This window comes from Colius striatus, chromosome 2 (genome assembly GCF_028858725.1).
Source record: "Colius striatus isolate bColStr4 chromosome 2, bColStr4.1.hap1, whole genome shotgun sequence".
NCBI lineage: Eukaryota > Metazoa > Chordata > Aves > Coliiformes > Coliidae > Colius > Colius striatus.
In genome coordinates, this window is record NC_084760.1 from 92,643,955 (window position 1) to 92,788,133 (window position 144,179).

A 144,179-nucleotide genomic window follows, 5' to 3' on the forward strand; every position below is an offset into this window, starting at 1 on the left:
GTCTCGCTTCATTTAGATACAGCCACCACTTAAAAATGCTTGTTGAGGTGCATATGAAACTTTAAAGTTGAGATTTGATCCAGCCTTCACCCCCGTCTGAAGTGCCCACTGAAATCCCACAAGTACGAGGTGAGCAAGTAGTGCCAGATCACTGTCCGAGACGTTAAGAGATCTCAAACCCAGGATTATTATCATTACTCTCCATAAATAGTGTTGTTTGAAAATATAAGTTCCAGAGTAAGATTATACTAGGGTAACTTCCAGAGATTGACATACTGGCATTGGTTATGAATTATACCATTTTTTAAACGTAAACCACTGTTTAAGTACTCAGTTTTTATTCAAAACCCAAAGGTCTATTAGCTCACTTGAATTCGACCTTAGGAAGCCGTCCATTTTCCGGCAACACTGATGCTGCAGGAAGACTATTGGTAAATCCTACACTGTCTGAACTACAAAGAGAAACAAACAGCTTCTCTAGAACCAGCTAGTGGAAGTAGGAACTGATTTGTAGTCTTACGTTTACACACATACTCCCGCTACTGTGGAACAGTAATTGCTATCAAAGAAATTCACCTTAATTTTAAAGACATGTATTAGACTGAAGACAGGAAGGTTAAGTTCCTACTTGATTTTGAAGTATGTCAGATTCAGGGCTGGTCTCAACCAAACTATCACAACCTTAAATCATGTTTAAGTATACACACAAGACAAGAAAAAACTGCCACCAGCTGATGGCTGGAATCTAAAAACCAAACCGAACTAACCTGCTAAGTTCCACTTTGTTTTTCTGGGAAAGAAAAGCAGAACTATTCATGTTAAACACCACATTCCCATTCATCAAAGAGGCTACACTTCTCTTTCCAGGAACTGTCCAACCTCCCCCCACCCTTTTTCCACACGTGACTAATAAGGACATTAGGTCATTATCTCATTTAAGGATGAAGCCCACACTTCTGTTCGCATCAGTTCTCAGTGGCAAGCCTTTCCCTGCTCTCTCATCACTTCACAGCAGTGCCAACACTACTCCCCTTCCACCCAAGGTAGCAAAAGGGAACACCGTGCCACCCCATGATCGATTTGCAGAAACACAAGAGATGCCAGGCCACCTGTTTGTGTCCAAAAGAATAAATACTTAAATTATAAATGTCTTCCTCTTAACACGGGCTATTAGTGGAACTATCCTCCTAGGTGTGTCAAGGTGTTCACAGCACCTGCTTGCAACAAAGTCTGGGAGAGGCATTTCCATCTGCAAACTTAAAAGTATATTCTCAAAGAAAATCTATACACCTTTGTTTATCAAATAAAGAAAAATTTCCATCATAATACAAGTGTTTAATTATGATTTGTATGTTACTTTTTCAACACATTCTTCCCTCGAGGCGTAGTCTACCTTTTACACCAGCATTGTTGCATACATTTATGTCATTAAAAAGAAGCCTGAAAGACCTTGTTTTGTTTAAACTCAGTCTGGTGGTGCACTCTGAACACTTTTTTCCTAAATAATACATTTTATCTGCTACGATGGACAGTGAGTTCTTCCTTCTAAAACAAGCTTCACTGCCTAGATAAAGCTCCTTCCAGCCACTGCTTCTGATTGGGTCTCAAGACACTCCGGAAAAGCATCGGTGATACCGTGTTTCACAACACTTCTTGCATTGTTTTAATTCCAAATGTATACAAATGAAGTCATTTTAATCCTATAAATAATTTATTTTTAAAAAATTGTGCTGTTAACCCCTTTGCAGGGCAACGAGCTATGTGAAAAGTACAAAACTTTTTGTCAAATGTGATACTGAGAGTGCTTTTGACATAGTTCATTGGTTTATCATCATCTCAATTGATATATACTGCGCAACGGGCAAGGCTAGAATCCATGAACCAAGCTGCAAAGATCTCAAGCTAAGTAAGGCGGAGAGAAACTTGAGAAACAAGAGAAGGAAATACTTTCCTATCCAATGTATACTCTTCAGACTAAAGCACTCTTTCTATCAAGCCTTCTAAACTGTTAAATAAAGTGTTCCAAACAAGCATTTAAACTTCATTACACAGAAGAGCAACAAGAACAGTAGCCTGCCAGACAAAAAGGCAGGAGGGAAAAATATATATACTGAGTTCAATGGTTAGCCTGAATGTAGCACAGTTCTTCACAACCGATGGGGGGGTAATTTCAACACGGTGTCCAACAACGTTCTAACGACGTGCTTCATCTCGACTGGTTACTATGAAGCAAGGTGGTAAATGTTTGGCCCCAACTGGGCTTCAGAAATGGTTCTTTTTCATGACGAGCATGTCTGTCCAGCTATCAATCATGTTTGTTTGCACCAAATCCCAAGCCATTTAAAATACGACTAATTAAGTTAAACTGAAGTCGTCTGCTCCAAATTCGCCATCAACTATCCATGCTACTGCATTCCTCTGAGCAAAAACAAAAACATAAAGAGAAAGAAATCACACCTTGAAAATCTTACCAACAGATAATATTTCTATTACAAGGTCATTCATAGAGTGTATTTACGTAGGTTTTACTGAACATGCATTAGTTAATGGATCTAAGCTGGATACTCTAATTAATCACAGACTAAAGATTTTTTTGGATAACGTTACTAATTTGAATTTAGAGATGAGTTTGGCACATTAGGTGTTGGTAAACAAAAATCATCTCTTCCAAAAAGCTGTAACACACACTTGCATTCCAGTTCCAAAGGAGTAGTGCCAATTTACAAAGCTGTCTGTCATCCATTTAAGATTCCCAAGTTGTTAGGTCTTACTCTGTGCACCTCCACTTCCTGGGGAAGGACTGCTGTCAGAAATCCAGCTTCTATTGTTTTGGTGTTTATGGCATTTACTAGCTCCTTTTCTGGAGGTACTGAGAAAGACTGTGCAAGCAACTAGGTGGGGAACACAAACAAAACCACAAGTAAAACCAACTGCAGGATAGGCTCTGAGTCCTTATGGGTTATGAGCAGGAGATTGGCCAGGCTGGCCCACCTAGTCCAGCGACAGAAGCAGATGTGTGAAAGCACAGGAGCAGGGAGAGGAGGTAGTTCTTCCACCTGATATCCTTCCAGCGTTCAGCTATTTTCACCTAAGGGACATTCTGCACTGGAAGTGTTCACTTGTTTAGTAACACTCAATGCATTTCTTGGATTACTTCGGTCTGGGTTCCCCTTGAACTTGTGTCCACACCATGGTCCCATAGCAATGGGGTATATTACAATTCATTTTGATGCCTACTGTACATTTTTACCACAAGGTTGAATGAGTAACCACAGAACAACCCCTCAACAGTCATCTTGTTAACAAGTTGGGGTGGGATGTTAGAAGAGTTGGGAACAAGTGTATATTTTTGGCAGTCAAGAGAGTCACACTGGGTCTCTCTCCTGAGCACAGATGAGTACTGATGACTAGGAAAGAATCAGTTGTGCACAGATTTTACCATGGGCATCTTCATTCTCCCCAGACTTTCGAGATTCCTTTTCTAGGCACTGTAATATTCAACTGGCAATGTGGTCAGAATGCATTATTAAATAACATGTGTGCTGTTAAACTTCAAGCATTGGAGGCAAGATTTAAGACATCTGCATAAGTTAATTATAACCCTGAGGTCTCAGTGACATCACAGCTTTCTATACAGCCACATCAGAAATTTGAGTATCATTTTGGAAAAAACAGTTGTTTCCTTTTTATTCCACAAACAAAAAACTTCTACAAAAATCAAGTCATAGGTAAAAAAAACAGTAACTTTTTTTTCCTAGGAGAAGTAATGATTCTAACCCAGGAAGTTAAAGGCATTTTTCTATCCTACTTATGGGAAAGAAAATCCACCGAACCAACTGCCTTTGATGTAAGCTTTTAGACATGGGAAAAACACATACATACATACACAGAGTTTTTTTACCTTCAATATCCTGGTTGTCTACGAAAGGTGCTGGTCCCCATATTCTAACAGTGCCATCATCGGAGGCGCTGGCCATCATGGATGGGATCTGCGGGTTCCAGCTCACACAGTTAACAGTACGCGTGTGTCCCGTCAGCTCCGCAATTGGCAGCTCACTACGCTTGTGCCAAATATATACTTTGTGATCTAAATAAAGCATGCATTAAAAAAAAAAGACATCATGAGAAACATCGTTCTGCAGTGCCCTTCCACACAAGCTCTCTGCAGACTAAGACAGCACATTGATGTTGTAAAACTCGTGTCTAAAACCCATGTCCATTGAACATGCAATAGCACTAAAAGTTTTTCTTCCAAAAGTGCTCAAAAGAATACAGGTAAAGCTCTCTCACTAAGCAGCATGCTCCCTTTTAAGACTTGCAGGTCTACTGTAGTTGGTATTAGAAGGAAAACATATGACTACAATGCAAATAAGCCAATATACAGCGAGGGAGAGAAACAAAAGCTACTGTTACAGATAATTGCAATCTTATACAAAAAGAAGCCCTGCAGATTTCTTCCCCCCCCCCCGCCCCCAATCATATTTACAGATTAGTACATGCATTAGTAAGTCAGGAGTACTAAGGCTGAGTATTTCCAATCACCACCTGTTGATGAGTACTAGATAAGATCACAGCTCTATAGCTTAAAAAACACATCTTGATACTAGAGACCTAAACCATTCCAGCAAAAGTGCAGAGCAAATGAGGGACAGCAGCAAAGCTTCATGTCTCAAGTTGTGAGCTATCATCTTTAACAATAATTGATTCTTGTGTGGTATTTAAAGAAATGAATTTGTACATTCTAAAATATATGCAATCAACAACCCTACCCTTTTTTGTGATAGGAAGCTTTTAATTGCTTCTAGCAAAATGCTAGAAAGACACTCCAATGCAGTTTAGAGGAGTGTTACTGCTTTGCTTGCTAACCAACCATACATAGTCAAGAATAAGTGACTACAGCTGCTTTGGTTTGGTGTCTTTTTCCAACTGTAGATGAGCAGCCTTTAACTAGCCTTTGGGTAGATCTCTCTAGGAACATCTTTGGAATATTTTAAACAGAGTAATAGAAACTGAATAAGTATGTATCACTAGTATTACACAAAAGCACAGTATTTATGTCTACCATATACAAAGGATGTGCTTTAGTCTGTTGTTTGAATCATTTTAATGTAGATGTCATTCTGAAGGCGTAGCACACAAACTAGTCTTCCTTTATTCCTCCTCCCAACCCTTTACAAAACAAACTTGCTCTCTGATCTCTGACCTACCTGCTAGAACAGCATCAGGGAATCACGTGGTAACCCAACTGTCTTCTGCTGAATCAGCTCATTTGAGTACACCACCTTTATGTATACTTGTATTGATGCAAATGTTCTGGTTGTGTTTACGTTCCACTTACGATTTCAAGAGACTACATACCCACGCAATTCAACCACCACCATTCACTCTCTGCTTAACCACTGGACACACAAGCCTCTGCTGTCTGGGAGAATCAAAGCCTAAACACGAACCAGTATTTTGGTGCTTGTCAGAATGCCTGTATTTTGTTTCGGAAATAACAAGTTAGCTAGATGAAGGCAGCAGTCAATTTCCTTCTCAGGAAGAGACCTCCACGTTCTCCCTATTGATGCAAATATTAGAGAAAAGCCTACTTAGCTGACAACATACCTGAAGTTTAAAAGATTATGACAAAATAATCTATCAATTTTTCTTTTTTCAAAAGGCTACAACAACGTGATCTGTTGTTGTTTTCTTTGCTTAAGACATACAAACTTTCTCAGTCACCACATTTGCAACAATTCATCACAAGGAGGCAACTGCTTTAGACAGTCTAAGTATAAACAAAGTGCTATCAGTTTAAAGTACCACTCCACAGTTTTTAGACAATTAGGATAACAAAGAATAAACAAATTGGGGAAGAAAGAACTGGTGGACTGCAGTATCTACAGCTACATGCAGACATTAGTATGGTTCAACATAAATCCTGAACTTTCAGGTACCCAGCCCCATATCAAGAGCCCTCATTGGATTGAGGTGCTGTCTTTCAGTCATTACACGGGCCAGTGGGCCTGGTCAGAGGATGGAGTTTGGCATTATTTTAGATATTTTTGGTACTTTGAGAAATTCTACTAGTAATAACCTGGACAACCTTATTTCCCAACAGCTGTGAGGTACATAGTACTAATGGTAATTGCTTACATATTCCAAGTGTAACTCCTAGCCTTGTATAGGTTTGAATCTTAAGTGACCTCCACGGGAGGTGATGGCACTGCAATGTCAGAACTGAACCCATTCAACACATAACTATTAACTAATTTCTATCCTTGCCACAGACAGTTGAATACAAACATACCACAAAGCCTTTGATCACTGAAAAACATTACCAAACTATGTCAACAACCGCTTAATTTGAGACTACTCCTTCCTTAATTAAGCTGCCGACTCTACTGAAATCAAAATAGCCTCACCACACCTTTATCTTCCACACACAAATGAAGCTGTTACTCCCCAGAAGTACTTTTTATTCAAACCATAAGCCTAAGTATCACACCACAAAGAAAAGCCTCAAGAACACCCCACCCACTTCTAATTAAAACCGAGCTGATACTTTTGCTTTAGAGGAACAACACAACAGATTCATTAATGCTTTCTACTACTACCATCCTCTCAAAAGATTCTTTCTGCTAGCACACAATTATTTCTCAAAGTATGCCACAATCTCAGTGCTCCTCAAACTTACTTGGTGAACCAGTTGCTTGTTTTCATAGACAACAGCTGCTAACTACAAAAGAGCAAGCTATAGGAAGGATACAGTGTTCCAGTTTTCTTCACAAAAACAAATGTTACCTTCACTACCACTTGCGATGAAGTCTTCATTATGACCTCCAAAACACGAGTGAATTGTGTAAAACCCTTGTGTAACACCTTGATACTTTCTCACTAAAACTCTGTCTTGTAAGTCCCATAAGTGAACTCCCTGGGAATAAGAAGAATGTTATTTTATCATTAAACATTATTCATTATATTCTTCTTAAAAAAAAACCCAAACGTGATGAAAAGTACATTACTTTACGCTCTTGATCTAGTAACAGTACTGCAGTTGGCTAAAGACATAGCAGAGCACTACATTAAACTTCCAGTCTGCAGTCTTTTATTCTGAAAGCTCCTATTCTTACCCAAGGTTCCAAAAGTAGAAATAAATCAATAAAATATAATTCTTATGCCCCCCGGATATGTCAAGCCAAAACAATTCTCACTGCACCTGGATTCTCAATGCAATACCCAGATATTAACATTTAATAATACATATTTTAGTACAAAACTTTTCATCATATATTAAAAAAAAAATCTGTAAAAAATAAGACCAGTCTCATGAATAAGACTGCCTTCCTGTCAGAGAATGCCATGCTGTATTTATGAACATTAAGGCCTTCATACTACATGAAATACAAGAGGTTATTATAAAACATCCCAATTCTCATATTGAAATTTTAAACCAGGTAGCAGCTGCAAACATTCCCATTTACATTCCCCTTTATCATCAACTCACCTGAGTTGCTACATTTAACAAAGCTAAACGTCCATTTTTTGAAATAGTAAACGACATAATAGGGTGATCTTCTTGTACTCTGAAACAGTAAGACACAGTGAGTACACTTAACTGAACAACAAAGCAACGCTAGGACAAAAGGCGTATCTCCTGTCTCCACAATTTATCAGGGAAACAATTCCGATTTGGAAGTTACGTATGTGTCTGCATGTCAATACAAGCCAGGTCTGCAATAATTTGCTTAACTCTTATGGCAAATCAAGACCAAAAGGGAATTCAGACCTCAAATCCAATTCCGAACTTGTACTAAAACACACCAGGAATTGAGAAGATGACAACTTTTGACAACAAATGTCAAAACAGCTACCAGAAACCTAATCCAGTGCTCAGGAAGTTATTTTTAATACTTGATCTAATGCTTCTTGCTGCAACTGGAACTCAATAATTGTCTCATGTTATTCTCCTCTTTTTTTAACACTGAGAACCTTTTAATAACTTCCCATCCGGCCCCCACAAACCCTTCCTCCATCTTCTTCCGACACTATGAACCAGGAATTCAAAAGCAAAGAAAGAAATAGTTACATGTTCCTGTCTGTAAGATCCTCAAAGTTATAACCCCGAATCCGCTGGTGTGTATCTGATGCTAGAACAGTTTTCCCATCACTCAAGCACCAAAGGCATTGTACTCTCACCCCTTCCCAGGAGTCAAGGAGATTACCATCTAAATCCTGATCAAAAGAGAAAAAGGACATAAAAAAAAAAAAGAACTATTAGTATCAGATTTCTGAGGTGTAATACAAGTATCTTTTTCACATTCTGTTCACACAATTGCTATAGAAAGCAATCTTACCCGTAAAAGAGCAGGCTTAGTTATTGAGGACTTGGTTGCCTTAACAAAAGGCTTTTGTAGCTATCTATCATGCAGAGCTAACAATCCCTTTCGTCACTTCTCTCATGTGTGAGATGTGCAACCCACATCATGCCATGGAGCTCACCTTTGTTGTGAGAGGTTTGCACACTGCATTATTATTCTGGAGATAACAAATAATCAGTAGCAGGGAAGGACTGTGGACCACCACCCAAAAATCAGCACTTGCTAACTAAAAGAGAGTTTCAAACTTCTAGTTATACAAAGCAAAGACAGGATGCAAAAACTAAGATATCATAAAAATTCTGTGGCATAAGCATTTGTGGACTAAAACACTACTTCTTACTAGTGTATTTTCTAGAGCAACTAAGAAAAAAATTCCTAGTCCACAAATCCTCCTTTAGGCAGACAAAAGATGCTTAAACACTTCTAGCTGCTACATAGAGGAGTGCTGCTGAAATACTAGCTTTGATTGCTTCTTTTAGTTATCAAGGATCAGAAGTTTTAGTGTACAGAAGCACAAAAAAAATGAAGACAAATGAACCTCAGAACTGACTGCAACAAAACTTCCATTTCTTGCTCTCTTTTCAATGAGTCAGATGCAGAGAACTTACACACTGATAGAACTGTCCACGCTGACCACCTGTTACAAAACGCTTCCCATCAGGATTCCAGGCCACGCTTGTTAAACTGTCTTCATGAGATTGGCTCATCTTCGTCCTCAGCTCCCCAGTCTGGAAAATAAACAAAAGCAGCAAGGCCTTATGCCAGAACCCTCTCCCAAAAAGGCATCAATAATTTTATCTGACCAGCATGGTGTTTGGAAGTGCGTATGTTTCAACAAGTTTATTAAAAAGCAACTCAAACCTATGAATAATGTAGTACAATGGCAGAATTACTTCAGCATTTCCAGTGATCCTGGACTTGATTTGGGACAATGTCTTTTGTCCTTCAAATCAAGAGATGGACTAGCTGGTGTGTCAGATAACTAGAAAATTAAGTAAGGAATTCAAAGCAGCTGGAAGAACACACAAACAAGAGCAGTATGAAACAACAAAAAATGAAAAAAAACAACCCCAAACATGAAAAGCAAGGAGACAGATGGAGAATACAAGAAAACAGAGATGAGAGTAAATTACAGTAAAAAGTTGGAGTATAAAGAGTATTTATAACACTTTCCTCTGTGAGCTGCAGCTCTCCATGCCAAAGTTGAGCTCTCAGCCCTAGGTTATAACGCTACCGTTTCCCAAGAGAGAGTGCCAGTGAGTGGCTTACCATTGCCAAAACAGTAAAGGCTTCCCTCTATTCCCTTGTGCCAGCTCTAGTGCTCTTCACTAAGCCAGTTCAGTCAATTAAACCAAAAAGAAGTATTCCAAGGGTGGAAAAAAGGAACATTTTTGTTTTAGGAAACTATATTAGTTCATAGTTCAAAGCAGAACAAGAAAGACTATACAGCCCACAATCAAGGCAAGGGAAGCTTTTATATCAACTCAAGTGCCCATAAAAATCAACACCAGAAAAAAAGGTCTTCAAATTCTTGGAAGAAACAGCAAAAGGCCATTCAGTGTCTGGGTGAAAGAAGTTGTGAGATCATAAATTTAAGCCTCTGTGGATCTTCCACTAACATCACTAGCAGAGTTACACAGAGTAAAAATAGCTTGCTTCTTTTGCTACTTGTTAAAATCTTCAATGAGCACTTGCTTTCCTTAGATAGTAGTTCAGCCATCTGTGACTATTGATTAATTTACAGTTTCTCTCTTTGGTAACTGTCTAAGGCCCTATGAATTTATGGTATCATTTCTCAGAAGCTATCAGCAACTAGATGCACCAGAATTGCTGCACTGTCCCAGCCACTTAAACATCAACTCTAATTTCAGTTCTGTACAAACTGAGTACAGAACTTGAATGCTGCCATAGTTACTTTTTCAAATTGAGGCAAGGTGGGGAGATCAGTGTCTCTTCCTGACACTCGCACCTTGGCACAACAGGTTTGTAGAACTTCTTTCATCTTCAACATATTTATGTATTGAAACAAAAACAGCAGGCTGACCACAAAGTTTTGAGTTTGTTTTTTGACTACTAGTCACCACTTACTTGTACATTCCAGAGCCAAAGCTCAGAACAATCATCTGGGCCACAGGCAACAAGATAGTTGTCATCTGGACTCCAAGCAATATAAGAGACACCATATGCATGACCTTCTAATGTCTTAAGTAGTTTTAGCTGGTGAGTATCCTGAAAAGAGAGATACTGTTGAGACAATGCAAATGAACTCCTACTAGATTTCACACATACAGTGTGTCCAAGTACAGCACAACAAATTTGCTTTAAGCAACTTGGCACCTGCATTTTACAAGACATGAATAACTTCTTACTGAAAAAGAAGTTGCTAGTTTACAGAGTAGGACCATAAAATAAAAGCTTCTAAGTTTCAATACACAAAACAAGAACACATGTAGCTATTTTTGTTCTAATCTTCTGCAATTCTGAACATGGAACTCACAAAATAAGGATGCACACACAGTTGTACATTTTGTCATAGGTGCATAGGAATACTTCTGTAGTGCCAAGTCTCTGCGTCTACTGGAATATGAAAGTACTATCATCTGTATTTTACAGAATTAAGTTACTTTCTTAAAACTAAAGACGTGTTGGAAGCCTGTTATGATTAACTAGGGAATCAAAAGCTTAATGTATGCTGAAAAAGGAAAACCTCCAAGTGCCAATGTCTTTATAAACTTCAGTGCATCTTGCATGCGTTGCTCAAGAAAAGTTTTAGAGATATTTTTAAAAGCTTCCTTGAGAGGTGTTCTTATTTCAGAAGTGTTGCCTATAGCAAGCTGTTGCATCTTTCCTGCCAAACTTAGTGAATGAAGCATACTTAGCGCACGCAGAGTATCTTGTAGCACCTTTATGCTACAACTGTTCTACTGCCACCTTGTCGGAAGAACTTGACTTTCAAGAAGTGTATCAAAATGAATAGTACAGCCAGATATTGCAAAACGACCACACACACCAGAGACATGCTTCAGTACAGTATCGGTACTGACTCTTGGCAACAACATGTATGCACAGAAAGTAGAACTGAGTGTGCTAAACTGTTGACAGTGATCTTTGTGAAGCCTTTTGGAAAAGGGTAAGTGGCTTTCTCTCCTCCCTCTTTTTTCCTGCATGGGGGCCATTTATACCTCCTACTTTTTGGAGTGACTCATTCGAAAAATCTAGCTTGATTTCTCAAATTGTCCCTTCTTTTTTGTTTTAGTATTAATCAGCAGAGCACCTCTTGATTCTAAGGAGAAAGAACATGGTCAACAGAAGAAGAGTTACATGGAGGAAAGTTTCCTGTGATGAGTTGCAAGCAATTTGAAGCCTGTAGCTTAAATGGTTCTAGCTAAAAACAAACTAAATTCCTTGAAAGAAAGTGAGCTAAGAATAAGCTTCAAAGCACAGAGAAAGAGGGACAAACAAAGGGAACTCCTCAAGGCCCTGTTTCCATTCCAATTATTATTCCTAGTCTGTACCAAACACTGCTGTGTCTGTAGCTAAACTAATCTGCAAGGAAACTAAGTCACATCTGACATCATCTCACACGCTGGAGCTTGCCTACAAGTGATATGTTTCTTTTTACATCAAGCTTAAAGTAACCTGTCACTTCTGCATCATATTTGAGGTTCATGAGGAGCAACATGCATAGGATATTCCCCTTATAATGATAGAACTTTGTGGCTGTTACTATCTCTTATGCTGCACTTGTACTTCTCTCCAAACACAGCAAAACTGCTACACCATGTTTTGTTCTAAAAGAGGAGTGAACGGTATTTCAGAAAAACATCCCCAAATTTAGTCAAATCTGCTTTCCACCCACCACTGAAACAAATCTCAGCACTTCTATCTCTTACATACAGCTTCCCAGATTTTTGTCATGTTAGATGGAACAACTATTCAGACATCAACTCTGCAGTAGTCAAGCTCCTTAGATGAAAAGCCAAAAATCTGTCAGCAGTTTTTAGAAAGCACAGAAAAGGAAAGTTTCTGTAAGGAACAAGTTCAAGGAGAGCTCTATCAAAGAAGATTCATGTCAGACAAGGTGACGTGCCTACTGTACTTATGCTTTGTGCTCTAGAGATTCTGCCACACTTAGTAACAGTCAAATAATGCATTCCACACACAAACCTAGTTCACTTAAGAAATTAGTTAATGCTGCTGAGTCTGTGTAAGAACTTTGAAGTGAAAAAAATAACATGAAAACAGAAGCATGGGTTAAAACAGCTTAGACATGAAGCTGGGTCTTAGAAAAGAAATAAGAAATTCAGTATGAAGTTAAGTAAACACATGGAAGCAGTGTCATTACACTTCATAGATAGGTGATGCAGAAAAGAAAGGGAGAAATAAATGAAGTGTGCATGGAAGACAAAATACTATTCAAACAGTGTTATCCCATCACTTGCTCAGAGTTGGACAGGTATTTCCCTGTAGTTTATACCTACACAGGTTAGAATAATTCTAAATACTCAAAATCTCAAAAACCTGATAAAAGGTGTGGTTGAAGTGACATTAACTGCTATAGGAAATGCAAGAAGAACCATCTGGCAAATGTGAAAGTGAACCACTTGAGTTGCATGGCCTAATGTTAGTGAGGTATTCACCTCCTTGAAAGTTTCAAATTTTTTTTTTAAAGGCATTAAAAAAAAAGTCCTCAAATACGCAATATAAACTCTACAAAGTCACTTCCTCACTATTTATTAGAGATTCTTAGCAATTCTTGGCCTAAAAGGTTAATCTAATCACTCATAACACATTTATTTGGTTTAATTAACCAGATATTAGTTAACAATTTGCTATAAAATATGAAGAGAACCAGTCAACTAAAAAAATCCACAGATCATTCCTTAACTAAACAGCAGAAGTGATCTTATGCTGCTGTGCATATCTTGGCCCAGAGCACACCAACTCCAGTAACAAACCACAATAGTTCTATGCCTGAAAAATTCATTGCACTTGCTGTTAGTTCAGGGGCTATGTAACAACTATGCATACGGAATGGAGTGTTAAGTTCTCCCATCTTTTTAATACCAAAAGGTAGTCAAATTATACTGCTTCCTAATCTATAGTGGGAAGAAAAGGATTAAGTTAATGTCTCAAACTCAAATGAAAGCCACTATAGAACTGCAAAAAAACTTTCATCTTCCACTTGGCATACCAACTTTGCAGTTCTGCGGTTAAAAAACTGCAAGAATGTTATTTCTAGTAGTGTTTTACAACTGCAAATATTGTGTGCACGTATGCAAGTTTATTCATAGTTTTACATTTTTACAGACATGTTCAGATCACTTCTGAGTCAAAACAGCCTTAGATTCACTGCTCCATCTTTTTGTTTACATAAGAATAGATATGGGCAGGTAAGCTAAATCTTGTAGGTGTAGAATAGTTCACATAAAGAGTGACACACACTAGTTTGTCAGAAGATGGATGGGTGTACTTCCATGTGTCAGGAGATTCTGACAAGCATTTAAATCTTCATCTCAAGCCAAGGCAAATCTTACAATAGCAACTAGAATGAAGAGGCATATTGATATAACTTCAGTTTAGCACATACCATTTTATTACTCAGAAATAAAATAAATGGTGAAATGCATACAGCATTTAAATCCAAGTGTACTAGTAGTAACAACATAACAGAAAGGGGTTAGTCACACACTAAGTATACTTCTGATCTCTGTAATAGTGAACTAGGAGAAAAGTTCCTCACTACCATGCTCCTTCAACTCTCAATGCTTCCCAAGGCCTTCAAGCTGAAAAGCTCCCCTGGAAGGCACCTGCAGGCTCTACCTTGTGATACTGGGTAGGGGTACACAAAGTTCCTGCCCGAAAGCAGCCAGTAGTTCAAGCTTTACACTCAAGTGTCAGGTTTTCAAGAGTTCTCCTTCACTAGCTTACACTGACTATGATCTTCAGTCTTTTACATCCCAGAGAAATACCACAGTCAGCAAGCTACAGTATTTGTTAGCCTGTCCTACAAAAATAAAAAATTAAATCAAACCATTCTAGCAAGAAAAAAAGCAGAAAGGGAAGGGAAACACAAACCATATACATTTTAACCCATAGTGCACACTTACTGGATCAACCTGCCATATAATAACAGTTGTGTCCTTAGATCCTGTTGCTAGTTTAGTGCCATCATTGGAGAATTTACAGAACCACACTTCATTACAGTGCTCCGTTAGTATCTGCTGTGTATAGCATGGGAACTGTTTCCTGGGGAAAAAAAAAAGCATGTATTTACAGGTTAATAAGAAAGCAGTTAAGAGCTGGGGAGTTTTGTTTTGTTGTTGTTTTTTTGTTTTTTAATCGAGCTAGTAAAAACTAAAAACTTATCTAAATGCTTCAAAAGCTCCTCTATTAACAGCTCCTTCAAATACATAGAGAATGAAGCATCTTCTTTGCTGAAAAGCTCACACTACCAAGAGATCATAACTAATCATAAGCACATACAAATATTCTTATTCTACTCACGTAAGTTGTTACGTTTTCATGTAACTTAGAATTAACCCAACTCTAAGTCTAACACGTTATTACTATATAATTCTAGGATTTATAGAAAACATTAGAGTCCAAACCTTTGAGCCCTATATGTAATGTTTTATTTACATCTCATGTTTTTGTAAGTAACCAGCTCACTTAGCTTTATCTTGCCTAATCTTTATTCAACTTTCATGCAGGAATTGCTTCTAAAGTTTTGTTACTTTTTCTTGTATGTGATCTTGCAATACATTTATCTTCATTGTGTGCTATTTTTCACTTTCTTTGCAGAGTACCACACACTATACATAAGCATAACATCATACCATTATGAGCTCTCAACTTGAATTGTTTTCCTTCACAAAACTTACATTGTTTTGTAAAATGTTAATTGTTTATCAAAACAAAATATGATACAATAAACTACCGAAGAGTAAAATCTTCCTTTACAGCTAACATTTAATATTCTAATTACACTCAGAGGAAAAGCTAAAAGTCAAACTATTAAGTTAGGTATGAACTGGAAATACTTATTTACAGCTTTCCTCCTGTATAAAAACGAGAGCCATGATAAAATAAACATAGGCTTTTGCAGCGGATGATTGTTTTTATAAGTAACATCATAACACCTGTAAGTTCATTGTTCAGATGTACTAAAAGGTAACCTCTAACTGTGGATATTTTTTCTTGAGCTGCAGGGATCTTGATGTGGGTTAATCTTACACTGAGTTTATATGGTGTCCAGTGAAGTAGGGCAACACAGCGGTATTAATGTAACAACAGTCTCTCTAAATACACAGTTGTAGTTATCACTGGAGATATTGGCTTACAAAAACAGCAGCTCTAAAACTTACCAACAAACTACATTTTTAAATAGACACATGTAAAGGAAGTAGACAGGCTGATAGACACCTGAAAAACTACTACTCACCAGAAGTCAGAAAAGTTCTGCTTAATTCAGTGTCTATACTCTCAGTCTATTTTCTTTTTTCTAGATGATGCTTCCCAGTCCATGCTTAAAGACTACTGAGGAGCACTAAACCATACAGTCCCTCAATTCCTGTCTTATCATAAAGGAGGAAAAACAAAACATATAAAAACATATCTGTAGTTGGCTTCCTTGAGTTATGTCTACTTACTTGTTCATAGAGAAACCCAAGTCTGTTCTGCTCCTGCTTTAAGCTGACCAGGAGCTGTCTAGTTGTCACTGGAACAACACTGAGCTCAAGGTAAAAAGCCCCACCCATGAAAGAAGACTTTGTTTTCCTTGAAGTCTAGAGGGAAGGAGGCAAGCCCTTACACAGATATGTGAACCTACAGGAAGAGCGTTTCATTATTATTTAGCCATATTGTAGTAAGTTAATGTTTTTCCTCAGAGTACCAATTTGCTCTGGAAGGTCAAAGAGTCTTTATCCATAACTCATAAAGAGAGGCACATTGTGTCCCAGGAAAGCCTTTTCAGCATATTTCATTTTTAAAAAAATACAATACAAGAGCTCTTGTACTTTAAAGCTTAAGAAAAGTAGCCAAGGTTTTGTAGACATGAAAAGCAAGCAGTATAATGCTGGAGTAGACAGTTTTCATAGTAAGGTGGCCTCCAGGTTCCTAAAAAGACTAAACAAGCACAGCTGATATAGCTGCTGCAGGCACATCCCAAAGTTGAATTACACTATTCACAATCCAGTCAGCTCAGAGTGCTCTCGCAGAAAGTTCTCTTAACTAATGAAACATACAATCCAGCAAGCTTGACTTTGCAGATATCAAAGCATACATTAAATAACTCTTCTGCAGAAATTAATAGTACTCTCAAAACATGAAACCAAAACCAGTTGTCTAACAGTTTCTGGTTTTGGTAATTAGATATTATTGTAGCTGACTTTTTCCTCAAGTGTTTCATTACAAACTGTTCGGTTAAGCACAACACACTTGAATCATATGCTTCACATATCAAAATACAGCATCTAATACACCAAACTGTTGTTTTATTTACAGCAGTTCAAATTTAAAATAAAACACCAAATAGCTACTTTTTTTATTTCCTGCACAAACAATGGAAGAATTATTCCTCAACTTCCACAACTGTTCTTTTTCAGAAATGCTACATTAAGCTAGTACCTAGAAAGCAGCAGCATTCACCTTTTATTGGGGTTTTGCTATTTGTAACCTCAGACTAAAGTTAATTTATACAAAAGCAAGACAAAAAAATAAAACACCCAACTAGGGTAAAGGCTCTCAAAGCCAGAAATGCCAATCACCTAAAAGCATCAATTGCCTGTTGTCAAAGTCTCAGGCACAGTAAGATGAAATCCTTCACCTTCACACCCCATCAGTTTCTTTCTCTTCTCTCCCACTCTCACAAAGTGGTTAAGTTTTAGTTAAACATTTTACCTATTAGTGCAATTCAAGCATGCTTGATCAAAATATTGCTAGAAGCCCAGAACAGATTAGTTCCAACTAAAAAAAGGGGAGTTACCAGTGTTCTATCATTTAAGTAGTACAGAATTTGTCTGAGTTATTATACTATTAACTTCTGTCTGTTTAATCAAAATTTGGCTTCCACTGTCTTTAACTCACCTCATTATGCCCAAGCATGGCAGCATGTACAGCGCACCACATACTGATCTCAGACCCCTGCAATAGGTAGGTACAATAAGTTGAGTTGAGGACAGAATGGAAGCCTTTATTTTGAAGTGGGTTGTTTTGTTTGGCTTTTTTTTTTTTTTACTTTAGTCACCAGTATCTATGTAAGTATACATAGCAACTATGCAAGCTCAGGAAATATCACAAGGTGAAAAAAGCCCAACAAACTATGGCCAATTTTTTATGTCAAAAAGTAAATTAGGATGGGCAAAATTCAGGTCCAGATTTGTTGCATATAGCATCTTTTATATCCAGTTCTACCTCCTCTGACTTGAGTAAACCAGGCTCTTTACAGTTATCTTGAATGCTGTTTGGGGTTTGATTAATCACATCAAAACCCCTACAGAACATCTGATGTTATTTATGGACTTGTGTAAAGACTAAAAATAAATCTCTTTCTTTTAGTCTGATGTCAGATTCACTTCTGAAGCAGCAAGTCACAATTGCACTATCAGATCATTTCCAAGAGCTCTTACAATAGAGAATAGTCAAATATCTGCACACACACACAAAACTGCTGAAACAATAATATGTACCAAAATTACAAGCTAGATAGCAGTCTAATAAGTTACTTAAATACATGAAGTGTCAAAGCTAATAATTTTAAAACATTAACACAGCTACAGTGAAGTATTATGGAAGTCTGAATGTTTAAAAACAGATTCCAAGTAACCCAAGAACCTAAGTCAAAGAAGCCAAGTTCAGAAAGTTTATGTAAGGAAGTTTATCAGTACTTAATTAACTGCCTCAGTTGAGCTAACTTTAACATGAAAAGAATTCCTCTCTAAGGCCAAGTGTCAGCCTTTTACATGAACAAACATAGAGCCCTTATTTTCTAGGTGTCCTAACCCTCATTCCCTTGTTACACCATGCACAGCAGTTTTCCATTAGGGCTACACTGAGTTTTTAGGTCCTCAGCTGAGTCTTGATGGATGAGGAGAACAACAAATTAAAATAAATAAATAAATCAATCACTCAAGTCAGTCACTTGTTAAAAACAAAACATCTTCCTGGTTCATGCTCATACTAGAGTACGGGATTTTGAAAATTCAGAAGCAGCACTGGTTTCCTTGTATTATTCATATTATATACTATGTAAAATAGAAATCTAAACCAGAAACATCTATAGCACATTTCTACTCTGTTTTAACCTTTATGTGTAGGAAGACCTCACTGTCCACTATTAAAAGCTGAAGCTGAAAGTTGACTTCATGAAGTATGCTTCAGTAGGTTTTCTGTATTCCATTAAGCTGAAGACAGAGTCTGAATAAGATACTAGTGATTCTTCAGTGAAAAAACATTGCAATCATGCTGATGAAGAAACTGTCTGGATGTCCAAAATTACAGGAAGCAATTTGCTATGGATTAGCATGGTAATATGGTATATTCATACCCATCAAATGAAAATTTTAAAGCTTCAGTCTGATACCATTACCCCATATCCAGCTACTGAAGTCTTATACACACCTTTTCTAACCCCTCCGCCACTACTCGTTTAATGAGAACTGTCTTTTCCCACTCAGCTCCTGTTAAAGCAACTCAGAATACTTTTTACATCCCCATTAACAGTAAGTACAATTAGATTTTTAAAAGACAAGATATTGCTGACTATCTTAAAAGTCAGGAGGGTTTCTTACCTACTACAAACATGGTCTATTAGCAGCGAGACAGAATCTAGATTACTATCTAGTTTCGTATTATGATATAGGCACCGGTCCCGTTGTAGTTCCACAGCCTGGCGTAGCAGGTTCTGTAAACGCCTTGGAGGAAGCATCACTGATGGGGGTAGGTATGCTTTAAAAGAGTTCAAGGTAAAAAAAAACAAAGAAAGAAGGATATCAAAACCAAGTTGTAACTAGGACTATATTTTGGAAGACAGTTTAGCAGATAAAGCTAGAGGAAAAGACAGACTGCACCCAGCTTCTCAAATTTGCTACACATGTGGATTTAGAATCATGAGCTTCTAGAAAGTAGAGCAGTATGCAAGGTATTTTTAGTTACAGTGTACATTGTCCTGGCCAAACATCATTCACATAAGCTAACTCAAAGCTTAGTATTTCAAAAAAAGGTAAAGTTATAAAACAGTAGCAGTTACATTCATTTAAGGAATTTTCTATTAATACTATATAAAAAAAAAAGAATACCACTGATTTTGTGACTTGTATTACACTAACCACAAGAGAGAAGAGAAACCACAATTCATAGCAAAGTCTGAGACCACTATTAACCAACATTGGTATCAACAGTGGTTATAGGCCACAGTTTCATCCTCTCATGGTACTGATGGTGTTTACAAAACATCCCGTGACCACACATCTAATCACTAAATTTTACTATTACTGAATGCAGCAGAGCTAAGAAACAAGATCTTCTGCTACAAACAGTTGAGACACCAAAGTGTCTGGGACACCAAAAGCTTAGATACAGAAGACCAAAGGGTGATAGCACCTAAAGGCATTCCCATTAACCAAGAAACACAAAAACAACCACTAGCAAATGCAGTTAAATTCCCTGGGATAAGTCATTATGTAATATGTACTGGACTTACAGAGGTAAGAATAAATTCTTAACACTAGAACGTCTTACTCTGGAGCTTGTCCAAAAGTTTAGATCTGGAAGCTGTTCCTTTCCCTTCCCACTCTGCTTTTGCACGCAAGTCTTCTGCATGGCTACACATCAGATACCTGTTTTAAAAAAGTACACACACACCAACAGACCAAGTCTTTCTGGAATCATTCTTTTCACTTTTAAGCTTGATACATGTAATAGAATTCTTAATGAACTGGAAACAGCAGACTTAAGCCTGAGACTGATAGGAAAAGAGGAGGAGAACTATTCTACACAAGCATGCACCTTCCTCAGAACACCTTCCTCTGCAATTTGGCAATAAAAAAAAAAACAACACAAAAAACCACACACAATCAGATTTTAGGGCAGGTAGAAGTGTCTTTTCATTTAAGAACAAACCAGACTATAGTCAAATAAGTAAGCGAATATAAGATAACAGGCTAATGATTTCCCAGTTCAGATGACCACATATATGTATGCATTAATTTGGGTTCTAGTACTATGATCAGGTTGTTTTCAAACATCTTAAGCAGAATGCTGTCTACTGAATAGCCATCTTTACTCACCATTTTCATTTATCTCACTATGACTTATTAATCAACAGGATAACAGTTTGACTTTTTTTACTATATCAGCTATCAAAAGCTATAAAATTCCTTAGAAAATTCCACTGAAAGAGCTCTCAAAGTCTAAACACTTACCCACTGAGGACATGAATGCGTTCTGTATTATACTTCAGAGGCGTCAGTTCACAGCGTAGAACTTGAAGTGCCTCCAGGACCTTGCCATCCTCCAGGTATTCCAGGTACTTCTGCTGCAGCAGCAAAAACTTCATCCTCTGACATGACAGAAAGCAGCAGTCAGGGGAAAAAGGTTGACTGAAGTTTCAGAAAACGTTTGAGCCTAAACAGAACAGTAGAAACCATTCTACTATGCCCTTCAGAAATACAGCTAAATGTAACGTTTCATTACTCAATTTCTTTTTTGCTGGGTTGTCAGTAACATTGCAGCAATTAAGTCATTGATGAACTTCCTTTCTGCTATGGGGCTTCAAGTCTCTTCCTACCTCATTTCTCAGATCCCCCTCGAACTTGTCTTATTTTCATACTCACTCCCTTTTCAGTCATCATTCCTCAAACCCTGAATTATGCAGGCTACCCAGTCTTACAGACTATCAAGAAAAGCACCCCAAAACAGCTAATCACATATTTAAGGCTGCACGACAGCACAGAACACAACAGGCCAACTCAGTAAGTTCTTATACTGCTTACATAGGAGCTGACATGGATGGTTTGCATAGCTGCATAATATACAGCAATAACAAACTCACATCGCCTGAGGTTTTGTTTTGTAGTTCCATGTTAAGTTGTTTTCTTTGGGTGTTGTATCATATTTTCAGGATTATAGAAAAAAAAGCATAGTTTCTTCTATATAGGAATCACTCTCAATCACAGCTATTTCAGTGTTCCTTTCATCTTGTACAGTTTTTCATTGTTTTCTTTAAAAAAACCCACAAGCCTCCTATTTCTAACAACAAATGTCTGTAGATAAAAGAAAATCAGGTATTAATTTACTATATTTAAAAACTTGAAGTCCTAGAAATTTGTAATATTGATTTAGGAGAAATAGTATTTGTTTGTTGCTGGATTAAGCCAACTATTCCATGTCTGCACATCTAACAGCTATCAGAGAAAAGACTTCTCTGGTCCACAACACTCTCCAGGTTAAAGAGGAAAATGTACATCCTCAGACATATCAGTGAAAAACAGAATGAAGATTAAGTGTAGCAAATTACGTTTCTTTTTCTAATGAATACACCATCAGTATGGTCACTGGTTTCCTTTGCTTTGTCAGACCTCAGGCACTTCTCTACTTTCATGCTCATATTTGGTCAATGTTTACTTAGTTCCAAACACACTGCTAGCCTTTTTAAGTAGAGAGATAACTGGAAAGTTTAAGATGCTCCTGTCCCAGTAAAGCTTACATGAAAATTTAAGCCTTACTTATATAAAAATATAAAGTTAAAACAAAAGCACTTTTAGCTTCCAGAGACGTTCAGTTCCTCAAAGGAATAAAGTTTCCACATGCAGTGCTATTAACTTACCACACACCTTTGTGAAGCATAAAACACTAAAATAGCAAAGATGATTTAGGATCAAACATGTCTGTAGTACTCTAGTAACAAGCAAACCCACATTACATTGCCTCTCCAGCTCTGAAATTTAAAGCATCATCATACAATTTTGCCAGGTGAGATACATTTTCTGCTGTTCTGACATGTAGAAGACCAAAAGAAAGATATCCCAGTTATTTACAACCTCAGTGGCTGGTTCCATGTCGTAGGCCAGCAGAACTCACACTGTTTGCTTATACATTTGCAGCAGGAAGGATAACAGCTTCCTCTCCCAGCTATGCACATGCTCACAAGGATGTATGAAGATGCTCAGGCATCAATCACATACCACATTTCACCAGATTAAAAATAGTCTGGTATTTCTAGTTTGTAACAAAAACTACAATCCCTACAACTCTTCCTTCACCATTCACTACATATCATATTTAAGAAATTTAGATCCTCTTTCCCTTAAATGCGATAACCATACCTGTATCAAATTACTTTTTCTCCTTCCCTACTTCTAGGGCTTGGTATGGCAATTTCATTTATTTGAGGGAAAAGGTAAAAAGGGCATAAACTCCTAAACCACTTTTTTTTTTTTTAATTGTAATGCCAGTCCCAACAACTCCACAAAAGCATTACAGGAACGCTATCCTGCAGAATGTTGTTGCCAAGTTATCTAAAGAGGTATACACTCAAACTCAAAACAAAAGTAATAATTTCAAAAAAATCTAATCACTGCCATGTGCAACTGCACATATTAGAAATATAAAAGCCTCCAGAACAACATGGTACTCTACACTTCATGCAGGAGTCTACTGTTAACGTAATAGACAATTAGTAGACAAACAGTTTAAAATTGTAACTTACCTACAGCAAAAGACAGGGACTAAAGTGGTGCTTAGGAAATCAATTTAATATCCAGATCTATTTTGATAGCTGCTCCAAAATTCACCCTACAGCATACTCAATGGCATGAATACAGCCTCCTTAATGCAAGTCACACTCTGGTGACATCATATCTCAAGGGTTTTTTTGTCAGGACACTCACAGCCTCCTACTACTTATTTTTGTACAACTTTTGGCTTCTCTGACAAATAGATTTCACTAAAGTGAATTTTGTCTTAATTTTCTCTATACTATTTATATGCCCTACTACTAGTACTGCTAATTACTTCCAATATCACCTTCTCATGGGAAACAAGACCATTTTAAGCATAACATCTCCTCTACATTCCAAATCATATCTTCTAGAAGGAAAAGTAACTGTTTAAAGTATTGGCAACTGTAAAGTAAAAGCATAAACCCCACTATTTCAGTAGAACAGAAAAAGTATGAAACTAATCTGACAAATGCACCCACATGAACAGCTTACTCACTCTCCATATTCTTTATCTGCCTTCCAAAGAAGGGAAATAAAAATTTTCATTATGCAAGTTATACCATGTACAACATAAGTGCCTGGGATTTGTTGTTATCTCAGGGTTTGCAATGGAAATTCAACATCATTACACTCTTTAAGAGCTTAAATCCAGACACCATCTCCACTTTGCTTACAGCAAAGTTTTTTCACCCTGTAGGACTCACAGAAGAGTTTGATACAACAGTTTCAGCACTGCTGCCTGGATGGTTTTGTTCAGCTATCACTACCTCATCCTGCCTTTCAACTCCAGACAGGATGAGGATAGAGTGCATTTCTTTCGTTGTTTCCAGAAGTTGAACCTCTGATCATCCTGGGGCAAAATTAAGATGGAACTGATAAATTTACAGGGTTGCTTGTTTCAATGTATGCACTATTAGGATTTTGCTTTCTTAAAACTACAGCCTCTGATTCCTAACACAAACATTTAATACTTTGCACCTTCCCTATCCTAATTGTTAGCAGGAAAACCCCCTCACAGAATCTTAAATTCTGCAAAGTTTTGCATGTACCATGATTCACCAGCAATAGGTAATTGAAGATGAAAGCCTCAGCAACACAACTGTGAAAACAATATGACAAACATCCTACCACTGTCAAGAAACAGAGCTATTTTGATCACTACTTACAGCAGCAAGTCTTCAGAAGATTAAGGAATAAAATGCTTAATAATACTATAAATCTAATCCTAAAATTAGGTTATTTTTGATCTGCATATATTAACAAGCTCCACAACAGTTATTACTGTACTAAGAATTCAAAGTAAGTAACACTGCTGAAATGACTCTTCTTTGAAATGAAGATGGTAACTAAAAAGACATGCTGAAGTTATCAGCTGATGTTGAGACAAACTCAATACAGCAGCTATCTGTTTACAGCCTACAGAACAGAGACCACAATTTTCATTACTTTGTAGTCTTTATTATTTTGATAGTTTTGTAGAACACTGATAAAAGGACTTCAAAAATATCATCCAAAACTTAAATGTAAGATTTGATATGTAAAAGCATAGAAAATATTCTGGCCTACAGAATTTAACAAGGCTTCAGCCATACCAAATCCTATCACTCAAGAGTAATTCATTCCAATAGGGAGCTGCCCTTAATAATGCTGGTAGCAAGGACACTACACAGGCAGGTTGAGCACTTTGCTCAAACAAGACAATCAATTTTTTTGTTGTCTTGCCTGCTGCAGGCTGTATACCTCCAGAATCAAGGGAAAGTCCCGTTTAAGTAAATGGAAATTAAAAAAGGCAAATTGAAAGTATATTCTAGGTGACTATAGAAGAATAAACTCCAAATTTCTTGCTAGGTTCAATTAGTTGCCCAAGATAGATGCTATAATATGCTTGAATAGCCCTAAAGTAAACAAAACCTCAGGGTGGCTTGAAGCTGATACTTTTTAAGCATTACTTAAGGTAAAAATAACATCCTTGAATCAACTATAAGTTTTCCTATAGATTGTCTCAAGACAGCTGTATCCAAAAGTAAATATGACTAATCATACACTATATAGCACTCGGTGGTGTTGACATAAATAGAAATAGCAGACTATCATCCCCCCCCAACATACCAACACACAGAATCAAACATTTACAAGTTAAGATTAGCCATTTCACACTTAGTGTTTCCACCTGTAGAACTTACAGCACTTTGCAGAAATATGGCAAGGAAAACAGTAAAATGTTCAAAATATCTACACAGCTACCTCACTGCCCAGACATTTCAAAAGTAGCTATTTATCCTGGTTACTTTGTCGAGTCACAATAAGAAAAAAAAAAAAACCCAAACCACAAACACCAAAGCACACACCACCTACTTTGTTTAATATTCTATGTCATCTAAACATTTAGGTACCCACTCTTCTTGTATGCACACATTTTTGAGACACCTAGTCATACAGCATGAATCACGAGTCAGGAATCCCAAAATCTTATTTTCTGGTTTTGAAGAGATACCTTGTGGCAATATCTTATGTGGGTTTTCCCTAATCAAGACATTTACCATCTTCATTAGCTCTAACTTCATTGTAGCTGGGATTACCTAGAGAGGTAAAGCACCCCTCTTTACCTGTAATGATCTTTCACTAGTTTTCCAGGTTCTGACTATACTAATACTCACCCATAATCTCAACCAAATAAAAAGAAGAGACCTGACAGGGAGGGAGGTGGAGATAGTGCAAACACAACACACACACAGGCTCAACTTCTTGAAAATCAGTATTGTCTTACTAACACACACATAAGACATGTAATACTGTTAACTGTTTGAAGTTATATGAAGTTTACATAAAGACAAAAATCTTAAATATTGAAACAGTTAATATATGGGTCAGGTAAAGTTCAGTCTAAAACAAGTATTTTTATTACAACAAGTTTTATTCAAGCAGTTAGACATCAAAGAGTGTGCTTTCAGAGCCCTCCGAAATGACAAAAGGAAAATATCCCTTTTTTCCTCAAATTAAGTTCTCCAAAAGGTACAATGATGATACACAGTTAAAACCTTGACTCCCAGACATGTAAAACATTTTAATACAACACAGAAACGTGATAACTTCAGAAGTTAGAAACATGAGAAAATCTGCTTCAAATGACCATTTATATTCACATAGAGTGCTTTCATCTGAAACCTGAATGCAATATTCTAAACTATTTGACCAATAAATCTTAGGTATATCAGGTCTCTGAGAAAAGAGAAAGTGAACTAGTATTTTAATTAAGAAGTGTTAAGCTTTGTCCAAATTAATGCATGAACAGAATGCAAACTTCTTCTAAGTACCCTCTTATGTTTTGTTAAACATCTGTTTTTCCTACTTCACTTCCTGTTCTCTCTTTCTGTCCCTCCCCCACCAGACAGGAAATTGTCTTGACAACAAATGAATCAGCTAGAAGTGGAGCAAAGCAGCCATCAGCTGATTTTTCATTGTTTACAGTCACAGCCACTTCAAAAAGCCTTGCTACTGTTTTCTTCCTAAGTGACCATAGTTGTACTGACTTCATTTCATTAAAATAAGCATTTAAACACAACAGAACAAGCTGTTTGAAGAGCTAAGTAATAATTTTCATCTCAAGATAGGAGGAAAAAAAAAAAGGAAAAAAATCAAACCAAGAAACACTTTCCTCAAAGTAACTGAAATCTTAACCTCACATATTGTAATTGTCAAGTCACAGGATCTATCAAACTTTTTATTTCTAGGTTCATCTTGAAACAAAAAAGCAAGCCGAAGAGAAAAAGCTCCAAATAAAGTGCCAAACAGCAATACAAATGCATTTGCTCTTCAGAAGCCATCTGGAAAAGCAACAGTATTGTTCATGGTCTATAGTAGCCTCTATATTCTTGCAATGCACTATTGCAATGCCAAGTCTCCATTAGTATTGCTACATTTTCTTTCTAAACTTCTCTTTCCTCAAGAAAACCTAACTCCCATAAACACAAAGACTGCTAGAAGTATTTATAGAGTTTGAAATTAGTATTCAACATAGGCTGTTTCTACAGAAACTGACCCATTTTAGGACTGTCAGAGGACTTATACTTTTATAAGTTAACTATGTTTAACAAAGCACAAGTATTCAGTATACTAAATATTAGCCTCAATACTTTTTGGCTTCCTACCTCACATTCTAGAAAGAGAATAAAAAAAAGTTGAGATTAGTATGAAGTCTGAGATAGCATGCAAGCTGCTTAAAGTAAACAAAAAAAGAAAACAAGAACTATGGACAATCAACTCCATAGTGAAAGATTATACCACTACAATTAGTCCAACTATACAGCTCTGAAAGAGTTCAAGTGTGCCTCTTACCACAATTGCATGCGGAGAATGCACTAAGGCCTTAAGTTCATTCAGGTCGTTCTCAGCCTGCAGAAATTGGCATAAGAAAAACAAAGAAAACAAAAACACAAAAAAAAAGTATATAAGGAGGGTGGATTTTGAATTCTCTCACAGATACTATAAATTTAAACGGTGGTTAATACAGTCCTATAAGCCCTACGTTACCTTATCCCATTCTCCTTCCATGACATGATTGCGGAATTTGGTAGCAGAAGGATGTTCTAAACGACATCCTGACTCTTGCATGAGAAGATCAACAGTCTGGCTGCAGGAGAGATACAGTGTAAAAAAACCCGACCAGTTTTACCCTCACAAATACACCGCCTGCTATGATAACAGTTAACCATATTTAAAAGTAACTTTATTTAAGTAGGAATACTATGACCAGATAGTCAGATGCTTGTCCAAAAAGATTATGTCTGTTGCCTGAGACATGTAAACAGCTACCTATTATCTGAAGTGTCAATGAGCTTGAAAGCTTCACTGAAGTACCATAAAGTATGTGACTTACCAGCCACCACAAACAGCCATCCCTGCACAGAAGATAAACTTCATGAAGAAAGACACAGACCAGAAAGCCATTTAGCTACTGGCTACTAGCCCCTGCCTCCTCCCTCCCCCCCCAACAAAAAGAACAACACAGACAGTCATTACATCTGCACCAGGCCTAACTTTTTCCTCTTCATCATGTATTAAAGAGTCTGTCTCCTTAAAATAAAATAAACAAACTCATGAACGTGCAGCCCTCCCCTTTTACACTAAAAATAGCTTATTTACTGTGGTGTCGTCTATGAACAGTCACGAGTTGTCTGCTGCTGTAAACTTGCCTCTTGTGTCAGAGGGGATTTATTTTATGTGCTAAGTTCTTTATAATTGACCCATTCCACAGTGTTTTGAAGACTTCTTTTGTGGTAGCTACATGAAAACTTCACAGGACTTCTCTAGCCTCCTTTCAAAATTATGACATGTTGACTTTAGCTTTACTCACATAGTGAGTGCTGTGATTAAACACTTAGACTTCCCATACTCCATTGGGAAATTATTTCCCCTGTTCTGATTTTAAGAGCCAATATACTCACTTCTAGTCTATGGATAAGAATATTATCAAAAACATATGTCCAGTACAAATCTACAGACGTCTTCACCATTTACATGGAAGGTTTTCAGAGTGAAACCGAACAGCCTATTTATGTGGCAGTTTAGTTTGTGCTCGCTTCCTCCGAGCTGACAAGCCAAATCTTGGAGCTCATCTGCAAAAAGACGCTCCCCCCCTGCCCCCCCCGCCCCGCTGCGGGCTCTATTATGTTTACCAGATAACTTCTCCCCCACTAACACATTTGTATTGATCTACCCTTATCGGTGTGCAACTCGACTTCCATATTGCCATTCCTGGCAGAGGAAGCTCCAGGCCTGTCCCTTCGCTGACACCCAGCTGACCGGCACAGGCTTGAAAAACACATCTCCGGCTCCATTTTTTTTTTTGTAAGCGGGCCTGCCCCACTGCTCTGCCTCACACCCAGGCACTCGTCACCCCTCCTTGGGGACTACCAGGCTGCGACAGCGCAGTTTTTGCCCCCCTTCTTTCCCAGATGTCTTGCTCTTCCCTCGCCCCAACTCCCCTCTTCGGGCTGCTCATTCTCCACGGGGACCACTGGCCTCCTGCGACCCCGCGCCAGGCCCTGCCACCCCCTCCCCGCCGACGGAGAGGGGGATTACGGAGCGTGTGTGTAGGACCTCCCGCGACCCCACGGAGGCCCTTCGCTAAGGGCTCCCTGGCCGTGGCTGGGAAGGAGGGATCCCCTCAACACCGCTCCCCCTCACCCACCGCGGCCTCTGCGCCTCCGCAGCCACTTACTTGAGGCCCAGACCGTGGAGGTGCTGCCCGATCAGCCGGATAACGTCCTCGTCGGACTGCGAGAGCCGCTTCTTCTTCTTCAGGGCACTACCACCACTGCCGCCGCTACACCCCAGCTCCGCGGCGGCCGGGCCGGGGCCCCCGGCGGCGGGCACCCCGTTGTTGACACTGAGGCCGCCGGGGCTGCCGCCGCCGCTGTTGGCCGAGGGCAGCAGCCCGTTGGCGTGGGCCAGCTGGTCGCTAGCGGCCGTGCCCGCCGAGGCCTCGCCGTTCTGGGCGCCCAGGCAGCCCAGCTCCGGGCCCGCCGGCCCCTGCGGCGGCTGCTGCTGCTGTTGGCCCCCTCCTGCCCCGTTGGCCTGCATGGCGCTGCCGACGCCGCTGCTGCTGCTGCTACCTCTGAGCGGGGCGGCGGCGGGGCCGAGCCCGGCGGGGAGCGCGGGGGACTGGGATGAGGTGAGGCCTGCTCTGCCCGCGGAAGCCCCGGGCTCTCCTGCTCCCTCCACCGCCACCGCCGGAGAGGCCCGGGCTTTCTTCCGCGGGGGCGGGGAGGCTCCGCCGGTGTCCGAGTCGGAGGAGGAGGAAGCGGAGGCCAGAGTTTCCTCGCCGAGAGCGGCCGTGGTGGGAAGCCGGGGGGGCGAGGAGGGGGAGGCGGCGGGGGTGAGGGGAGGCGGAGCGGGGCCCTGTGCCCCCCGGGGGTCCCGGAGGCAGCGCCGCCGCCCGCTCGGGGCTCCCTCTGGCGATGGCGGCCGCCGCTGCCCTGAGCCCCCGCCCGGCAGCCCCAGGCACCCGGCCCGCAGCGCTCCGCTCGCTGCCCGCTGGGTTTGTCTCCTCACAGCCCAGCTGCAGCCTAATGGAGTCCGGGCCGGGACGTCACAGGAAATTCCTATACTGCCCCCTACACACACTTCCGCCGCCCGGGGCTGGGGGTGGGGTATGGGCCCTATAGGTGCCGGGGGGTGGTGGCGGGGCAGGGCTTGGGGGCGCCGACGGTACCGCGCCGGGGCCTCCCGGGTCCTCCCGGGTCTCCGCCGGCCGCCCCGTGCCGCACCTGGCCCAGCCTCCTGCTCAGGGGTCCCACCGAGACCTGTGAGGGCCATAGGCGTATTGCCTGGGGGGATCTCGGGGGGATCCCGGAGGTCCTGGGTGTGTGCCCACCTTCTGCACACCTCGGTCAGGCCTGGGGCGAGGGCTTGATGGGCAGAGACAGGCAAAGACATGCATGACATGAGGCCATGCACCCACTGCCCGGACTTGTCCGTTCCCATAATACGGCAGAGGTGACCGCGTGGAGAAGGGCAATGGTAATTTTGTTTTGTTTTTGTTTTTAATAAAGGAGAACGGCGTAATGAAGTTGTGTCCTGTCGTTGCCCAGGTTGGTTACTGGAAGAGTTCAGACTCTCGTCTTGTCTTTTCTAGTTGCTGTGCTTGGACACGCAAACAGGGAGGAAATGGAGTTTTTGCTGTAGATCTTCCATTAATGTTGAGAATTGGAGCACATTTTTCAGGACAATATGTCAAAAGACACTGAGTGTTTTGGGGGCCTCAGTGTCTGCTCTGAGGTGTCTCCTTCCTGTCACCTCCAGTGTGGTGGAGGGGACGCTCAAATCCTCAGCCAAGTCTGTGGTCAAATGTCATGAGCTGAGTGAAATCTTGGTCTTTAAAAATAGTGTCTTGAATAATATGTGATATGTTACTTGGTTTAGAGCCTAGAATTTTCCTCTTTGGTATTCTAAAACTTTTCTCCATAACCCAAAGCATATAACAAAATGTTTGTTTGTTTTTTCCCTTAGTGAAAACTGATTTTAACATGTAATCTTCCCTTTCAGAAACGGAGGGTTTAGGAACATGAATGTTAACCAACGTAAGTCAAAATGATGACTTTGGACAACAGTGCTTGCTTTCAAGTGTGACTTTGAAGATGTCAGACAGGGAAACCATGGGCCCAAGAACAGTGGAGAAATATGTAAGGAAACAGAATCTATGTGAGTAACGAAAGCAGAGGAGGAGACTGCATGGAGGCCTGGCCAGTTGGAGTAGATACCATTACCTTGTCCCTGTTTAGAGGTCTGAGAAGGTATTTAACTGATAACAGCCAAAGCATTCTCAGACTGGAGGGAGAGGTTGTAAAGAGCCTTGTCACAAAGTGCTCCCCAGGTGGAGTTGAGGGTTTATATTCAACATTGATCTTCCAGAGAGCCGAATGTGTTGATGTGTACCTTAGCTTCACTAGATATTGCTGGAGAACACTGTACTTGTTCTTTATCTCCTCTAATCTACATTGCACTGTCTTTTCAGCATTTGTGAGTTCTTCTTCCTCAGTCCCCCGCCTCCCCATCCTCCACTGAGTCTGTAGTTCAAAGATTTGGGTAAAGATGACAGAAACAGTACAGAGAGCAGCATAGACTCTCTCAAGGCACCTGAGAGTGAAGTCTAAAGAGGAAGTCTGAGTTTTCAGGAATATAAAGTTGATCATCATTCTTTCCTGCCCTGTGTCTCAGTGTCCAGAGTAGGGGTAAAAGTCCTTTCCTGCCATGCCACTTTGAGCCGTGTCCCTCCAGCTGTGTGCCCTGCTGCCTAGAGAGCTAGGCCTTTCCTAGTCAGTCACCACTTTTGTTACCTGCATGTAGCTTGTTGCTCCCACATGCCAGCTCCTGTCTTGATGGCTTACTGAAGAGTGCATCTGTCATGAAAGAAATGCAGAATCCATTTCCTATAGCTGGATGGTGTCATATGGACAAATACCCATGTACCCATCCATGTTACAGAAGAATCTCACAGGGTCACAGTTTCCCCCATTCATTTCAATTAAATACTCTCAGGGATTAGGAGCAGTGTTTGGAGCTGAAGGAGCCTAGAAGATAACTTTTAATAGATACATATTACTGCATTAATTGCAGTGGAAGTTTTTGTCCCCACCCCCATCTCTTTCTTTTGGGGGAGGATGTAGCCCAGCAGAAACACAAAACTGGAGGAAGAAGCTTGGTGGTGTTGGCATGGTAAAGGCCCTGACTCCTTGCCAGGGCAAGCTGTGATGAGAGAGAGCAGATTTAATGATAATGCAAATAAGCGTGTGTCTTTTTAAGCAATTGAATGAATCAACTGGTAAATACAAAACATGTCTGACTTGTGACAGAGGACAACAGATGTATGCATTCATCATAGTCAGACATCTTCAAAGTTTCTCAAAAGTAGAGAATAAATGTAACAGTTCAGCAGCAAAAATTGTCAAACTTATAAACACACAGAAAAGGAATTTTAAGAACAGGTTTTGCCAACTTTAAATACAGTTGTCATGATATCATAGAATCATAGAATCATAGAATGGTAGGGGTTGGAAGGGACCTTTGGAGATCATCTAGTCCAACCCCCCTGCTCTAGCAAATCCATTTAGATCAAGACAGGAACGTGTCCAGGCAGGTTTGAAAACTGCCAGAGAAGGAGACTCCACACCCTCCTTGGGCAGCCTGTGCCAGGGCTCTGTCACTCTCACAGTAAAATAGTTTTTTCTTATGTTTAAATGGAACTTTTTGTGTTCCAGCTTCATTCCATTACCTCTTGTCCTGTTGCTAGATACTATAGAAAAAAAGGATGCCCCAACCTCCTGATACCTACCATTTAGATAATTGTAAATATTAATAAGATCCCCACTCAGTCTCCTCTAAACAGCCCCAGTTCCTGCAGCCTTTCCTTATAAGGAAAATGCTCCAGTCCCCTGATCATCTCCGTGGCTCTGCGCCGGACTCTCTCCAGAAGTTCCCTGTCCCTCTTGAGCTGAGGAGCCCAGAACTGGACACAGGACTCCAGATGAAGCCTCACCAGGGCAGAGTAGAGGGGGAGCAGAACCTCTCTCGACCTGCTGGCCACACTCTTCTTGATGCATCCCAGGATGCCATTGGCCTTCTTGGCCATGATGGCACATTGCTGGCTCATGGTCAGTTTATTATCAACCAGGATAACTATGTTGCTGAAGTAGAGAGGTAATACATAACAATGCAGAATGTGTACAATTCTGACTATATTGTAATTTAAGCTTTCTATCATATAGATACATATCTTCAATAGAAAAATGTTTCAGAAACACTTCTTACTTATTGTGAAACTTTAGAAGACTCGAAAGAGCAATCACTCCATACCAAAACCAATGAATGAAATGACCAACTGTAGAATATGTTAAATAAGTGTTCTGTTTATGTGTAAGAAAACTGTCTTGGGACATTCTAGATTAAACACAGATGCATGCGAAGTAAGAAACACTGCCATTTTCTAGGTCTGGAAAGTTAAAAAAAAGGGGAAAAATACCCTTGAATTTATGATTTATGACTTTGGCTAATTTCTTGCTTTTAAAAAAAATTATTATTTTCTTTTCCCTTTTGGTCTAGAGGAGGATAGGGCAGGAAGTCCTGATCTGAATAATAGGAAGGAACTCTTTCATTAATGGGCTGGATGTTTTTTTGATGGTAACCATGTGAGACTTCTTTGGTAGAGCTGAAATATTACAAAATATCAGAGAAAATCCTGGCGAGATGGATTAGCAGTCAAAAATACACGATGAAGGGAAAAAATTGTCGGGTTCCCTCCTATCAGATGTCTGTGTTGATATTTTCGCTTTTCCTTTTCTTCTGCACCAAATTTGAGGTTACTGGAAACAAACCAACTAACAACAAAAAACAAAGGAAGAAGGAACAATTTAGAATAATTGCATTTTCCACAGTACCAGCTAAATAAGTGCTTGAACAGGCACCTGCATATGCTTGAAACTTTCAAAAGATAAGGTACAGATGAGAAACAACCACCTTCCTTAAATAGCATTTCTAGAAAGTATTCAATGTAGAGGATTTGTAAGCAAATTACGTTGAGCTGTGATTCCTTCACTTCATGCAGATGATGGTTGGTATTTTGATAAAGGAGTGGAATACGGAAGGCCAAAGCTTAGCTGGAGTTACAACTAAAAGAGAATGTGAACAGCAACAGAAAGGGCTTCTACAGGTGCATCAGCAGAAAAAGGAAGACAAGGGAAAATGTGGGCCTGCTGCAGAATTGGACGACCTAGTTAGAAAGGACAAGGAAAAGGCTGAGATATTCAAGGCCTCCTTCACCTTGACCTTTAGTGTGAAAAAGCTCCTTCCACATCTCCCAGGGTTCTATAGCTGGTAGCAGAGTTTGGGGGGAGAAGGAGACTACTCATGGTAGAATAGGATCAAGTTAAAGCTCACCGAATCAAACCGGGCATATACCAGTCCACCGCAGCAGATGGCATGCATTGGAATATTGAAGGAGCTGGCCCGTGATGTTGTATGCTTCCTTCCTGTGACATTTGAAAGACTGTGGCATTTAGATGACTTCCAGTGACTGAAAAAGGGCAAATGTTACTCCTTTAAGTTCAGTCATGTCTGACCCAACACAGAACCATAGAATCATGACTTCAGGCTTCATGAGCAAGGGGAAGGCAGAGTCTGCCATTTAAGCTGGACTTTATTAGACCTTTTAATAGAGTCTTCCTCAGTAACATTATAACTGAGGAGATGTGGATGGCGTGGGCAGACTGTATGTGAAAAACTGGCTGTACCACTGTTATTGAAGGGTAGCACCTCATTGGTTTGAAGTCCGACTAATACACAGTTAGCAGAGGTCAGGGATGATACTGGAGCAAGTAGAGTTTGATATGTTCATCAATGACTCGGGGAGTAGGATAAAATGCACCCTCAGCAAGTTTTCAGCTGATCTGCACACCAGACAGGGGAGATCAGTTGATATACTGAAGGCCACGGCTGCCATTCAGAGTAGCCTTGGCAAGCTGTTGGAATGGGCCAATGAGAACCTCCTGATGGTCAACAGAGGTAAGCGCAAAGTCCTGAACATGTGCAGCACTGCTGAGGTCCCATTAGATATCTGCTGTCCAGTTGTGGATTGTCCAGGTACAGACAGTTCAGCAGAGGCTGCTAAGGTGGAAGCAGCTGGAGCATGTGATGTATGAGAAGAAGCTGAGGAAGTGGGTTTGGCTACACCAGGATCTAATTACAGTGTTCATCTTCCCAGGAGAAACTACAGGTAGGAACTATAGTGAAGATGGCACAAGTCTTTTCTGAGATGTGCACCAACAAGACAAAAGATGAAAGCGAGAAGTTGCACACAGAGAAATTCCAACTGTGTACAAGAAAACAATTTCAAAATGAGAGTGCTCAGGTACTGGAACACATTTCCAGAGTGGCTGTGGACTTTCAATTCATGAAGACAGAGATAGACTGGACAAGGCTTTGATCAACCTAGTTTAGATTTGAAGACCACCCTGTTTGGAGCATGGAGTTGAACCAGTGACCTGCAAAAGGATCTCACCCGACTTCAATTTTGCTGTGATTATAAATACACTTTTTAGAAGAATCCCTGTAGCATGGGGGGAACAATATTGGTGACTCAATAATTGTCATGATTCCAAGGTTACTGATACTACCTCCCAAAGCTTCATTAGGGACATCATGTAGCTTTGTAGATGAGCTCATGTGGCAAGGATAGGACATTAGTGCTGTTGTAACCTAATTAAATATTAGGCAATCACACTGTTTCTTCTGTTCATCGGATTCATGTATGTACACTGATGTTGACCTCTGCACTCTCCTGGGCAACCACAGAATGGTGTGTTAACAAAAATGAATGTCAGAAAGTGCTGAGGATCACATGTGATATAGATTGTCCTGTTTAATACAGGATTTGTCATACTATTATTTTGTCATGGAATTTCTCATAGGAAGAGCATGCACGTTATGGCTTTCCCTGTATTTCTGTTGCCATAGGTGTCTGTCTGGATGCGCAGGATGCCGTGTATTGGGAGAGGTCTCTGTATGGGTAGATAAAACTTGTATGTGCAAGAGATCTGATGCCAGACTTATACTTACTGTGCATCTTCTTGAAGCATGTACAGCAAGACAATATTGCATGTGCTGTGAATCTGACATGTCAGACTTGCTTTGTGTGCATGATTTATCTATCTGGGACTATCCTACATATCAGCCCACAAAATCTGTCTGTATATACTGTGGTATATCCATCATTTTCAGATATATTAACAAGTTATGTCTAGCCAGGAATTGGAAATATGGTAGACCACTGTGTCAGTGCTTCAAAGAGAGGTTTCTACTCTTGCAAAAGACAGAATGACAGCATGCTTGTACTTTTATTTTTTCCTCCCCAGCTTGGTAGGCATAAATGTTTCCTTTTACAGTTACTAAATACTCTTCTGACCATTGTGTGCAGCAGGAGCTGTCAGGTATTCCACAGAAAAGCCTAGCACTGATTTTGTCCCATGGGACTTTCAAAGTCTGTTGTTGAGTGTCTCCTGTAGTCTGTGTTCCCTAATATTAGTGTGTAAATTTCATGTCCAGGTCTCAGATGTGTTATTAGTGTTTTTCTGTGAGATTAGAGTTATTTTTCTGTTGCTGGGGCTATTTTACATTTCCTATTGGAGCGCTGCTCCCCAGTCTTTTTGCAGTCTCTCAAGGCAGTTGTTATTTCAGGCCTGTTGATTGTGTCTATCAACTCCCACGTAGCTCCTAGTGCCTATCCCTGAGTAACACTTTATATTTCCTATCCATGGAATTAGGACCTGCCTTTTGCAGAATGACATGTATACTCCTTCTTTCTCTGCTTTTTCTATTTTCTCTAGAGAGTTGTATTGCAATGAGCTCTTACACCTGGAACTAAACAATTCAAGACCAGGCATGTAGACTGTAGTATCTCATATCCAATTGAAATGGGCAGAGAGGGGAAATTATTATGTAACCATCATCAGATTGTATCTTAACATTAAGCTTGTGAATAGCTCTTTGGAGCCCTGGGATTGCTCTGTAATTTTTTTCTTTTCCTTCTTAAACAGAAATATATGTTTTTCTCAAGTCTGGATTTAAAAAAGCAAGGGAACTGCCATGCACTCCTTACTTGCTTTGGGCAAGAGTGTGTCTGACTAGTGTCAGAAGAATATCATTGCACTGCTATTCAAGTACCCCTTATTTTAAGGGAAATCATAAATCTTTGTAGTATTTGTATCTTTGCTTAAAAGACATCTTTCTGTAAGCTTCTCCATCCATGTTGATGCATAGTATTTACATTAGAAATAAAATGTGACAAAATTAGAGAAAAAGATTCATTCAGGTGGCTCCATACATTAAGACAGTAAAAAGTCTTCACCAGTTCATCTAATTTGCAATTGTTTTCCACTACATCAGCTCTAGTGCTTAGTGTCATACTTTATTTAGCTCTCATAAAGTTTGCAATAGCTGCCGTAATAAAGAACACAATATGCCACCAGTAACCCAGCACAAAACTACTTTTTCCATATGCTTGAAAAGGAGTGTTATTCCAGAACCATACTGGCCTGAGATGCAGGAAGGGGAAATGGAGACACACCACAACGGCATTGCACAGTATTGAAGGCTGATCACTCGAGCTCTCAGAATTCTCAGGGAAGACCTTTAAAATTTATGTTATGGTTTCCAGAAGAGTTTATTTGGATTCTTTTCCAAAGGCTCCTAGTTTCTTATAGTTTATTTTTTTTTCTTGTCTTTGACTAATATATTTGAGTCTTCAGTACTAAAACCAAACTGATTTTTCAAATGGAAAATGTAATGTTCCTCAAATTTTCTGAAATACTTCTTTTTCAGGAGAGAGTGCAATCTATGGAGTACAGGCATAAATAGTTTTTACTGACACTTCTATGAGGTGACTAATACACCTTACTTGAGTCTTTGTCTCACAAATAATAGAAGGATTTCAAATACATACAGGTTAAACCTTTATGCTTTTGTGGCTTCTCTCTTAAAGAAGAATGCCAGGAGGATTTTTGAAGCATGATGTGGTAGGTAGGCTTTACTGACATTCATTTGGCTGCATTACGCATTACCAGTTTGGCTAATAGGAAGGGCACTCTATATATTGTCATTCCTATTTTTAACCATCAGCACAAGATGATGCAATATACTCAGTTGTGTAGAGTTTTCGACTCAATTCCTGTATTTCTGTAAATATTAATACTTTTTTGTAAGCATATCCCATTTAATAACACTTCTTCAGAGTGCCACATCTGAGAGAGGAGCATGTCCTGCTGAATACACTCAGAGCTGTGAGGTACGGTGGGAAGTAGTTCCAGCTGGAAGGAGGAGAAGGAAGTTCTGAAAAATTAGGATCAAAGGCTTGATCTTTTAAATGATTCAACACACATGTAGACCTACTTCTGTGGATAGTACTATTTGCCATGTGTTCACAGTTGGAACCTGGTATTATGCCACTCAAAACCTTACAGTAGATTCTGCAATGAGCCTAGGCTTTCTCTTCTAAAAACAAGGGTTCCTCTCCCTGAAGCTAAAAGAATCTCCATGTATTGCTAGAAGTCCACTGCCAAAGACATGTAGTGCTAAAGACACACCTGAACAGAACAAACTCCATTTTGCCAGGAGCATTGACACAAATGCAAAGTAGGTAGCTTCATTGGTCTGCTTTGCTGTTATTGTTGTAACAACAATATTAGCAGGAAAACCTTGGCAGAACTGTGGTTTTTTTTAAAAAGAACATAGTTAATGATATTAATCTAGCCTGACTTTGTACATCTCTAAGTTAAGCATTTAGCCCAATCTATTTTTCTAGGCTTCCTCTGGAGAGTTGGAGGCACCTACGACAGTGATTCATCCCATCCTAAGATAAGTATCTGGGATGAATCACTTTGTGGTGTCTTTCTCCATTGACGTTAGGGGGAGCCTAGCCCAAGTACATTGCAGTACGTCACTAACTAGTGGGTGAATGGAGTTATAAGAGGTAAATTCTGTCCTAAATTTTACCACTGTAATGTTAGATTTGAAAATGCAAATGGCGTCATCATGGGTGAAAGATATCAACGTGCCATTGACAGTCACAGTAAGTTACGACCATTGAACACCTACTCCTATAGTACTATAAGAAGCCAACTTGTAGCTCATGAATTGCATCATCTGAAAAGCCTCTTACCTTGAAGCTGCTCCCAGAGCTCACCATCCTCTTGATTCTTCAGGGTATGTGCCTTGTGACTTTTGGGCCTAACTAGAGTCAAATGCAGTTCATTAAATAGTAAAGGATGGTCACTGCTACTCAATTAGTTTTGTTGCTTTAAAAAGATGCACATTATTTAACTTGTTATAGAAATACGGTACTTGCACAGGAATGAAGAAAAGATGAAGGCTTAATAACGTTTACAGACTAAATACATTCTGTATGAAAAACATTCTGAATATACAAAACTGGCAGCAGCTTCCCATTATTCCCGCAATCTCTTTTGCTTGGTAAGAACATAAAAAATTACAGGTAGCAGATATCCCATCTTGGAAATAAAGCTTTCTCAACAGAGCTCTGAAATATGCCCTTTTGTTCACTAAACCCATTCATTTTTCATATTAATGTTTTAATTTTACAAGATCACTTACCCCTTAACATATACGTGTGATGCCTTCTTCAGCAATATTTTGGTAGCATTATTTCAGCACTGAGAAGAGTCTGTTTCATAAAAGCTTCATAAAAGCTTGACCATGCAGATACCTTAAAATGTCTGATATCAACACATGATGACTTCATTAACGTCTTATGAGGTATCTGATGCTAAAATATCCTGTATCTTCTTCTACACAGAACTATTATGTTACAGTACAACTTATTTTTGCAATTGATTAAATATTAGTATTTTTGAACAATATTAACTAAATATATGCCCACTGTTATGTGAAAAATAAGCCTATGCTACTTTACATACATTTTAAAGTTTGTCATAACAGTTTTATTTATCCCTTTCAACACCTTTAATGGGTTTTGTCATTTTTCATACATAACATGAATACCTATACACATAAATTTAAATTGCAAATGATTTAATGAATGTAACAAACCTTATGGATATTTGATCTGAATTTTCCCAGCCACGGATATTCTGAATACAGTAAGTTCAGGCAGATTCAGATGGTCAATAGAACTGTTCCCGTCATTTGCTTTTGAAGCAAGTCATCTTGAACAATATTGCACAGTTACTGTGTTATCAGGCATTTTCCAAACATAATTCAAATCTTTTTTTTTTTTAGTGAAGGCCTCTAGAAGGCTCAGCCTGCTGAATTTTTCATTGGACCTTTGTAATCCTTGGAAAATAGCACTACTCCATGTTTCAAAAGGGAGCATTTTCAAGGGCAAGGCAGTATAAAGCCTCCGAGATGGGGAAATTTTATTGCTTTGATAAACATAATCAAAATAGATGGGGAAATCACGTCTTCAGTGGTATTCAACCTGGGCTGATTTATGCTTTGCTTTTCTTGATTGCTGGACATATATCACTCTTCTTATTTCTATAGATGTTTGCATCAAGGATTGTCAGGTCCAACTGCCATTTTATTTGTCATTACATTGGATTTCTGTTTGTACAGATCAGATGGCAAAATTTACTTTCAGTTTTTTAAGAGTGTTTCATAGGCAGGAAAGAATATCATATTGTTCTGAGTGACAATGACATGCAAATAAATAACACTGAAACTTGGAAGAGTGTTAATTAGAAATTATTACAACCTGACTGACCTGTCTTGACATTATGGTATCTTGACAAACTGGCTTTTTATTCTTACACGTGTCTGATTTGTGTTTGTGGCGGGAGGCTAATGATTTCATGGAATTGCTTGGCTTCCTTCTGCTTTCTTTATACTGCAGAAGTTTTGTGAGGAAGAGTAAGTAATATCAGAATGAGTATCACTGGATATGACCCGTGACAATTACCTGAAATTATATTTGGTATAGATTTCTGTTTTATTACGTTCAGATTAAAAACATATTGGGCTTGTTATTTGTTTACTTAAATGAGATTTACATTTGTTTAAGAGTGGCTCACACCTGTGTAATTCTACTGGCTTCAGTGCAGATTTTTTTTTTGTAGTTTTTATTGATGTGAGGTCGCAGTGGGGTCCATTGAAACAAACTAGCATTTACTAAATGACATAGTCAATCAGCAACAACATAAGACCCTACCTCTTTAAGCTGCTGATCACACTTGCCATCCTTGTACCTCTGTGGAAGAAGAGTAATATAGGCATCTGTGAACAGGAAAGACCGCTGTGTCTAGCTGGACTGGAATCTCACTTGAAGATTTGTCTCAGTTAAAACAGAAGCAGATCTTATCTTTACATCTGTAAGCTCTATATAGACATCAAAAGAGTGTTTCTTAAAGTCTTTGTAGTGAAATGGGTCTAACATTTGGCCTGCTCCTCATTCTAGTTGCCACCTGGACACTGGACTGTGGGCTGGGGCTGTGGAAGCCATGGGTCTCTTGCCTTTGCCTGTCTTCTCAGCTGCTTGACGTGCTAATTAGCCAGGGTGGAGTGCTCTGATGACACACCTATGTAGCATCTTATTTTGGAGTTCGCTGGTAAGACTGCTATGCTGAACTGTGCAGTCATATCCTACATTTAACTGGGGGTTTATATGAGTAAGTCAAGTAGCCAAACCAAAGTTATTCAGACAATGTAGCACAAGTGATGTGAATACCAAACAAACACTGTGGGACCCCACTTTGTGGCCAGTACTGTATTCAGTATTGTCAGTGTGGTTTGATGTGTAGTTGTGAGCAGCAAGGAGCATTCTCAATGTGATGTGTCATACTGTCTTTTTTGCATCTCCTGGTTTTCATAACTTTTGGTGATATTTCAGGAAGGACTCTTGAAGGTCATTATTTCTGTTTCCTTAGAAGGTATATGGTAGTAGCCACGATCTGACATTACATTACATTGCATTACTTATAGCACATAAATGTAATATTTCTAACATCCATGTACCAGTAATACCTATAGGTCCAGGCAAAGTGAACCATATTTTTGTACAAGCATAAACTGTATGTCTGTCCATGGCCCAGTAAGCTTACAGTTTAGAAAGAGGAGATAAAATGGGAACGTAACATAAACAGAATGGTTTGAATAGGGGGGATTCCACTCTAGCTTTTTTCTTAATGTTGGCATCAGTCTTTCAAACTATTGGAAAGGAAGTTACTATTGAGACGCAACAGAAAGACGAAGTGGCACAGTAGCGTGAAGGGAAAGGGCAGAGAGAATAAATTTGAATCACAGAAGCTTTTGGTAACTGGCTTCACAGAAATACAATAAAAAGGAGAGAAAACGTCCATGGTCAAATCACATGAGGAGTCAGTCCAAAATTTCCGAATAGGTTGCTGATGTTTGCTGACAGCTTTTAACTTCAGCTTGAAGAAAAGAGCTTTTTTTCTCTACAAACCAGAATTAATCTGTAACGCTTTTCTCCTTCAACTCAAGTGACTTTTGTTAAAGGAGCAGCTTTCACACAAGGACCCTGGACCAAGTCCTGTTTGGGTACAGTGGAAGATTTCCAGCTGTATTTTAAAGCACCATTTACCTCTTGTGTCTGAGCTGTTAATTTGCAGTGGGGTTATTCCCAACTTACACTACTGCTAGGACATTAATGGTCTAAATAACCGCACCTGCTATGTTAATGAAAATGTGCATAATAGCTGCAGTAATTTAGGAAATTAGGTATTGTGTTGGGATGGGGTGGAAGAGAGAAGGGCATAAGGAGTGAGAACTTGGTCAAAAGAAATACAAATTTCAGATCACTTGCTGTATTATTGCCATGGTGTTATCAGTACTGCTGGTATAAGGCATTCAGTATTTTACCATCTGTATTCAGCTTTGCAGTTGAATATGTCCAAGAGTGGGAGGGCTTTTTGAGTAAGGAGAAAGGGAATTAAAATAATGTTAATTAAAAAAAAAAAAAAAACAACCTTCCTATATTTTTGCTGGCAGTGTTTTAAGATTGTGAAATTACTTCAAAACTGATCCCTAGCAGAAGATAGGCCATTGAATCATTAAATCAAAGGAAAACAGGACGGGAAGGGAATTTGAGCAATTCATTCCTTGCTTCAGCCTGTGAACATTTATACCAATATGATTCCTGATAAATGTTTGCTAACCTGTTTTTTAAATCCTTCACAGTCTCCTAAAGCAATCTATTCAAGTCCTTCACTATGCCTACTGTTAAAAAGCCATTTCTAATGTCTAATCTAAACCTCCCACCTGCAGTTTACACCCATTATTTCTTATCGTGCCATGCTGGGCAATAAAGAACAGCTTAATTCTCTTCCTCTCTGCATCCAACTTTTATGTATTAGATAATTTTTACATTCTTCTGAGTGTGTCTTTTTGTGAACACCTGGACTTGTATTAAAATAGGTTAAAGGAAAAATAAGAAAAAACCCCATTTGTGGCTGACAGTCATTTTAGCCAGTCAAGCAGCCAAGTGTCTGAAATGGAGGAGCTGGAAAATACTGGGCAGGGCAGGGTGATATGCTTAAGGCAATCTGGGGCCCTAAACATAGTGCATCAGAGAGAGGCTGTTACCTGCCATGTGTTACACTTCTCTTATGACAGTGCCATTTCAGCATGCCTGTCTCACCTGCCCATGTCTCAGCCTGTATCTCTCACCCGTCACCTGAACTGTGGCCAGGAACTGTACGTGCTTCTGTCAAGCCTGATTTTCAGGGATTAAGTTAGTTCTCTGTTTCCATTTTTAGTTCTCTCCATTTCTGAAATTAGAGATGGGTAAAAAAAATTAGGGAATGAGAAAACTTGAAATGTGGCAACAGGTACAAGTTACCCAGCTGGTGGGGACAGAGTCAGAATTTGGCCCACGCTCCATCATTCAGCCCTCCAATGTCAAACTCCAATATTTTCCAGAAAATACCTTCCTTCGTCCTTCTTCACATCTTATAAATCCTGGCAAAGGTGCCAAAAACTCTGTTGTCCAACGTGATCCCAAATACAAGTCACTAACCAATTTCAGCACCTGCTCCAGACCCCTTAGCACACATACTGTGGATGCTTTCCAAGCATCCTGCAGACATTGTGGTGGCCTCGGGCATTTAGGAGCACCAGCCTGCTTGTCATGCACGTGCATGTTTTAACTCTCCACTGTGTCCTCTCCCAAATATCCACAGACATGCCAATCCTTCCCAGTGGTATTTATCCAGAATGTATGGAGTCTGAACTGAAACTTTATGGTTACCTGGCTTAAATTATGTAGTATGGTAGCCTCTATCATTGCAAATAATTTACTTGGTGCTGCCTGAACTTTGGATGCATGGAGCAGCTCTGCAGTACTGCAGATGTAAGGTACGTGGGGGGATGAAGCCAGTCAACCACGTACATTCCTCATCTTATGGGGTCCTTTGTGGGGTTAACACTACCTTTCCCCTTTGGAGCTGACAACTGAACAAAGACATGAAGCAGTTCACGTGATTTAAAGCTGTTGTCTGCAAACTTGAATAGGCACTGATTATACTGGAGTCACATTTCCTTTTCTGTGATGAAGACCACAAACTTACTCATAAATGAAAAACCATGAAAGCTCACATTCTTCTGCTAGTTGTGTGGTGCTGAAAGCTGGGACCCCATGCATATGGCTATAATGTTACGTATAATGCCAAAATGTTTAGACTTTCTTTGAGTGAATGTGTTTCTTAAAAACTGGAGAGGAAGTCATTGATTCCTCTGTCACATAATTTTGGAAAAAGAAAGCCTGTGGAAATTATTCCTCAAGTCCATGAAATCTGGAATTGCCTTGCTCTACTCTAGCAGTGAAAATACTTCACAAATGTGCAATCTGACAGAATCTTACCTGTAGGCTAAATTTGAAAGATAAATATTTGCTATCATTTCGTAAAGAACACAGTTTGCATTAACTCAAACTGATTTTTTGTTTTATTTTTATTGGGCAAACCTGCATTGAAATAGAGGTGGCTGTTAATATTATGGGTATAGGATGATCTCTGTATGATTATTGGTATTGTCTCTGATGATATGAATTTGTTTTGAAACAAACCTGGCAAAGCCCTCCAACTGTAGTTTACTGTTGATAACTGTGACACCCAGTGGTCATTTAAAGAACCATAAAAATGTAGTACAGAATGGCTGCGGTGAACCTAAGTGCTACACTAAATACCGAGTTTTACACAATAAATATGTGTTTTAAAGAGTAGTACTGTTTTCTTCGGTAATGTGTACAGATAGTAAAAATAAGCTATTTTAAGAGTTGTAAGACCTTCATCCCATTAGTTTATGTTTTACCATGTTTAATGAATATATATATTTATATTTTCTTGTGGAAAGCTTTTTAATATCTTACAAGGCTGAGGTTACAACTCTGTTAAAACACACTGGACAACTGGCAAAAAGTTGTTTTATCACTATGAAGTATGAAATGGCTTTTAATTCTTGTCAGTGAGAAGCTGGCTCAGAAGAAGTCTTGAAGATAGAGACCTTGTTTCTCCTCCTTTGTTTGCCACTGACTCATTATGTGGCTTAGAGCAAACTGCTTTTATGTATGGCTGGTAAGTACTTAAGTCAGTATGTTCATAAAGACACAAGGTGTAATTAGTATTAGTCTAGGTGGAATTCACCTCCAACCATTTATTCCATAATAAAAAATGATTAAATTATGTGCTGTGTATATTGTATCATATTTATATTCCAAAGCATAATATTACTTTATGAGCTGTGTTTTATTACAGAGCAACGGATATAGATTTAGTCCCATATACCTGGTAAATGAGAAATTCTAATGTTTATGGATCACTGACCATAAAATTTTTACTCTGAGTGACATGCTTTAAATAAAGGAATACCATCAAATTTTGTAATTGCAGTGGACCAAAGAGCACATGCCCATGATATATATTGTTGTATCAATTGTTTGGGAATCTCTCATCAATCTACCAAAGATTTTTCTTAAAGGTTAGAAGAGTTACACAGCAAAAGAAGCAATGTCAGAAGGCATCTACATATAAATCTGGAGATTAGACGGGGCTGCAAAGTCAGTTATTGCCTAAGGCCCTCTTCTTGGCTGCATTAGCTGCAGCTACACTGTGTGCCTCAGGACTACTGTTTGGCTCCCTGAGTGCCTATGCCATGTCTAGATTCAGAATCAGGATGACATCTGAATTTCCACCATTTATTCATCTCTACCCTACCTAGTTTCCGTGCAAGGAAACTGCAGACAGAAAGGAAGAAACGAGACATTCTGGCAAGTCCACTCCTATCAGGATGAGGAGAGAATCAAGACAGACACACACACATGAGCTGAAAGGCTATGTGACAGCATTATGTTCCAAGACCATTGGTATTAAATGTTTCACACTTTGTAAACATTTTTAATGACCCTCAATGTTTCATATTTAAAAGGATCACATGGCATATTTAATTGTCATAACAAAAATCCTTACATGCTGAGTTCAAGACAAAAGTATGTTAAAACAACTGCACATGTTGGAGCTAAGTTAGTTTACTATTAAAAAAATATAGGCTTTATGTCCTTACTTGGACTGTAACATTTAGCAGTTCTGGTTTCACATCCTGCTGTCCCGATCTTTACAAAGACACAAAGAAAATGTTAGTTCCTTATTCGCAAAAGCTTACAGTCTAAAGATACCATAGGTAACAATAGATGGAAGCATGCACCCAAAGAAAATGAAATAATGCTTCGTAAAATGCATTATTTACTATGTAGACTAAAAGATTGTCACCTGGTGTTCTTAACTGCAGGATGAAGAGTGTTTTTTTATCTTCCAGCTTCTGATAAGAGCAAAAGTATGTGATATAATGTTCCAACATAACAATATATACTGGTGCTTAGTGGTATATTAACATACATATTCACTTGCTAAAATTCCAGTTTGGTGTCTGGAAGGAGACCTTGAATGGATCTTTTGCTCTCTAAACTACCTCTGAAATATGGTCATCTTTTATAAAAATTTAGTTTTGCTTAGTGTCCCTCCACTTTTTGTTCTGTATTTTAATGAATTCTGGTTCTAGGTAATAGATGTCTGCTCTTGGGGTGGGGGGTAATTATTTATTTATTTTACATGTAGCTCATTTAAATCCTCTCCCTAGTTGTTGTTGCTTTTTAGCCTTAAAAAAATTTATTTTGGTCCTTGCAGTCTGGACAAATCATGTTAGAAACCAGTTTGTCTTCTACTTTATTTACAATGTTTTTTGTTAGCCAGCATTAACAAAGCTTTGGGCAATTTGCCATCCTATTCTAGACAGAATGTCTAAGAAGTAGAGTAAATGCAAGATCTCTTGTTTACATTATGAACTGAGTTTGGGGTTTTTTTTGCTGACCAGTTCTCTGTTCTTTATTCTAAAAGGGGAGAAATATCATCTGAGGAGAAATATACAACTCAAAATGTGCAACTCTGTATTTTTAGACCAAAGAAGATCCAGGTATGTGTTCCAATACTTGAATTACAGGAAAATGCGTATGCTGTGAGAAGAAAGAAGTCTGATGTGTATGTTGATATTTACCTTAGTTTATGTGTTGGGAAGAGCATTCTTGAAAGAGCATGAGTAGCAATGTCTTTTATCCATTCTTACACACTGGGGCCTGGCATACAATGGAAGGGAATCTCCTGGTAATTCATAGAATCATAGCATCATAGAATGGTAGGGGTTGGAAGGGACCTCTAGAGATCATCTAGTCTAACACCCTGCTAAAAGAGGTTCACCTTGATCAGACAGCACAGGAATGTGTCCAAGTGGATTTTGAAAGCCTCCAGAGAAGGAGACTCCACACCCTTCTTGGGCAGCCTTTGCCAGGGCTCCCTCACCTGAACAGCAAAGAAGTTTTTTCTTGTGATTAAGTGGAACTTTTTGTGTTCCAGCTTATGCTCATTACCCCTTGTCCTGTGCTACCCTATCCTTTTGACATACATCTTTTAAATACTTGTGTTAATGAACCCTCAGTCATCTCTTTTCTAGTCTAAACAGCCTCAGATCCTTCACCCTTTCCACATAAGAAAGATGTTCCAGTTCCCTGATCATCTTGGTAGCCTTAGTTGTTAGTTGTTATTAACCCTAAGTGTTATTAATTACCATGGTGTAGCATGCCTGTCGCTCATGAAGTGTCTCTAATGTCTCACTGAAACCAAATGTTTCAGATGCAGACATAAATATAATAAAATACACTTCTGCCAATAAAGCTACACCCCTACTGATTAGCCAGCACCCTGAGGTCTAGCGATAATAAGCCCTTCTAACATAAACCTCCACGCTCATCCCTCTTCACACCACCCTTCTGTGACAAACCAGCTCTTCCAGTGATCATTTTGATAGTTAAAAACAAGGCCCTTGCTCTGAAGAGGATTAAGGCCTGGCTCTTTGCAAGTGGTGACTGCTAGACAAGCACATTAATTTATTAATTTCAGGGAGAAAACAAGAGAGAGAGAGCATAGAACTGGAAAAAGAGCAAGAAGGCCGCTGCAAGAGCAGCCCCATAGGCTAGAAGCAGGGTGAGCCACAGTGCTGTGTTGGGAGATCAAAACAAGTGGATCCGCCCTCATAATCTTCTTCTTGCACAACCCCTGACATGACTGCATGTGGATGGATTTCACTTTGCAAAGAAGCGAAAAGAGGACATACCACTGACTTCCACAACAGTAAGAGGAGATAGGAGTGAATTTTTAGACTCAGCCCCTGCAGCCAGTATGCTGAATAAAATAACAAGCATAAAGGATGTATTGAGCAAGTTGATTTTATATCAGTGTACAACATTTAATAATTACCAGGCCGGACTCCTGCCTTCTGGTGTTTTGAATGCTGAGGTATAAAAATAAAATGTGTGAAATAAAAGACAGGATCTCTGGATGGCAGGAGTGAGAAAGATTTTATAAAGGATATTTGTTTAAATACTGCTACAGCAGCTGTAATACAGACCATCATACCATCTCACTAAGTCACGGGAGTTAAAGAGCTGAAAATGGCCATTTAGGACATATGTGTATAAATAAGAGTCAGAGAGGCTGGATAAATTCTTTTCTCCTGAAGCTGAAAAACCTCTCAGACCCTACAAATGGCAGAAATTTCACCTTGTTCACCAGAAAGCCTTTCCAGAACAGTTGATGACTCATAGTTTCAATGTCAGACCTAAAAACCTTTCAACACAAGTAGACTATGAAATGATGAAGCATCCTCTGCTACACGTCTGTTTGAAGCAGAACACAATGCCATCTTAGCATCAATGTTTTCAGGAATACAGGCACCAATCTCAGTCACTAAGTGCCCCTGTTGCAGCAAGACAGGACTGCCCTTCTCTGAAAAGTTTTTAGGGTTTATTTTTGTCTTCAAGCACAGATAGCCAAGGGAGGAAGTAACTGGCTGACCGATTCATTAGTGTGACTACTGAAAAAAGGTTCCTTTAAAGAAAAGTCTTTGAGAATAAACAGACAAAACTATCAGTTGTTAGCCTACTGTTGGTTTACAGCAGAAAATCACTTTAACAGACATTCTTCCATGAAAAGTCCCGTCTGCTGCTCTGCAGAGGCAGATAGGTCACTGTAGCCTTGTTTCCTTATCACTTATGTCACATAGTATTCCAGAAGTAGAGAGAAAGGGGAAGAAAACAATGGAGAAATTAGAAAGTTAGGGATACAAAATCTTGGCCATTGATTACAGCAGGATTTCAACCCATCTGTGTTAGAAGTGTGCTCCATTACTTTAGACAAGTCATTATACCTGTTATCATCTCACACCTTTATTTGAATTAGGCCAGAAGTTTCATGATAATAGCTTAAACCAATCTAAGGCTGTACTGCTGCCAAAAGGACATTCCTTCCCCCTCTTACATCAGACCAGGCACCTGCATGACCATACAACAAACTCATCCAATCAAAGACCAGTCCTGGGGAAGAAAAAAAAAAAAAAGAGGAAGAATAGTTTTTAACTCAGACTGAGAGTTCAGCAAGGCCTGTGCTGATGCTAATGATGGTTCCTGGTGCTAATGAGATGGATGGACTGGGAACAAGCAGCTAGAGAGAGTGAGAGGTTAGACAACTGCCCTCAACAGCAATGAGATGCTGTGGGTGAGTCTCCTTTTAAGTACTTTAGGATGCAGTATGGCTCAAGGGGATTTGCTTATATATAGAGCAATAGGTTGTGCTGCTGTTCCAACAGCTGTGCTCTATGCATTGGAGGGGTTTTATTTAGGGTTAGCTGTAGGCTTGTCCATGCAGGAGCTTGGTGTGTTGTGTTTGCTCCTGGGGCATGTCTTCCAGTTTACAAAAGGTTTTGTAGATGCGCTCAGTATGTACCTGTAGATACCACTGGTACTGATATTTTTTGAGACCCCCTAGATGCTGCTATAATTCAGAAGACTTTAGAATCTATTTAAAGTCTGTTTGGGGGCGTCAGGAATGTAACAGACCCAGTGCTTAGGAAGGAAAAAGAGACCACAAAGATATCATGTGGTTTTGTCTCCACAAAAGACCAAATCTTTTCTGTGGTCCTGCTTTGAAGCAACACAGGCCTGACAAGGCTGAAGCTCAGGTCTCCATGCAACTCTTATTGGTGATGGTGCACTTCGTGGTTTTCCCGTTTGTGATCATTACTCAAAAACAGGGGAAACTCTGCTTTTCTCAGTTCCTGGATCCTTCACCAAAACAGTCTGTGGGCTCACATTCTTGTTTAAAAGTGCCTTTTGGAGCAGAGTCCCTAATTTGCCCTTTGGGGATGTTTTGTGCAGTTCAGTGCTTTCACCATTTGTAATTTTTCAGCGGTCACTCTGGCAGTGAAAGAGAAGACAGCAGGGGGCACCAAATCTGCATAATTCTGTTAAAACGACAACATCCAGGGTCACGCTCATAAAACTGAGGTTATTATGCACACTTTCAGTTAAACACCTGGAATTTCTTTCTAGCACAGATAGTTTCTAAGATACCTCTTTTCTTCTCAGGAGCTACAATGGTGAAAGTAGGGATCAAATGTCCACAAATGTAGAAATCTGTGCCAGTAGCAGACCTTTTTTCTGCCAGTTGCCATCCCGCTCCCTTCCCTGCTTGGTGCTGTAGGCTTCAGAGCTCATGGTCAAGAAAATTCTCTCTAACACTAAATTCAGGAAGATGTTTTTTATTGGCAAAATCGGATTAGCTGAAAGCTTTGCTTTTCATCTCCAAACTGTGGTGGTATTGGTGGTGTGGCAAGATTCCATGCTGAAATCAGTGTTGGACTTCCTAAAGAACTTAACCTTTCAATGGCCATGCAAAATGTTTTCAAGACTAGAATAAGTGACTTGGCTTAGCTGTGCCTCTGTTCTTTTGCAGAAGCTGGAACTCGGCTTTCTTCAAATTTCCTTTTTTATGAAAAAAAATCCTCTGCAAAATGGAAATGAAACACAATATATTCTCTCGTGATTCTTTGAGTATTGGTTAAAATGTAATCTGTGAGGTAGAGATCTGATCTGAAAGCTGCCTTCATGTGAGTGCTTCACAGAGAACATCTGTGGGTACATTCAGAAAAGTAAAACCTAGTATTTGTATGTATAATAAATACTTATTTTTGTGTGTATTTTGGAAGTGCTTCAGGATTGGATTCTTATTTGATAACATACAAAGACAAGTAACATTGCAGTTTGGCAGATATTTTGAGAAATCTATTAACTGGGAACTAGTGTGTTTGTATTACAGCCAACAAACTTGAAGATGAAGAAACACATTCAAGCCTTCCTGGGATGTTCACCACACGATTTTTTTTTCTGCTCTGCATGCCATCACAGATTTCTATTTGTTTGCATTCACAGTCACTTTCTTTGAAAAATCAGGACATAGAGATAATGAGGCAGAAGAGATAATTGTGCAACTAAGATGACAGCCTAGGAATGAGACATGGGTGCTCATTCTGTGGCTTTTGATAAGTCATTTCAGGATCAAATTAATACAATAATTTAGGTATTTGAATTGTAAATTCAGCTGGTTATGTGCACACCTAAGTAAGTAGTGCTTCCAGTCCTATTTATCTGCTTTAAATGTAATTAGTCGTTGGATAAAACAGGTAAACAATATACCTGCCAAATCTTCCAGAACAGCATGTTCTTACAGCTAATTGCTGCTGTTCAGACAGCAGGAGAATAATGTCTTGTTCTCAGTTGACCCAAAACTCTGATGATAATTGCTGCATGTGTGCATATTAACACCTCAGTAACTGTCCAAGAATATCTGTCATGTTCTGTGTTCAACTGATGACATATGTTCAGCTGATCTATGCATGTACATTCAGTCATATATATTTGGATTCAGTGATATTGGCAGATCAGAAATGTTAAAAGCAGGACCTAGAAATCATGTATGCATTTCTCCAAGGAGATGTCACTGGATTACTCTTCATAATTGGTTTACTGAATGTTATCATAGCATTTTCTCTTGGGACTCCTAAATCTTATATTTTTGACTGTACAATTTCACAAATTCACTGACCTTACAGCAGTATTGTGAAGAGAAGTATGTTAAATATTGGGAAGAGCACTGACACTGCTGTAATGGGAATTCCATAGCTATTTAGTGTAAATAGACTCTACATTTCCATTGATTTCGTTAGAGAAAATTTACAGCCTGGAACTTTTAGCTTCATTGTTCACAATAGCAGACTAAAATAATGTGAAATCATTATTTTACATATAACTCATAATTTACAGTCACATGACAAGAACTTTGTGGGACTCTTGATATCAGATCTGAGTTGTCGAGGATTGCTGTGTTTCATCTGTCTCCAAAGTTCTTAGCCTGGGAGATTCGACCCTGTCAGCCTGAAGCTCAAGAAACTGAAGCCTTTCTCACCTGTAATTTACTTCATTGAATTCTGTGACATGACTCCTAAATAAAGTTAGGAAACCTTAGAAACAAACTGTCTGTTCCCCATGATCAGTAGAATGCACAGAATCAGAGAGCTGCAGAATGGTTGAGGTTGGAAGGGGAATCTGGAATTCTGCTAAAGCAGGGTCACCTAAAGCAGGTTGTCTAGGACCATGTCCTTGAATATCTCCAAGGATGGATATTCCACAACCTCCCTGGGCAACCTGTGCCAGTGTTGTCACCCTCACAGTAAAATAGCGTTTCCTGAAGCTCAGAGGGAACCTCATCTATTTCAGTTTGTGCCCCTTGTCCTATGTTCAGACATCTCTGAAAAGAGCCTGTCTTCACCTTTTTTGCACCCTCCTTTCAACTATTTATATACATTGATATGATCCCCCTGAGCCTGCTCTTCTCTAGGCTCAATAGTCCCAGCTCTCTCAGCCTTTCCTTATATGAGAGATGCTCTAGTCCCTTAATCATCTTTGTGACTCTTTGCTGGACTCTCTCCAGTGTCTCTTTTGTATTGAGGAATCCAGAACTGGACACAAAATGCAACTCACAGGGTAACTGGACCTTTCTTTTTTAAACAATTTGAAACATTTCTTTCTTACCCACATTTCCACAGCAGTCTGCCTTCCAGGGGCCAAGTCACTTTATCTTATGTGGCCATAACAAGCCCAATTTTCACAACCAGGTCATTCCTTCCTGGGGTTTCTCCCTGGTGCAAAAGCTGGTGGTTGGTGTGTCAAAACTTCAAGCAGACATGGACAAGAATGAGGATTTCCTTAGGCACTTTTCACCAGACAGGTGAAAAAGTATCACTTATAGTGCTGAAAGGTCAATTCTTGTCCTAATCCTCTCCTATACCAGTCATATGATCTTCTGTGTTTCCCACACCTCTCCCACGTCTCCCTCTCCATTCATAATATAGTCGCTATCAGTCATAAAATAGTAGAATAAAAACTGACGGTAAATAGAGCAAAGTTGGAGCCAGACTCCTCTGAACAAGATGGCCATATCCAGGATTTTGTTTCGGACTTCATGTACATTGATGAAGTCCTCACAAATTTACAGTTCTATCTATTCTCAATCATTCTTTGCCATGAAAATCTTATATACCTAGAATGAAACCTAAAGATATAAAAGAGAAGTCACTCAGTTGGGCTGATATTCGCTGTGAGCAAAGAACCAACAGAGTTGGTGAGCTCTGAAGTATCAAACAGAGCAGCTCAATTATTTTTAAGTATAACTTTCCCTTCTCCTGCACAGCACTCACTAATTGGAGAGAAATTGTACCAATTTCTCCTGTACCAATAAACTGTCATCATTCGTATAAACCCAACTGAAAGGTTGTGGCTGGCAGTGGAGTTTAACATTGTCTCTGAAATTTAGCCACCTTGTCCATCAGATATAATACCAGCAGCAGGTTCAGTGTTGGGGCTTAAAAAAAAAATCCAGGATTTCATAGAATTGTAGAATGGTAGGGGTTGGAAGAGACCTTTAGAGATCATATAGTCCACCCCCCCTGCAGAAGCAGGTTCACCTAGATCTCTTTTTTGAGTAGGTAGATATTTTAAAAAGACATTTCCAATATTATGCTTCCCTAAATATAAAGAAACCTTTGGCAGAAACCTTGACTAAAAGGTAGAGATTATTTGGCCATGAAAACTAGAGGGCTGGAACATCTATCCTATGAGAAAGTTTGAGAGAGTTGGGGTTGTTTAGCCTAGAGAAGAGATGGTTCCACAGGGACTTTATTGCAGCCAAACTGTCATTGAGTTAACTGGCTGACAAAAAGCCAGATCAAATATTTCTTGACATAGTTTTGTGTAAATTGCTTTTAAAATATTCCAATTCACGGAACTGGTTTCTGTGTGCAAATCTGTTCCATTGCTTTGTTATCTTTCTCATTTCTAATTTAAATAACTCTTTTTCATTTAATACCATTACATTTTATTCTATCTGTAATGGGCAAAGAATATGATATGATATGATATGATATGATATTATATTATGATTACATCACATCACATCATATCATATCATTGCCTCATTACCCCTTTACATATTGGACATCCCTTTTTCTATGGTATCTAGCAACAGGACAAGGGGTAATGGGATGAAGCTGGAACACAAAAAATTCCACTTAAATATAAGAAAAAACTATTTCACTGTGAGGGTGATGGAGCCCTGGCACAGGCTGCCCAGAGGGGTTGTGGAGTCTCCTTCCTTGGAGGTCTTCAAGACCCACCTGGACATGTTCCTATGCGACCTGATCTAGGTGAACCTGCTTCTTCAGGGGGGTTGGACCAGATGATCTCTAAAGTTCCCTTCCAACTCCTACCACTCTATGATTCTATGATTATATGACTGTTTTCTTGCAGATCTTCAGAGTTTTCTTTAGGTGAAATGAGTTCGATTTCTGTTTTATCCCAGAGGCTATGTGTTTTACATCTCTAATATCTCCTAAACTGTCTCCAACTGGTGCACATATTTTTCTCAAGTGTAGTGTCCCACAGAGTCATTACTTCACATCTTCAGTGCTACATTTTTGCTTATATATCCTACAGCAATGTTTTCTGTTTTCGTGCCAGATTGATATTATTGACCCACACTTGGATTGTGATAAAACATTAAGCTGTTTTTCTGAGGACTACTGTCTGAGTGTTCCCACTTTTAATATCATGTATTTAATTATTCTTACCTAAATGCAGTACTTCTCATTTTTCTTTTATGAGTTGCATGTACTTTTCACATTGTTTCCTTTACTTGTCATGATGATTCTCAATTTGCATTGTACCCTTTCACAGGCAGTTAAGGGATCTTCTGCAGCTGATGGCTGAATGGTATTTAATAATCCTCTCTGCAGATTTATCCAAAATATTAGTGGAGGTTTTGACTAGTGCTAGACCTGAAGTAGATTCCTACACATTCCCATGTGAAAAATCCTTCCACTTTGACAATGAATCATGAATAGCAAAACCAGCTTCTTTTCCCCAACACATTGCTAATAGTCGTGTGAAAACGTTAACCAAGCCATGCTACCGTAACCTACCTTTGAAAGTGTCATGTGAAACAGTGTCAAAATCTAAGAGACAGGATATATTGCTTTGACTGTGTCATTCCTTGTCCCAAGGCCTGTTACTTTGTTATAGAAATAGTTGTTCTTCATTTAATACAATTTTACCTTGGTTCATCATTTGGCCTCTCTTCTGGGTTCTTTTACAATTTAAATTAACAGAAAACTGATGGAATAAATCATTAATTATGCAAAAATGTTTATAATTTCCTGGCTCTTCCCTTTGCTTGTTCTGAATATGGCATGTATCTTTTCTAGTCTTCTGGAATCTCATCTGTCTTTCAGGAATCTGAGATTATAGCAACTTCTAAAATATAAACTATGCTGGAAAGGTGTGCCAGTCTCCTCAGGTAAATTAGCTTTCCTGTATGGACATTTTGTGTACATCTCAGACCATCTCATAATGTCCTATAGTATTTACTGAACATTTTCCTTGTTATCAAAGATAGTAAAATATTAGTTATTATTGTGAAAAAACCACATTTTCATGATACATAAAAATACCATGAAACTTAAATATTGAAGCAGTATCTCATTCAAGATGTTGTATAGACAGAAGGGTGAATACATGCTATTAGCCCTTGTGATTTTGACATATATGTGAATTCATATGGTTATCTTCTTTCACAATATAACATGGCAGTAAATTCAGATGCCTCAAATTTGGGGTGCAAAACTGCAAGGTGTGAAAGTGAAATTGACATCTGATGTTCAGGGACAGAAAACACTAAATAAGTTTACAAAAGAGACTATGTATAAAGTGAGTTTGTATGACTGTGATTGGTGCAGCTTTGGACCAAAATGTAGTCAAACGATAGCTCTTAGTTTATCTGAAGGTTCCTTTGAGTGTGATTTCACACCTTGCCTGGGAATTCAAACAAGCAGAAGATATCTTTGTCTTGCAGCATAGTTAAACTAATGTTCCTATGACTTGAGTTCCTAATCTGAAAGTTGTCTTGTTAAAGAAGATCCTGGCTCTGTAGTGCTAAAAATGGAAGATGTCATGCAGTATTCATGCACTTTTATAACTAATAAAGGCAATATTTTAAGTTTTGCATCTTTCAAGTCAACAAGTCATCAATTTCATTCATTTTAACTTGTTCCCTCTGGTTTCTAAGAAATGAAAGTGGGAATATGTTGCTAAATATGTAAATAAATGTACTCAGCTTAAAGCAACTCTCTGCCCTCTGTGCCTTGAACACCATTAAATTACATCTTAAGAAAACAGTACTACCTTTTGGACAATGTTTTATGAACATATCTTTTAAAGTTCAGTGAAAGTCTCACACTTGTTGACAAAAAATATTGATACATACAATTAAAGGATTGGAAACAACATAATATGTTTGTGTTTAATTCAGACCTGGCAGATCTGCAGGATGAAGTAACCCATGTAGGATAATTTTGGAATGAGTAAAGGCACGTGTGCTCCACAGTGCAGCTTACGGGTGTTAGTGTGGAGGTAGCATTCATTGGAACAGAAGAATGATTAAGTCTTTGTTCCTCTTTACTTGCACCAAGATGATTAGCAGGTGAATCTCATGCTTGGTACAGTTCTGAGTCTTGCAAGACAGACACATTTCTCATAAGAGTTGGATTTGCTTGTTACAGACAGGCCAGTGAACAACAATCAGAGGACAGCTTCTCTTGGCTGCTATCCCAGGCTCATTGTAGTATGTGCACAACTTGCCCAGCTTGCCACACTCAGCTACCCTAGTTGCTCAGAAGAGAGGTTACTTGCAGGCAGATAATTTTGTTTACTCAGCTACTCATCTTGTTTGCAGTAATTCTATCATCTTACTTTGGATGTACTAGTCCCTCCTCTTCAAGGTGGGAATTAACTCAGTAATGCCATTTCTGGACATAGATCATCTTAATTCATTTTCCCAGTGACTTTCGTGGTAGACTTTTATTCTTTCTGGGCATTTATTTGTCTGCTAGTCAGTTCCAAGCCACCTCCCCCGTTTATTGGCATTTTAACAGAAGGAAATGAATAAGAATCCGCATTGGGTGTAAATTTACAGTTCACTAATTCACACTCTTCTTGCTGGAGACACTTCTGTGCTACAGGCAAAATAAGTTACTGTACTTTCAAAGCAAAGTTACTTTCTCCTAGCAAGACAAAGTAGCCTTAGTGGGAATTAGGTTAGCTAAGCTGCAGTGCTTGGAAATTTACACCCTAATTATCACAAATTAGCTTCTCCACCTGGGCCAGAACAAAGATATGAAGAATACTCACGGGATTGTCCAATGTGTTACCTTTTCTTGTAGTATGATCTCCATTGAGATTTATCTGTTATATTCCTATCATCGCAGTGGAACTCTTCTGCAGTTCAAATCAGCAGAAATACTTTCTAATTTTCAGTTTTCTGCATGTTCAGACTACCTTTCAGAAGGCAGCATACATATAGACATGTTAGTGACAGCAGTAACTGATAGATCATTGATATGAGTTGTAAATGCCAGTACTGCTAAGATGTCATCTTTACTTCCATTTCAAACCTGGGTCTGCCAACTTGATGAGCTTTCCTTAACTGAAGAGTTTTACTGATGATAATTTTCTCAACAAGTAGGGAATTATTGTCTCTAAAGCAAATGCTTCAGAAGCCAAAATACCATGTCCTACCTACATACTTGCTGAAAAATAGATAACCATGTCCACAAAGAAAACCTGCCTGGAGTCAGATTGATTTTTAGAGCTGCTTAAATTGAAATCCAAAGCAAAGTCTTACAATATGTTAGGAAAAAAAAGATCATTCCTATTACGTGCTGTTTCACACTAGTTTATAGATAAACAACTGATGTCACCCAGTCAGCAAGAAACACATATATAGCATCGATCCCTCTGAATCAATTAGGTGACTGATATCAAGACAATTACATTACTGTAAGGCTATTGCAGGTTCAGGGAGAAGAGAATTTAGTTTATCTATAGAAGAACTAAATGCTTCCAGCTGAGAAACAGATTTTGTGTGTGTGTGTGTGTGTGTGTGTGTGTTTGTGTGTGTGTGTGTGTTTGTGTAGTTCATGTGAGTTGTCATGCTTTCTTAAAGGCATTTTAACTTTCTGAAGTTGATATGAGTAATTGTTCTCTTCCCAGGTTAAGATCATATTTAGCTCTTCCATTTCTCTAGTAATCTCTGAGACTTGTATTTCATTGATCTTTGAGTGAACAACTGCTTCAGAGTTCTGAGTGACAAGTAAAATCTTTAGGAAAGAACATAAGACAGCTTTATTTCGAAAGCATGGATGACTAGAGCTGGCACCTGCTACTGCTTAGCCACTTTTGCCTCAGAAATATGTGACAATTGGCTTAACAAAAGAAAGCATATCTTGTCCGTTCTGATTATTAATTAGAAACAAAACATATAGGACTTGGAAAAAGACAACTCTGAATGACATAGATTTTATATTGGCTTTCAAAAATAAGCCCAACAAGGGTAGAATTTTTATTTACTACCTCATAATTGCCGTTTCTCCTTGCTGTTCCTAGAGTTGAGTATTTCAAATGGCATTCTGAAATTTACAAAAGATCTAGATCCAAACCTTCATTTTCTGACCCTTGTGGTTTAGACAAGTTTATTTAGACATTTCAAGACAACAGAAATAAGATAGAATACAAATTAGGATAGTATAATTATGGTATAAAACACAGTAGAACCTCCAACCAGTATTTCAAACCTTTCCTTTTCGCTTCTTCGTAACAGATGGGTAAATTGCAGAGTCACCTTGTCTTGCTGGTTCTGCTTCAGTCTGTAATATTTTATGTGATGTTAAAACCAGGATGGCTAATGTATTAAAGGTTTATATTTAGAATATGAATGATCTTTCAGCACAGCATTCTCGTGAGATTTCTTGCTAAACGTCCCACTCCTCCATTGCCACCTCCAACCTTTTCTTCTGGTGTTTTTCCAATTTACAGTATGAATTCTTCAGTTCTTGTTGTCAAATGCTAAAATAATTTTTATAAGGGAGTTTTTCTCAACTGACTAGAAATTCTAACTGATACAGAGTGCTACAGATACTAGTTTAACTTCTACATTTAAAAACATCCTTATTTATGGATTTTTCATTTTCTCTTAGGTATAATATGTTTCAAAGGTACAAAAGCTTAGGAGAACAGTTTGGACAGTCTTTAATTAAATTCAGCATTTGATAAAGAGTTCTGTTATTGATATGCTAATAATACAACTCATGTTTTTTGGGCAATTGATTTTTTTTTTCCTTTAAAAAGTGGTCATTAAGACCTGATAGTAATTTGGAAGAGGTAGAGGACAAGGAGGTAGGGTTATAAAGATCCCGAGCTGATGGTAACTAGTCCATTTGTATTGTCACTGCAGTACATTCTGCACACCCTCTCCTTCCTTTCACATGTATCCACCTCCCATAAAATTGCATCAAAAGTGAAAACACCTTTTCTGAATAAATACAGCCATAATTTATGTATCCATTAGCCAACACTGTTATTTATGCAGACCATATTGTAACTATTCATTTATGTGTGCAAGTTAAAAATGACTAAGACCATTAATTCAGCTAGAACACATATGTCGGTTTGTTGAAATACTCATTTTTTTCCCCTTAAACTATAGCAAAGACATCAGGCCTTGGTTTACTGCAGCAGATTGTTGTTTTCTGGACAGCAGGGATGAGCATTCAGTAGCAATCTCAGTATAGAAAGAAAAAGAGTGTTTGCTTTACTATGAGAGAATTCAGTCTTTCCCTGAGAAGAACCAAACGTCATATATTTGACTTGTGGAGACATGAAGTGTGAGCTGGTACAGCCTGCAATGGATAGAAGCAACCATCAGGGCTTGTAGATCATCAGAATAGTTTAGACTCTGGGTGGGGAAAAATGAACCACCATTAAAATAATAGGATTTTGGCCCAGAATGTTATTTCAGTTATTGGACAAATGCATATCTTATGCAAATTTTCTTATAGCTAGCTCTGCAGGATCTTCAGTGACTGAAGAAGGATTTCTCATAGGTTATTTATTCAGAAAATTGATTTAATTTTCATTCATTTGATTAAATTTAGCTATTCAGAACTGATAACCTTGGAGCCCACTCTCTCCTCAGCGTATACCCAAATTAAATTTCTTCTTAGCAGGAGCGTTAGCAGGAATTATTTGTGTAAAGTTTCCATAAATTGATTTGAAGCAAACCAGGTAATGTCGAAGGCAATTAACACTGCTTCAGATATTCTGTGTCAAGATCTTGCTTTCTATTCCCTGTATGGGCTCCCAGTTTTATGTTGGGCTTCCTCTCCACAGTGAAGGTCTTGAACAGTTCAGAAAAATGGTTGTAGGAAAAAAGTAGATGTGTTATTTTGCCAATGCTGAAGGTTCCTGCGTGCTCTGTGTGTTGGACATCAAATCTGGAAGGAGGTTGGGGGTTGACCTGCTGGAGAGAAGCTCTGAGGAAAGAGATGTGGGAGTTCTGGTTGACAGCAAAATAAACATGAGCCAGCAATGTGCCCTCATGGCTGAGAAGGCCAATGACATCCTGGGATGCATCAAGAAGAGTGTGGCCAACAGGTCAAGGGAGGTTCTGCTCCCCCTCTACTCTGCCCTGGTGAGGCCTCATCTGGAGTCCCGTGTCCAGTTCTGGCTCCTCAGCTCAAGAGGGACAGGGAACTTCTGGAGAGAGTCCAGCGCAGGGCCATCAAGATGATCAGGGGACTGGAACATCTTTCATATGAAGAAAGGCTGTGGGAACTGGGGCTGTTTAGTCTAGAGAAGACCGAGAGGGGACCTTATCAATACATATAAATAATTAAAGGATGAGTGTCAAGAGGACGAGGCGAATCTGTTTTCTGTAGTGCCCAGTGACAGGACAAGGGGTAATGGGCACAAGCTGGAATATGGGAAGTTTCACTTGAGGAGAAAATTCTTTCCTGTTCCGATGAGGGAGCCCTGGCACAGGCTGCCCAGGGAGGGTGTGGAGTCTCCTTCTCTGGAGGTTTTCAAACTCACCTGGACCATGTTCCTGTGCAACCTGATGTAGGTTAACTTGCTTTAGCGGGGAGCTGGATTTAATGATCTCTAGAGGTCCCTTCCAACTCCTACCATTCTGTGATTCTGTGAACATAACTTCTACTGTTGCCATGAATAATTATGGTCTTTGACTAATTCTAATACTTCTGAAAAGTTCACAAATAGTTACTAGATTCCTGTTGAGATTAAGCAAATTCTTTCTCCATTCCATTTCATTCATCATAATTTAAAGCAGAACCTCCCCTGCAATTGCTATTCCACTTGCTTTTGCTACTCTGTCCTGGAATCCGGAGCAGAGATTCTGTCTTTCTGGGGTGCTTAGTATCCTGTCAGATAATTTGTCACAGATGAGGAAGCAATCTTAATGAGCTCCCAAGAGTCAAAAGATGAATTTGGAGGAGATGAGTAAGTGGGAGGCAGTGGATAGACAAGGCTGAGACTATGAAGCAGGAATAAAGGAAAGACAAGCTAATGGGAATGAACTGTGTGGTAGAAAGGAAAGGAGGCTGGGAAAATAGGACAGAAAAGCATACCTTAGGAATTAAGAGATGCAGTGAGATCCATGCTCACCAAATTATTCCACTAAACCTGTACATAATGGAAAAGGTTCTGGGTTTCTACTTGTCAAACTCTCTTCTATTTACTAGCAAATTATCAGTGACTTGAGGAGTCAAAATGCCTATCATGCCTCTGCAATGCTGGTTATCAAAGCATGGGACAAAACGGTTACTGATATTTATTAGTTCAGATGAGTGATCTAAGTTGCAAATCTGAGTCTCCAGTTTTGCCCGTGGCCATTACAGGCATGAGCGTGATAGTGTATAAAATGTAAAGTCATGTAGTAGGGCAGGAATAAGCCCTGGCAACAATACAGGCTGGGAATTGACAAGTCTGATGAAGATGACCTGGGGTAGGCAGTGAAACAGGTTGCCTGGAGAGGTTGAGCTATCTCTGTCCTTGGAGGTTTTCAAGACATGAGCAGATGAAGCCCTGAGCAACTAGTCTGACCTTGCATTTGACTCTGCTTTGAGGAGGAGGTTGGACTAGAGACTGCCTGAGGTCCCTTCCAACATAAACTTTCCTGTGGTAACATAGTTAAAATTTGTTGATCTGACTCCTACAAAAGAAAGTGGAAATAGTATCTTAGCTAACAGCTGGTGAAATAATGCATATATTCACCTGGCAGTAAAATGGGATTGTTGTCAGTGGGTTTGTGAACTATCTCATTTCTGGTGTCTGAAAATTAGACTTCAATAACAAAACGTCATTTGCCTTTATTATTAAAAAAGTAACCTTTTGAAAATGAAGTAACCACAAAGTAATACAGTAATTTCACCTGGAATCTGCAGGTAATCTGAATTAATAATGCATAAGGGTATGAAGTGTTTCTATTAATCTCTATGGGATATTGGCAGTAAAGCCCAATGATTGCAATTTATATAAGCATGGTTAATAATTTACTATTACTTAAGGGTCATAAAAGAGAGTCAGATGTATTATTAAAATACATTAAATTTAATGAATGACAATTCTCTACTATAATTACTATGATGGCTTTATATTCTCAATAATAGGTTACATGTAAAAACTATACATTGTAACAATAATATATGAATTTTAAAGCTATGAATCAGCTTGTCTGAGAGTATACTACCTTTTTTGGTGGACTTACAGTAATTTTAGACTCTCATTTCAGGGACTATAGGGGTCTTATAGAGGCTTGTCCTTTAGATTTATACAGCTGTGGTAATTATTTGAGAGTTGAAAGGACTTGTTATCCCTTCTCATCTATGATGCTGTTCTACAAATTAGCCACTGAACATGTCTTTCCATATCTTAATTTTTTTTCATTTTCTAGCACAAAAGATCATTTTGTATAAAATCAAATGCTCCAAGACCTGTTAACATAAGGACATTCTGAACTCGTTAATTTAGTAAATCTATGCTCACATCTATAGGAACACTGGACGTCATTTTGGTTTTGAGGGCTGTCTGTTGCTCACTAGACACACTCCTTTGCTATTATTTATCTAGTGACTGAATTGTCATGGTCCCTTAAGTAAAAAATTACAAATCTTCTCTGTTTGAGCTCTGTCCCACGATAATATTTGCAGCGTGATATCTTTGAAAATCAGCATCTCAGTAGCACAAAAGCATCACCATCATCTGCCATCTTATGATGACTCTGTATGTAATTAGGATCAGACTGTATTGCGGAAAAAAAAATGGATCTTGTTGATTCTGTAATTCCTTCAGGAACCTGCAATCATATTTTACAAGAAATATGCATAGTAAAGACAAATATTTTCTGTTTACGAACACCAAATCCAAACCACAGAACACATTTCAGTCACAACTGTAACATTCTAAATTTAATCTGCTCAAGTAAAACAAGGACCCTTACAGTCTGTTGTAAAATCCCTTTCTTTGAAGGTTTTACAAATAGACTGTCATGACCAAGATGATCAGCGGACTGAAACATCTTCCTTATGAGGAAAGGCTGCGGGAACTGGGCTGTTTAATCTAGAAAACAGGAGGCTGCAGGGCATCTCATTAATATTTACAAATATCTAAATGGTGGATGTCAGGAGGTTGGGGCATCATTTTTTTTCTGTTGTATCTAGTGACAAAGGGTAATGGAAAGAAGCTGGAACACAAAAGCTTTCACTTGAACACAAGGAAAAACTATTTCACTGTGAGAGTGAGGGAGCCCTGGCACAGGCTGCCCAGGGAGGGTGTGGAGTCTCCTTCTCTGGAGGTCTTCAACACCCGCCTGAATGTGTTCCCTTGTGACTTGATCTAAGTGGACCTGCTTCTGCAGGGGGTTGAACTAGATGATCTCTAAAGGTCCCTTCCAATTCCTACTGTTCTATGATTCTGTTATTCTGTGATCTGTTTGTGTGTATTGTGGGAAACAGCCTACAAAACTAGTTCATGTGAAAACTTATGCTAGAAGTACTGTTAAACTTGAAGTACCTCGTGTGATCCATCACCAAATACATCTAAAAGAAATAGCCTATGGATTAAGAGGAACGGAGAGGAATTTTTTTTTTATCAATCTGTTTTTACTGACTTTCTACTTGGTCTGAAATTAATCTCCACACTTCAGCTTTCTACGTATTGTTTGCTGCTGCATTCCCAGGTTACAGCAGTCCCTTCTGGGAGCAGCTTGGGAATATATGACCTGGAGGAAGCACAAGCATTTGTGAAATTTTGAAGACAGCAGAATGAAAAATGAGGTGTTAAATCTGAGACCATGGCTGCTAAAAGAGCTACTGAACACCAGAGAGTAAGGATTAGTGCATTTTCTAATGGATTGCTGCAGAACCTCTGGGACTTTCAATTCTGATAATAGAAAGGGAACTCAGATGTGTTTCAATGTGTGGATGTAATTTTGTTTATTTTGGGAACAGAACTGTTAAAATAGCAGTTTTGAAAGTAACCCTTTTTTTTCTAAACGTGGTTATATTCTGTATTTGTCTGATGTGCTGATTCCAGATCGCTTCAGTTGATAATGCTACATCCTCAGCTCCTGTACACTCTGCCAGGCCTCTGTGATACACATTATTTCAAAGAAGCACGGCTGGGTGTTGGATAGTAATTTCTCGTGCAGCTAGGACTAGATTCATCAGTTTATTTGAAGGTTATGACCAAGATGAGGAGCTAATAGACAGACTGATGAGCCTGCTGTGATCACGGAGGCTTAAACCAGTGAGAAAAGGGTCAGGCACATCCATATCATTTTCACCTTTTGCCTCATATGTTGTGGTATGCAGTAGTCTTATTTGGAAATGACAAAGGAACAGCTCCCTGCTGTGAGGTCCTCATACCACAGAGAGCTGTAATGAGCTTGTAACGAGATTGAGATAAGGAACATTTTTTAGTGATTACTGAGACAAATCTTAGAGATGGGCTGAGTGAAAGGTAAATCTTTCCACCACTCTCCATCACTTAAATTTATCTTTGGATACTTAACGTATCCTCATGGTATAATGTAAGAAGTCAGTAGGAAAAAATTGTCCTTAATGCATCTCAATAGATTTTCCTTGCACTGTATATCAGAAACTTTTGTAATTAGCCACACTAGCAATAATTAATGACTAGAAATATGGCTAATGGGCAATATTTGTTTCAAAACAAGTATCAGTGATCTTGCAAGTATTGGCTTGTGGAACTGTCTCCTTGCAAAATAGGAAACAAATATTTTGCTTGTGCATTCACTGAAGAGCTCCAAATACATAGCTGGAAAATAAATGAAGATGAAAGATAGTGAAAAACAGGAGAATGTTAACCCTGGAAAGTAGTCCTAAACTGTGATTTAATGGTTGTTACCTCTTCTGTCTTTCATGATACCTACAGCATGTTTATATTTTTACAGATATGGATATGTATATGTGTGTATACATATAAGTGCTCCAGAAAGAAATGGTTACTTTTAGTTTTCTTGAAAGCATCAGTTTTTGTGTTGAATTTTAACATAGGTAGTATGTATTCAGGTATTAAAGTAGCTGTGGCAAAATTTAAAGAAAAGAAATAAAAAATCCAAAGACTTCTTCTGTCCCTCATTTATGGTTTTCTCCAAAATGCGTGGTTATGAATAAACCATTTATTTTCACAAGCATACACTCTGCAGGATTTCAGGTACAAAAGAATTAAAAGGTCAGAGAACTACAATATGTTTGCTGCATCCCTGTATGGCAGCAAAGCTCATTACTATTTGCGGTGCTCTGTCTTTCTTAATTAAAACGTGAAACCACGTGAACAGTCTGGAGCAGCTCGATTATAAAAGGTTACATCCATCAGGTTTTTAATTACTGCCCTTGACTCGATTCAAATCAGCACTCTTTCCTCAGGAAAAAAGGGTGTATTATGTTAGAAATAATATACTATAATTTAAACAAAAAATGTATTATAAACATTTAAAAAGAAAGCTTGTGCTGAACTTGGCTTTGATGGAATTTCAATCTCTTGTACGATGAAGTCTAACTTTTCACAGGTGATCACTGGTGAATTTCTAAATAGTTTTTTTACTGAACTCCCTCCCATCCATAAAAGGATAGAAAATTGCTCTGAACTGAAACAATTTTAAAAATTTTTAAGGATATTTCAGATATATCACTTTCATCTGTGGCTTTCAGAACAGTTTTAGATGGGACTGCTGGTGATTCTGTGGTATTTTCTCCTGAAAACTTTTTTCTTATGGACCTGCTGTATTGTATCAGTTGATGTGCTCCAAAGAGGTGGAAGAACTTAAGATGGTAAGTCCAAAATAGATCTCCTGCAGAAATGGCTGATGTCTGGAGACATCATGGATGCCGTTAAAGACAAGATAAGAGTGCAGGGACTTACTCTTTCCTGATTCTAAATATGTACTTCAGCAACTTGGATATTGCATTTACCTGAAGGTCATCAAGAACACTTCCAATTTGTAGCATTTAAGACTTGTATTTATTTACTCTAGCAGTAAATATCTTTATCACCTAGTGGGAAAGGGCAGGCTGATCTGACTTTGCTGAACTGCTTGGTTTCAGTTCATCAGCTCCTGCCGGGTGGCCCACGCTCCCCTCCTTGGCGAGCTCGAGGCGCCTGGACGTTGGGGCACATCTCAAACCCTCCTGTCTAGCGGAGTTCCTCCCACCTACCTGATCCAAACAGAAATAATAACTTCAAACGCATTTCAAGCTTAGGCATATATAATTATCTTCTCAGGATTTAGCCTAAGCTGATCTCAGCCTACGCTCGTTCCTCTCGCTCTGTCGTGATAAGACTTCAGTCAGACACACGCAGCCGTGACAGCCGGCGCCGCCCGAGAGCCGAGAGCATCCCGCCGCGCATCCCGCGCGGCCGCCCCCGCGGAGGGGACCCGCCCCTCGGGGGCGCCCTGCCGGCGGGGCCGCCCACCGCCGCGCCGCGGAGGGGAGGGAGGGCGGCTGCGAGGGGGACGGGCCGGGAGCCCCGGGTTCTGTCGGAGCTGCGGGGGGCGGGAGGAGCTCGGCGGAGCCACGAGAGCGGCTGTGAGGGGCGCGGCTGCCGCCCAGCCGCGCTCCTTGCCCATCCCGGCTCTGTCTGTGTGTGTGACGCTCCCCTCCGCCCTGAGGGCGCCCGGTCGCTTGGGCGCTCTCCCCGCTGGGATTTCAGGGGTCGCGGTTCGCCCGGTCGCCCACCGGGACTCCCCGGGCGGTGGCGGGCGGCGCGAAGGGCTCTCCCCGCCATGGCCTTCACCTTCGCCGCCTTCTGCTACATGCTGTCGCTGGTGCTCTGCGCCGCTCTCATCTTTTTCGCCATCTGGCATGTGAGTACCCCAACTTCCCCCGCCCCCGCGCCGTTAAAAGCTATCCAGCCTCGGGGAGGCGGGCGGGGGGTCGTGCTGTGAGGGAAGAGGGGCGGCGGGGCCAGTTGGGCTGGGGCTGGCAACCTCTCTCCGTGGGAGCCGAGGCGAAGCCCGCGCTGGCGGCGTGTGCTGCCGGTGTCCCGCGGCGGGAGCGGGCGCTCCCCACGCCCCGCGCCGCTTGCCCGCCCCGCTGCCGCGGCCGTGCCGGGACGGGCAGACGGACCGTGGCGTGACACTTCTCCTCGTTATTCTTTGTATTAAGTTTTTACAAGCGCAAAGACCGCTGGCAGTGCTTCTGTGATAGCTTGTAAAAATAGACTGGAGCGTGTGCGCTCCGGGGAAGTGCTGGCAGCCTGGATGCTTCCTTAACCCAGTGCGGGTGTGGAGACCTCCCTATGTGCTGGCTTTGGACGGCACTCATGGTTCTAGCACTGTCTGCGCTAAAACATGAGATCTTCGAAAGAACAACACCTGTTTTTCTTGCCAGAGAATAGAGTATCGCGAGAGAGAACATACCTGATGAAGCACTTGGGTTGTTTTTCCTTCAATAATTACTATGTTAATAACTTTTTAAAAAGTGCAGTTGCAGATCCTTCTGATGCATGAGCTCGAGGTTGGAATCCACCTTCCCTTAACTGGAAAGTGGTGGTGCTCATTCCGTGCTGTATGTTGGGTGACTGTGGTGGGCATAAAGCTCTAACTTAAGAAGATGTTTGTTTCTGCAGTAGTGAAATTATTCCTATGCATAATCTGCAATTCACTTAAATGATTATATATGTTGGAATTATTTGTGCTGCATGTATGTTTGCTACACGAAAATTCATGCCATAAACAGGATGGAACAGGATAAAGTGAAAAGTAGAGCAAGTCTCATGGATGCTCTACAGATGCGAGATGGAGTAAGATTTACCAACCCCTTTATTATTACTGAAACACAAGTACAGCTGCTAGCTTAGTTGAGTTTAAGTGTATTACAAGTATGAAACAGATCACTTAGTTGTGGGAAATCTTTGAAATCGAATCATTTTACGCTCTTAATGGTGCAGTTGCAAGTTTGTTCATATTAAGGAAACCGTGAAAGTGTGATTGTAATGCCAACAGCTGTAGTGATATCAAGTATTTTAAGGCTGAAAAGGGTCTCTAGCAGTCATCTACTGCACCTTTGTTCTCTTAAAAAAGGAGTAGTAAATTTCACTTAATTACTCATAGTTTCTTCCCTTGTTGTCCCAAAGAATGAAAATTCTACAGATTTTTCAGAGTTTAAAGTCTACTCTACTTTGAATCTCTTGCTACAAATGAAACAGTTATTTTCTATATTACTATTGCAATTTTAATGACTTTTTATATATTTAAAGTCTGTTATGATGATGTCTTTTTTTCTGAGCTGAAGTTGTCTGAAGACATGTAGTACTTCTCGCAAGTTATTCTTCCATAAGTCAGTGTAGTTTACTGCAAATTTACTCTTAGTGAAGTGTATTTCAACTTTCAGCCTGTGAAGTCATGGAGAGCAATCTATTAGTTCTAAGGGTCCGTAAGAGGCAATCAGGAGAGGAAATGTTTGTGATGCATTTTAGGACACAGTTTAGTGATGGATGTGGCAGTGCTGGGTTAATGGTTGAATTTTATGATCTTAATGGTCTTTTCCAACATAAAAAATGCTGGGATTCTGTGTTTCTTACATCTACTGAAAATTGTTGAGGGATTGACATGGAAAAAGGCTGGAAATCCTGTTCTATTGCAACAGGACAAGAATTGGTACCACCTTTTCTTACAAATAGATGATAATTCTATTAAAGTACATGGTTTGTGAAGGTCATAGAGTAACAAATTTAACAATCTGCCAGAATAAACTTTGAAGCATACCTATTACCCATTACCTGCACAAGGATTTTTTTTATTGCCCTTTCTATGAGAACTGTTATAATTGGCTTCTTATTTCTTCTAAAATGTAGTCTACCATGTAGCTTATGTATTTGAGTCATAGGAGTTTCCTTTACCTTAAACATCTCATTTGTGAAAATCTTCCCAAGAAACAAAACTCCTACTCCTTCCCTGTGACCTGATTTTTTTCACTGTAACATACTTGTAAGGGACAGTAGACGTATTTTTAAAAGCTTCTCATAAGGGCAGTGGAGGATATTAGTAGTTACATTTTCCTATTAAAATGCTTTTAAAGGGGTTTTTTTATGGTTTTGTTTGTTTGGGTTTTTTCATAAGAAACATTTGATTACTAAGGAAAAGCCATTGATTAATTGTGTTATCACATCACTTTGAAAGAGTCCTGAGATTGTAAGACTGAAGGTGAATTTATATTTTGAAGATTATTTTAAAGGAAAAGAAAAAAATGTAGCATTTGAACTTGATATTGTTCTAAACTGAAGCTGGCTGAGGTTTGGGCAGTTATGGGGCCTGATTAACAGTGAATCAAATAAAATCTCAACTTCTTCCTGCTGGGAAGTCAGGTGAATTCTAATTTTTCATTAATATCGATGTAGTAAGTTCAATAAAAACTGTGAAACCAAAACAAAAGATGGTTAAAATAAGAATTTTTATTTTTGGAAACTGTGCTTTTGCAATGCCTTTCCTCTAAGAAGTTAAAGTTGCATTTCTGTGCTCTATACTCTTTGGGGACAGACAGAATTAAGCTAGTCAGAAAATGGTAAAGGAATTGTAAATAAAATACAGAACCACCTTCATATCTCTGGAATATGTAATAATTTTTTTTCCTGCCTTTTAGTGATCTTCTCATATGTGTTGTCAGTGGTGTCTATCATGATAAAGAAACAAAACGAAACACCCCAACCCCCAAATTAGATACTATCAGAAACATTTGTTTAAACTGTGCCCAAGGTTTATCTTTGTGAATTATTGCTGGAATTTCATTCATACATATTAAATGAAAGAAAAGGACTGAAAAATTAAATTCTCCATGTACTACATAGACCCAATACCACTGTGTGGTATCAGATTTTTTTTGAAGCATCTGTGACCACAATACCCCTATCTGTAATGAAACAGTATTAGAAAAGTCATGTAGAAATGGATGTTTTCATGCCACTGTGACCTTTCTGCTTGTTTCTTCTAACCAGCCACTGAAATTTAATAAAACCTTATATCTCCATTATAGAATTAGATTGGCTGTTTCAAACAACTCTCTTGGTATTCAGAGTAAACTTTATTTAACACTATAAATTATTCCTTGCAAAATTCAGGAAAACTTTTCCATCTGAGGTCTAAAACTTTACCCTATGTTTGAGTGCTTGTAAGTGTACAGTTCAGAGTTGGCTATATTTGAAGTCATATTAGCCAAATTTGTATCAGCTAGGTGAGACTGCCTTCAGGTGAAGATAGTGACTGTTGAAATGTTCAACAAACTTTAGTGAGTGAATATCTTATGGAGGAAAAAAGTAATACATAGAGATACCTCAGTATAGTTGATTTGCATATATACTGCATTTGACTCTTGCTGCAGAAATAGAGTTGCAGTGGTGCTTTGTTTGCTTTACTAGCTAAGGTATCATTTCAATGTGTTTTTGCTAAGGTGTCTTCTCATCTGGACTAATGCAACTGGGCATATTACAGTACAGTTGTGTGATACAACTAACAGCAGATTTTGGTCAACGTGGTACCTAATTTTATATCCTCACCTGATGATGTTGTAAACTCAAGAACAGAGTATATTGTCTTCTTACTAAGGATCATAGACACTTTATTTTGCTGTCCTCAGCTCTTGTTCCTCTTTATAAACAGCTTTTTACTATTTGGTTATGCTTTATTCCTAAACTGTCTTGAATTCAGATTTAGTTTCCTGTTAACATTTAGCTGAATTATGCTAAGGCTGTTGGAAGTCCCAACAAGATTTGACATATCATGTCCATTTCTAGTGTAGCTCCACTGGGTTGAGTCTGTAGTTAAGCTGACTGAAGATGACCAATTTGTGCTGTATTTGTCGTCACTTGTAATGTGACATGCTTATGTTAAGTCCCACAGCACTGGGACTACTGGTTAGGGTAATCCAAGTACTTCCCTTTTTAAAATATTTTCAAATGAAATTAATCTGCTTTTAGATTTGTTAAGGAAAACTTTACGAAAAGATCTTTTTGAAGAGTTGCATTTTATGATATGACAGTAAACCAATTCATGGTGGACCATCGCTTTTTGAATTTGTATAAGCATATCTTTGAATGTGTGTGACCTGCTTCATAACCAGTAGTACTTAAGTATTGCCAAAAAGTATTGAGAGTATCATGCCAGGGAAAAATATTAATTGTGCCAGCCTGTGAAGTTGTACCAAATAGAATGGTTTTTGGAATATTCTGATGTAATTGTGGATTAGAATTAATCTGGAAACAGCTTTCTGTCATGACAAGAGTTGTGTGCACTGAAATTGGTGACAGTTATTTGAACCAAGCCTAAGAAGAATAAAACAGCAGAGCATGGAAACTTTTTGCCTTTTGTGATTTACGCCTCCCCTGACTCTCCTACACCCTTTTGCCCCCCCCACACGTTATTTTTCTTTATATGTGTGAGAATAGTATTAATCCTGATGTATTGAGTCTGTTGTATAATTTCTTAATATGACTGGCTTGACTTTACAGTTACAAGTTCACAGACATGCTTAAAGACAGTGGGAGGCCATGATTGAACAGAAGCATATAGGTTGACATTTAGTTTTAAATTCAGGCATTCCTTCTTGCAAATATCAGGGAAAGAAGCCTTTAGAATCTATATTCAGTGCTATTTCTACTGTTGATTGTGTATTATGTTTAGCAGACAGCTTGAATTATCTATGCCTTATTTTCTTAGGTATGGGTAATAGAGCTAAATTCTGAGTCCTGGGTGCCATTTTATTTAACAATTATCCATAAAATACCTTTGCTTTCTGACTGAAGGTGCTATATATGTAGGAGATGTTATTTGCTGCTGTACCACCCTGGTGATGTGAACTCTAGTTTATTAGTTCTCAAGTTGCAGTAACTTAGGTAAAAAGTCCAAGAGTTCTCCAGGACATATGTATGTTGAATGTGATGAGTGCTCAATATCTGACTCACTTAGGCTACTTCCTAAAATTCCTAGCCTAAATTGTACAACCTGAATTTTAAAGATAAATAGAAAGCACATGGGAGAATCATTGAAACCTTGGGCTGATGGCAAATTCAGTTGAGCAAAGCACTTTGGTCACAAACTAAGTGCTAGTCTGTCAGTGATCTCTGTGTATAAGTGTCTTATTGTTTCTGTAACTTCGGTTTGAAGGATAGCTCTCTGTCTTGCCTGAAACCAGTAAAGAGATCCATGAGCTCTCTTGAACCCGTGCTTCTCTTCAGTAAAGGCTGCCAATCATCTCAATTTAACCTCTGTACAATGCTTTCAAGTCCGTCGTGAAAAGAAGGTAATTATCTTACAGGCTTGTGGTTGAGCTTGAATTTTGTTTTAGATATAGCAGTACAATGCTGTCCTACAATGAGTCATTAATTCAGTTCTCTGAGAATATGAATAATTACGTGATTAAAAATAAAATCAGATTAAGATTTGAACAGAAGCACAAATGCTGTTGCTGTATGTTATAGATATATTTCCTGAAGGCATTTTTTCTTTTCTAAGTGGCTAAGCACATTGTCCCTGAAGGTTTCATAGTCATGACAGCTTAAGGAATGAGTCTGATATTTCTACTCTTTTTAAAGATGGAGCACAACCGGATTGGTCTGACTATAACATGGCTTGACAGTTCCCTTACAACTTTTCTTTCAGAAGTTTATCACAGTAATACTGACAGACAGATATTAGTCCAGGCAGCACAGGCTGTGGAGCAAGCTACATTCTGTAGATTGGAAAATAAGTGTATTTCAGTTTAGTTACCTTGTCATGCTTCAATAATAATTAAAAAAATCATAGAAGTCTTTGGGCTCTATTACAGACTTAAATGCTGCGGAAAGATTAAATTGGATCTCTGTATGCTTGAAGTGTCATGATGAGATTTATTTGGAGAAAGGTTTTAAATTGAGAGTGGTTGCCACTGGCTGTAATTCCAAATGCTTCACGAGTCAATGTGACTCCATTATCTGTGTAAAAGAAATTATTCTGTGGAGTCTTATGCCTCCCACAAAAATGTGCAGAGAACTATTTAAACATTATTTGGTTGTCACGTAACTGATTTTTTTGTTTTGTTTTGTTTCAAGATTAGTAGGAAAATCTCCTTACCAAAGGGATTTTATATCCAAAATGGTAAATAATGAATTTCTAATGTTTTTTATAAAAACAAAACACCTCCTACTATACTTGTTAATAAGAAAGGAAATATAGCTGTCATATTTTATTAGACTGTGAGTACAGCTCTAAGGTTGAGTCTGAGACATAAGGTTATAGCCCTTGTTAAAGATACTTGTTTATTCAGCTGCCACATACTGAATTAAATTACATTTAAAACCCTTAATTCAAGCCTCAGACCTCTGGCATAGTTGATTCCCCCACCCCGCAAAATCTTTTTGTCAAAATGGAGTAAGAAAGAAGCAGCAGCTCAGCAGGGAATAAGGATCTTCTCCTTGCAGATACTAGACCTGTCTTTGACCTGTTCCTGTTCCTCAGTGCCTCTGACGTGCAGTTCATTTATAACTAGTGTTGCTGCAGACAGCTGGAGGTGACTCTACTAGGCAATGAAACTAGGTCTCACTGAAGTCATAAGTTGGGTATACTGAGAAACTTACTCTTCTGGAGTTTTGTGATTTGGAGAACACTTCCGTTTTCTGTGGAAACAAAATATTTCTCCCGTATCAAACAGGCAAGAATTTTTATTATTTCCACTCTGCAAAGAGATAGTCAAAGTCATGGGGCAGGATTAGCTGATGGTGTAAAGGTAAAAGAGTGTCAAATACTACTTGATTTACTAGGTCAACTTCCAGCGTATCACAGTTTTTAAAAAAATGAAATGTGGCTGTGATGCTGTGCAGCAAGGTGCAGTTTTATTGACAGAATGATTCCTATGTTCCTTGATAATAATAAATTCAGAAATAGCCAGGTCCCGTTACACGAAATAATAAAAGATTTATAGAATAATTTTGATTAGAAAAGACATAAGAAATCATCTAGTCAACTCTCTACTTCAAGGGGGGCATAATCTCAAAGTTAGGCTGCTCAAGGCCTTGTCCAGATGACTTGTGAACTCTCCACAGGTGGAAAGTCCACAGCCTCTCTGGGAATGTGTTCCAGTACTTTATTCTTCTCCCTGTAAACATTGTTTCCATACATATAGATGGAACTTCAGTAGGTGTGACTTCTGACTTTTGTCTCCTCTTAGTACATGTTGCTGAGAAAGCTTTCTACTGGCTTCTGTCTAACTCTCCCAAGGATACTAGACACAGTAATTAAATCCCACCATAGCCAAACCTACTTCCCTCAGTCTCTCCTTGTATATTGTGTGCTCCAAATGTCTTGTTCGCCAGAATGGCAAGGTCGTTTTCTGCTGGATTGCTCCCAGACTGTAGTTTCATGTGTGGACAGTCTATGTCAGGGGCAGGACTTTGCCCTTGTCTTGGTTGACTACCATAAGGCTCTTGCTGGCTGATTCCTTCAACTTGTCAAGACTGCTCTTAATGGCAACTGGGCCCTCTAGTGTGTCAGCAGATCTCTCCAGTCTATTGTCATCTGCAAACTTCTCCCATCTCTCTCATGTTTCAAATCATTGATGAAGATGTCAAACAAGACTTGGCACCTGAGGAGCTCAACTTCTAACTGAGCATTAGTCAGAGTTGAAAACAATGACTGCTATGCTTTCAGTCTGATGGTGCAGCTGTTGTTTCACCCTATAGTCTGCCCATTTGATCCTCACAGTTTGAGTATAAAACTTTTCTGCTGGGACACAGAATCTTCCTCTTGCTTAGTGTTTCCTTGTGTACCCAGGAAAATTCAGAGGAATATCATTACATGCCATGAAGGCAGGACAAGAGTTTTTCTTTTTCTCCGCTTTCCGTTGTAAAAATATTACTATGTAAAGCAAGGATTTATTTTAGGAATTGCATTGTGATTTTTTTTTCCCCAATGTCTACTAATGTAACTTCTCACAAAACATTTACAATGGAAGTAGGTTTTCTCAGCAAGATACTGCAAGAGTGCTGAACTTGCAGCTCCAGTTTTGATAATGTGAGCACATGAAGCAGAAGATAAAGAAGATGAAGAAATAATATCTTCATTGAGTTGTTCCATAGTACAGTTGGCAGCTCCTCGTGAAAAACCTTTGGATTGGTTTTGAGTCCTTTTGTAGTTCTGCACTCTTGCAGGTTGGGTCATATTCTAGCTATCAGAGATAGATTTATCTGTTTTTTTTTCCAGTATCACTCAAAGTCTAAGCTAAGCACATCACTGGAGGAAACAAAGTTTAGAAAATTAACAAAAAATCTACAGTAAAATGTTGAGAATTAGTAAGTTATAGTCCTTCCAATTCTCTGGTAGCAGATACTATGCAAGTGCCAGGCATTGTTGATGCAAGCGCCATTTTTTAAAAATAAAATGACATTTGATTTTTGAATGCATTTAAATGCCAACTATCTTCATGCTGTGAGTCACTGTTTTAAGGGTTTGATTGTTTAGTCAATCTTCTGCTGCATTATTATTTTATTACGTTATGAGTTCTAGCTAAATAGTTCATATTGTGTCACCATCTGAGTAAAAACTGCCTTGTACATTCACAGAATGGGCTTTTGTAAGCAAGCATAATGAAGGCTCCACTGAGATTGATTTGATTGCATGTATTTCAGAGTTGTTCTTTCCTCATTATTATATAAACACTATTAGCAGATCCTTTAGATAATTGATTTGCTGATCATTTAAGTGGCAGACCTGTTTGGAGCTATGCTGAAGTGTATCCTTAGTCCTAGTCAAGCTCCTGTAATTAAACTGTCTTGTACGAACATAGGTGAAGAGATGAGGCTGCGTGTTGGGCTGCTATTATTTTACTCTCAAGGTCTGATCACTTTTACTGGCTGCTTTATCCCTTCCTCGTGCTCTGTTTCTGCAGCCACAGCTGCATTACTGCTATATTGCTTCACCTTGCCTTATCTCTGCTAGCACAGTTGTGTGGCTGATGACTGTTTCATGTATGTGTGTGTGTCTTGGCCTTGGAGTTGTGCCTGGGCTCTTTTTGGGAAAGAAAGGAAACTTAGGAAGATCTTGAATCTGGTCATCCCTACTTGATGTTGTCTTCATTAGAAGAGCCGGTGTTCCCTTGCACTACTTTTTGTTGGTCCAGCTGGGCTCCTGCTGTGGCACTAAGAGGCAAGAAGTACGAATCTAACAGCATTTCTGCCTGCTGCCCCACAGCGAACTCATTTCTGTGACAGCATTGGTAGGACCCGACTGTTGAGTGGGTTGTGGGGAATAAAAATGATGTGGGAAGGGAGGAAATGTGTCTGCGGGAGGGAGGAGATCAGAGAGAAAAATGTGAAGCAAAGAGCAAATGATAGGAAGAAAAGATATATATGACTAAGGGACTAACAAAAGGGAAAATTTAGAACACAACAATCTTGTTTAGGAGACAATTATTTGAGAAGGATGCCTGAATCCAGAAGGTGTGGTTGAATTCAGGTGGTGGACATTTTTAGACAGCCTGTGTAATGAGTCTTCTGTGTGGGTATGGTGTAATATGTGACATGCTTGAACAGAGTTTTTAGCAACAGAACCCAGATACCCTTATGTGTTTCCTGGATTTTGGTGAATGTGCATAAATCATTGCCGGTAGGAATGGAGAACACGAAAGAGGGGAAAAGAAGTAGCATCAGCAATGTGAAACCTGTGAGGAAATGGGAGACAGCTGAATGTAAGGAATGTGGAGGAAAAAGGAGGTAATACTTCTCCCAAGCATATATGAGTGCAACAGAAATTAAATGTCAGAGAATAACTTGTAACAATATAAAGGAATCTTTGAAAGCTCAGGAATAGAATAAATTGTTGCATGTGATAAGATTGGAAATTGACTTAGAAACAACACTAGCCAACTGGCCAATCTCCTGTTCATGACTTTTATTGTACTAATACTGAAAAAACGTCTTCTCTTTCGAGCTCATTCTCTTACCTTCTTTGGAGCAAATATTTTTTTCTGGTTGTATCTATTCTGGTACATTCTCCCATCTGTTTACTACCCTTTCCCTGAATTTATTCTGCAGAAACATCCTGTTTATTTCTAGCTTTGGGATTATCAGCTTTGTGTTGTTAACTAAAAGAAAAAATGTTTCAGTGCATTTTGAGAATAATTTATGAAGGGAGAGCTTTGTAGTTTTAACGTGTCTCTATCGTTCTCCTTGCATCTCCCTTATACTGTAGGTCTGATGAGAAGAAAAGACAAGTAGAAATGTTGCATAGAAGCACATTGCATTTAAGATGGAGTGAATTAGAAATAATTTGTAACTTTGAGGAAAAACAAGGACAGAAGAACACATTCCCACATCTATAGGTAGCTGGTTATATTACCTCCAGCCAGAACTAACCTGCTATTGGTCTAATGTGGTCAGGCTACCACCTTTCCTTCTACCTCTGCATCTCACCAGCCTTTTATGTTGGGTTGTTCGTCAGCTCACAGCTAGCCTGTCCTCCATTTGTTGTGGAAAAAGCCGAGTAGTGAAGAATTTGACCTATACAAGCAGAAGATGTGCAAATCTGTAGCAGTGAATCTGTGACAGAGGCAGTGAGAAATACGTCTTAGTTGTTTCATTTCTCACTGTACTTTCTCAGCTGGTATGGAGTTAAGTATAAAGAGAAGCAACGACAAAGCAGAGATCTTGTGCTGGAAGCAGAGCTCCTCAGCCTGTCCTGAATGTGAACAGAATATTATGCTGTTTTCTTCTCATCTTGTTGACAGATTGAGAGGTCTGCAAACCAGTTCATCTGCACTAGCCGTTACCTGAATCAGAGCCACAAATCTGAGGTCAACACTTCCACTCTAGAGCTTGGATCCAAACTCCCAAAATTTGGTTTTGGCCCACTGAAGATATCATAGAATCATACAATCATGGAGGTTGGAAGGGACCTTTAGAGATCATCAAGTCCAACCCCCCTGCAGAAGCAGGGCCACTTAGACCATGTCACACAGGAACACATCTAGGCAGGTCTTGACCTCCAAGGAAGGAGACTCCACACCCTCCTTGGGCAGACTATTCCAGTTGAATTGAAAATCAGATCAGGACTAGGTCTGAAGCTTTGGCCTAACTTTATACATCTGTTCAATTTATCTACAGATAATGGTCTTTCTTTGCCTCCGTTCCTGGACAGAAGAAAAAGCTAGTGCAAGAGTTTGTATGACCTTTGCTAGGATGCCCTTTCTAAGCTTACCGAATGTGTGACTGTGACTGGGAATCCACTCTGTAACAGATTGTTAGTTTGTTTTTCAAGACAATTCTGACTAACAGATCAAGTTATTACTTAACTAACAAGTGACAGCATTCCTGATACACATATTGAATGGAAAAGATTAGATGCTGAAATGGTTAAAAGATTTTGATCTTGTTATCTAAATCAAAAGCCTATTTGCTTTAGAAAGAATCCCCTTAAAATCCTCCATTTCATGTAGGAGGAGGAGACCATATGCAGGGCAGAATATTGTCAGTATGCTTGTGTCAAAAGTTCAAGGAGTGGGGGAGGTTTATACTCAATTCCCTAATCCTCCAGAGATTCAACCTGTATTTCCCATAGCCTAAAAAAGTGCATAGATTTTGTGCCTTTTGGTCTGACGGGAAACATTATTAAATCCTCTGCAAGATTTTATTGGTAGAAGAGAATGCATACAAACGCTTGGGAGTACCAATTTCATATCTGTGCCTTTGATCCAAACCTTGACCTTGGCTTCACCACTGACCTGTAGTCTCCAGACATAGGTACCCTGCTAGGTGGAATGGTCTCGAATTGTATAAAATTCTTATGTAGAAAAATAAGTGTAGATCTCTTGCCTCTGTAATCCCTTCATTGAAATGTGTATTTATGCATGGTAGCATGATACTAGCAGTGGAACTGATGCTGTTATCCATGTTACAGAAAAATGAATAGCCTGATGGCTCAAGTTCTCCTGTGAGACATAGAAGACATGATTTTTTAAGTCAGCTGAGGCAGAAGAACTGTTTGTATCACACTGAATGTAATTAAACTTAAGTAATGCATCTCCGTTTACATGCAAACTTGTTTCTGTACAGAACAATGTGGCATATTAACCAGTTTTGTTGCTAATTGGGAGTGGGTTTTTATTTTCCTTAATATTGATAGCAACTGCTTGTGTCCCTTTAAAAAAAGGAAGTTGAGAGAAGTTTTTGATTCACAGAATAATGCTACTTTCTGAACTGTTTCACTGTGCTGAATGCAGTAATGAAAGGTTTTAGAAAAAAGAATGGTGACAATGAAGTGATGAAATCCTTTTAGGCAGAAGGGAAGCACGGCAGTCTGGACTTACCTTAAAAATTCCTCCTCCGCTTGAGGTCTGGTTTGAAATGTGTTCTAGCTGCAGGTGGCAAAACTATTAGCCTATTTAGAAACAGACTCAGTTCAGCTATATTAGCATCATCCCTCCCAAACAGCTTGCTTGCTTGTCTTCCTTCTCTTAATGAACTGCAGTTTCTATGTGTATAGCTCATTTTTTGCCTGGCTGGATTTCAGCTGGTCTAGACTGGGAGACATGGAGTGGGTTGTAAAGCTGTGATACAAGCGCAGGTAATCTCTGAACTCTGTATTTGGGGAACAGGTGAGACATTTATCTCTCTCCTGAAGGATAGGATTGACATTTCTCAGCTTCAAGATAACTGGGGAACATATTTCAGTGTGTGGTAGGCAAGAGAAATCTGTGAACAGTGTCCTGCTGTTAGCCAGTAAGACTGTTCCTCCTTGCAGTTGGATGAAATTATTTTCAAAAGCCCGCTTTGTAGCAGTTGTAGAAATCTGTCAATAGACGCTTGTCAAGTCATCCTTCTGGGAACATAGTGTTCACAACAGAATTTTGCAGCTGCTCAGGTTTTTTTTAGTGATTTTGTCAAAACTGATAACAAGAAGTAAATTCTTTACATTTAGAAATCGAGGTGCTTTTTCAAATTACTGTCTTCAGTGTTGCAATAACAACCAGTAACTCATGGAGATAGTAACTTTCTATTCAAAGCACTCAAATCTCGGTACAGTACAGTTGTGTTATTCCCGAAGATAAATTCCTGTCTCTTTCACAATATGGATAGAGTTTTTCATCATTGTACTAATAGATGGACTGCCAAATAATTACTCTTAGTGATTTCTCATGCACCTCTCTGCAGACTTGGAAATTTGATCTAGCATAGCTGAAGCAATAATACTACTTTTATACTACAGTTTTTCATGGGTTTTGGTTTTGTTTTTTGTTTGTACAATTTTTATTTATGCAGGAGAATACAATGCCGTAACTGTACCGGTACATACTGGTATGTTTGTGCACGTGTACTCTCAGCAAGAGAGCCTTCTTCTATGGATTTTCATCAATATTTAATGAGAATGGTGTAATTATACCTCTAGATTTCCACAGGTACATAGGAAAGCCTTTTGAGTTAAGTTTGAAGAATGGAGACTGTGCTTTTAAAATTTTGCACATTGGAGTTTTTATTGGAAAAGACTCAGGATCAGGCTTAAATACTCAAGAAATTGCAATAAGGTATTCATAACTGCTCAGTTAGCTTAAGCTTCCAGTTAGAGCCTAAAGAGTTTAGACCATGTTGGCCTAAATGTAGCATCCTTTTACAGAAAAAAAAAATAGGTGCTCAGGTATATGTTTGCGCAGCCCTGTATGGAGCCACAAGGGCTTTGTTTCCATTAGCAATGTGTTTGGATTTCTGTGTGGAAAGTTGTTTAATAGTGGCAACATATGAAATTCAAGTTAAGTAGAGCAAGAAAATGCCATACAATTGTTAGTGTGAAATCTGACAAATAGAACAATTTTCTACCCTTGAGTGATTTAAAACCATTTTCAATCTTAATCCAAAAAAGGCACTGCTTAGAGCAGTGCTCTATTCCAGAGATAAACAGCAGTACAATAATCAGACAGAAATTTCACTTCTTATATGTTATTAGTCTACTGACAGTATTCTTTGTTTACCCTACTATTTTATATGGTGCAGCAATCCAGAGGTTTTGATTCTCTGATCCTGCAAATCACTTAATTTCTAAGAGTTTCATTTTTCTTTCTGCATAAAAAAATGGAAATTCTATTTTCCTTGCATTTATTAAGGCCTTCTTTGGTGTGGAGGGAGATTTATAGCTGCAAGGCATTGTTAGTTGTTATTGTTTACTTTCATTAATATGTGGTGAATTAATTTTAATTTTCAGAAAAGTAAATACATTGGGGAGAGATAAAAGAAGAAAGGAATACCTTTCATCTCACTTTTCTGCACATTGCTTGGCTGTGGTGTTAAGATTCTCATCAAAATCAGGATTTCACATACACTGGTCTGAAGCTACTGAGTTACGTGGGGCAGGTATGCTGAAAACCGAGGTTTGAGCTGTTCTTCTTTTTTCATAGGAGATGTTTAGTATAAGGATATAGGCAAGGAATAAATGATGACAAAGAAGATAAAATTCTTTGTCTTTTGAGGCAGGTTGCCCATCCATTCATGCATTTTGAATAATCTTTCTAAGCACCTTTGGTCTGTCACTCTTTAATAGGAGAGAGAAGGAGCTTTGCATACTACCAGGAAGTCAAGAGGGGTCATTTCCGCCAGAATTATACGTGACAGTGCAAAGATCACTGCAAATTATTTGGCTTTATGTCCTGTCCTTGCTTCATTGGTCATGTAACTGCAACTTCCAGAGGGATTTAAGTCTCACTTTAAATATAATTACAATGCAAATGTGCTTCAATACAGCAACTTGAAATACCAGGCAGGTTTGTAACTGAGATCATAGGGAGAAAGGCAGGGAGCTAAGTCATATGAGATAACACTGAGACATTGACTGACACACGCATGTGGCTAATGGGGAAATGCTGTTACAAATATCAGAGCATTTGTTAGGCTTCAGAGATAAGCAGTTAAAAACAGCTAAATAAAGGGGTGAGGGACGGGATAGGCAAGAATTAATAGTTTATTCATTGATACTAACAGGCAACATGTGTATTTCACCTATTAGGATTAAATACATCTGTGTAAAATGACAACATTAGAAATATTTAAGCTGAATGATGGTTTCTGTCTTTCAGGGCCTGTGTGGTTAAACTTGCACATAGTTTGCAATAGTTTGCCTGTTAAAAAGAGACAGAGGTAATGCATCATTCGTGCATGTCATTGGAAGTTAAGAATGTGTTCTAGAAAGCTTGCAGTGTGAACTCATAAATATTGCCTGCCTAGCTCTGTTAATAGGTTCCTTATCTGAAGTACAAATCCACAGAAATACTGTAGGTATTTGACCTACAGGGCTTTCTAACAGTGTTGTTCTGAAACTGAGATGCTATTTAAAGAAGCAGATTTTAGTGTGTCTTTGTGTTATCTTTTCAAATATGGGATATTGAAGTCCAAAAAAAGCAGTGGTGCTATCTGCAAGTAAAAAAATCTTTCAAGTTGGTAGATGATGTACTGAATTCCAGCACTATTTGTAAGCGCCTGACTATTGAGACAGTTCCCTATGTCTGACACACATAAAATCCTGCAATGTGGCTTTGATGCAGTGGTGGACAGAAGAGCCGTGTCAGGCCTCTCTGCTCACACAGTTCCGAATCAAACTGAAGCTGTTAAGATACAGTCATCTGGGTAGCGTGCAACCAGCTTTTCTTATCTCTTTGACCACAGCCTGACTCGATAAATCTCCCTGCCATCTGAGTTATCTTCAGAGGAAATTCCTGCTGCCATTCCTTGTCAGGGATACCACTTCCCTTGGGACGCAGTAGCAGGCACAGAGTTCTCTTTGGACGTGATCTCTGCTTAGATTGTCGAGGGGAGAGTGCGGTGTCCCCTCAGCAACAGAGAGCTAAGCTTGCTAGATAGCCAGGTGAAGCCTGAAACAGGAATCTTATTTCACCTTTTTTTTTTTTTTTTAAATTTCTTTGACACTCACTTTTGTGCAATCACATTATCCATGGCCATTTTTTCATGTTCATAAGGATCTGCCACCTTCTCCCTACTGTTAAAAGGGCGTGGTTAATAATGCAGAGAGAGTTTGATACATGTAGCTTGCATATGAGGGCTTTTAAAGAAACTTGGCAAGAAAACAGTTTTGACTTTTTAAAAAAAGGGATTGATTAGATCTAGTTCCGATTGGCAGGTGTCAGTATAAAAAGGTCCAGATACCCAAGAGTTAATCCACTATTTTAGGAAAATGAAACAGAGATTTAGTGCCAGCATCGTTTACCTCTGTTATTAATTCACGTACAAGGGCTGTAATGCGTAAGATTTGTGTGTGTGTGTGTGGGTTTGTATGAATGTCAATTAGCATGAGCTAGGATGAAGTTTCTGCTGAATTGAAGATGAATGGGTTTGGAGTCGTGCCAATTTTGATGCAAGTTCCCGCAAAATCAAACTTTCTCATTTACTAAGTAGCTGTTGTAGTGAAACAGTCTTGGCAGTGATATGCATGGTTTGTGTTATCTGAACAAATTTAAAAGTTAGGAGAAAGCTCCCAACTCTCACAGCAGGTTTGTGCTGCATTCCAAATGGAGCAGTGAAAAAGGAAATCATATGCCTCCTCTCTGTTTTAAAAATAAGCTTGGTGTATTTACCACTTGGATCTTCTGATGTGGTATCTGCAGAAGTTGGGGGCTGAAGCTGACAGCCCAGGAAGTCCCCTCCAGTTCTCTTTCCTGGGTTCTATTTTGACAGCTCAGTGACAATAAATTAATAGCATTTAATGCCGTTGGTATTTCATTATAGGACAAACAAGAGATACTTTGATTTAGAAAGTAAGAGAAATTTTTTCAGTCTCTACTTAGCAGTGTGTTTTCTTTAAGATGAATATGATGAGATATTGAACGATGTCATAGAATCTGATTTCCCTAAAACCAAAATGAATTCCGAAGCAAAAATGTAGTGTTGGAACAAAATTTTGCTTTTTGTCTTAAATCTGGAAATTCTTTCAAAATCAGTTCATTAGAAGCATTGTAAATACTTGTTCTTCTGACTTAGAGGAAATAGATTATTTTGAAAACTCTGGTATGTACACCAAGTCCTATTCTTACTAAAACTGAGGATCTGATTGCTTCTGCTAGTTAACAAAATGCTAGTGCGTGGGATTGTTGATAGCTATTCTTCCTGGGTGAAACAGGAGGCTAAAATAGATATAAAACAATTCTTTGAAAGTTCATACAGGTTTTGACTTTGATGTTCCTGGTCAAACTGTAGCTTAAGTTTTGCTTTCTGCTGCTTTAAGTCCTCCAGCACTGCAGTTTCAATATGTATTTCTCCATTTCCTTCTCTGAACTGTTTACATAGTACTGATATTAATGATTGCACAGCAGCTGTATGCACCTCAGCCCTTGAGCAAGTAAGTACTGTTGAATCTGTACTATAACATGTTTTGGATCCATGATAAAGTGCTTTGTTTTATGAAGATCTATTACTGTATTGGAGATCTTTTTATACTCAAAAAGGTAATTACTGGAGACATGAGTAAGAACAGTTTGAATGTCAGTATGCTTTAGTGTCTGGTTTGCTGAAATACTGAATTTACTATAGGAACAATTGTAACCTTAAGGAATAATTTTGTGCTCTTTCAGTGGGTCATAGATTGAATTTGTGAATGGGAATATGAAGCAGTTCTGAGGCTTGCCAGAAAACCTTTGTGAACTGTGTTAAGTATAGATCCAATACTGGTACAGACCACTAGTGTTAAAAACGTGAGTGAGTAGCACCACAAATGCTCATCTTATTAACTAAGTATGAAATGAGAATATAAAAATTTCCCTCTTTAAGAAGTGAAAAGCAGAGACTTATACTGATCTGAAGATTTTCTGAAGAGTTTGAAAGTTCACTCTGGACATGAAAAAAAGGTTATTTTTTCAGCTCCCCGTCAGCATACACAATGATGTTGTGTGCAGCATTTTCTTCTTTCTGTGTTTAGCTCATTTCATTTCTTCAGTGAAAACAGCCTACTTTGTCCTTGGTTCTGAAGACAGAAGGTGACTTGTGAAGGGAATCTGGGAACTACTCCTTTGCTGCATGTTTGTCTAGCTCCAAGTGTTTTAAAAAGCAAATTAATTGATAGCCTTACTGTTACAAAAAATACAGGTATGGTCTAAAGGCTTTCTGCATGTTCTAAACTGTGAGCCTACGTCCTTTCCCTGCAGTTAATTTCCTATTTCAGTAATAATTATAGAATGTTTATGAAGCGCATATGCACACATTCTGGATGCTTTCCCATCACTGTACCTTCATAGTTTTGATGTCCTTTTTTTAGAAGCTGCAGATAGATGATAGAGAACAACAGCAGCTGTGTTTTTTGCAGTATAAGTTCTCTTTTCTGCCTTCAGAGGCTGTGAAATTTGTGCAATGTAGCTCAGTGGCAATGAGCTCAACACTGTTCAACACTGATGTGTTACTATTTGTTACTGGCAGGTAAAAAAAAAAAAAAAGAAAGATAATTTCCTGTAAGAGCACAACCTGCATTCCATCCCGGTCCTGTGCTAATGAACCAAAATAGACCAAATTTCTCTCTTGTGTACTCATGTATAATTTAAGTATCATATGATAGGATTTGTTAGTATCACAGACAGGTTTTTTTTTTTCTCAGTAATTTGATTTCATTTTTTCCTCCTAGTCTAATGTCAGCACTTCACGGTGTTCTTAAAACAAGATTATTGGGTTGATTCTGACCTGGTTTCAGTCATCTGTGATGCTGTGAGTGCTGAATTTAACAAAAAATGGTCCTAGTGAGGGGGAGGAAGACAGTACTTAAAAAGCTGTTTAAATCTCACATCTACATTACTTGATATGTCATGTATGGTCTCTGGGCCATATCAGCAACTATAAAATTATTTTATACCTAACACCTGTTATGATTGATATGATATTATAAGAATATGGGAAGTATTGTGACCATGAGCTGTTTAAACTGAAGTGACTGTTCTCATTGGAGATCTCAGTGGAGGCATTGACTCAGAGGAACCCTTACGGAAAGGGAACGGTTTTCATTGCTGTGTTTAAGTCTTGGTATCATGAACTGGATCAGTTCAACCAGAAGAGAAAGAAGGAATTACAGAATCTTAAGGGTTGGAAGGGACCTTGGAAGATCATCCAGTCCAACCCCCCTGTCAGAACAGGACCTCCTAGAGCAGGTTGCACAGGAACTCGTCCAGGAGCGTTTTAAATATCTCCAGAGAAGGAGGCTCAACAAGGAAGAGGAACAACCATGCCAAACAACTGTTTATCAATCACATAGCTAAATTTGTTGTTCATATTCATTTCATATCATGATAAGAACTGAGTAGCAAAAATTGTTCTCTTAATCTGCCACTTTGTTGATGTCACTGTTCTCTGCATCTCTCTGTGGGCTTCCCTTACTCCATTGTCTCAAGGCATTGACATGTGTTCTGTTTCAGGTCCTTTTGCATTCTTACGTGACTGACTGGCTCTCAGACATTTTGGTAGTTACTGATTCTGATGAACAAAATCCAACGAATTAACTCACCCAGTTTGCATCAACATAGTTCAAACATGATAAATGCTCAACACTATTTTGTGAACACAGTAAATATGTCTATACAGCAGTTGATGGGTAGGCATGAACTTTAGGAGCACAGCAAGCTCCTAAACCTACCTGCCTTCTGTCCATGTGTTGACTTGCAGATAGCCTCTGAACTGCTGGTATGGGTGCTGTGAAAGCTGTATATGAGAGTGGATGGGTAGACAAATTATTTAAATGAAGCATCAAAGACAGTTTCTTCAAGATGAGATTGTGGTGCATTGACGAGGGGTGGCAAGGAAACATATGTTAAGTGTTACTGTTCTGTTCTGCGGTTAGTGTGGTTGTCATCAAGTTCTGTTTTATCTTAACTTTTTTGAGATGCCAATAAGCAATAATATCCAACTTCTCTGCTGTCACTGAATTCACACCCACACCAACTCCATTGCCATCCTAAAACATCACGTTCTCAATTGAAATATATTTCTGTAAGAGCTCAGTGATTTTTAAAAAAGGCATCTTCTCGAAAAAATGACAGATCTTAATTAATTTCTACCACTAATAAGTGAAATTTTCAGTTTGAGTGCGTAAGTATAGGAAGTAAAATTCAGGTTCAATCTTATGTGAATACTTAGTTATTCAAAGCTATTATTATCTGGACAGATGAGTACAGAGAGTGCAGGTAGTGAAGACAAATTTTATAGATGTTATTGCAATTGTACTGAAATACACAGTCATCACAATCTCATCTGTTCAGTATGTGTTTAAACTGGGGCGAGCTTCTTGCTGACTTACACTTGAAGTTTTGAGATTTGCAGATGGTGTGAATCACCAGAAAATGCAACCGGTATTTTTATAAACCTTTAGTTTTATTAGGTGGATAACACCCACAAGTACATTTCTGTCAACAGAAGAAAGCGTTGACTAGGGCAGTGGCAGAACAAACTTCCTGCAATGTTTTGCAATGTGGAATCACAGGGAAAATTCCCCAAGTCAGAAAGTAGTTCAATAGCCATTACCCTTTCAATCCCTGGCTGCTTTCTGCAGTAATGCTAAAAATTATTACTAAAGGTGATGCTCTTTTTTGGTCCTGATACAGCTTTGCAAATGAGCAGTTAAGTACTTTTTTTTTTTTTCCCAGGGAGTTCCTAAATAAACATCAAAGGGACCTTGTTATCTTTCTGTGCAGTGGTGTACAACATTAATATTAATCAATAAATTTCTCTTCTATTTAAGATTACTTCCTGGCACACTTCCAAAATGCTGTCTGCTCAGTTATCTGTTTAGCTTTGTAACTAGAGGATAGTAGCTTTTCTTTGGAATGATCTATACATTGTGTGGCCTTTGGAGAGATGGGGTTGCTGATATCCACATGTGTTGTAGTCTTAATTGTCATCCTGGATCAAATTAGATTGGATAACTAAAAGATACTGAACAACTTATAAAATATATTCATTTACAAAGGTGAAATGATGGCAATTTGTATGGTCAAGTGCCCTGACTGGGATCTATTACATTGTTTGCCTCCAAATGAACTACTCTGTCAAACTTCTGATAAGTGTGCCAATTTTGGAGGTGAAACAGACCTTGAGCATACCCGGATGCTGTCCCAGGGCATTCAGCATCTCTGGTCAGCTGATTTATTGGAAGCAGATAGCTGTACTGAATCTAGCTGAAGAGTAAAATGGCAGAAGATTGTTTCTCTAGAGTATGTCCAGAACACTGCACCTCCTGTGAAAGCCTTGTAAAAAACTCAATGGAAACAAGTAGGTAGTTATTTGTTTTTTGTTGGGAAAATGGCAACTCCAGCCACACAATGCCCCAGGGCATTAAACTGTAACAGAGAGTTAGTTAGAATTGAAAGGGGAAGATGTTTCCTAATTAATTATGTAAACCACACTGCAGCTCAACCCAGCCCTATATTCAGTAATAGAATTTGTTACACAGGTATGTAGTGTATTGTGATGAACCACCAGCCTTAAGAAGCTGCAGCTTTCTTTCCATCATTTCTCAATTGCAGTTTTAGAACTAGGACATGCAATGTTGTGAGATTAGAAAAAAGCAAACGCAAGAAACCGTTGCCCCTCCAATTTTGGGAGTTTATATTCTTTCCAATTACAAGCTTTCAAGCTTTTCACTGTGATTGAGAAATAGGAATGTGCTTTTTAATAAATTCAAATAGATATCTTCATGTCATCACTGAATTTCTATTCCTGGAGATTTTACAAAACATAAACTATTACAGAACTTTTATGAAATAAAGTATTAAGAATTGATAAGTATTTGTTTGTCCTCCTCCTTAGAGAGAGTCACCGAAACTTTTAATGAAGAAACTTTCCTCTAATTCTATGTGCTTCATACCAGACGTCAATCTGTTTCTTGCAGATGTAGCAGAATTGTCTCTTGAAATTGGCATAATTTGCAGGTGTCTCATAAGGTTTGTCTGTGAGACTCTTGTATTTACACTTACTGGTCCCATGGGTAGTGATAGGACAAGGGGTAATGGCTTTAAACTGAGAGTAGGTTTAGATTAGATATTAGGAAGAAGCTCTTAACTGTGAGGGTGGTGAGTCACTGGACAGGTTGCTCAGAGAGACTGTGGATGCCCCATCTCTGGAAGTGTTCAAGGCCAGGTTTGACGGGGCTTGGAGCAACCTGGTTGTAGTGGAAAGTGTCCTTGCCCATGGCAGGGGTTGGAACTAGATGGTCTTTACAATCCTTTCCAACCTAAACCATGACACAATATGATGAATTTCAACACAGATACAATGCAAACATAACATAAAATAAATTGCATGCCAGCAAATAAAGAGTGGGTTTGAATACAGAGTTGGGAGTATTGGTTAAAAAAAAAAAAAAAGGAGAAAGCAAAAGAATGATGAAATCTAAATGTGAGGTATATTTGAGGCTAATCTCTTCCAAACTGTCGTTTACAATTTCTTCAAGGCTTAACTGCATTAGCTAAGGCTAGCTCGATAGAGGTCAATGTTTCTGTCATTCAGAGCAACCTAGTTCTTCATTTAAACATGCTTCAGGGTTATCGTCCTATCTCTGTGTTTATTGAATCTTTAGAAGCTTTGCCAAACTTCTTGAAAGGGCTCCATCTTATGATTCCAGTATGTGGGTTTTCCATGTTGTTGTTTCAGATTGGTCTTTCTTTACAGCATGAGCTAGATCTTGTACTGGCTGTAATTTCATGATTATCTCCAACTCCTGGTTGCTGTCACTGACTACCAAAAGGAAGAGCACAGCACACTGACTCTTCCCCTCCCAAAGAAATTTCAGCTCATCTCTAGATTTACAACAGGAAAAAAGCTATTACTGCTGTATGTTATTAAAAACAATTGTCACTCAAAGCTTTTAACAGTTTTATATCTTAAAGCTATAAGTACCGGTGCAGTGAGGCAAGGAGAATTCAAGGGAGATATACAGGATCTCCAAGTAAAACAGTGTCACAGTGTGGTGGTTTAGCGCTGGCTGGGTACCAGATGCCCGCAAAGTCATTCTATCACTTCTCTCCTAACCTGGACAGGGGAGAGAGAAATATAATGAGAGGTTTGTGAGTTGAGATAAGGACAGAGAGATCAGCTAGCAATTAGTGGCATGGGCAAAACAGACTCAACTTGGGGAGAAAAAGTTTGATTTATTAATGAATAATCAGAACAGAGCAGAGAGGTGAGAAATAAAACTGAATCTTAAAATACCTCCCCCCAACCCTCCCTCTTCCCAAGACTCTCCTTCCTTCTCCCCCAGCAGCGCGGGGGATGGGGGGGTTAGGGTCAGTTCATTACAGATGGACTTTGATTCTGCTTCTTCTCAGGAGGAGGCCTCCTCACACTCACCACTGCTACACTGTGGGGTCCCTCCCCATGGGAGACAGTTTTTCATGAACTTCTCCAACGTGGGTCCTTCCCATGGGCTGCAGCTCCTCACAAACTGCTCCAGCATGGGGCCTCCCAGGGGGCAGCTCCTCACACCCTACTCCAACATGGATCATCTACCTGTAGAACAATCCTTCTGGTACTAACTGCTCCAGTGTGAGTCCCTCACAGGATCACAAATCCTGACACCAAACCTGCTCTGGTGTGGGCTCTGCTCTCCCCACGGACTCCCAGGTCCTGCCAGGAACTTGCTTCAGGTTGAGCTTCCCACAGAGTCACAGCCTCCTTCAGGCATCCACCTGCTCCGGTGTGGGGTCCTTCACAGGTTGCAAGTGGATCTCTGCTTCCCAGTGGCCTCCATGGACTGCAGGGGGACAGCTGCCTCACCATGGTCTTCATCACAGTTCACGTGGAAATCTTTCTTCCAAGGCTTAAGCACATCCTCCCCCTCTTCCATTGACCTAAGCATCTGTGGAGATGTTTTCACACTCTCACTCTTTTGCTACTGGAGTTTAGCAACTGGCAGTAACTTCTTCCCCTTCCCAGAGGTGTTAATTACCTCCATCACTAATTGGCTAGGCCTGGGTCAGCTATGAGGTCCATCTTAGAATTGACTGGCATTGGCCCTGTCAGCCACAGGGGAAGCTTCTAGCAGGTTGTTGTTTAAAGAAGCCGCTCATGTAGTCCCCCCACTACCAAAATAAAACCTGGCCCAGACTAAACCACTACACACAGCTATGAATGAGGTCAGCTCTTACTTGTTACAGGGCTATTCTTCCCCTTTTCTGTCGGTGCTGAGGTTGATACAGTTACAAGCAGAAGTATGTGCTTCCCACTTGCATGGTTATTGCCTTCTTAATTGTTGGCCCAGATTGAGAATATGAAGATGTGTTCAAGAAGTATTAAATACAGAGATGTCATGAGATTTGTTCTTCACAATTGTACTTTAGTCTAAATATACATTGCTGATGTAATTCTGAACTTGCAGAGATACTGCAACCATGGGAAGAAATGCTTCACTTATTATTGTGTTTTATAGTTTCCTCTGTGGTTTACTCTGGCACTTTGACTTGTCATAGTTGAGTACACTGAATTCTGTAGAGTGCTCTTGTAAAATGCCACACTTTTGATTTTTAAATGTGCTTCAGTGTGATGAATGCAGCATTAGAGTGGGATGTGGAGTAGTGCTTAGATTTGTAGATTGTAGCTCTAGATTTTCTTCTCAAGCCTCTCACCAGGTTATGAGTCATGGATAGGCAGTTTTCAAGATTTCTGCTCCTACATTCTGTACCTGTAAAATGAATGTGTCTTACCTATACAGCTGGTCTGTGTTGACACCCAATTGGTTATTTTTTGAGCAGCTAGGCAGCTGTACCATGTCATAGAATTGTTGTTGCATTCATATACTAATTACCCGACCCTACCTTGTACTTCCATCATCTTTTTATTGAGAACAAGTACTTTTCTGGATTGTAGATAGTCTAAAAAGGAGGAATTGTTTTAACATCTATTTATGTGATATCTGTCATAGTGAGCTTTCATTCCTTGGGTAAAGCAAGCAGAAGAAAAGGTATTACTATAATACAAGCAGAAAATAAAGTTAAGAATGTGCTTTAAGGTCTTTGAATGAAACATGCTGAGGGTTATGACAGCTGTTTTTTTCCAAAGAAACATTATCAATCCTTGTTATTTTAGGGACATTTTATCTACTGTACTTTAAAAACAGGTAGTAATTACCAGTGTGTCTAAATCCATCAATTAATGAAGGAAAACAAAGGACATGAACAAGATATCTCTCTATTAATGAAGTCTGCAGTAAGGTTCTAAAACCTGCTGGAATTTAGGAAAGGTATGTTTTGCTCTAGAGTGTTTTACCTTTTGAGGAGTTTGCTGGATAATGAATAGCAGCTAAATAATAGTTAGACTGATGCAAATTCAAAAGTAGGTTTTACCAACTAATTAAATGGGGCTGTTGTGCATGTATTAAATCTGGAATAGCATATCTGATGCATTTGTGTTTTAGGCACCTAGTACCTTTTTCTATCAAGTCTGGAGATGTATTTGTTTGTGAAACAATTTTAAGTCATTTGGAAGTTTGAGAAAATAATTGTAGCCAATATGAGGGAAGAAATCTGGAAAGCAGCAATGCTGAAGAGGCATGATTTTTCAGATTGACAGATTAATGGATTCCGAGTGTCTTATGTAAATGTATCCCATGTTTTGTTTTAACTAGTTAGTCCTGAAAGGAGCATGTTGAGGAAGCCACTTTCTCGCATTTTCTCTGGAAAGAGAAGAAGGAGGGCTGTGCATCTAACTGGTCCTTAAAGGAAAAAATAAATGTTTGAATGAGCATTCATTAAATATTCACCAAAAAAAATGTTTTTCAGATAATTGCCTTTGATGAACTTCGGACAGACTTCAAAAGTCCAATAGACCAGTGCAACCCAGTCCACGCAGTAAGTACAACCAGTGGCTTGCTCAGAAAAAGCTACTAAAGAAAATGAGATGTGCTGAGCTGTTAGTGAAAGTATGAGTGTAGAAACCAATATAAAGTCTTTTGTGAAGTCAACTGTAGTTTGGAAAACTGATTTATTAGGCCAGTCTTAAGAAGCCAGATGGCGACTCTTTACACTGATAGCTTTCATTTTTGCTGAAGGAGGCAGGAAAATAATTTGGAAATTCAAAACCAGAAGGATATATAATGTGATCCTAATGCTTTCTGTTTAACTTTTCATTCTGTGGCATGAGCTTTCCGTTTTGAAAACATTTGCTTTTTCTGCATTCAAGCGTGAAATGACCACCTACTCCCATGCTGTAACAATGAATCAAAAGCTTGGAGGAATTAGATAAGAGGTACATTGCTAGACCTTTCTGTCCCATGGCGAGGTTCTATATTCTTTTATGCTTTAAGAGTAAATAACACCTTATGCTGCATCTGCTATGGAAAAGGTTAGATGTCACCCTGGGACTGTAAACTCAGTTTTACCTAATGAACCAAAATGCAACCCAGATTTAAGCATGTGAAAATTCCTTTGTTAATTAAAGCTGTATTCTAGAGTGATTTAACTGACTAGAGTTCAACGTGCATCAGACTTGTACCACCATAATCGAGAGCAGAACTTGGTTCCCCCTCACCTCACTGGGAATTACAATGATTATGACAGATGCTGAATTTGGTTTCTACAGAGTATCAAGTTATTGAATTGACTACAAATGATAACCTGATTTAGTACCTAGTACATTGCCATTTAACCTTGTTTTGTAATTCAGCAGAGGATTTGTGGGACTGCTTAGACCGCTGATGATTTTAAGCATAATCTTTAGATGAGTCTTTGAAGAAGAAGACTTGTGTACTGTTCACTAAGACATAAACAAAGACTGAGAACAGAAGAACGAAATTATGTAAAGAAATCCTTCAGAGGACTTCAATGGAAGTAATCTGGGTTTGCGTTTACTGGAAGTTATCTCATTTTGAATTCACTTTATCTGGTTTTTCTTCCCAAATTGAGAACTATACACAAAAAATGTGCATTTATATGTACCAAATTTCAGTAATCTGTTCTCTCCCAAAACTTTTAAGATACTCCATGGAGTATTAATTTTTTTCTTATTTTAAAGTGCTAACGGAATTTGTCTCCATGATTAGAAAAAGAGTTAATAAGTCTCTATTTCAGTCATATTGGTGTTGTAACTAAAAATTTAATTGTAGACTTTTGAGTAAAATGCAGCAAAGTATTCTGTGGTCAGCTGATGTGTTTGACTCTCATCTATGAAAGTTTCTGTGGTAACTCAATTATCTCAGATTGCTTTCTTTTGCACAGTATACATGTTGGTGTCTTTTCTATTGACATAAAAAGGTTTTTACCAGGTGTTTCTTGTTCAAGTTATTTTTTCATTTTCTATTATGCATAGATGCTCATGCCAATATTCCATTTATTTGGTGGAGTATTTTTCTTTCTTGCACAATAGGAATGGCTGATGTTTACTCACATGGCTTCCACAACTTTTTCATGACAGAGGGCAGAGACGTTTTGACAAGAGAGGGCTGAATTAAGGAGAAATCAGAGGGAAAAACAATGGCAGCACCGAGATTTTAATGAAAATTTCCTGGTTCACACTCTATTACTTGCAGTTCAAAGACAGACTTCCTACTTCTCCAAGGCCAGCTGCAGTTAGGCATCTGTCTTCTAAAAGGAATCGAAAGATTTATGTTTCCTCTCCATTTACCTCCTAATAAAGGCACGAGAGCTTTCTGCAGCTTCACAGGCACATCCACAGGTGCTGAATTTGGTCTCTACAGAGTATCAAGTTATTGAATTTGCTACAAATGATAGTACATTGCCATTTAACCTTGTTTGTAATTCTCATGTTTGCAAGTGTGAGTCTTAAATTTCTGAATCTCTTTCAGATCACAGACACCAGAGGCGCACAATATTCATCTGGTGCCTATCAAGCTGCCATTATCTCATTGTCTTTCCAAAATGATACTTTGTTTAAAAATGGCTTAAACTTGAGGATGGGGAAGGAAAAAAGGCCTCCTCTGGCAGGGGGGTTGAACTAGGTGATCTTCTGAGGTCCCTTCCAACTCTTAAGATTCCCTGATTCTCTGATTCTGTGATTTCTTTGGAGAACAGAAGTAAAAGTCCAGCTTGGAGAAAATTTTAAACATTTGACAAGCAAAAAGCTTAGGGGAGAGTTGGCTTATCACACTGGTATATTATAGTACCTGTTTTTAAAAGCAGTCATTCTTCAGAACATTATTCACATGTCTAAACAGTCTGAAGTCAACAAAACCACTCTGCCTTCTGCAGTGTAAACCAACAGTGGAATTCTTCAAAATAATTACGGTGATAGAGTTATGCAGAGTGAAATCTGATTTTACCAGTGAAATTCTCATTGTGAGCCATTTAGAAGAAAATCTCTCTTTGACTTTGTTCTTTTCTGTGAATCGAGCTTAGAGCACCTTTTGAGTCACAGTGCTTAATTACAGTGACTTTCGGTCATGAATGCGTCTGTCCTTTACATGACATTTCAAGGATGTTTTGGATATTCTTCACCAATGGGTTAAATTCTAATATCACATATTGCCTGAGGCACCCTCTTAGTAATAATGGAAAGGCTGCTATACCAAATTTGCAGTTGTTTTTCCCATTCAGAATTAATTTGAAGCCAGAGGCTGGATACCTGAAAATGCAAGACAAGGTCTCTGTGGTATAGATTGACACCATTGGATAGAGCCACAAATGCTGATTTTAAAAAAAGTTGCAGCCTCTGGGCTCAGGGCTAACATAGACTCAAATCCACATTTAATATTGTTACATCCAGTAACAGAAAACTCATCGGGACTTTGAAATGAGTAAATAATTTGACTTGCAAGCAGTAGTTAAGAGGTGAGTACAGTCATGTCAGATTAGTGTTTTGTTTCCCTGCAGCCATTAAGTATGATCTTAACTCATTGTAATATATTGTCTTTAATTTATAACACCAGCTAAACTACCTTTTTCTCACTTTTTCTTGACAGAGAGAACGGCTGAGAAATATTGAGCGTATTTGCTTCCTCTTGCGTAAGGTGAGCATTGACTAGGCTGCCATTTGTGAAATTTATGAGAACTGAAGCCATCCAGTGGTGATGTGCATTCATTTTCTCTTTGAATGATCCTCACATTCTATTGATGACAGGCTGGATTCTATGGCAGAAGTGGAAGTCATAAAGACCTTGTAAAGCAAGACAAATTCTAAAAGATTAACATAATAGAGGCTTTCTGGATAAGAAATGAAACTTGAAAACATCAGCAGATTCATTTTGGAACATGCTTTTCCAAGGCAGTGTCTTGTTTTGCAGTTGCAGCTTGAGGTATTTTTATAGCCCTATCAACCGGTGATGTCATAGTAGAGGCTTTAGAAGTACTCTTTTTTGAATGAAAGATTACTATTTGATAAACTTTTTTGTTAGCTCTGTATTTACTCTTCAAGTTTTTTAATTGACAGAAAAGTTGAGAATTTTGTTTAACTTGACACGAGAGACCCTGAGTGCCTCAGTTTCTGAGAGATCTGAAGGAGCTGATAAATTGTAGGACTGATACATTCATGGGTTACTCATCTATAGCTTGCAAAAGGGTTTTTATAAACATTCATTGTTCTCCTGACTCTGTCCCATTGAAGTAAAAATAATCATCATTCCAAGCTGTTGTATTCTATCTATTAAAGTTTCCATACATTGTGTTCCATGAAGTAGTGATGGAGTCACCTAAATTATTCTCCATTTTTGCTTAAAAAGGTCATCACTGAAGTGTGGACCACTGACTACCTCCTAATCAAGATAAGAACTAAAGTGAGACATGATCTTAAGAAACTGATGGCCTCATCCTTAGAAGTTTTGGGAAAGCCAGTGCTAGGGGTCCAAAGGTATAATTGTAACTCCATGCAGAATCTATGAAGTGACATCGTCTGATCAGTCAGAACCTGAGTTTTCTCTCTTTGGCACCACTATGAACATGTGACTGTTAGGAGCCACGTTTAAGTCCTTACTTAGGCTGTTTATGACTCTAGGGATATGAAAATAAGAGAAAGTACTTATCACAAATAGCTTTCCATGTTATCAAATAGGCAGGCAGCAAAATTCAAGCTGTGTCCCAATTTCTTTGATGTAAAGCAACTGGTGAGTGGTAATGTATTAATATATGTGAGCCCCATGGGAATGTCTTGCCTGCATCAGTGTTTAATTTTTATCGAGCCTCAGACGCACTGTGAACAGCAAAATGGAGCATTTTGGCTAATTACAGACCCTGTATTCATAAGGGATTGGCTTACTTCTGGTTCACTTAAACAGTTTGTTAATTCAGCCTCTTCAAAGTTCTTTGGGGACACATTTTTTTAATTGAGAGATATGCAGGAGGGGTAAGGTGCAGTAGCTACTGTTGTGGTTTAACCCCAGCTAGCAATGAAGCACCACTCAGCCACTTGCTCATTAACCCCCAGTGAGATGGAGGAGGGAGTTGGAAGAGTAAAAGGGAGAAAACTCTTGAGCTGAGATAGAGACAGTTTGATAGGTAAAACATCAGCCTCACACACAAGTAAGGCAAAACAAGGAATTTATTTAGTATTTCCTGTCATCAGGCAGTTGTTCAGCCGTCTCCAGGAAAGCGGGGCTCCTTCCTGTGTAATGAACGGGTGACAAAAGCCATCACTCTGAATGTGCCCCCCTTCCTTCGTCTTCCCCCAGCCTTCCATACTGAGCATGACACCATATGGTGTGGGATATCTTTTGAGTCAGTTGAGGTCAGCTGTTCCAGCTGTGTCCGTTTCCATCTTCTTGTGCACTACTTGCTGGCAAGATGGTGTGAGGAGCAGAAAAGGCCTTGACTCTGTTAAACATTGCTCAGCAGTAATGAAAATATCAATGTGTAATCAACATTATCCTCATCCTAAATCCAAAATACAGCCCTGTACCAGCTGCTAGGAAGAAAATTAACTCTATCCCAGATGAAACCAGGACAACTACCGAGATCTGTAGAATTCAGATCTGCCAATCACAAAAAATAGCTTTAGTTTGTGTATTATAAAGGATTCAGTGCTGTGGAAAATTCTGGAAAATCAGTAAAGTATTGAGTGCCAGCTATATAGATACAGGAAAACAGCAGTTAGAATGCTTTCAGCAAGTGCTAAATATGTCCCTCCTTCTAACATTGAGTAGCTTTAGGCCTGTTTCTGTGAAACAACATATCTGTTTGCTCATGTCTTCGAGTCAGTAATTCTTTTAAAGGGCTTTGAAAAAAGTGATATCTTGCTATTTATGACATTACAGCTTAAGATCTGCTGTAGATCTCTTTTATAAAGAGGTTCTAAGTGGACTATAAAAAATGTTCAGTTTCATTAAATGTTGGTTTTAGAAGGGATTTTTGGGAGTTATGAAATGGACATTACCTCCAAAATACTTGGAGAAGATTATTAACAAACTGTGACCAGGTATGTGATGTGTCACCAGATATTATGTAACTTATTTACATTTTCCAAAATAGAGTGAAGGATGTAATTGTTCTGCAGTCAAGCATTTTCTGACATTTGGTTTGAGGAAAATGTTCCTATATCACTTAAACAAGCACGGATCATGGGAAGCAGATATTTATGGTGCTGGCACATGCACATACATATACACATGAGTCCATGTTTTCATGGTGCTATAAAATCAGAATTATATCAGCCTGAGTTTTCTGGTTACTGTGAAATGATTGATAATGTTTAAAGAAGCCATGAACTTTGTATAGCCATGGTCAAATCTCTTCTATCCTGAAGTGAATGAATGACTTTTTCTGAAACCAGCACAAAGGGAAGTTCTCTCAGAATACAGGTATTTGATTTTATTCAGTGGTATATTTTGAGGGCTTTATAGTATAGATTTGTGCTTGTGTGTGTGTTATGTAAACTGTTGAATATTCCATTGTGAGGAAATTGGTGTGTTACACAAGTGTAATGTGATTCACATAGAAGAGAGTATTATTAGTGAATGCTGTGGAGTCTGTATCTGTGTTCTCTTTTAAATTACCTTTGTTTCTCTAAGGGTATGATTATGTGACACACTGCAATGCTGTACAAAGGTACACAAACTAGTTGTGAAGGAGCTGTCTTGAGCTAGTGAAAGCAGTTCAGGATATAGCAGTACAGGCTTCTTGGGCTCAGCCCTGCTGAGGAGTGGAATAGGTGAGGTTTGCTATATATATCTGCCATGATTTTTTGTGATTGAATATTTTTGTGAGGTTATTAAAATACATTCAGTTAGTGATGATATTATATAGTTATAATTGCAGTTATATTTCAAGAAATCTACCTACCTGGCTAATTTCTGTTGAATATACATATTTTATCAGTAAGGATAATTAGGAATTTCCTGGATTAAAACAGTCTATTTCATTAATCAATAATATTACTACTTTACCTCTGAGAAAATTTAAATTAAATTGTGATTAGGTTATGCATCATAATTTAAAAATTAATTTGATAAATCCTTACTAAGGAGGGAGCTGATTGAAGTTGCTACCTTCTCATTGAATGTATTTCAGACTTCGGTTTGTTCAGGACAAACACTGCTGAACAATGTAAGTGACCTTGTGAAATTGTCAGCAAATACTTGTTTTAAACCCCATTAAGCTAGAGTGATTTATGAACAGCCGATCTGGAACTTACATGGAAGGTATCTGAGGTAGATAAAAGACAGACATTTACTCATTTTCCTACTGTAGTGGAGCATTTTAGTTCTTAGACATAAAGTTGACAAAACTGAAGCTCAATATTTTTTCTTCATTTGATATAGTTTTTGGGTTTTTTTACAAGTCCTGAAGAGATGATGGGAAGAGAGCAGATTCAGCGAGAAATCTAACCACAGGCAAAGTGACATTAATCTTAAAGATATTTCAGATGAGTCTGAACTGTCTTGAAAAATACAAACAAATGCACGGACAAAAAAACCTGCAGGGATAACTTTTGAATGACCAAACTTCGCTGGTTCAGCACTCCAGTGGTAGCAGTGGAAACAACAACAGGAGCTTGTAAATCAGGAGTTGGGAAGTTTAAAAAAAAAAACCCTCAAACAAAACCTCTTCACCAAATCTTTTTTGGAGCAATTGTGTTAGTTGGAAGGGTTGCCAGTGCTTGATCTGTTTTAGTACTTCTTTTGCTGTGTTTTCCAGATGAATCTGTGGTCATAGTGGTGAAAATTTATTCTGTACTCAATAGTTGTGCTGTTTACCAGATTCAGTTCTGGTTTTTATTACTCTGCAAAAATAAAATAAATCTATCTTTTAAATTTATATCCCAAAGTATAAATTCTAATACGTAACACAGTTACATTTTACTGTATTTACAGGTTTTCATAAATAAGCAAAACCAATGTTAACCTTAAAGAGCAATTCTAGAAGACATTCCATTCAGACTGAGATACTATTAATAAAATGTAAAAACTAGTGAATATAATATGTAATTCCAGATGCCTGAGTCTCTGCATACAATTTTGTTTTGGTATGTTTTCATATTTAAATATTCTGTAAAAAAAAAGTCAACATTACTTACATTGTGTGAAAGTAACAGTGATTCAGAGGTGTAAGCTTGAAGGACTGTTGGTTAACACCACATATTAAACTGTAGATGGAGCATTCCAAGTAAGAAGGTAAGATTTGATCTTGTATGTATCAGGCCTGTTTGTCAGTGTTGAATGCACACATGTAAAGTTAGCAAAAACCCCCACAGTGTGTTCAGTGAAACATTACTGAGCTTGTTGGATCTGCTGACAGAGAACAAGTTAGCTTTTTGGCTTTTCCCTAATAGCAAATAAAACCAGTTTTATAAGTATGAAGGCTCTTCTACTTTACATGCTGATAAATATTATGGGAAATCAGCATTTTTTAAAAATAGTCCTGTCTTTCCATGTTTATCCTTACCCAGTTGACTTTTTTTTTTCCCCTGTGTATTTTGGCTGGAGACTAACCAACATACACTAGAGTAATCACCGTATGAAATAATTTTTGTGCTTGGAACTTGTTAGGTTCAAAACCTTCACCAACAAGTAGCTCCTACCATTCTCTGCATGCAGCAGCTACAGTGGACGTACCCCTTTAGAGAGTGTCAGGTGTGACAGTAGTTGATTTCAATTGACTGGTTATTTTCTTCTGGATAAATTTACTAGTTGTTATGATGATTGCTCCCTCCATTGTTCTGCCTCATAGTCACTGGCAAGCCTGAGATGATGTGATGGATTTTAAGTGTGTGTTTCTGGATATGTCAGTTGATTATTTCATCATGGATTTAGGGATTTATAGTTGTGTGATATTCTTTTAACCACTCTGCAGGCTTATAGAATACTTCTATAAGCCTGTAGCATGGTTCATTAGAACACTTAATGTAAGGTTATATAGACAGATTTATCAAATGTAATGTATAATTACAAGAGTGATATGTATCCATCCATATGAAAGAATGAATCATACTTTCTTTCTGGGGTTGAAAAATCTCACAGGCAGAAACTACATCAATAAGATAATTAGTTTATTGCAGAACTGGGAGTACTAGCAACAAGTTTTGGAGTGCTATAAATATTTCACAACCTCAGTAAACATGTTTTAATTCTTCATTTAGTTACAACCAGAATATGTTGCAGTATAGCCAAATAGAAGGATAACTCTGGAGGTTAAATGCGTATCATGATTGTGTTAAGCATTGCATTCATTTCCTCCTAACTGGTAGTCAGCATTTCATCTTTGAAATTTAGGTGCTTCTGTTGTCTGAGAGGAAAACTGAAGTTTTAGTCTAGTCACAAGGTATTTTTGGACTGTGGAAATAGCAGTGGTATTTTTCCTTGCAGGACAAAGACTGATATTTCTCAAGTTCTGATAAACTACTGGTGCAACAAAGATAGCAAATTGAACAAAAACTGGCACCATGTGACATCTTTTCCTGTTAACAGTGATTATTACAATGATAGAGCACATGAACTTTGTCCACTCATTAGAGACCAAAGAGTTCATCATCGTTATTGGTTTCTCAGTAGATATTGGATTTCTTGATGTCTCTGATGCTCTCTTCATACCTCATCAATATGATGACTGTTGAATATGATGATGAGTTTTGACTGATCATCTGGGCAGCAGCAAAACTGTCAGGAGAACCTTCCTACTGAGTTACTGGGAGCATAAGGCCTAATCAAGAGGCAACATGGATAACATCTGAAAAATGAATACAGAAGTATGTGTATAAAAAACATACCACAGGTACCCAATAGTTATTCAGTGGCTCCTTGGGACTCAGTGCAATACAGAAGCTTGTACCCAAGCAGGCATTGCAATGTATAAACTGCTTTAAGTAAATACTAAGTGTTTGAAAATATTTTTTTTTGTCTCAAATGCCTCCCTCCCCAATCTTAGCACTGCAATTCAGTAATTCAAAACCAAGTTGGCTTATATCAAAAAAGCTTTCTAAATGTCCCTGGATTTAGGAAGAGTTTAACTTCAAGCTTGACATTCATACCTCTCATTCATCTCTAAGATCAAACAACAACAAAAGCATCTGTAATAGCCCTCTGTGGGCACTATCAGTCTCTCCTCAACATTGACAACTTGGTGCAATCTGTCTTTATTGCTCTGAGGTGAGAAACATGTTGATATTCAAGCATAAACCCATGTGCAATAGGCCTCGTCTTAGATTTGAATTTCTTACAATTTAGTTGTCTAAATGTAGTGCATTGTTGGTGGTTATGACCAAGAATGTCTGAATTTGTGTAGAAATTTTCAGTGAAAGTCAGGAGAAACAACAAAGGTCAAACTCTGAGTAGAATAAGGGGAAGAAAGTTTTTGTTTGGACAGTTCGTAGCACTGCCTAGTAATGCTTTACTCCTTGGAAAATCATAGTTTTCTTCCCTTTGATTTTGGACATTACTGGGAGAAAACTGTCATACAGGAAGGTGGCTGGTGCATATTTCCAAAAAGCCAGCATGCCTTTTGATCAGATAGCATGAGACAGTTTCATCAAGAACTGAACTTTTTAACTGGCCTGATAAAAAATGTGAATATGAAACAGTTGTTCAATAATCCTTTTGTAAGAGGTTTAAACATGTGCTATTAATGGGACTACAGTGATATTCTGCATTAACATTATCCTATGAAAACTCTTTGCATTTTAAAGATGTCTTCAGTGGTTTAAGGCTGTTGTATTTTCTTCCAGAAAAAAGACAAATAGAATACAGGAGAAAATCTACTTTTGCTGCATTTAAGTGGACATTCTCCTGTCTTAGCTTTTGCTGCTCTGAGTTTTACATTTTGGTTTTATTTCCTTAGTTGAATACTTTGATCTTGTAAAGATCCTGTTTTGCTTCAGCCAGAGATTCCTTTCAGCAAGACTTGACTCTTCTTTTCTCTTATATTTTCATTAGTGTTTGTGTTACAGCAATGCTTCCAGACTCAGGTAAAGAATAAAGCCTTACTGTGGCAGATGCTACAAAACCCATATGGTAATAAATATGAAGAGTATTTGTTTACACTTACAAGACATGTTCACAACAGGAAAAGAAGGGTTGTACAGCTGAGCTGATGGTAGAAATTTTGTTTTCAGAGAACTACTTAGTGTTCTTGTTAGCAGGCATACTTTGAATCCTTTTGATTGAAGATAAAAATTGGTTTGCTGTTTTTGAGGGTTCTGATTCATCGAGTTAATAATTACACGAGGTCTTTAATCTTTATGGCAGCTGTTCAAATCTAGACCGATCTGGAGAAAGACTCAAGCTCTGTAGTCTCATTGATGACAGTTGTGAATACAATTATCTTGTGTTGTATGCTTAGAGACTTGTGTCTGTACAGAAATACTAATAAACATGGACAATATGGTGAGAGAGATCTCTGTCAGCATCATCCTGAGTATGCACAACACTCCCCTGCTATTACATATGCACACATAGTTAGCTCCTAAGCTGCCTAGAAGAAATTCTAGAGTTTGCATGCAGGCACTGGAATAAAGGACATTGCTTTTTCTAAAACATTGATTAGATCCACAGATTTTGTTGGACGTAAGCTTGCCACACTTTTATGCGTTCTATCAGTGGTGACTTGAACCGTAATCACAACATCATTCATAAAACTAAATTAATCAAAGTTCTCTTTTGCTTGAAGTGACCTGGGACTTTAAGAACATTAGACTCAGAGCATGTGTGAGAGATATAAAACTAGTAAGCGTGTGTTTCAGTACTCAGTACTTGTTTAAAAGATACAGCTAAAATGTTACTGGATGATAAAGCCAACTTTCTGCCAGCCTTCAGGGTGGCTCTGGCAAGATTTGAGGGGTTTTTTTGTATTAGGAATGAGTAACTTTACACTCTAAGGACAGAATTGACAGAATTTGAAGTTAGCTAGTATTAGCACACAATCTTTAGTTTATAGAAGTAATGACTTAGGGATGACTTCTTTCTAGACAATTTGAGTACAGCATCACTTGTTAGTCAAAAGAGACATGAGATAAATTTTGGATATCCTGTTACTGTAAATAGCAGTTGTACTAGTGAAAGGAAGAAGAATGGAGCTCGACAGTGAAAGTGGGTATATGGGAAAAGCAAGTAAAATATTTTTAAATCAAGTGTTGCACACTTTCCTAGCTCTTTGGGTTAATTATTTTCTACAACTTGCCTAAAAAAGGAAGGAGTTAACGTATTGACAGTGATTCACACTTGGTGGGGATATTGTTTGCATCTGGAAACAAGAGAGACAAAGTAATTTTTCCTGAAACTTGCAAGAAATAAAACTTACACTTTCAGAGGGTTTGTTGCTGAGCTACTTTTGCACTCGGTCCACTACAGATCATCTACTACAGTCCACTGAAGTCCACTACAGATCATCTAAAAGTTTCTCTTCTATACACTTTTATTTTATTGTAAATATATTGGGTGCATATTTACTAGAAAGGTATTACTGTTGGAATAAAATTACTGAACATAACCTTTTTTTTTTCATTTCCTTGTACACAGTACCATATCTGGAAGGAAAGTCCTTAAAATAGGACTTAAGAACTTAGAGAAAGAGTATTATTTCTGGCAGGCAATTCATTCACTACCAGTGCTCATTTATTATGTGCATTGTGCCAGCACTATTTTTAGTCAAATTTACAAGTTCCTGAATTCAGCACTTTAGAAAAGTTAGAACATAACAATTGTTATTTTTAGCAATCATTACCTAAGGATGTCTGTGTGCTTACCTAAGGATAATGAAAAGATGTATCCTGCTGTGCCAGCACAGGTGTTCAATGCAGTGGTAGCTCATAAAGGGAAAAAGTTATGAAACCATTGCAAGAGTGAAGGGTTCAAACTTGTGACTCAGTCACAGTTTGGTCCTTACCCCAATTTTACTCCAGGGAGGAAGTAAGGTTTGCCAGTGCAATGCCTGGTAGAAGATGGAATATCCTTTGAAAAGAGATACATATGGTCATTCAGAATATTATTACTCATGAAAATGTTTACGTATAAAACTATTTCAGGTTAACTGTCTGTGTGTTGTTGTTAATCTTATCTGTTAAGTGTTGCTTCAATAATTAAAGTGGCAAACAAAGTATCAGCCTATAACAGATGACCTCTTTCTTTATAACTCCACTTCTTTCAGTATTGTTCTGGAGGATATGAAAACATATCTACTAACAATATCAGGACATCACCAGTAGTAGTAGAATAAGACTGGAGATGCAGCCGAAGTGTACATGAGTAACTGTTGCCTGTAATGTACTCCTGAGAGCAGTGTACTTCTCAGCTGCTTGGGATAATGTAATTTATGCATTTTTTCCTCAGAGATGAAGATATTGGCAAAATTTGACTTGCTAATGGACTGTATTTGCTTTAATTTGGAATGCAATAAAGTAAATATTTGCATTTTAATAAAGGTAAAGAAGTTGAGGTTAAATTGAATGTCACAGTTACGTGTAGCATAATGCTCATTGTGGATTTAAGTTGGGATCAGACCCTATAAAGCCACTATACAATTACAAAAAGCAATATAATACCTAAAAATAGAATGCAATAATTTTACATGATACCTGTCATATGGATGAAAATTGTTTCTGCTGGGAGTTGTGTCCTACCTTGCATTTAGATGCTGATGTTTTCAGTAAAGCTGTTAGAATAGCAACGGAGGGATTGTCTTTACCGTGTCAGCACTGTACCAGTTCTACTTCCTTAGACTGACAGTCTTTACATGTCAGATATGGAAACAGCCCTTTAGTGAACACTTAGTTTTCAGCATTTATGAAACTGTCAGTCTTAGGCAGACCCCTGGGAGAAAGCCTGAGGGCCCTTCCTGTGCAGTGCCGATGGCTGAACTCCATTTTAACGATCACTGCGATTTCTGCATTCATAGAGCTGGCTGTGAAATGAGGGGCTGGTTTTCTAGATCCTAATGAACAGCTGTGGTACTAATTGTCATTCTCCCCAGTTTTGGATGAGCAGATGAAGGAAACATGAGCTCTTGGAATAACCCAGCTGCAGGCTGTCCTGGCTGGTTGTGTCTGAAACTCAATAGAGAGGTAGGGCAAGAAAATGTTTGTTACTCTGATTCATGTCAGTATTGTGAAAATTAGAGAAGTTCACGCTCCAGGGTTGCTAACCCAGCTTCCTTTACTGGTTCTGAATTAAGGTTAAAAAAAGAAAGGTTATGAAGATGCCTCCTGGTCCCTGCTGTGTAGAAGAGAATAGTTCATAGAGGAGGTAGACTTGTAAGATCACAGTGCCTCTTCCTTAGTGATGTGCCTTCCAAGGACAGGACACTTTCTGAAGTATATCAGGTGTGCTCTGCAATGGAGAAGTCTTTTTAAAAGTCTGTTCCATAGCTTCTTTACATGTTGGCTATTATGACCTCTCATAAGACTCTGCAGCACAGAAGTATTTATATTCTTCATGAATGTCCCATAAAATCCCCATCTTCCTCTGTCATTCTTGTTATTATTTGTATTATGACAAAGCTTAACTATTTTAGTCATAAACTAACTCCAGTGGGATCTGTAGATTTTGAATCTAATTACCACCGTGCTGCAGAAGACAAAAATGAGGCAATGAGAAGTTCAAACAATAGATCCAAATATAGATTTATATACTAAATGTAGACTGTTTAGTAGCTGAGATGGAAAGAGGATCTAAAAATCCTGTGTTTTAATATTAGATCTGGTGCTGTGTTATGTATGGATGGATATGGTGTGCTTTGTGAGAATGATAATTAGGTTCTTTGTGTTATTCATTTCATTGTCTAATATTTGTGCTGTGGGGTGACCTATGTTCACATCCACTTAATACTGTTTAAGGAAATTCTAAAAATGTGTTAGAAAAATGAAGTTACCATTACAAAGCATCAGTCTTATACTGCTTTGCTTCATTGTGATCCAGAAAGGTAGAGGAGTGGAAACACAGATGTTATATCCATTCTTTTATTTGTGCTCTACATTTGGTTTGTAGCATTGAGTGTTGCATGTGTGCACCATTGCCCTCTCACAGAAAATATCTAAAGCTGTAGTTGTGAACTTAGTAGGTTCAACTGTGGATTGTCTTTTTTGTCATCTGGAATCCATTCTCCAGGCATTGTGTTTTCATCTAGCTGTATACATCTACATAGCAACGTACTAAATACTTCAAGATGTTTCCATAACATGAATTTGATTTCTTAAAATGCTTTGGTTATAGGTTTGTATTATAACGATTTTAACTATGCAACTGAATTTTTAAGTGATTGCTATAAGCAACAAAAGAATAGGGCTTGCAGAGACACAAGCAAGTGTGGATTTTAACAGGAGAACTGAAAGAAGTTGAACCTGAAAATTTGGAAAGAAAACCTTAGTGTATTTACTGTGACAGCATTGTATTTGGCTCTAGGGCAGCCTTTCAGGGAAGATTTTGGAAGTCAAGTAACTCAAATAATCTAAAGTAGATTAGAATGATACACTAGAAAATCTAAGTGAGAAGCCTTGCCGTATTTCAGCACTAAATTTGATGCATTTCCTGTGTCCAGCCAATGCAAGCAGTAAGTTTAAAAGCTCTTGCAAATGGTAAGATGTATGGTCTCTGTATTTAAATGATACACAGTTGACTCTACCTCTTTGGTTTGTGCAACAGCAGGAGTGAACAGATATGATTTTATTTCAGTGTATGTACGTTCCACATACAGAGGCTTGGATAATGCACAAACTATTGCTCTTTTTCTGTGTGTTTCTGCTTTCTTTTTTTCACGTGCTTACCCTACACTACTGACTTCTGTGGTCTGTGTTAAATCAGGAGAATTTCAGGGTCATTAGATAACCATCTCCTTTTGGTCTCACAATGTCTAATTCAGCAGCTGATACCCCCCAGTAACCCAAATTTGCTCTGGCAGGCTCTGTTAAGTTGGGCTTTAAAATGTAATTAAATTGTGTTCTGAAAATCTTGGGTACATCTCGATCCCTTCTTCCCCTGCTACCCATGAGGACCAATTCTACACATTGGCTTTAGCAAGGGATATGGTGGGGAAAAAAAAGCAAAATGAGCACCAAAATGACCAGCTACTGCCATCCTTTAGTGGAAGTAGGTACAGTAGCATTAATCACTGCAATAAAGCAGCATGCACCTAGATGAGGTCTGCTTTGGATCTCAGGAGTGATTTCATGCATGCATGGTGCTCTTAGTTTCTTGGTGCTGGAAAAGGTCTTGTGTGTTTGTAAAGTGAACAGCTTGTTTTCACTTGGGTGGTCACCAGAGCTCTTAATGTTACATGAAGGAGATTCAACCTCTACTTCTCTTGATTTTTTTTTCCTGACATCTATAGGAAGAGAAGGCAGGCATTAAGAAGGAAGTTGTCTCAGCCTCTAACAGTGTAATGAAGACTCAGAAACCCTGGGAAGGGTAGAGTGTCTAATGGCTGGCAGTTTCTGGGTACAGTGTAAAATCTGTGATTACTGTATGGAGACTGGCATGTACAGATGGAGACCAGTGTAGACTTGGAGTCTTTAGGGGGAAGAAACAACAATTCTGTGAGAACTGCTGTTACTGTGTAGCACTCAGGAGTATTGGTCCTAAGCAAAGTGCTGGAAAGAAACATAAAGTCTTGACATTTCAGTGGCTTAACAGTGGCTGGGAAAACAGTTTGTTTCACTTGTTGCAGTTGATTTAGCTAAGCTTAAGAATTTAATAGCACTAATGAAGGGAGATTACTATTCCTCCTATAATATCTTCCCAATTTTGGTTTCTGTGAGGTATTTTAATTGCCCATTCACGGGCAAGATGAACTGTAAGAGTCACTACATACACAAATTATATAAAGTTCTGTAAGGCAAAATGATATTTGAGAAGGAGGTATCCATATGTAGTAAACAGAATAAGGAGAAAAATACCGACAAAAAATGATTATTTATCTTTTGTATAACAGAATATATTTAGAAAATAGGAAACTGAATAAAACTATTTAAGTCTGAGCTTCCTAAGAGACATGCATCTGCAGTTGTAGTCTACAGAGTTCTTCGTATTCCTATAAACACAAAGAAGCTGCTGAGGGGAGCTGTTTTTCCCATGCTTTAGTTCAGCAAAACCTAGATATCTATACACAGCTAAGCCTGCCTGATTTCCTTTGGAATTAGAAGGGAAGAATGTATCTATATGTGCACGTATGTGTGTACTTCTTTGATGTGGATGTACTGAATATGTATGGTGACGTTGAAATGATATGATATCTACCTAAGATTTTACAGTTTAAATGCAAATGATGGATTATGAATAAGGATTTTTTAATATCTACTGATACAGATATTTACTTAACTATACAAATCAGAGCAAAACTTAAAATGTGTAGTAGTGTATTTCCCTTGCTTATGTTATAGCAAAAGGTGTTTCTGGTTAGCTGCATTTTGCCCTAGAAGCTGACTTCCTTTTCAGGCTTTCCCGTGGTTTTCCATGGGTAAATGTCAGACAGCAGAGTTTCTGGTGATTAAAATTGTAATGCCATTCATTAGCTTGGGACTCAAAGTGACCAAGTTGCAGACCTTAAGAATTGTTCTGAATTGCCAGTTTCTCCTTCAACTCTGTGTTCCATAACCATCTCGAGACTTCAGCTCTGTCCAAAAGCAGAGGTCATTATCTGAATCAGGGTGTTCTGGGTTCAAAACAGAGGTATCCTGTTTATATCCTAACATGCTTACCATCTGTCAGCTTCGCATGCTATCCCAGGAATGAATTAAAGATGTTGGTTTAATTCCTATTACACAGCTGTCTGTATCACAGAAGTTACTATTGCAATTGACTACCCCAGCAGGAACAAGGATTGACTGTTGTTTGTTTGTCAGCCAGCTTTCTTCTCTCCAGGACATGGATCCCGTGTTTGCTAAAGTTTATTGAAACTTTCCATTGGTTTCAGAAGACATTGTGTCAAACAGCAGGATGATTCTTCCAGCCAGGAGTTGAAGCAGTATTAAGTTAATTTATTCAGTTTACTCCTCCTCACAAGCCTTGCTGTTAGAGCCTTTCTACGCTCTATGCTTTCAATTCTCTCTCCTCCTTTTAGATTTGGTCTCTTTGGTAAATTGCTTGAATGTAAACTGTAATTGGCTTTGCAAGCTGGGCTTTGTTTGTTTCTTTGCTTGAATTCTCTTCAGAAGCTATGATCAGCACTGATCCTTTATTTATTTATGTCCACAGGAAAATATCACTTGAAGAAAAGGGTAAAGAGATAGAAGTGACCTATTTGTTGTTCCATCAAAACCTTAGGTAGATTTCATTTACGTCAGAATATGCGAATGAAAAGTGAGCCTATTTCAGAGTCCACTGCTTGCTTTGTTTTCTTTACAGCTTCACAATGGATTTTTAGATTTGTTTTGGATTTTTAAGCTCTGCATAAATTCTCTCCATGGCTTTCCTTCCCTGCTATTGCCAGCCTGCCCACTGATCAGGGACCAGGGTTGTATTCTTGCTAAGTTTGTGGATTTGGTTGAAATCTGAAACCAAATATATGATAATGAACATAATATGCTCCTAAGTGGTGTGATGTTTAGTGGGTAGATGTACATCAGGAAGACCTTTCTTGTCTGCAATTTGTGATGAAAATGAATCATTCTGTGGGGAAAGGTTGTAGTCATGTTGTAAATCGCATTCTCAAAATGAAAAAAAAAATCCAGCAGTGATAAATAACTACCATCTGGAATCTGAACTATTTAATTGTATTATGATTTGTCATCCTCATAAGATAAGCTTTGGAAAAAAATTAAGTTGAAAGTGTAGGCACAAAGATATCCAAATGTGTTAACTAGTCCAAGTAGTGAAGTTAAATGAAAGTAAAAAAACATGTTCCATATGATGTGGCAAGACTCCTAGAGCCAAGGTGGAGTTCACTGGAGCACAGCTGTATGGGAGTAGGTAGGCATTGTTTTAAAAACAGGGTTCACTTTAATTATTAGACAAGTGAAAATGAATTTACATCCCAAAAAAAGCCCCTCAGATGCTTTTTGTGATTTAACTTTGGTTAATGTAGCTCCCAGATGCAGCAAGGGATACAGATGAACTGTGTATGGGGTTGTCAAGCTTTGAGAAATGTGTACTACTGGAAATTAATCTGTTCTACGACTTGAAGAAGACAAATAGAGATTTCTGAGAAAAGGGATTGGAAGAAACAAGAGTAGAAAGAAAGCCAGCTAAGAAATGGGAAAACTGGGAAAAAAGCAAAATGCCTTTAGAAGTTAGAAGTAAGTACTCTGAATCAACATCACATAAATTTCTGCTTCTGCCAGCTGCCCACTCACTTTCTCTTTTAATAGAAAGACTCATCTTGGGTCTGAAACAAGGAGCGTGGGGAACCACGGATTTACTAAGGAAACCAGTTTCCTGTCTTAGTGGTTTTAGCTTGCAACACTAACTTAGTAATGGATTTGATCTCTTTAGGATGTATATAACTTACTAAAATAGTAGAAGCAGCCTTTTATTTTTCCAAGGTCACTCCTCTGATCTAGAGGAGAAGCTTCAGTAATAGCTTATTATTTCCTTTCTGATTGCATCAGTAACGAATCAGTTCTTTAAGATTTTTTTCATCTAGGTTCATAATGCTTCTGTGAGGGACACAATAATATAATCTACATTTTCTAGACAGAAATCTGGAGCACCAGCTAAGACAATAATTTGTCCTATGCCTCTCAACAAGACTCTAGAGTATAGTCATGGTTAGCATCTGAACAAACCTATAATTGTTTCTTTTGGTCATCATTCATAGCCAAGGCATCTGTCAACTGAGGTATGTTTTCGAACAGACACAGACACACAGGAGACTTTCACAGATGGTTTGTTTTCTGAAAATTTGCTTAGGTGACTAAAGTCCATGCTTTACTCACATGTGTTATTTCTATTCCTTTCTTTTTTTAGCTGGTGTTACCGGAGTACTCTATCCATAGTCTTTTCTGCATAATGTTTTTGTGTGCTCAAGAGTGGCTCACACTGGGGTTAAACGTTCCTTTGCTTTTTTATCACTTCTGGAGGTAAGCCCATCTTTTATATGCTGAGTGCTTGCTAGCCTTATTTGCCAACTCAACACAGATGCAGACTGTACAAACTATGAAGTGCAGAGACAGGAGTATGGCTGAGTGTCTTTTGCCTAGAAGCTTGTGCCTGTAAGCAACTGAAAGTTGTATTTCCAGAGAAAATGTAAATATTTTTCATAAACATTTAGGAAGGTTAAACAAAACACATAATAATATAAATATGGCTTTCAATGACTAACTTCAGTAAATATTCCAAAGGTTGTAAGAATGCACTCACCACATCTGAATGAAAACTTGGAAAGTAAATATACTGGGATCTGAATGTGGAACTTGATGAAGCTCTAAATACTTCATAGATAGGGAGCTGTAAGGTAGTTCATATCTCAAAGATCTTGATCCTATTTATTCAGCCCTCGTAAGGGAACCTTTTCGTTATAGTTGTGAAATAGACACTGGGTACATTGACAGAATATTGCTGCTCATCATTTTCAGCAGCTTTATGATTTGGGGGTTTTTTGGCAGTATAAAACAACTTCTTTCTATGCAGTAGAGAATCTCTGTTCTGCAAGACAAGTCTCTCTAATCTTAGCAACTCTCAGAGTACGGGTTGCAGTAGATGAAGAGATGTTGTCTGCACCCCGCCCACATGAAAAACTAGGGAGTGTTTCTGCTCTGGATCTCTGCTATGCCTTGATATTCACAGAAGGGCTTTAAGAGTTGATCACCTAAGACCTGCTGTTGAGCAGCTTTTAATGTTTTCTGGACAGGCAGTGAAGCTGCTGCATCTTCCTCTGCATTTTAGTGGAAGCTCAGCCTTCTGTTGCCTCTGAAGTTGACAGAGAGACATCGGTTTTTATGCTTGTCAGTCAGAAGTCTTTACTATTTTTTCATTTCCACAATGTTTGTAAAAGCACAGATGATTTTTGTCTGTTAAGATCTCTTTGTGTTACAAAGATACATATGGTAGCAGACATTCCTGTTGTGAAGTAGCTTGAAGAATAATTCTGTAAGGAAGGCAAAACTCTTCTCTCAACCAGGAACTAAAAGGTAGTAGCTTTCTTACTTTTTTTTTTTTCCTGCAAAAACTTGATAGTAATGCAGAGTCATGTGATAAAGTGTATTATTCAGAAGTTAGAATGCCAGTGTAGTCCTCAGAAAACCAAATGAATTAAAGCTACAAGTGTTTTTCTACCTATTGGTTGCATATAGAAAAAAATACATGCTTTATGGTGCTGTTTCACTAAGATTTAACAATCAACGTGTGACAACAATATTGGTTTTAAAAAGTTTTAAAAAACAATTTAAAAACCAGTCTATTTTATATCCAAGGTGAAAAAGGTGCAGCTCTAAATCATTACATCAGCCTTTGGAGAGAACTTTTGATTGTCTTTACTTCCATTATTCTCCATATGCTTTGTTATAGTTACTCCATAATTTTTGCTGGCTTAACCACAGACAGGTTTGGGTTTATTTTTCTGCACAGAACCATGAGAAGATGTTCTGTAATATCTTAATCTCAATGAAGCTAATTAAACAAGGTTTCGGTTATGGTCTCTGTAACCAGTTTGCAATGTTATTAGAGATTGTAAGTGGCTGTGACTAATATTGGAAGGGAAGAAGACAAAGTTACTATAAGAACATTTAGTTTCAAAGTTTATGCTGGTCACTTGTTTGCAGGTTTTATATCTACCTGTCTCTATCTATCTGTAAGTAATCCTGTCAGTCTTCAGTGTTTACATTATTATTTCAAATCAACAGAAATAACAGTATTTCGTCTGATTCATGCTTTTTGTAAAGCAGTTCATTAACTTTGAGGACTTCTTTTTTGGTTTGCTTTTGCTTTTTACTGTGAAGTAACAGACAAAAGCTCCTTTGCCAAAGATGTTCTTCTGTCAAGGTTTTCTCAAATATCCAGTCATTGCTGAGGATAATTAGAAATTTCTCCTACGTAAGAAGAAAAGCATTTTCCATTTTAAATTATTTGGATGATAAATTTTTGAGCAGTGCTACATGTAGAAAACATTAGTCAGACAGTGCTTATATTAATCCATATTGACCATTTCCTTTCCAGAGTTGGAGAAACAGAGCTATCTACTGGTTGAGACTGTCACTCGTTACTACGTCTCAAATGAGTTTTGTAGATGCAGTTAAAGCCCAGTAGTCCGTCCTTCATGTTGTGATCACAGCTGCCATATATTGTCACTCATAGTATGTAAGTTATTAGTAAGCCAAGAATAAGAAGGAGGAATATTTCAGTCTAAAGAATGGAACACAGAAAGTCTATGTTCATGAACTGCTTCATCTATAAGAACAATCTGCTTTAGACTAGTATCCTCGTTTTAACAACTTCTAGAAGAAAATGCTTAAAGAAGAGAGGAAAATTCGTCCTATTTCATGGAAGATGATAGTCTTCAGAGATGATGATCTAGAGGGTGTATATCTGCACATGGTGAATACAGAATGTTACAGAGTTATTCCAGATGTCTTCTGTTTTTTCAGGTATTTTCGTTGCCCAGCAGATAGTTCAGAGCTAGCATATGATCCACCTGCAGTCATGAATGCAGATACGTTGAGTTACTGTCAAAAAGAGGCTTGGTGTAAGCTAGCTTTCTATCTCCTTTCCTTCTTCTACTATCTGTACTGGTAAGTCTGGTCATTTCACTAAGGAAATAGTAGCTGCTTTTCATTTGACATTTGAAATGGGAACTGGAACCAACTGGCCCATTTCCTAATCTTGTAAAACTTGCACAGTCTTTTAGGATGAGTGAAATGGCAAATGGTACGATAATGACATTGCATCTAATAAGAATAATCAAGTCCTTATGATTCAAGGGAATCCTAAGAAAAATACTACATCTGCTGGTATAGTATTGCTCAAGGTGGTAGATAAATGAGTAGGCAGACAGTGGGTAGGACCATGGGGTGCACCATGCCTATAGTCATTCCTACAGTCTCTCTTTCATGACAGGGTAAGCCTGTGCAGTGGTTCAAGCTGCTAGTTGAAATACATTCTTGAAGATGTGCACCTTGGTTGTGTGTTGTCCTGCCCCTTTCAGCTATCAGATGTCTTTAGTGCACAGTCACCACTGCCCAGTGCAAGACTTTGGTTGTAGCAGAATCCCTGTGCCTTTAGTCACCCCTGTAATCACGCCATAAAACTACTTGACAACAAAGGTTAATACACTTTAAATGGGGGTATTGTCTTGCGATGTCTTTCTTCCACTCCTTCTTCCATAACTTATTTGTGTAGAGTGCCTCTTGAAGCTAGTCTTGCATGCAGTAATCCCTCTGTAAGGAAAATTTATACACTAGGGGAAGAAGATAAATGTTTTTTCTCCTTTGACTACTGGTCCATTACATATTTTGTTGTTCCCCTTGTCTTGAGGAGTCATTGCTGCAGGTTGCTGTTTCTCAGTTTTCTGTTTATGTGTGCATGTGTATATGCCTTTATCTCCTTCTTATGAGAGAGAGAAAGTAAGTAAAAGGGCCCAGACTCAGAGAAGCTACTAAGTGCTTAACACACTAAGATGGATGGGGCAAGAGAATATGAGCAGGAGTTTAGCACCCAGTGGCTTTGTGGGTTTTGCCTGCTGGACCTCTTCACAGGACTGAGAATGGAAAGCGTGGCAGATACGCTAGGTGTGCTCTGTTGGTAGTGCAAGGAGAGAGGGCAAGGCATGGATGAACAGAACTACATTTTTGTGTTAGGTGACTGACTGGATCTTTTAGCAATGTAGTGTGGTCTAGCATTTCTGCTGGGACACTACTGTTGTGCAGCTTTCTCTGAGCCTTGCTTCCTTCATCCTAAAGTGTGGCTATAATCCAAAATCCACTTCCTGGTGCTAGAATGAAATAGTATTAATTACATTCCATTTTCCTGTGCTTTTCTGGGTATTGTCAGAATTAGAACTGCAATAAAATGGAGCTGTGACAATATACTGCCACTTCTGTGCTTTTCAGAGTTGCATTTAATATGTATGGATTCCCTCCAGCTGGTGTCTGTATTTTATATTTCTACTACTGCGTGGAATTTTTTCCAAAGGAAACAAAACGATGCAGTTTCATGGGAAACCTTGCCTACCCTGCGGAGAGTTGCTGGTTGAAGTTTTAAAGATCAAACACATGAAAGCAAAATGGTTTTGTTTCTTCACTGTTCAAATTAAGACATCAGACTGCACTTCAATAAGCTCAAACACAGCTTGTGGTACAGTATGATGTCGATAATGAATTTGTAATTTCTTGAGTGCTTTTTGATACCCATCTTAAATATGCCATAATTAAGATGCTTTAGAGAGACAGAAAGAATGGAAAGGAAAGCACAGGCCATTACAGTCAGACCTGAGGATCAGACAGTAAATTCAGGTTATAAAATCAAAGTGCTCAGTGTGCTTCAAAAGGATACTTTCTTATTGTGTCTTTCTTTTACATTCAGCATGATCTACACTTTGGTGAGCTCTTAAGTTAAAGATCATCATTAAAGACTGAAAACAACAAAGGCTGGAGATGGAAGGACAAGTGAGTCAAGTGATACATGTTTAAGAAAGAAAAAAAGCAAAGAGAAAAACTTTGAACACAAGAAGTAAATAGACTACGTAAAAGAGAGACCCACCAGGAAGCAGAATCCTATGAGAGAATGACTGAGTTAACTATGTTTAACTACTGTTTTTCAATGTGTTGCAGTAAATGATTTTCAAAACCAAAATAAAACAAAAAGTAATGCAACAAGGTGGGCCAAATTACACAGCAATTCACTTCTCCAGGGATAATGCTGCTTGGTTTAGTGGATTCATTATAAACTATAGTCCCTACTGTCTTCCAGGGAACAAAATTTCCTTTCCTAATGACTGTTCTGGACTGAGGAAGCAGAGGGCAAGATCATCTTACATACAAAGAACAGCTATACAACACATCCTGAAAATGAGCACCATCTGGAGTTCGGATCAGATATGTGACTGTTCTGCAGGAATGTTCACATGACACTAGTGAAACAGGGATGTTGGACCTTGTGGAATTGCTTCAGTGGTGTTTTTTCCAACCATAACAACGATAACAAATGAATTTGCGGTTTCAGTGTTCTATTTTCTAATGATATGCTATTCCTTGTAGGTGAAAATACAGTATATTTCTGTACCTCATTTGTGGTGCACCAGTAACATACAGTGATATGTATAAATGCATTGGCTTTGACCTAATCATGCCAAGTACATATCAGAATGATGTTCCTCTGACTGAAAAAAAAAACCCAACCCAAAGGTAAAAGATAAATATATTAAGGAGAATTGTAACATAGCTATTATGTTCATCACAATGATAGATAACAAGATACTGGACCAACTAATTTGTGTCTGTAATTCTGTTTTGCAGCATTGTTTTTGCTGTCAAATTTAAGCTGAAATGTGTTTTTTGTCTTGTATGAGGTTTATATTGAAAGATGGGGGGCGTTGTAATTTAGAGGTTTTAAAAATTTTGTCATATAGTTATTTAAATTCATATATATGGACTGTAGATCTTTGTATATATGTATGTAGAAATATGCATCTACATAAATACTCATTATTTATATTTTAGGTTAATCTACTTGACAGGTCGAAGGCATCAAATGTGCAATACTGCTGCTTAATATATTTCAGCGCTGAAGATAGTGAACCAGGGCCGGTTCCCTCAAAGTCACTAAGGTATTTCATTGCAGCCATTGGTGCTCTGGGTAGTAGGCAAGCCTGTAAGTTCAAGACTAACAACAGTGCATACAGAGAGACCACTTGGATCTTGCATTGTGAGTGAGTTTATAAGGTATGTTGCTACCAGAGATGCTGCAGGGAACAGCACAGAGAAGCCGGTCTGTACCCCAGCTTGATTACAGCTGATCTTGTTAGCACTAGCTTATTGTTGACCCTGCCGAATTTGCTCGTGCTTTTGAAAGCCAATGGATTGTTCTGTGCCAAACTCTGAGGACATTTTACTCTGGACTTCAGCAAGGGAGATACAGTCTTGCATTCAGCACTGGCTCTGTGCTAACATACCCCATTTTAGAGCATGATGCAGAAGCAATGACTGAATGGAGTCATCTGATGTCTGGCAAGGTCCAAACTGAGCTGGAGGTACTGCATGTGTACAGTGCCAAGACTTTCTCTGGTTTGATCTGGCTATGTTAACAAAATTAAATCCTGTTAGCCTGCAAAGCACAGTTGCTGCATGCAAACTATCTGCCCCTGGACCATGCCAAATGCCAAATCGTGGCTGGGCATTGCTTGGAAAAATACTAGCTGGGCTGCACAAAAATTGTACCAGGGATCATTCTTACAATGCTTAGATGATAAAGTTCTCCCATGTTCTTTAATTTACAAGTACAAATACAGCCACTACATCGTACTGAATGTGGTTTAAGTTCTTACAACATAATATTCCCAGTTCTGGAAGCACACAACAGGGCTGCCAAATCAGGTTACTTCTTGGGAAGCTAATTTGGGCTCTGATGATTCATCAGTTCGGATTGCACACACTACAGAAGTGGCTAAACTGCTCTTGAAAACATACTGACCCTGCAAGCAGTATAGATGTATTTGTTTGGAGTGTGCTTGAGCTAAGGTACTTGGCTGAGTCATTTCAGAGCTAACTGATAAAGCTCTGCTGTCATGATATCGTTAATGTACAACCCATAAAAAGATGATTGGCTGTAAATGAATTACAGAAGTATAGGAATTAGGTCCATGAGAACAAATCACAGTGAATAACTTCTAGTTATCTTGCTACCTCATAAAACTTAAAGCTCTGAGCAGGTGACTGTATCTTTCCGTGCATCTGCCAGGATGCAGTGGAGGTAGAGGGAATAATTCAGGTTTCCTATAGTCCAGGTGTGTGCTTTAAAGTCAATTTCATCAAAAGGCCTGGATTTTTTTTATGAGACTGGATGGATGAAGGCATGAGCATGTCTTGCCTGAGAAGACACAATTTTAAAATCCTGAGATTTAGGCGTGTGTTAGACTGCTAGCAGGTCATTTGCTTGCCTATAGGGCTCAGTAAAAACTGTGACTTTTTGTAACTGGCATTGGCATCTAATTTTAGACTCTGCACAAGAGGCATTTACATGTGTAGGTTTTCTAGATGTAGCTTCAGGTGACTTCAAGGACATAATGCTTGAATGGACATGCTGGGTCATTTACAACAGGTTCTGTATTTCAGGCAACTCCATCAGTATACTTATCAAACTCCACTTGAAAGCAGAACAATTGGTTTGATCCCACTACTGCTATGAGCAAGCATTTCCAGGATTTCACTGCTCTGGTACTAGAAAGTGTTTCTGCATTTCCAGAGTAAGTTTATTCTTGGATAATTTATTCCGCTTGCTTTTGAGTCAACATTAGCCTAAATACACCTTCTCTCATGCCGCTTAAGACTCTAATATATAGACAGCACAGTACCTTTCAGCCTGTATTCTAAGAGTGAGATGTCTCTTCTCCCATCCTCACACAGAAAACCTTTCCATTCTCCATGTCTTCTTCAAAGGATTTCTCTGTTATCTTTCCGTTCAAATTAACCTTTCTTAAGAGTGGATGATCACAGCTGTTCAGAGTATTCTGGAGAGTATCTAACCAATCCTTATTATGAATGAACAATGAATTCTAGCATTATTAGTTCTTCCAGTAATCCTTACTCATAAAAGTAACCTCACTGCTCTCAGTAGCTTTTTTTTTTCTCTTCAATCAAAATCTGAATTTAAAGTCAATGGGAAAATTGTTTAATATGAGGATGCTTTCCTTTTCACTGAATTTAATGAAGCTCCTCCTGAGCAGAAATAAGTTATGAAACTGGCCAAGGCATTAATTGGAAGAAGTTTAATGTAAGGCAGGTATCTCCAACCCAAGAGTAATGAGACCTTCTAAAGATGTCTAGTAGTATCAAGAAGCTGCTAGTGCAGTGGACCTCGCAGGCAGCGGAGTAAGGTGCAGTCCTCAGCATGTTCATTGCTCTGTATTGTTACTCAGATGGGTTGCAGTATCTTACTGGGTTACTCCAACAGACTGTCACCACATAGCTATAGTCCAATGCTAAACCATTACATGGTGGTGCTGCTGTAGTGGCAGATAGACTTCAATACCTTATTCATACCCATGTTTAAATTAAAATTTTCTTACAATGACAGAATTGTTTCCTGGGATTTGTCAAAGGTACCAAAAAACAGTATGTTTTTTCTCAGAAGTCAAATAGCTGTGTTAGGTAGTTGGAAGTGTATGATTTCTGTAAAATGTCCATGAATTTATCCTGTGTTCTTCTGTGTTGTGGCTGTGTGCTCTGTCCTCTGAACAGTTGTACTTGTGTACAATGGATGTTCTCAAGATCAGATTTGATATTTTCTCTGTTAGATGTGCCAGCCATATGATAAGAGACACAAATACAGGAAGCAAGAATTAAGGATAGAAGATACCTGTTGCCCTTTTAATCCCTGGCCACGTACCTGGCTAAAGACAAGCTAAGCATGCTTTAACCAAAGCAAGGGAAGTAAAGAACTGCATAGCTGTCGATGAAAAACAGATAAAATGCAATGCTCTTTGTTCATAAGGCAGTCTCTTCTCCAGTTTGCGCTTTTGAAGGGAGAAATGGTCTGTACTATCCTTTTTTTTCTCTAGTTCCACCTTGTTGGGTGGTAGAGGCTAGAGATTTTGTCTCCAAGCCTTCTTCCTTCCTATCTTTTTTTCATGGAAGGGTAAATGTCGTGAATTAGGAGCAGCAGTTTTCTTCTCTTACATGCTTCGGTGATACAGACAGATCCCACAAAAGTCATAAGAGAACATATGTTCTCCTATTTCTCCTTTGACAGGTGTGCAATGAGCACACGCTTACGTGAGTATTCATTTTCCTCATTTGCACCATCTGTAAAGTGGGACTGATGATACCTAGCTTGTGGAATCTTTCCATACATATAAAATGCTTTAATTTTATTTTTTAAATAAAATAACTGTTGAATCTGCTTAAAGGAAAAAAGTAGGAAATGGGAAAAAAAATGAGAAGATGAGACCTGAATAAGCTGCTTGCCAAAAAGGATAGCAGCACAGTGTGCTGGCCTGTAGCTGCCTATTCCTGGAAGGGTTGAAAAGACAGCCGTGTTGGCAAGGTGTTGTGCTGTGGTTCTGCCCATCCTATTTATAGTCAGGTAATTGCAGCGATGCTGAATAAAATTCTTGCTGCTATGACTATTTCAGTTTCAAATACAGCAAATCAATGCTGATAGCAGAATGCTTCGCCTACAAATAATTAACGGCACTTAAGCTGTCAGAAATGTTTTTTCCATCTGTTTCCTTGAGCCATACTCATCTTTTTGCACTAAGCCACTGAAAGTGGAAGGAAAAGTTTTTCAACCTACACCTTCTTACAGAAACTGCACTGAGATTGTTAATGATCTGACACTGCTGTTGGGGTCATAATTACTCATACAGTAGTATGGGTATTAACAGTCTACTGCTCTTCCTTTCTTCATTCTGTCTCCACGTAGATTTTTTTTATAGAAAAAATTTTACAGGGTGTGCTCCTTTATCTGTAGTGCCCAGTGATAAGACAAAGGGTAACAGGTGCAAGCTGAACTCAGGAAGTTAGACTTGAACGTGAGGAGCCCTGTCAGCGGCTGCCGAGGGAGGTTACTGAGTCTCCTTCTCTGGTCAAAACCCACTTGGACATGTTCCTGTGTGACCTGATCAAGGTGAACCTGCCTTAGCACGGGGGATTGGACTAGATGATCAGACGCCCCTTCCAGCCCCTATCATTCTCTGATTCAGTGAACCAAAATCCTTGAAGCCTTCACTTCATGTCTGTTACTCTAGAGCTGCACGACAAATAGGTTCACAGTGGAAGGTCCCTCGAATTTGCCAGTAAGATCCCATCGTGTAGTAAAGGACGGAACGTGCATTTTGGGGGATAAGTGTAATGTTTCAGTGCTCATGCCAGACTCACAGAAAGTTATACCAATTTGTTAAAAACCTGACTTCATGGAATTTACTGGCAATCTTATTTCGTGTGTGCCCTGCTTAGCATTGTACAATTTCCACTGAAAGGTCAGTAGAAATTAAAAACAGAAAAAAAACCCCAAACCAATTACTTTAGGTACTCAAAAATGTTGTTGGATATTAGATAAAGCTTGGATTGCTACAAATAGAACAGGAGATAAAAAGTTGAAACAAAGCAAGACTATTTTTTATTTGGAAAGCAACAAATCATGACTGCCATTCATGCCACACTGAGCTTTGCATCAGTGATCTCAGTCCACGTTCCTGCTCTGGTGATTTTTTTCCATCATTCATTGCTCATGAGCACATTGTTCGGATGTATTTTTGTTCTGCACAGTAATGCAGCTGTAGGTGGAAAGGAGGGAAAATTCTGCTCTAATGTACATCATTCCCTTTTTTTCCCCTCCAAGATAACCTATGAACGTGCTGTAACAATATTCTAATGATGTATTTCAGTGATTTACCTCAACCTAAGAATGAAGCTGTTTGCTGCAGATAATATTCTGCTGCAATTTAATAAATCACGGTTCTAGAAATATTTTTAAGTACTTACACAATTAAAGGTTATTTTCTTACCTTTAAATTGCTGGCAAACTTCTCATGTAAGAAAAAATGTGTTTCTGTGGCTCAATTCCATGACTTTCTATGTATTTAAACTCTCAGTAATGCTCTGAGGGATGTAAAGTGCTTTTGTAATTTTTTTTTTCTAATAATGAGACTCTATGTTGAGGTCATATAATATGAAAATGAAGAGTTAAAAAGCCAAAATCTCTTTATTTAGTCCAAAGCTTGTATAGATGCTGTGCCTTTTTTCCTCTGAAGTATCCTTAATATCACCAGTCTTCTGACAGATCTGAAGAAATCCGACATCCTGCTGTTCTGATGGTTTCAGCCTTGTTAAACAGATTTGCAGCCACTGATCATTAGCATGAAACGTTGACTAGAAGGCATTGCTCCTACAAACCTTAAGTCTGAAGTAACACAATAGTGATCCAGTCTTAAGGAATAGCTCTCACCTGTGCAGAGTAATTTGGAGCACTAAGGAAACAGTACAAATAACACATTAGTACAAGTCATAGAATCATAGAGTGGTAGGGGTTGGAAGGGACCAAGGGAGATCTAGTCCAACCCCCCTACAGAAGCAGGTTCACCTAGATCAGGTCGCATAGGGACATGTCCAGGCGGGTTTTGAAGACCTCCAAGGAAGGAGCCTCCACGACCCCCCTGGACAGCCTGTGCCAGGGCTCCATCACCCTCACAGTGAAATAGCTTTTTCTTATATTTAAGTGGAACTTTCTGTGTTACAGCTTCATCCCATTAGCCCTTGTCTTGTTGCTAGCTACTAAAGAAAAAAGGGATGCCCCAACCTCCTGATACCTATATAGTACAAGCATATAGTACAAGCAAACCAGAATTTCTGCTGCACCTCTAGTATGTTTTTTTGTAATACACTTTTTTGCTTGGTGAAAAAGCAATATAAATTACAAGACAGAAGATAAGCTGCAGCAGTTAATGGTAATGCAAAGTTTGATCAAAGTTATTTCTCAACATTTCAAATAATTACCATTTCTGACAGTTATTGATAGCTCAGGGTTACTGGAGGTGTAAAGTGTGATGTTAAGCAATACATACATTAGTTTTGGAATAAGAATCTGTGTTTATTTCTAAAACATATTTAACACATTTGTGTTTAACACATTTAACTGACTCTTAATATATAGTAAATTTAAACGTATCACAAAAAGACCCAAATTAAATACAAATACAAAATATAGAAAACAGGGCAGATTCTTTAGCATGGAGGCTGAACTACTTGATCTCTAAAGGTCTCTTCCAACCCCTACCATTCTGTAATTTAGCAAATTTGTAGACAGCCTGGTTATTCAAAGGCAGTTTCTAGGTTTGATGTCATTTAGTGCAGGTCTCTGGACTGTTGAAGCCAAACTGAATGCTGCCATTGTCAACAATACAAACTTTGCAAGAATATGAGCAAATTCAGGCTTGGTTGTGTCTTCCCAGTTGCCCAGAAACATCTTGTGTAGCCATGCTTACTACAGAGCAAATGACATCCACTTTGTCACTTTAACATCACTTGCCCTTTCAGAAATGAGCAACATCACAGTGCAAAACTCTTTGTAACCATTGTAGCCAGTGATGTTGATCTACCTTGCCCTTACAAGCACAGGCTGGTCTTCAAGTTGAAAAATACCATTAGGCAAGAGCAATTTTCACCTACCTGTTCTTGAACTTTTATTGTTATGATGTGGGGTGGGTTTTTTTTTGTCTGAAAGGAAGTTTTATTTCATATGTCTAGTGACCAGCATCACTACATTGGTTTTGGAAGTGTTCCTCCCACTCACTCTTTTGTTGGATGCATTTTAGTATGTATCAGAGTGTACTAAATCTTTATTTTTTATGTTTCTCCTCAGCATTCCTGCTCTTTCAGTGCAAGTAGTTCAGCCAGAAAAAGGTATATAAATGAATTATAAAGTTGTATAAAATAGCCTGTGGAGGGAGGGCTCCTATCTATCTTTTCTTAAAACATAAAACAATACAAGCACTGGAAAAAATTGAGAGGCAAAAATGTGAGACATGGCAAGAAATATATACCTCTTTAATCAATGAATACCTTGTCACAAAAGATACAAGGACACTAAATACTCGGTATTTTTCTATGTGAACCTGTACCTTTGTACAGAAAACAAACACTTGTGTAGTTAGATTTGAAATAATAAAACCATAGAAGAGATATAAACTCAGAGCTTTCAGGAGCCATCCAATTGCCAGTAGTTTGAGTTCAGCAGACTATTTACCCTGTAACCAGTTTATTACAAAGTATTTTCCACTTTTTTTCAGAAAAGTGCAGCAGTGACTGCTATCAGAGATAATAGCTGAAGCCAGCTGGACTTTTGGTGTGTTCATTCAAAGACTCAGATTCTGTTGTCAAATTACCATAAATGCAGAACATCTACTGAATTAGAAACTGTTTCAAATTATTAATGTCTCTATACTGAGGATAAAAAATTCAAAATTTCAGAGTGTAAGTCTTATTTTCACAGATGTTCAGATATTTACTTAATAGAGTGAAGGGTTCTAAGAACCTCTTGAAAGTGAGATGAAACACTTGTCCACATACCAAGACTTCAGTACCTAGGAGAAAGCAATTTGCACCGTGGTTGCTGTTCGTCCTGAGTTCTTGTTGTTTGCGCTCTATGCAGCCTCATAAAGCAAAGGTGGTTTGCACTGGAAGTGCCCACAAAGAAAATTAATGCAGAATAGCTAGTGTATTTTTCAGTCCTTCACTTTCCCTACAGGTGAACCTTAGACTCCTAAATACTTATTTGAATGCAGTCTGCTTGCTTCTGTTAACTGGAGGGTACATCCTCTAATCAGCTAACCAGAAAGGATATAAAACCAAGGTGAAAAAAGATAATCCCTCTTTAAGAAATGAAGTTTCATGGTTGAGTTATCAGAACCGAGAAAATGAGAGTTTGGTTCTTGCCCGTTACACAGCCTTCTTTTGTCACGTCGGACAGGCACTTAATCTCTCAGCTCACCGTCTCCTAACTGGAGGTGATAGCACTTCCTTTCTCCCTCACTTTGTCTGTCTTGTCAGTTTAGATTATGAACTCTTGTAAGTTTTCTTTCACTCAGTAATGCCTGGCACTGCATAGCTGAAATTGGGAATTATGTGTCTAGATAGTGTTATAATCATAAATAATTAATACCTTTTCTCATGGGAGGAAGCAACTGGATTCAGTGGAATTAGTCAAAATGTATTTGTTCCACTGTCACCAAGATCAGTACCTGACCTGGTATGTTGCTATGCCTTAGGGCCTACTGACAAGCTGAAGCTTTAACCTCTGAATGCATGTAATGCTGTAATTTGATGCTGCCAAAAAGTGCTAAAATGTAAAGAATAAAAAAAATCCAAACAGCTCCCTATTTCAGTGTTTTGCACCCTTCTAATTCCTCTCTGCTCTGCCCTTTTATCCTCTACCTTTACCACACAATGGCACCCTCTTTTATTCATTTCTCTGTATTGTATTGAAAGCAAGCACAGGCTAAAATGGTGGCACTGGTTCTAATCCTGATTATTTGTCTGCTTCTGGACGTTTGTTTGAGTAAAGTTGTCCTGTTTTGGTTTTAACTAGGTACAAATGGAAATCAGATACTTTGATAGGAATCCTTTTTATTCTGGAATACAAGTAAAGCCATGTGTAGAGGCAGGAATATGATGTTTAAATGTATTTATCTGCATTAGCACAAATTTCTCAGTAGGCTAGATCATAAGCTTAGAAATTGTCTCTGTTTGGCAAAGGATGATAGATTTTTATAGCTAAAACCTAGCTGCAAAACAGCAGAGCTGTGTTCACAGGCAGGGACGTGCCAGTTGCAAGCACTGGTGTAAGCCCTCTCTAAACTTTCATGGTGCAGACTCATGCAGGTTATTTGTGGGCATCTGACTTTCAAACCGATGCACTTGTTTTCACACTGCAGTGGCTGAGGAGTGTTCACAGGTTAACTACACTATGAGATTAGCATTTATAATCAGAAGGGAAGTAAAATCACCTGGGAAGTTAATGTATTAAATGGTGTGTCAGTTCTGCAAAGTTGATAATATATTTAACCCTAGTTTCTTTCACTACAGTTTATGCCACTCTTGAATTTGGCCACTTAATATTTCAGTTCCATGTCCTTGAGTTCAACACTCAAATAGACTGGTTTATTTAATATGTATGTATATGTTTTCTAAGAGATTGACTGAGATGAACTATAAAGGAATCTAAGGTTTTTCAATATCCCTTTCGTTGTCTATTTGTTAAAAATGAAATACTGTGGTATTTACCTTGATGCTCCTTGATACACACATGCACTCACAAGTTATCTAGAAGCTAAACAAATTATTGTCTGTTAATATAATGAGCAAAGGGCAGTGCTCCTCTATTGTTTCAGGTCTGATACTGAGCAAGCAGAGGAAGCACTATTTCTGGACTGCACTGTTTTTTCTACCAAGTTCATTTAGAATTCCTTTTTGACAAGTGCTGCTGGCAGGTTCAGAGGAGCTGCTGCTGTGTGATCATTGTAAGCCACACTACCTCAGGTCATTGGAGAGCGCTTGTTCCAGGGATGTTAAAGATACTCCCTGAATGTGCTCATTCTTTGACTGTTTGGCCTTGAAAACCTAAATGCAAGGTCTACAGGAGAAAAATTAAAGCCGATTAGTCCTGCCTGTTATCCAAAGCACTGTCATTCTTACAGCAGCAGCCAGCACTTGGCTTTAAATACCTGTGTGTTTCCTGTTGTCATGGGCTTGCCTTATGAGAGCAATTAATTATTAATTAAGATTGTTAAATTGTATTGGAAAGCATGAATCACTCTATCAAAACTTGTTGCCTTTAAGCAGAAGCAGTATTTATTCTCCTGAAGCTTCCTGAAGTTGTAGTGGCAGCAGCAGAATTTTAATGTACCTTCTCTCATTCATCATTTGAAGTCTACAACAACAAGCAATGAATCTTTGATGAGCCTTGTCAAGCTTACTTCAGATTGTAATAGCAGTTTTACAAGCTTCAAAGAAGTTCAGAAGCAACTTCTTAGGATCGTATCTACTTTTTTTTTCCTCTATGAGCACTCAGCCTAGTGCTGAGTGCTGATACATCACTGAATTAGAAAGTCTAGTCCCTGTGTTTCTAGTGTAAATGAAAATCTACGTAGTAGCCACTGTAAGGATATTTTCCAGAGAAATACCAATAGAAGCTGCCATACTACAGATAATCTTTTAAAGATCTAAAGAAAAATAAATTAAAATTCATTGTTCTAAGTGTAATGAAGCCATTGATCGTATCTAGAGACAATCTTCTGTCCTGGAGCACTGGGAATTGGTGATTATTAATTGGTGACGCTTTTTTCATCCAATCACAAGGCTCTGTTTTATCTCTGCAACATGTTTTAACATCCATGAAACACATTTCTGTCTCTAGTAGATATCTTGTTCCCAGAGCTTGGTACAATTTTTTTCAGAAACAAATAGTGTATTTTCAAATGAGGACATAACTTTTGTCATTTCTTATTTCGTCATCTTGGGTTTTTGCCTCACCCAGCTAGAGGCTGGAGTCTGAACTACTAAATGTAAGCACTGAGAACCCAAAGACCTTGGAATTTGTTTACTGTTAACACAGCCTTTGCAGTCATGAGTATTGTTGGCTGCAAAAATAACCTCTTAGAGCTCTTAGAAGTTTGTCCTGAAACTTAATGACTTGCAGAAACTCTGGATATAGTTTCTCACCTTGATTCAGGCATATGTGCATGACTATCAGGTTTCAAGGCTCTCATAAAGACGGAACAAGTGATCTACAAAAGATTCTTGACACCTTGCAAAGCTCAAATGGAGCAGAGCTGCTTTGCAAATGATCAGGAGCGATGGGCTCTTGGTGATCCTTGCTGATTCAGACTGCTGGAGGGGCTCTTTGGGAACTGCTATTAGTTGGCCTATGTTGAGATCAGCTTTCTTGTGTTAAATGATGGGTTGCTCTGTCAGTTCTAGCTTTATTTCTCTCACATTTCAGTTAAGCAATACATCGAAGTGATATAGTAACCCTGGCGATGTGGAACAAAAAAATACAAGTTGTTTAATGATCTTCTGTGAATTGGTAGTGAGCTACAGACTCCTTATATCCTCTCAGGGTAGACAGATCTTTATCGATTCTACCCAACAGTTTCAGTCATTGATGACTTAATCTGCATGCTATGTGTGCTGAGGTGAACTTATCAGAAAAGCTTCTTCATCAGTAGTGGGTGAAGTGATGTGTTCTCTTTTAAGCCTGACTTTTGAGTCTCTGGTTTCCCCAGTTCAGAAGACTCTCATAGTATTGGTCTGGGTAATTCATTTGAGTATTACTAGTGACCTCTCTTCACATGAGGATCCATCTCACTGGTTGGATTCCTGATTCACCTACAGTCAGTCATGGAGGCTGAACTTCTAGCTATCTCTCTTTGTTCCTTCTTGGAAAGGTTCCTCCATTGACAGTGTTCTCATTTTGTGCCTGGCTATGTCTGGAGCTACAACTTTCCACAAAGATTAAAAGCTTGTGTGTTTAGGTGAGGTAAATTCAGTCAGTAGAATCCCAGGAAACCAGAGTATGGACGAGGTAGCTGTTCTGTGTTTTCTCTGTAGACAAAGTAGACTGACCTCATCCTGTGATAGATGCCAGTCTTTGGTAACCCTAAGCCTTGTGAAGTGTCTGAGATGGGCATATCAGTGGATGTTCATACCTAACTTTCACACGGGCTGTTGGTCTCAGTAATGTTTCCTACTTTGGCCTTTGAGAGTCTTTGAGGAACATCATGTCTTAACATCACGTCAAATCTCATCCTGATATCTTGTAGCTGAAGATTGGTACAAGCTCTTGAAGCCTGGAGTGAACATCCCTGAAGCACTAATTAAAACTGTTTTTAAAAAATATATGCAAGTAGCCAAACTTCGCTATTGTCACTAAATGTTTGGGTTTTTGTTGCCATGAACTCTAGAATTTTATTAGATGTTCTTTTAAAGTTTTGGAATGTAATCTTATTTTCATTGACAGTTCCTATTCCCTTTGGTTATGGGGTTGGTGATGCAGAAGTTCCTGATGTATGACCTTCATAAGATTCATTATCAAATTCTATCATAAAACACTTTTTTTAGTTATAGGTACCAGAAATCTAAGCATTTCTGCACCTATTTTTCTGTGCCTTATCTTGGCCTTTCTCTCTTTTTGCCATACCATAACTGCCTGTATTTTTAGTTTGGGTGATTTGAACAACATTTTTGTATTCTCCGTGTTTCATTGTTCTGCTTCACATGCAACTGTGCTTGTTTATTTTTCCATGTTTAAATTACAGCTGCCAGGAAGCAGAAGTCTTCCCTGAGCTCTCCAACTGTGATAGCCAGTTGGATAAATGTCCAGCTGGGCAGATTAGACTGAGATAGACAGTTGGACCAATTCCTTATTTGGATTTGGAATCCAAACCAGCTACTTTAAAAACTGAAATAAAGCCGTGTACTAGCCCTTGCAACAGTCTCTTGGCCAGAACTATAAGGCAACTCCTTTGCTCTGTCCTGTGATTCTGTAGTAGAAGCATTCCTTCTGACAAAGCATCTAAAAGGCATGTACACTCCCATCGTAAGTACTGCTCATGCTGATTTCTCAAGCCAAGGGGTATGTCACTGTAAGAGAGAAAGGAGAGAGGGAACTTAAAAGTGGATGAAGAAAATTAACTTTGGAGGGAAACAGGACAGCATGGAAAGTGTGTAAGTTCTGAACCCGTCTGACACTCGTAGCAGATAAACTGAAATGTTCAGTGTTCCATCCATTTAACTGAGCAAAGGTGTCTGCCCACCACTGAACTTGCTTTTCAGGTCTCATTGCAGCACTTTATCAGTACTTACCCAAGCAGCTTAACCTAGCTGCTTATCACCATTTCTCTTCTCAAAGCTACTGTCTCTGCACCTGTGCTGACAAAATAGTTTTCTATGATTGTTCCATCATAGATGTTTCTCATCAGTGAAAATTATCAGCTTGCATATTGCCAGCTCTTCCAACTGAAGACCGTATTGTCTGGAGAGCCTGCATACATCTGCTGCCTCTAATACTTCTAGCATGGGGTAGGTGGGTGGTCAGAAATAGAAACGTCTGAAACTGTGGCAGATGAAGCTGCTGAAACAGCTCCCGGTGGAGCCATTCAAGACCCTAAATGGAAAGTAATGGCTTGTTTGTGTGACATGCAGGGAATTATGTACTAGTTGAGAATGAGAAAAAACATGCAGATGAAATAAAAGAACTCCCTGGCCTTAAAATCTGGACTGAATAGAGAATTTGACTCATCTTTTTGCTGGGACTGGAAGAGGAATCTCAGAAAAAAGCAAAAATATGTTCTTTCCAAACAGCCAATTGTCTTCCTTCAACCTTAGGAATCTGGTTTGTTTTAATAATCAATGGTGTGGGCAGATAGTCATCTGAATAGGCCCACCAGACCTTTTGAGGTAGATTTTCTGTGTCATTGTTGCAAACCTGTGAAGCAAATCAACTGTTATCCTCTGACACAGGTTCACTATGGGTTCATGGTCAAATGGCTTAACATTTCTACACTTTTCTCTTTCATCTGACATTTTTGTTTGTATTTTATTTTCTTACAGTAGAGATTAAGATATTGTGTTTCAACACTGCATTGTAAAGTTTACCTAGACCTTGTAAAGGAATTTTAATGCATCGAGTGTGAGACATTTCACTAACAAAAGAAATCCTTCTTTAATGAAGAGAGGAAGCATATTTTAATATTTTAAATAGCTGATAGGGAAGTCTATATTTATTTCTCATTATCCTAATGACTTATTGTCAATGAAGCATCACTTCATTCTCAAGAACATTGATTTTCCCCTGTCTCTAAAACAGGGTGAATGTGAAAATAACCAATTTTGAAATGATTAAGGAATTTTCCAGAGAGAAAATATCAGAGAGGAAAGAACATTATTGATATCACAGCTCACAAATGCTGTGTACCAGGAAATCAAGGGATTTTGAATGGTTAACAAAGTGCATGCCCTATTACAAAAGCTGCCTTGGCAGCAGAAGCCTTTAAAATGGTATTGTTGAATGTCTATTTTTTTTCTTTTTAAGAATTTTTAAGTCCTTATTTGCATAATAGTCCAGTAAGTTCATCAGCTCAGCTCCTGTTTGTAAGAAATTGAGTGGATTTTGTTAGCACTGCAGTGCTTATAGTTTGTAGACCTGTGGATTGTGACACACAGCATAGAAGTTTTCCAGATCTGGCTGCATGATAGCTATCAGGAATATACCAGTTGACCAACAGTTATCATCATTATTTACATTCAGCAAATCAAGAGGAAGACAATGATTAAGGCAGTCTGTAAACCAGTGCTCCTGTAATCCTCTGATTCAGGTCAGTTAAATTAGTTGACTTGAGAATCTCCTGTGAGAATGAAAACTTCCATGACTGATGTTCCTGCTTGACAAGTGATCACTCATTTAAATTACCAGAAAGTAATTTTTATTTTCAGCAGCACAACAGGTTGAGTTCTGACTTACAGAAATGATTTGTAATAGTGGATCAAAGATGGGTTGTTTTTTATTTGGAGTATTTAATTTATTAGGCACATTTGGATTGCACAGAGGTATAGCAGTTCTGTTACATTTTCAGCTTAAAAAATGGCAGTTCAATGAAAACCCATGACATGCTCCTTATATATTATGCTGTCAGAAAGTTTGTCTGAAACCTCGCCGAGTCCTAAAGGAAATATTATGATTCTGTTCTCCAGGTTCTGAACTGTGGCTCTCGGGGTGGGACTGAGCTATTCAAACCAGTGATGTGCAAAAGCCAGAATTTCAAGAGCTCTTTAGAATCCTGGGGTAAAGAACATAGTTTCTTGGTTTCATAGAATCATGGAATCATTTTGGTTGGAAAAGATCTTAAAGATCATCAAGTGCAACCACTAACCTAACACTGCCAAGCCCATCACTCAACTGTTTCCCTCAGCACCCGATCTAAATGTCTTTTAAATATCTTGAGGGATGGTGACTCCACCACTTCCCTGGACAGCTCATTCTATTTGGGCTAGGTTTAGTTGTTGTGAATGCATTTAATTTCTTGTATAAATTCCAGGTCCCTTCGCATCTCTGTACTAGAAAACATGTTAAAAACTACTGCTACAAACTTTTAACGTAACTTATATTGTGCTCTGACACTATTGAAAGAAGATTTGCTTCTAATTTTATATATTACATTTACTTTCTGAGTCCAATAAGCAACTCAGTTATATATTTATGTTTACGTGTATTTATTTTTATATGTCCTCAGGAAACAATTTTGGTTTCACAGTGAGACCAAACTCCTCACTGGGTTATTAGTAATTTCAGAATATTCTGCCTAAAGCCTAATTTGCTTTTTTGGTTTCTAAATGCCTTCTGGTTATTTGAAAAGCTTATCCATATTCAGTAGAGACAAAGGAATGAAAAACAACAAAAAAAAATCTGTTTATTTTTTTTTTAAACTGCTCTTCTTGAAAATGTTTTCTCTACTTTCTCTGTTGTTTTGGTAGCATCTTGGAGAAAATCCACTCATTCAGCTTCAGAGATGAGTTAATTGATAATTAGACTGATGTAGCCAGGGGACACATTTACTTCCATGCTGTTTTTATTGCTGCTAAGAAGTACTCCTTGGCTTGGAAAAAGGCAAAAGGAATATGCTGCACTACTAAAACCACTAAAACTGCTAAAAATTATTTTTAAAAAGCAGAATTTTCAAAAAACTGCAAAAAAGCTTTAGATACAAAAAAAGGCCAAACCTGCTGAATCTAATAAAACATGCTAAAAACATGCAAAAATTACTGAAAGTACTAAAGCATGCAAAACACACAATAAACCCACAAAAAAAAAACCCAACCAAAAATTGCAGAACATGCTATAGTATGCCTCAAAATGCTAAATCACATAAAATCATGCAAAATCCAGTAAACCAGCCAAAGCTGTAAGAACCACACAAATGTTAAAAATGAATAAAAAATGAAGGGGGATGGGTGAGAAATGGTAAAGCTGCAAAATTGTTGAAAACTTAAAAAAAGCTAAAAATGGATGACAGCTAATGATTCAGTCCCCGCTCTGAAGTACCTGAGGCTCTTATCAGTTTGGAAGACTGTATTTCATGAGTAATACCCATTTCTCTGTACTGCAGATGCTTCATTATTTTTATAGCATGGAACAAAGATTTCTGTATCATAGAGAACTTTTGCTAATAACATTTTGCTCATACACTATACATGACTTCTAAGAATCATGGGGACTTTCAGTTTCTGTTACTGTTATAGTACAAATGTGACACACAGGACCAGTACAGACCTCTGCCACATCAGATGAATTGGCCAAGTAACTGACTGTCTTACTCCAGTCTTAATCCAGCAGCTATGTGACATCAGCCCTTATCCCTGTTTCACAGCTGGAGATTCAAGAAGACAGAGGTGAAGGTCAAACAGTCTGAACTTCAAAATAGGTCTCTACAACTACTTTAAGAATTCCATCTTACGGATTAGATATTTACTGTCTGCTCAACATGGACTATGGGCACTTGTGATTCAGATCATTCATCCCATTAAGTTACGACATTTGACATTCCGTAGATTAAACAGGAGGTGCTGGAGGAACTAAACAAAGTCATCAGCTATCCACTAAGCTATCACTATCACTGTCAGCTATCCACTAAGCATAAGAAACATTTTATGAGACACTTAAGGAATAATTGTGCTATTTCCATAATTAACTGCTTGGTTTTACAGTAAAATTGTTTTTAATGTAGATCTGTGGTCACATAGGATGTGATTTGTTTTTCACCTTTTTTTATTTCATAGAATCATAGAAATTGTTGTCTGCAAGCGACCTTTTAGATCATCGAGTTCAGCCTTTATCCTATTGACCACTAGACCATTTCCCTAAGTGCAACATCCAACTATCTCCTAAACACCTTCAGGAACAGTAACTCCACCACCTGCCTGGGCAGGCCAGCCCGATGCCTGACAACCCTTTCAATAAGGAAATTCCTCCTCCTATCTAGCCTGAACTTCCCCTGGTGCAACTTGAGGCCATTTCCTCTTGTTCTATTCCTTGTCACTAGGGAGAACAGGCTGATCCCCACCATGCTTCAACTACCTTTCAGGTAGTTGTAGAGAGCAATAAGGTCTCCCCTGAGCCTTCTTTTCTCCAGGCTAAACAGCTTCAGATCCCTCAGCTGTTCTTCATATGAGACGTACTCCAAATCCTTTCCTAGCTTGGTAGCCCGCCTCTGGATCCTCTCCAGCACCTCAGTGTTCTTCTTGTAGAGAAGGGCCCAAAACTGGACACAGTATTCAAGGTGCAGCCTCATCAAAGCCAAGTACAGGGGAAAGATCACCTCACTTCTCCTGCTGACAACGCTGTTCCTGATACAGGCCAGGATGCCCTTGGCCTTTTTGGCCACCTGGGCACATTGCTGGCTCATGTTCAGCTGCTGTCAATCAACACTCCCAGATCCCTCTCTGCCTGACAGCTTTCCAGCCACTCCTCCCCAAGCCTGTAGCGCTGCTTTGGGTTGTTGTGGCCCAAGTGCAGGACCTGGCACTTGGCCTTATTGAAACTCATGGCAATCCAGCATATCTAGATCATCTCTCTCTAAAGCTTCCCTGCCTTCAAGCAGATCAACACTTCCACCCAGCTTGGTGTCATCTGCAAACTTACTAAGGGTGCACTCTATCCCCTCATCCAGATCATTAATGAAGATATTAAACAGGAGTGGCCCCAGTACTGATCCCTAGGGGACCACACTTGTGACTGGCTGCCAACTGGATTTGACTCCATTGACAACAACTCTTTGTCTCTTACTGCCCTGACACTATTACCTCTACTATGTTCCCATGGAGTTTAATCTCTAAAATATTAAAACCATTAGAGACACAAGGTCAGTGTTGTTGCTGTGCATACTAATGCAGCTGCTCTGCTTCATATTCCAGAGTGAAGAGACTTACGGGAGGAGGAAGGATCAGAAAAACTCTGAAGTGCTACATAAACATTGACAGCTTTATTATAGTATAAATCAAATCAAATGTGTTCAACAAAATTCAAGAGTTCAATAGTTTATTAATTAGGAAATACCACTTAGGAATTGCGATTTTAGTTTATGATCTGTATTAACGGTATATCTGAATGCAGCTGTACAGTTTCTGTAAATGTGTGCAGAGTGTGTTAACCATTGCATAAAAAGAGACTAAACAGAACACTTGGAAAAATGGCAAAATCCGTACACAATCTACCATGTGCAACAGACTGTGATTTATTTCTTGGTGTGTAAAATTGCATAAGTGGAATTTAGAATTGCCTGGCAAAGGTTAGCAGTTACTGGTTCCAAGAGCTGCTGTTGTACTTCAGTAGTACCACAACATCTGAGTGTAACTCATAAATATTTGGTGAGTCTTCATATTATCTGACTGAATTAGAAGGCACTGGTGGTAAAGGTCTAAAATCAGGATCTGTGCTTGCAATCAGAAGGAAAGAATAATGATGGCAAGAGAAGCAAACAGGTAAGAGGCAAAGTCCACAAGGGAGAAGAACAGATAGGAAGGGGAATTTCAAATGATAAATAAATTTGTTCCATCTTTCTGTATACATTTCTTATTGGTCATCTACGTTCCAAGAAAACACAGTTCCAAGTGTGGAGATTGGGAAACTTGCAATTCCTCAGAGCGCAAGAGCAAAATAATTGTGGCAAGTGCAATCCTCAACTTGAGCTTGCTGATTTCAATTTCTAATCAGACCTCCTGGCACAGAGTAAATGATAATTATAAGCCCTGCAGGAACTTACTGCTGTCACGACTGAAGTCTGATCACTCTGTATCTGTGATTTAATTAACTTTGCTTATAAACTCTACATTCCATGACATTAAAGATGAGATCTGAAGTTGGGTTTTTATTTGGTTTCTTTTTACCTTTTAATCCATCAGTATTTCGAAGTCCAACCTGCTCCATTATGCTTTCTTCCCTAGTAGTCAAATCTGTTATTTTTATTATAACAATTTACTCCTTTCAAACTCATGCATACATTGGAGCAAAGGGATGCATATTCCATGGTGACTTAAATTTTGATTCATTTTTATTAAGTTTAACGGGTCTGATTCGCTATTTACGGAGGTAACCATGTGGTCGCTGTTGCATAGGATCTGAATACCTGCAACAGTATAGAAGTTATTGCACAGGATTTCTAGCCTTTAGGGACTGTATTTCTGGTTTCAGATATAAAAGTTCAAGGACTATACAGACAATGTGCATGTATGAGCACCTTACATGTTCTTTTCCTGCTAGGGAGAAATCTGTAGGTGGAAAGTTTGGGCAAAAGAGAACTTTCATAATTAAATGAGGCTCAGCTCTGTCACACTAACCTGCATAGGGCTTTTTCTTGCCCTGGTTTGTTTTACTGTTAGCCTGAATTTTACTTAGGACCTGAAGGGACTGAGCAGTGAACATAACCGCCTCAATGGGAGTTTTATGCTTCTATGCAGCTGTGGTTATTGGATGCTACCATTTCTTAGCTTCTTGAGCAGAAGCCTTAACATCCCAGATTCCCTTTTTGTTAAAAATCTTGAATTATGTCCTTAGTGGTAGTGTTGAGCCAACATTTTTTCTTCAAAAGAATACATATACTTTTTCTATACTATCCTCTCTCTGGAGTGACTTGTCATTGTCTTCTTACAGTTCTAGTGTCTTTATCACTAACACAAATTACAATCAATCAATTTATGATGTTTGTATATCTTAATAAATGTCACTTTTTCTTTTACCGGAAAAATGCATCCTGATACATGAACTAATTGAAAATTAGTTTCACATGTAGGTTACCTGTTGCAGAAACCATTTCCTAATATCAAGTCCAGATCTGCAATTCCTTACTCTGCATTTAGCGCTGCTTTCTATCAAATGCAGTTCAATGAGAAGAGAGCTGATAAGAATTTGTGATGACCTATGAGAAAGTGGGTGAGTTCACAGTGCTCTAGCCTATTTTATCAATTTCGTATGATACATTCTGTCCTTACCTACAAAGGATCCTTTAAGCAAAAGTGACTTTTAGCATTCATTGATATGTCACAACACAGTGGCTCTGAGGAACATTACACACCACTTCTGCTGTGCATGTTTACGTTCATATTTTAATCGACACTGAGCTTCACTGAGATATCCGTTTCAATTGACAAAAAACAATGTTATCTATGAGATTTTAGTACAAAAGTCTGCATTATTTTAATTAATGTGGTATTTGCATACTTAGTCTTCCTAAAAAAACCCCTTTGTTGTATCTTGTGTTTGTTTTTAAAGAAAAGAATGAAACTGCACCAATTTTACCTTCTTTGATGATTAGTTGTATAATTGTAGTACTATATTCTTCTTGTTATGAGCAAGGCAATTATTCTTTAAAAAGTTGAATAAAATGAAATAGAAAGGTTTAAATATATTTATTTATATTACATCTGTGTTCAAATAGGATTCATTTTCAATGAATAACCACTAAATGTCAAAATTAGGCACAACTTCAGTAATGTCTCTAACTTCAATTTCAAATTGATCATATCTTCTTTGTTCTTAATGTGTTAGCACTGTGGATTCACTAAAATCTATCCTGGTCTAATCTAAAAAAACTTAGTTTTACGTCTCTAATACCAATAAGACACTCATCCTTTTTGCCTTAACTTAGAGATAGTTTTTCAGACTCGGTCTTTCTTTTTTTCAGCACTGTAGTTCATTGCTTTCCATATACATTTTGCTCTTTCTCATTTGTGTTATTGGAAACTGAAGAGATAGTCTTTAGCACTGGAGAAATTTTTTTGTAGCCAGAGCAAAAAATTCACATATTCACATGATAATGCAGAAATGAATGTTTTTATTCTACTGAACTGTCAGTTGTTTAGAGAACAACAGTTGAAAAGTAACTCTATAGCCAATAGACCATTGAGGTGCTCTTAATAAATCAAAATGGAAGGAATTTCACTACTAAGACAAAATGTGAGCAAACTTTACATGTATCCTCATAGCAGCTCTAAGTTACCCAGAGCATTTCCCATTTACTGCCACAGTCTGAATACAGTGTGTGGGACCAGACTATTGGAATGGCACTTCTGGACAAACCACTGCACAGGAATGGGTAATTCCATAGCACGTCAGCAGTGGTTTCACTTCATTCTGAGACATAGAGAACAGTACATCATGGTTGGTTTCCGAAGTATGATAGGAACTTATAGCATGTCAGAGCAAACGGTACACAAGATAAAGGGCAGGTACAGCGCTTCCCACTGTGCTTAACATCATGTGTATGTGAAGCCATACAGTGGAGACAGGCAGTGACTGAGGGGCAAAGCAATTCCACCTAATCAAGTGGCTCTCCTGCTGACTTTTGGGAATGTGATGCTGCAGAATACTTAGATATATTATTTTGCCTGGGCAAATTTGACAGGAAAGTGATTACTTTTGCACTTACAACCTAATACTCAGTATTCTAAATTGCCTAAGAAGCACAACTAGCAAGGGAAGATTTTCTGGCTGTTTTATTTTGAGCAAGCTTATACACACATGCTGCCTAGATACTTCGTGATTAATTAATGTTTTTGTGAATCTGAGACTCCTTAATTAGGCTATTAATTTGAAATTGCATTCAACAATGCAGGTTACAATTTATATCAGAAATGCATATAACAATTATTAAGAATGTAAAAGAGATGATCTAGATGTGATTTAACTAAAAATTTTCATCAAAATAAACTAAACACTCAGTGTTCGTGTGAGATGAATCCCTGATCTCTCTCTTACTGTATGATTTTATGCAAAACTGCTTTGTCATGCTAATTCAAGGATTAGTTCTCGCTATTTAACCTCTCTTTCCTTGTTGTCCCCGTGGTTTCAAATTATGAAATTCTCTAACAATTTCTACATAGAAATAGCTGCATCTCAGACAGTGACACTGAACTGAACCTTCTAGAGGAAACACCTATAGAACATTAAGTATCTAATAACAATTTGCTCTATACGTTAATCGTGTTAGGTTATGTGATTAAGGGCTCATCTCCGTGATGCAAAGAAGCATAAAAGCCCCATGGCAGCTGGGAAAAGCCCAAATAATTCAGTCAAGGAGTTACTGCCTGGGGGCATAACATGGCCTAACTAAACTCCATTTCTGACTGTTGTCATGAGGGAACTCTCTGTTCTGCGTGTGTATGTAGGTTTAAGTGCCAGCAACTGGGATGGGGACCATGGCTCACAGCAAGGGCCCCTGTGTCATTGTGGGAGGGATGGGACTCTGTGCCCATTGTCTAGGTGTTGTGTCAATCTGATCTCAAGCAACTATCAAGCAGGATCAGTGGCAAGCAGGATAAGATGCTTAGGAGCCGGTTATTGAGGTGGCTTTAAGTCTGGGTCAGATACCAGAGAGATCAGTGTCAATAAGTAGCTACTGGGAGAACCAGGAAGTCCAAGACAGCTATTAGTGAGACCATGGCGTCTGAAGCTGACTGAGACCAATTTGCACATCTGTGTTTGTGTATGAGGTAAACTAGAGCTGAGAGGATCAAGGGCCAGCTTCTGGGACTGTGTTGTACATGTATATGTATGTTTTCCACCAATGGACCTTCATCATGAAAGCCAGGGAACAGGATGAGGCCATCGGTACCATCTCTGTGTGTGAGTGTTTCTGGGATAGTGTGTGTGTGCCTGTGTGTGTGTGTTTATCCTCTGCTAGAGAGAAGAGCAGTTTCTGATATCTCCTGGTTACCTAAGGTATGCCAATGCATCAGGTACGTGGAGTACTGGTGATGAGAGGGGACAGTGTTGAGGCAAATATATTGATCAATAAAAGCAAGATACCTCATTTTTTCTGGGCTATAATTAGACCGTCTCTGGATTCCTGTAAAAAAAAATGATACTTTTTCTGTGTCTTTTCTCCTGTTTATCTGTAAATATTGTTATATATGTTCAGCTATTATTTGAATAACATTCTATTGTTTGGAATGTTGATCCTGTCTAAGAATGGCCTGTAGTTAGTGTTGAGAGGTTTTCTTCCTGAGCATTCCGTGTCTAACATGAGCTCATCTGCAGTTTCAAACACAAAGGATGCAGCTCCACAGCTTCAGCAGAAAGGTAGGCAAAACACACTACTCATGATGACTATGCTGCTGCAGTGCAAACTTTGATCCATCTTCCCTCCTTGAGACAAACTGAGAGTTGTGCTCAAAAGAATGGGTGATCTTATGGTCTTCTGCTGACTGAATACAAATGACAACCTGGTAAGATTACAGTTAATGGAAATACAACATAGTGCTTACGGCTTTGTTTTTTGCTTTAAGAACAGACCACCCTGCTTACAATGTGAGTTTCTGTGAGATTTAGTGAGGACTTTCATTTTAGAAATGCTGGATTATTTATTATTTTCTATGACTACGTTGTAGAAACTACTGTGATATTTCCTGAGAAATCTGGAAGTTTCAAAAGTTTCATTTGATACAGAGTTAAAATCACACAACTGGATCTTTACTGGATACACAATAAAAAAGGCCTTTCTTTAAACAATTTATTACAGTTGCTATAATCCTGCATTACCATCACCAGCATTATTAATACCAATTTTAGTTTCCCCTAGATCCTTTCTTTTTCCTATGGATGATCTATACCAACAGCAGCAAAGATTCCACCTTATTGTGAGTATACAATTTACGAATAGAAAGATTATTTATGACACAGCTTTCAGCTTGAATCTTCCAGCCCAGAGAAATAAGAACATTGAGGGGCATGAATAATCAATCAGCAACATATATCTTTGTCAGCTAAATAATTTTTCAATGTTTGTAATGGAAATGGAAAAAAAAAAGTGTGTGTTTTTACTTATGCATTAGTGGCTGACAGTTTTAATAATTATTTAATGTTTCTTTTTAAGGCACCAGACATTTAATCATCTGATTGCCCAGACTCTTCTTCAGTATTCCATCAAGTTTATGAATAATCTGTAATGACAGATGGCAAAGGGCATTTCCTGGCAATCAGTGACTGACTGGAGTTGCTGAAGGATAGAGGCAAATGACCACATAACTATCTGTAGGAACAGACTTCTCAGAATAAAATTTTTGGCTAACAACTTATTAAATTTTCCTTTTTTCTCAGTCATGTTTTTCCTAGGTTTGGTTTTTCAGAACCTTGGAATGAAAGCTGTATCTATTCGAGCTGGTTAGCCAAATAATAGCATTTTTCACCAGCAAAGAATAACAGAAACTGTTGCAAACTGTGGACTCACAACATTTACTCAGCATGTTGGTACAACACTTATCTATGGAAAAATTTCAAAGAACTACATGTAACATGTTCATTGTCTTAAAACAAAATAACAAGAATTGGGCCAGGTTCCTGACTACGTGTTTGTTGCCAATATGTGCTTCTCCTTTCTGGCTTTTTCAAAGGTTAGAACATATAGTATTTTAGTGGAGTCTACCATCAGTAGTTTGAGTAGCAGATGCCATGCTTTTAGAGAAGATAAAATTCATCTTTCTTCTTTATTAATACTGTTTGAAAGATCTTCTTAGACTTCACTTGTTAGGTTCTAAACTAGCCTTGGAGAACACTAGAAATTCAGTCTCAGTTAAATCTGCAGAGCTGACACACATCAGCATTTGTTGTACATCTTAAATGAAACTCAGAAGACAAAGTAAATCCTGCAGAAGGCAAGGTCACAAACAGCCTTGTCAGTTTATTTTAGAAAAACTGGGAGCTTCTGCCTTTTAGGGCAAAAGCTCAGCTCTCATAAG

The 144,179-nt window shown here is 38.6% G+C and overlaps 2 protein-coding genes across 6 annotated transcripts; one reads left to right on the forward strand and one right to left on the reverse strand.

The window, feature by feature from the left end:
* Nucleotides 1-316: 316 nt before the first annotated feature.
* On the reverse strand, nt 317-30,164 carry WDR26 (WD repeat domain 26). 4 transcript variants are annotated; one of them, XM_061991501.1, is made up of 15 exons: nt 29,304-30,164; nt 27,614-27,713; nt 27,419-27,475; nt 20,786-20,922; nt 20,103-20,200; nt 19,154-19,310; nt 17,451-17,507; nt 14,474-14,612; nt 10,452-10,592; nt 8,972-9,091; nt 8,072-8,217; nt 7,490-7,568; nt 6,787-6,916; nt 3,902-4,087; nt 317-2,418 (listed from the first exon to the last, which is right to left on the reverse strand). In XM_061991501.1, the coding sequence occupies exons 1-15, from the start codon at nt 29,663-29,665 to the stop codon at nt 2,393-2,395; spliced, it is 1,935 nt and encodes a 644-aa protein (XP_061847485.1). In that variant the 5' UTR covers nt 29,666-30,164; the 3' UTR covers nt 317-2,392. The 4 variants fall into 4 exon arrangements, 3 of the variants coding, with proteins under 3 accessions (XP_061847485.1, XP_061847486.1, XP_061847484.1); XR_009818323.1 differs by lacking the exon at nt 317-2,418 and adding an exon at nt 5,208-5,560 and having other exon boundaries at nt 4,003-4,087; nt 29,304-29,739; XM_061991502.1 differs by lacking the exon at nt 17,451-17,507.
* Nucleotides 30,165-68,268: 38,104 nt separating this feature from the next.
* On the forward strand, nt 68,269-118,297 carry CNIH3 (cornichon family AMPA receptor auxiliary protein 3). Of its 2 annotated transcripts, XM_061990371.1 has the most exons (6): nt 68,269-68,349; nt 94,241-94,309; nt 97,375-97,422; nt 113,722-113,834; nt 116,337-116,480; nt 118,270-118,297. In XM_061990371.1, exons 1-6 carry the CDS (start codon nt 68,269-68,271, stop codon nt 118,295-118,297), a joined length of 483 nt encoding a protein of 160 aa, XP_061846355.1. The 2 variants fall into 2 exon arrangements, with proteins under 2 accessions (XP_061846355.1, XP_061846356.1); XM_061990372.1 differs by lacking the exon at nt 97,375-97,422.
* Nucleotides 118,298-144,179: the final 25,882 nt, after the last annotated feature.

Excerpts from the sequence above, each read along its gene's own strand:
- WDR26 (XM_061991501.1), bottom strand. The coding sequence starts at position 29,665 with ATGCAGGCCAACGGGGCAGGAGGGGGCCAACAGCAGCAGCAGCCGCCG. Across the intron at positions 10,593-14,473 it reads TTATATGGCAGGTTGATCCA|GATACTCACCAGCTAAAACT; the intron begins GTAAGTGTGCAC and ends CTCTCTTTTCAG. Across the intron at positions 8,218-8,971 it reads GTGGACAGTTCTATCAGTGT|GATTTAGATGGTAATCTCCT; the intron begins GTAAGTTCTCTG and ends TCTTTTGATCAG.
- CNIH3 (XM_061990371.1), top strand. The coding sequence starts at position 68,269 with ATGGCCTTCACCTTCGCCGCCTTCTGCTACATGCTGTCGCTGGTGCTC. Across the intron at positions 113,835-116,336 it reads CTTTTTTATCACTTCTGGAG|GTATTTTCGTTGCCCAGCAG; the intron begins GTAAGCCCATCT and ends CTGTTTTTTCAG. Across the intron at positions 116,481-118,269 it reads TTCTTCTACTATCTGTACTG|CATGATCTACACTTTGGTGA; the intron begins GTAAGTCTGGTC and ends TTTTACATTCAG.